Source organism: Hirsutella rhossiliensis (assembly GCF_020360975.1).
Source record: "Hirsutella rhossiliensis strain HR02 chromosome Unknown scaffold00019, whole genome shotgun sequence".
NCBI classification, from domain to species: Eukaryota; Fungi; Ascomycota; class Sordariomycetes; order Hypocreales; family Ophiocordycipitaceae; genus Hirsutella; species Hirsutella rhossiliensis.
Genome location: NW_025408685.1, coordinates 182,498 through 318,499, shown reverse-complemented (window position 1 = coordinate 318,499; position 136,002 = coordinate 182,498). Strand labels below are relative to the sequence as shown.

At 56.5% G+C, this 136,002-nt stretch overlaps 27 protein-coding genes across 27 annotated transcripts in view; 15 read left to right on the top strand and 12 right to left on the bottom strand.

Annotated features, from left to right (window-relative positions):
• HRG_11179 (uncharacterized protein) overlaps positions 1-2,261 on the bottom strand; it is a gene marked incomplete at both ends in the record, with an annotated part of 2,383 nt that extends 122 nt beyond the window's left edge. The window contains 3 exons of the mRNA XM_044869649.1: positions 1-1,108; positions 1,203-1,595; positions 1,845-2,261. The exon at positions 1-1,108 is cut by the window's left edge and continues 122 nt beyond it. Of these exons, the coding sequence (XP_044715202.1) occupies positions 1-1,108; positions 1,203-1,595; positions 1,845-2,261 (1,918 nt within the window). The remainder of the gene's footprint in view (positions 1,109-1,202; positions 1,596-1,844) is intronic.
• A 7,976-nt stretch (positions 2,262-10,237) lies between these two features.
• On the top strand, positions 10,238-11,384 carry HRG_11178 (ATP-dependent DNA helicase PIF1; the record flags this gene model as incomplete). Its single annotated transcript, XM_044869648.1, has 6 exons — positions 10,238-10,531; positions 10,580-10,648; positions 10,703-10,853; positions 10,902-10,996; positions 11,089-11,245; positions 11,299-11,384. 6 exons carry the CDS (start codon positions 10,238-10,240, stop codon positions 11,382-11,384), a joined length of 852 nt encoding a protein of 283 aa, XP_044715201.1.
• A 1,706-nt stretch (positions 11,385-13,090) lies between these two features.
• HRG_11177 (Endonuclease/exonuclease/phosphatase) lies at positions 13,091-14,094 on the bottom strand (the record flags this gene model as incomplete). The annotated part of the gene is made up of 4 exons (XM_044869647.1): positions 13,091-13,437; positions 13,507-13,557; positions 13,654-13,990; positions 14,035-14,094. The coding sequence occupies 4 exons, from the start codon at positions 14,092-14,094 to the stop codon at positions 13,091-13,093; spliced, it is 795 nt and encodes a 264-aa protein (XP_044715200.1).
• Positions 14,095-19,726: 5,632 nt separating this feature from the next.
• HRG_11176 (PIF1-like helicase domain-containing protein) lies at positions 19,727-25,225 on the bottom strand (the record flags this gene model as incomplete). Its single annotated transcript, XM_044869646.1, has 16 exons — positions 19,727-20,105; positions 20,275-21,026; positions 21,091-21,381; positions 21,423-21,613; positions 21,690-21,768; positions 21,834-22,149; positions 22,222-22,316; positions 22,517-22,750; positions 22,803-23,094; positions 23,136-23,308; positions 23,391-23,764; positions 23,854-23,877; positions 23,942-23,975; positions 24,035-24,730; positions 24,780-24,866; positions 24,908-25,225. 16 exons carry the CDS (start codon positions 25,223-25,225, stop codon positions 19,727-19,729), a joined length of 4,335 nt encoding a protein of 1,444 aa, XP_044715199.1.
• Positions 25,226-26,083: 858 nt separating this feature from the next.
• Positions 26,084-26,461, bottom strand: HRG_11175 (uncharacterized protein; the record flags this gene model as incomplete). The annotated part of the gene is made up of 1 exon (XM_044869645.1): positions 26,084-26,461. The coding sequence occupies one exon, from the start codon at positions 26,459-26,461 to the stop codon at positions 26,084-26,086; it is 378 nt and encodes a 125-aa protein (XP_044715198.1).
• A 1,493-nt stretch (positions 26,462-27,954) lies between these two features.
• HRG_11174 (MYND finger domain-containing protein) lies at positions 27,955-28,524 on the bottom strand (the record flags this gene model as incomplete). Its single annotated transcript, XM_044869644.1, has 1 exon — positions 27,955-28,524. One exon carries the CDS (start codon positions 28,522-28,524, stop codon positions 27,955-27,957), a length of 570 nt encoding a protein of 189 aa, XP_044715197.1.
• Positions 28,525-29,380: 856 nt separating this feature from the next.
• Positions 29,381-34,873, bottom strand: HRG_11173 (PIF1-like helicase domain-containing protein; the record flags this gene model as incomplete). The annotated part of the gene is made up of 12 exons (XM_044869643.1): positions 29,381-29,479; positions 29,535-29,753; positions 29,835-30,751; positions 30,883-31,026; positions 31,278-31,828; positions 31,899-31,996; positions 32,195-32,708; positions 32,756-32,964; positions 33,047-33,131; positions 33,239-33,489; positions 34,043-34,745; positions 34,803-34,873. The coding sequence occupies 12 exons, from the start codon at positions 34,871-34,873 to the stop codon at positions 29,381-29,383; spliced, it is 3,861 nt and encodes a 1,286-aa protein (XP_044715196.1).
• A 7,015-nt stretch (positions 34,874-41,888) lies between these two features.
• HRG_11172 (ATP-dependent DNA helicase PIF1) lies at positions 41,889-43,430 on the top strand (the record flags this gene model as incomplete). The annotated part of the gene is made up of 5 exons (XM_044869642.1): positions 41,889-42,176; positions 42,399-42,721; positions 42,882-42,938; positions 43,108-43,323; positions 43,376-43,430. 5 exons carry the CDS (start codon positions 41,889-41,891, stop codon positions 43,428-43,430), a joined length of 939 nt encoding a protein of 312 aa, XP_044715195.1.
• Positions 43,431-43,770: 340 nt separating this feature from the next.
• HRG_11171 (ATP-dependent DNA helicase PIF1) lies at positions 43,771-44,919 on the top strand (the record flags this gene model as incomplete). Its single annotated transcript, XM_044869641.1, has 5 exons — positions 43,771-44,331; positions 44,386-44,529; positions 44,621-44,674; positions 44,749-44,776; positions 44,834-44,919. 5 exons carry the CDS (start codon positions 43,771-43,773, stop codon positions 44,917-44,919), a joined length of 873 nt encoding a protein of 290 aa, XP_044715194.1.
• Positions 44,920-45,863: 944 nt separating this feature from the next.
• HRG_11170 (NAD binding domain of 6-phosphogluconate dehydrogenase) lies at positions 45,864-47,008 on the top strand (the record flags this gene model as incomplete). Its single annotated transcript, XM_044869640.1, has 4 exons — positions 45,864-45,924; positions 45,986-46,115; positions 46,176-46,511; positions 46,582-47,008. The coding sequence occupies 4 exons, from the start codon at positions 45,864-45,866 to the stop codon at positions 47,006-47,008; spliced, it is 954 nt and encodes a 317-aa protein (XP_044715193.1).
• Positions 47,009-48,285: 1,277 nt separating this feature from the next.
• HRG_11169 (centromere DNA-binding protein complex CBF3 subunit) lies at positions 48,286-50,792 on the top strand (the record flags this gene model as incomplete). Its single annotated transcript, XM_044869639.1, has 10 exons — positions 48,286-48,408; positions 48,469-48,588; positions 48,661-48,700; positions 48,778-49,048; positions 49,198-49,481; positions 49,556-49,695; positions 49,757-49,769; positions 49,976-50,234; positions 50,322-50,449; positions 50,506-50,792. 10 exons carry the CDS (start codon positions 48,286-48,288, stop codon positions 50,790-50,792), a joined length of 1,665 nt encoding a protein of 554 aa, XP_044715192.1.
• A 2,128-nt stretch (positions 50,793-52,920) lies between these two features.
• HRG_11168 (uncharacterized protein) lies at positions 52,921-53,452 on the top strand (the record flags this gene model as incomplete). The annotated part of the gene is made up of 2 exons (XM_044869638.1): positions 52,921-53,336; positions 53,419-53,452. 2 exons carry the CDS (start codon positions 52,921-52,923, stop codon positions 53,450-53,452), a joined length of 450 nt encoding a protein of 149 aa, XP_044715191.1.
• Positions 53,453-59,212: 5,760 nt separating this feature from the next.
• HRG_11167 (uncharacterized protein) lies at positions 59,213-59,929 on the top strand (the record flags this gene model as incomplete). The annotated part of the gene is made up of 1 exon (XM_044869637.1): positions 59,213-59,929. One exon carries the CDS (start codon positions 59,213-59,215, stop codon positions 59,927-59,929), a length of 717 nt encoding a protein of 238 aa, XP_044715190.1.
• A 1,397-nt stretch (positions 59,930-61,326) lies between these two features.
• On the bottom strand, positions 61,327-64,467 carry HRG_11166 (endonuclease-reverse transcriptase domain-containing protein; the record flags this gene model as incomplete). Its single annotated transcript, XM_044869636.1, has 8 exons — positions 61,327-61,718; positions 61,790-61,980; positions 62,041-62,515; positions 62,727-62,765; positions 62,946-62,962; positions 63,013-63,378; positions 63,444-63,840; positions 63,903-64,467. 8 exons carry the CDS (start codon positions 64,465-64,467, stop codon positions 61,327-61,329), a joined length of 2,442 nt encoding a protein of 813 aa, XP_044715189.1.
• Positions 64,468-68,281: 3,814 nt separating this feature from the next.
• HRG_11165 (Ribonuclease H-like protein) lies at positions 68,282-70,178 on the top strand (the record flags this gene model as incomplete). Its single annotated transcript, XM_044869635.1, has 5 exons — positions 68,282-68,417; positions 68,469-68,704; positions 68,758-69,246; positions 69,364-69,451; positions 69,511-70,178. The coding sequence occupies 5 exons, from the start codon at positions 68,282-68,284 to the stop codon at positions 70,176-70,178; spliced, it is 1,617 nt and encodes a 538-aa protein (XP_044715188.1).
• An 11,835-nt stretch (positions 70,179-82,013) lies between these two features.
• HRG_11164 (transposase) lies at positions 82,014-84,936 on the top strand (the record flags this gene model as incomplete). Its single annotated transcript, XM_044869634.1, has 12 exons — positions 82,014-82,164; positions 82,264-82,353; positions 82,433-82,670; positions 82,832-82,926; positions 82,973-83,136; positions 83,189-83,302; positions 83,350-83,556; positions 83,609-83,645; positions 84,028-84,069; positions 84,133-84,193; positions 84,247-84,337; positions 84,385-84,936. 12 exons carry the CDS (start codon positions 82,014-82,016, stop codon positions 84,934-84,936), a joined length of 1,842 nt encoding a protein of 613 aa, XP_044715187.1.
• Positions 84,937-86,129: 1,193 nt separating this feature from the next.
• On the bottom strand, positions 86,130-88,658 carry HRG_11163 (DNA polymerase family B domain-containing protein; the record flags this gene model as incomplete). The annotated part of the gene is made up of 4 exons (XM_044869633.1): positions 86,130-86,169; positions 86,371-88,100; positions 88,191-88,380; positions 88,441-88,658. The coding sequence occupies 4 exons, from the start codon at positions 88,656-88,658 to the stop codon at positions 86,130-86,132; spliced, it is 2,178 nt and encodes a 725-aa protein (XP_044715186.1).
• Positions 88,659-89,896: 1,238 nt separating this feature from the next.
• HRG_11162 (uncharacterized protein) lies at positions 89,897-91,830 on the top strand (the record flags this gene model as incomplete). The annotated part of the gene is made up of 2 exons (XM_044869632.1): positions 89,897-90,337; positions 90,418-91,830. The coding sequence occupies 2 exons, from the start codon at positions 89,897-89,899 to the stop codon at positions 91,828-91,830; spliced, it is 1,854 nt and encodes a 617-aa protein (XP_044715185.1).
• Positions 91,831-92,900: 1,070 nt separating this feature from the next.
• Positions 92,901-93,796, top strand: HRG_11161 (uncharacterized protein; the record flags this gene model as incomplete). Its single annotated transcript, XM_044869631.1, has 3 exons — positions 92,901-92,915; positions 93,110-93,414; positions 93,490-93,796. 3 exons carry the CDS (start codon positions 92,901-92,903, stop codon positions 93,794-93,796), a joined length of 627 nt encoding a protein of 208 aa, XP_044715184.1.
• Positions 93,797-98,870: 5,074 nt separating this feature from the next.
• On the bottom strand, positions 98,871-100,260 carry HRG_11160 (restless-like transposase; the record flags this gene model as incomplete). The annotated part of the gene is made up of 3 exons (XM_044869630.1): positions 98,871-99,460; positions 99,555-99,972; positions 100,039-100,260. 3 exons carry the CDS (start codon positions 100,258-100,260, stop codon positions 98,871-98,873), a joined length of 1,230 nt encoding a protein of 409 aa, XP_044715183.1.
• Positions 100,261-101,002: 742 nt separating this feature from the next.
• HRG_11159 (Ribonuclease H-like protein) lies at positions 101,003-102,350 on the top strand (the record flags this gene model as incomplete). Its single annotated transcript, XM_044869629.1, has 3 exons — positions 101,003-101,177; positions 101,269-101,700; positions 101,908-102,350. The coding sequence occupies 3 exons, from the start codon at positions 101,003-101,005 to the stop codon at positions 102,348-102,350; spliced, it is 1,050 nt and encodes a 349-aa protein (XP_044715182.1).
• Positions 102,351-102,596: 246 nt separating this feature from the next.
• Positions 102,597-103,289, top strand: HRG_11158 (endonuclease-reverse transcriptase domain-containing protein; the record flags this gene model as incomplete). Its single annotated transcript, XM_044869628.1, has 1 exon — positions 102,597-103,289. One exon carries the CDS (start codon positions 102,597-102,599, stop codon positions 103,287-103,289), a length of 693 nt encoding a protein of 230 aa, XP_044715181.1.
• Positions 103,290-106,619: 3,330 nt separating this feature from the next.
• Positions 106,620-107,451, bottom strand: HRG_11157 (gag-polypeptide of LTR copia-type domain-containing protein; the record flags this gene model as incomplete). The annotated part of the gene is made up of 3 exons (XM_044869627.1): positions 106,620-106,644; positions 106,737-107,220; positions 107,337-107,451. 3 exons carry the CDS (start codon positions 107,449-107,451, stop codon positions 106,620-106,622), a joined length of 624 nt encoding a protein of 207 aa, XP_044715180.1.
• A 3,283-nt stretch (positions 107,452-110,734) lies between these two features.
• Positions 110,735-112,901, bottom strand: HRG_11156 (centromere DNA-binding protein complex CBF3 subunit; the record flags this gene model as incomplete). Its single annotated transcript, XM_044869626.1, has 7 exons — positions 110,735-110,873; positions 110,959-111,437; positions 111,500-111,639; positions 111,712-111,797; positions 112,002-112,410; positions 112,487-112,718; positions 112,779-112,901. The coding sequence occupies 7 exons, from the start codon at positions 112,899-112,901 to the stop codon at positions 110,735-110,737; spliced, it is 1,608 nt and encodes a 535-aa protein (XP_044715179.1).
• Positions 112,902-116,903: 4,002 nt separating this feature from the next.
• On the bottom strand, positions 116,904-117,953 carry HRG_11155 (BAH domain-containing protein; the record flags this gene model as incomplete). Its single annotated transcript, XM_044869625.1, has 7 exons — positions 116,904-116,915; positions 117,005-117,109; positions 117,172-117,177; positions 117,286-117,302; positions 117,366-117,659; positions 117,729-117,859; positions 117,916-117,953. 7 exons carry the CDS (start codon positions 117,951-117,953, stop codon positions 116,904-116,906), a joined length of 603 nt encoding a protein of 200 aa, XP_044715178.1.
• Positions 117,954-121,036: 3,083 nt separating this feature from the next.
• On the top strand, positions 121,037-122,792 carry HRG_11154 (AAA domain-containing protein; the record flags this gene model as incomplete). Its single annotated transcript, XM_044869624.1, has 2 exons — positions 121,037-122,589; positions 122,672-122,792. 2 exons carry the CDS (start codon positions 121,037-121,039, stop codon positions 122,790-122,792), a joined length of 1,674 nt encoding a protein of 557 aa, XP_044715177.1.
• A 2,481-nt stretch (positions 122,793-125,273) lies between these two features.
• Positions 125,274-131,085, top strand: HRG_11153 (ATP-dependent DNA helicase PIF1; the record flags this gene model as incomplete). Its single annotated transcript, XM_044869623.1, has 14 exons — positions 125,274-125,839; positions 125,926-126,121; positions 126,189-126,350; positions 126,403-126,799; positions 126,879-127,064; positions 127,223-127,527; positions 127,612-128,302; positions 128,377-128,608; positions 128,661-128,702; positions 128,774-129,485; positions 129,562-129,673; positions 129,724-129,953; positions 129,998-130,292; positions 130,409-131,085. The coding sequence occupies 14 exons, from the start codon at positions 125,274-125,276 to the stop codon at positions 131,083-131,085; spliced, it is 4,803 nt and encodes a 1,600-aa protein (XP_044715176.1).
• Positions 131,086-136,002: the final 4,917 nt, after the last annotated feature.

Genomic DNA, 136,002 nt, shown 5'->3' with positions numbered 1-136,002 from the left:
AATGACCATCCGGTGATATTCCACAATCGTATCGCGCTCCAACATGTACAGTCTCGAACCTCTCGCCCTTTAATTGACGAATCTGAGTGTCGGTTTCCAGTACGAAATCCAAGAGCTCATCTCGCTTCTGCTTTCTGGCAGTTTCATCGTCCTGGGAGTGCCAGTTGAAGTCGCTGAGTTGGAGTTGCCGCAGAGCCATCGGCTTGGCACGCGCATCCCAATCTTCTTTTGTTCTGAAGGCAGCGAGCACTTGTCCCCCGCACACCATGACCCTGAACTCGCCAATGTTCCTAAATGTCGGAACAAATTCCTGATGGAAATAGAATATACCTTGTTCTCGCACACCCGAACGTTGAGCGCGTTTCGTAGGCTTGGTGCGCCTAGCCATTCGATCTTGCGTCGGAGCCGTGCATAGCAGCTTCCCGCGTTGTGTGACAGGGACAACATGAACGTGAACCCCAGCGCAGCTGTAGTTTCTCTTCAAGACCATAAGACCGCTCTCCACATCACGGAGTGCACAGTGGCCCCTTCCGAAGCACGTCCTTGGTCGCCAGGTCTGCAGCTTCGCAGCGATGTCGTCCATTACCCTGACGTCGCCTACCTTATTCCGGCACCAGGACAGTTCCGTTTTGCTTGGGTAGACTCGCATATTACCCATCACAGCCTCCAAGTAATCAGTGGTGTCGTAGAGCCTTCTCACTAGGCCAGATGTGTCGCAGCTCGTGTCGGATACATATACAAGAACTTCATCGCAGCTGGAATTTTGCACCGTATGTATCAAGTTCTGTTCATCCAGCTTCCAGTTGCAGAAATCGACGGTTGCGGAAGATATGTGGACAGCAAAGAGCATCATCAAGACTGACTGGTGTATGAACGCCACACCGTTACTATCGTACTCAATGAAAGAAGATCCAAGTCTGGCTTCGAGATCTTTCACCACGTGTTCGGAAACTGACTGAAATGGAGAACAGTGGTCGTTGAAGAGTTCCAGGTCTTTAAAGCAAACACGGACGTGGATGAACGAGTTTTCCCGGATGCTTCCGTCGCCAGCTGGAATGCCGACCCACACGACGTGTCGTGTCTTTGCCGGGCGAAGAGGACGCTGTAGCTGCAGGGCATTGCGTTCGCCTCTGAGCGGTATTGTCAAGTGGTGAAAAAAATCCCCGCCAAAGGTTTTGATCAATCGGAGCCTGTATCTCAACGTTCATGGCAATGGAAAAAGCTTCAAGGAGGAGACAGAGGTTGAAGTCTTCGGTCAAGGGGGGGTGTGCTATCTCGCTCAGTGTCGCACCCCGAAAGCACGGGTAACGTTCGATGCTATGCCGGGCCTTGTCTAGGATCTCATTTCGCATAGACTCTGTCGAGGCGCTGGTGATGACGGCTGCGTGGCCGCTGCTAATGATCGCAATAGCCCAGGTATTTTCCGACTGCAGCGGAAGGAGAGCTTTAGTGTCGCGGCGCTCTATACGCGATTGGCAGCTAAACGCGGGTAAGTCTGGGCGTGCAACCTTGAAGATCCCTTGACCAAGCTCCTCGAAGTGATCGAGTAGATTGGCGGGGTAGATCTCGTCCGACATCTGCCCTCGTTGACCGTCCTCATCGCGCGACGTCAGCAGGGTTGAAAAGAGACGAGACCAAGCAGAGGTATTAATGCATGCCGTGATGGTCATGCCTAGGACGCTACGCAAACCACTAACAGCAAGATAAAGATCGCGAGCAGCCTCGTTCCTACAGTCGCAAGTACGGCCAGGATCATTCGGGCCGTCGTTAGGTTGGTGGCAGGGTAAAGAGTCGAATGAGATATCGGGTTGGAGCGAAAGATAGCTTAAGCAAAACTCTTTGACCGTTCCCGCAATGTTGTAGTTCGCCACTGATCCTGATCCGTAGATGGTTGCAAAGCTTCGATCTCGGTTGATGACTGTTAGGGCCTTTTGGTTGTCGATATTTAGCACCAGGACGATGATAGCTGTGTCATTAGGGTGTGGCTCTCCATCCCACCCAGCCGTATCGACATTGACTGTCATGGTTTTTACCAGGCCAATATTTTGAAGCACCCGAAGGGTTTTGTAGGTGAGGTCGTAGCGCTCTGGCGAGGCGTCTTGCAGGAGAACTTGCTCGGCTTGCCCGCAGTCTATCGGCGTCCATGTATCCTTGGGCCCTGATTTACCCCGTTTTCGTTCCAGACGAGCCCTGTCTAGGGCGGAAAAGATGGCGTCCAAGTCCTCGTGTGGAAACTTTTCAACGAGCTCGTAAAGTTTCATGACAAATTTGTGGCTCGCACCTTGAATTCGACGTAGTAATGCATTCTCGTCAGATTTAAGTTTTTCAGCAATCACCAACGTTAGCCTTTTCCCCTTGCCTCCTCGCCGCTGAACAGGCCGCCATTCTCGTGGCATTGGATTGAACCCCCGCCCAGACACTCGCTGCAGTGGAAGCTTATAGGTCGTCTGCAATCGAGGAACTTCGCTCTGGAAGAAGCTGAGACTTCGAATAAGTAATCCGCTACGAGGGTTGAGCCCAGTTAATGCTTTTGAGACGGTAAGGGAAGCGGAAGGTGGGCCATCAACCGGCCTCCGGTGCTCAGTGAAAGGATTGTGGTCAAAGTCGGGGGGAAGGGTTCCTGAAACCCGAGACTTGTAGCAGCCGGCGCTACGTAACCTTAAATAGCTTCTGGAATTAGCGCGAATGCACCAGTTGGGTTCAGTCCACATCAAACCTTGCCGCATCAAACCTTGCCACATCAAACCTTGCCGCATCAAACCTTGCCACATCAAACCTTGCCGCATCAAACCTTGCCACATCAAACCTTGCCACATCAAACCTTGCCACATCAAACCTTGCCACATCAAACCTTGCCACATCAAACCTTGCCACATCAAACCTTGCCACATCAAACCTTGCCATCTCAAACCTTGCCACGTCAAACCATGCCAAATAAAACCTTGCCATATCAAACCATCAAACATTGCCGTTCTAAACCTCGTCATTCCAGATTCAGCGACTCTTACTCAACCTCGCTTGCATTGCATTGCATTAGTTACTGTTGGGGAGTCCTGTAGCTTCCGTTCCTAGAACAAATGCGAATGGCCAATTTCAACCTTCATTATGCTCAACAGGCGCTTCCCGCTGTCCCGGAAGAAAATCGTTAAGTTACAGAATGCCGACGCAGCCACCGACGACGTCAGAAATGAATCACTCTCTTTGGGGTGTCACATTACGTAGTGCAGCAGCTCGAGCGTCAAGACCAGGCTGCGCGATGACGCTACAGAAGGCCGCGACTATCCGTCGGAGTTTGTGGGTGTATCAAGCTACGACACGGCCAGAGTCGAGTTAGACGAGAAAGCTATCAATGAATTGGGGATGGCATCCGCAAAAGCATGTGTTCCTTTGCGGGGCTACTAAGTGGACTGCAGCCGTTCCATAATTCATCGTGTGCTTCCATTTCCTTACAGTAATGGTTAGCACAGCATAGATCCTTCATGCTTCATGTCTCGCTTTGATCTTCTCGAAAGAGTCCTCGAGGCTTATATCACGCATCTAACCCTGCTACTAACTCCATTCCACGGCCGCCACCGATATATTGTAGCTCATCACTCGTTTCTCACGTTGTCCTTTTCGCCTCGCCTCGGTTGTCCTTGACCCATTGAGGTTCAACCTGCACCTCATATGGAGTCCCTTGCTACTGTATAGCTCGCGCAGGCCATCCAGACCTCCCTTCCAAACTTACTCATTGCTTCAAATGTGCCTGCTCTGTCCGTTTCCTTCCCCATAGCTTCTTCAGCTCAAATGAGAAGCACCCGTACCTCTTCAATCTTCTAAATCACGTGGTCGAATGCCTCAATGGCCTTCTGAAGGATTGATTCCGTCATGTCCACCGCTTCTGGCTCAGCCATGGATACGCTGCCGGCCATTACGCTTGGACGTGCCGCTACTTTGAGCTGATTCCTTGTCAAGGTTCAAGCGAGCCGCGGGGTGACTCTATTGCATTCACACTATCAAGGTGGTTTGAAGACAGAAACAGCTGCCGCCTTAAGCTAATATGAAACGCTGTCGGTGCTCAATATTTGGCCCTCGAATTGGCTGGTATGTATAATTGCTGCAGTAACTCTAAACTAAGGCTCAATAGGTACCGTATTCGCGTGCTTGGAACGCCGTAGACTACTGGGAAGTGCCAAGTTGTCGCCTCCGCAAACGGCCTCCGCACTGATCCAAACACGAACTATCCTGCCCGCTGGTATACGCATTTATAAAAGCACGATGAGTTCGCAAATCTCTCCACCTTCGTAGTACATTTGCTCTTCAAAATGATTCTATCTTTACTTTTTGGCAGCGCCGCTGTGGTAAGTGCGTGTAAACCTGAGCGCGAGGGCTTGTGGATAGTCCAAAAATATCAGTATGCGATCGATGCAGCAGAGCATCTCGGTGTTGCTGTGGAGGGCATATCAAAGCTTAATGATGGAAAGCGGTTAAGCTTGATCGTTCCTGGTCAAACAGTTACGATTCCCTATGTTTCTTCGCTCCTTCCACCGGCGACGTGGAACATAGAGGCAATCACAGGAGGCAGCGCGACTAGTTGCAGGGCATATCTCGAAATGTTGCCGTCAACGACACTTAACACACGGGCCAAAAGTACGTTACGTACTGAAACTATGGGGCCATTTTCGACCTCCTCGCGTCGTCTAGACCAATCGTCGACTGCTTGCTCCAAAAATTCGACGTTGAGGACAACAGCGAATAGTAAAGACATCGAAACCAATCGGACTGTGACAGTAGCCAGCGAGCCTGAGTCTGGGCCTGTTAAAGTGTCACTTGCGAGTGCAAAAGTCATTTTAACGCCTTCTCCGGTGCTGTCCGAAACCATCCATACTGAGCAGCCTCCAAGGATTTGTGGAAGCACGAACCGCATCTCGGCCACATCGTCAACAGCGTCTAAACCCACGTCGGACTTTGAGTCAGGCCCTTTGTGCATCGCACAGAAAGCTTCAAAGAAAGGCGGAAAGGTTGACCCTTATGAGCAGGGTCGCTTAGCTAGTATTTTCTGTCAGGAGGAGAGGGATCCTCTCAGCTCCAAGAACCCTAGCTTCCTTAAACAGTACTGGAATGGAGCAAATACCTACTTCTACTCGCTTTATTGGACCGGTTGGGACGTGGACTGTTTCTTCGAATCGAAAATCGACAAAAGTTTGTGCGCGGAGACGATGAAAAAGAACTACTTGACCTGTAAGTTGGTCCTTAACCATATGACACGTATTCTGAGTCCATAGCTGAGTTCATCAGGATGGGTCTACATTGAGGAAGGGCGATATCAGAGGCAACTCCTCAGTTGAAATCAAGCTATTTATGACTCTAGACTTACAGAAGGATGCGTCGCTGGACCCAAATGTAATTTGTCTGAAGCTTCCACCAGAGCCATAGCAGCCCAATCGTTGAGGACAGGCAAAAGAGCGAAGCAAAGACGGTGAGTGGCACATCGCGCGCCAGACTGTCCACCGAATGACCGATGGCGCCCGCCTTTTCAAGTACTGAAGACTTACGGAGCGAGGCGAATGTGGACGGGAAGACAAGGTAGCCGGCAAGGAGCAGCCACGAGAGCGCGCTCGCAGCGATGTTGTATTTGAGGGGCGTATTTTCAAATTCGCACAACATGGCCACGTATGCTGTCATACGCGCAGGTCGTTCGTCCGACGAAGCGCCATATCGTTCACGGCTCGCTTGGCCAAGGCTGTCTGTACAGTTCTTGATATTACTCAAAAGGGCTTTCGTACCATGCGAGTCCATAATAATGAGGTATGTATATAGACACTTCCACAACACGCGACTCGCGTGAAGACCAAAGACCTTTCTTGTGATGGGGAAAGGCAGATCGACAGCTGACGTCAGATGGTGAAATCACCCTTCTTTATTCAGCCCGAAGGGCGTTTATTCAGTCAGAAAGAAGGGCATAAAACCTCTTCTGATTGGCTAATTGGTCCTCCCCTGTACTCAACTCGTGCGGGGAGTGGTTGGTTGATAACGCTACTAAATGAAGGCCTGCCGCAAAGCCCGCAAACCCCTGAGCGTTGACTAGGTAACGAGCTAGCCAGCTTTCCGGAGAGCTTTTCAGTTCTTCTTTTCAATGCAATCAATTTGTTGGTTTCAAGCACGCTTCTACTTCCATTTTGCGACGAAATCTAGGTTCACATATCACTCCGCGGCCGACCTAGCTATCAAGATTCCCCGGTTACCCTGTCTCCGGGCAAGCAGTGCAGTTTCCCCCCTAATCATTGAGACTTGATCTAACTACCTCAAGGACAACCTCCCCACCGAGATCCATCACGGCATTGGACATCTGGGCTGCCAGACAACACCCTTGCGCATGTTTGAGGCGGTTTTGTGAGCTGCTAGCACCGCCTGCGGGTGTGTGTTGCGCAGCCACGTAAGTCCTCGCAAAGCCTCCCTACCCGACCAATATCTAGCAGTCTAGGTGGGTAAGAGGTGGATATATATACGGTCAGATGGAGAACGATATACCCCAGGCAGTCCGCAACTGCCGTACCTGCAAGCAAGACCAGCCCGAAGTCGAATTTCGAAGCGTCAAGGACCCTACGAAGTTTACAGGTCAGTGCGCTAGCTGTAGGGCACGCCGAAAGGAACAGGTAACCGAATCGCGAGTCGCCGTTGCCGCAATGCGGAATATCGCCTCGAGGCCATCGCTACGCAGAGTGACGAAGAGGACGGATTCGCTAGCTAACCTGACGCCTCCAAGGCGGACTGCGCCAACGCCTGCGCCTGTGAACGGCCTACAACGTCCTGCCACGCCTGCTTTATTTCGTGGCCTGGCTCCTGCACTGATACTGCCTAGACCTCCGCTGGGGCCATCTACCCCAAGTGCTATAGAGGGACCTTCCCCTATCCTTCCTACCCTTAGCCTGCCAACAGTAGTTCTGGGCACACCGATTCAAGACACTCCTCCTACAGCTCCTGTTGTGCAAGGCACTCCTATACCACAGGAACCGCTTCCTACCACTCCTTCATTCTTGCTACAGGGTCATCGCCGCGGCCATTATACACGTCAAGGCACACAGCCGCAAGAGCGACAGTTTGATCAGAGTATTGATCCGCCTTTTACCGGGGACCTTAACTTGCCTGCCCTTGGTGAGGAAGATCAGGCCCTTGTGTGGGAGTTCCATACTGCTCTGAATGACGATGAGATGCATAGTTGCCTTCGTTGTCATGAGCGTTGGTTCGATATGAAGCGAAACAGCTTGGGAATCTGTAGCCGCTGCATTAGTCGAGACAGGAAGAAAGCCGCCGACGAGCCCTACTTCTTCAGCGCTACAAATAACCTTGACTTTGGGGAAGTCCCCGGCAATCTACCCGATCTAACGATGGTTGAGGAGATGCTTATCGCTAGGATTCACGTACACGTCAAGGTCCTACAAGTGCGTGGCGCTCAATATAAATATCGAGGCCACGTTGTCCACTTTCTTCGCAACGTTGGTAGGCTATTTGAAGAGCTCCCAGTGCTACCGGAGGAGCTAGATATCGTGCTCCTACGGCCTCCAAATATGGAGGGCGACCCTCGCTTCCAGCAGCAGTTTGCTCGCGATTTCCGGGTACGCCGTTCATGCCTGTTGACCTGGCTGCATTACCTACGGCGCCACCACCCGGGCTATCGCGATATCGTCGTGAGCCGGGATCGCCTGCAACGGCTTCCTCTTGACGGCAGCATAGTTGATTCCGTTGCCAGCCAAGTGGCTGACATACCTGGCGGCGAGGTACCTCAAGGCCCTGTTGAGGAGGCCTCAGAAGAGGATCCTTCGATGCCGACGCATCAGCGATCCCTGATTTGCAGGTTACCGATACCGAACTAAACGCCCTGCAGTCCCGATTCCTTAATCTTGCCCCTGACTCTGAGCGTATGGCTGATGTTGAGCATATGCCGCCTAGCGCGCAGGCTCAACACCGGATGCCATTGCCTTCGGTTCGCAGGAGTAAGACATGGCCTTTCGTCGCCCTCAACACGCTTTTACGTGCGCAGGTCCGAAAACGAAGCGGCTATTTCGTCAAGCAACGCGACGGCCGCCATCAGGCCCTTACACGCGCTGACCTAGAGGAAGCAATGGCTAAGCCTGACGAGCCGGAGGCTCAGGCCCTGATCCAGTCGATCACGCGCCAAGCCGCGGTAATCAGGGGGCACCCGGCCGTATTGGTATAAACAAAGGAAGGAATTGGAAGCATGTGCCTATAACCTAGGCAGGCCTGGCCTTTTCGTTACTGCAAGTGCAGCTGATTACCACTGGGAGTCCCTGTACCGTCATATGCCTCGATTTAACGAGTGGCAAGCAGCTCCTGAGGCGGCCCGGATGGCCCTGTCCCGGCAACTACTGCGAGACAACGCCCACATCGCCGCTTACCACTTTCATAAGCGGTATACGCTTTTTAGAACCATTGTGCTGAAGCAGAAGTTTAACCTGACGGACTTTTGGGGTCGCTACGAGTGGCAGGGTAGGGGGTCCAGTCACCACCATGGCCTGTATTGGTTGAATGGCCACCCAGACTTGGATCCTGACGATGATCAGTCCCGGGAGCGATTTGCCCGTATCTGGGGATATCACGTATCTGCTGTCAACCCAGAGCCTCAACGAATACAGGCGCCCGGGGAAGGGAATCCCCTGATCATCAATCTATTACAGCAGCCACTTACCGTTCAGTTTCTATCCATGGTAGTCAACCGCGTGCAACGCCACCGCTGCAACAACTACTGTATGCAGCTCAATAAGCATACCAAGCGGGTAGAGTGCCGCTTTGGATTTCCTCACGACCAGCGCCTACTAGCCTCCCTTGACAAGGCTCCTCACTCCAAGCACTGGAGCTTCAGGGTGAGAGGAACGATGGTCAGATTAACCACTACAACCGCTTGCTCACCGTTTCATGGCTAGCCAATACAGATGTTTCGCCCTGCACGAGCCTCCAGCAGGTGATCGATTACGCAGCCAAATACTGCTCCAAGTCGGAAAAGAAGAGCGAGTCTTTTGCCCAGATTGGGAAGGCGCTGATGCCCCGGGTCAAGGACCACAACCCCCTGGTTTCCTTCACGTCAAAGCTCCTGAATCAGCTAGTTGCTGAGCGGGATTACTCGAAGCAGGAGGTTAGCCACTTACTCCTCGGCCTGCCGTTACAGGAGGGCTCACGAACCTGCCTGTACGTTGACTGCCGTCATCCTGACAGGCATTCCCGCTCCCTACGTATTGACGGCGGTGAGGTTGACGAGGCCCCCAACGTCTACGAAAAGTATGGTCGACGCCCGGAAGCCCTGAAGGACCTGACCTTCGTTTCCTTCCTCAAACACTGGAATTTCCGCTCTGGGACTCTTCCACATGGAAGCAATGGCGGCCAGGCAACGTTAATGGCAGGCCTCGTGTGTTGGTTTACTTTCCTCGCTATCAGGTTGATCCAGAAGGACAACAGTGGCCAGATTACTGCCGTGTAAAGCTAACATTAAACCACCCACATCGCCGCCTTGATGAGCTCCTCACCTTTGACAGCCAGCTTTTAGTTCTCACGTTGAGGCTTTCTCCTATTGTTGGCAGCACCACAGTCATGGTGATGACCATTACGGCCGGCCAAAAGAGGCTCGATTACAGCCTCAAGAGGATCAATACGAGGCTCTGCCTGTGGAGGAAGAATTTGATGACGAAGACTGGATTCGCCTCGCCGCTCTTTTACCTGACAACCCCCTTACCCAGGAAGGTCTCGACCTACTTGGCCGCCGCGATATCGACGTCAATTACGACTGGACACGGCATGTAGGTACTTATCCGGAACTTCGAGACGGTTACTGGAAAGACCTAATCGCTAGCCACCCTATGGCCAACGATGTGGAGGTCCTTGGCCTCACTGGCGTGATCGGCTGAACCCACAACAACGGCTCGTGTATGACACATTTATGGGTCACTTCCAGGCGCAAAATCCTGCTCAAATCCTTCTTCACGTTGATGGTGGTGGTGGTACAGGCAAGTCATTCCTTATCAAGGTGCTTTCCTCCCATCTCCAGGCAGCCGCCCTACCGAATCCTAGTCCTATTTGCCGTGTTGCGCCAACAGGCGTTGCGAGTAACCAGATACAGGGCAGTACCATTCATTCGTTGCTACGCCTCCCGGTAGGAGGTACTTTTACCGACCTTCCCCCAGCCGACGCAGCCGCCCTTCAGTCCCGCCTACGGCACGTCAAATACCTCGTTATCGATGAAAAGAGCATGCTAGGGCTTGAGCAGCTCGCGCGGATCGATTCCCGTCTGCGGCAGGCCTTTCCACAGCGTAACCTCGAGTTCTTTGGTGGGGTGAGCGTCTTGCTTGTGGGCGATTTCTTCCAGTTGCCACCAGTCCGGCAGAAGCCCCTGTATTCGACTAGCACCGGCCTGTCTTCGTTGGAAAGGAGAGGGCAGGTGGCCTACCGGTTATTTGACCGCACCGTCTTCCTGACCACGGCACAGCGCCAGGCTGGTGATGATCAGGCCCAGTTCCGTCAGGCGTTGCAGGAACTGCGTGAAGTCAAGTTATCCATACCGTCCTGGAACCTCCTTAGCAATCGGGTACAGGCCAAACTAACGCAGAGCGAGGTTGACAGCTTCGGGGCCGCTTTGCGGGTGTATTCTACAAAGGCCAGGGTCAACGAATACAATTACGAGCATATGGTGCATCTCAACGCCCCGGCAATGCAGGTGGAGGCAAAAAATCAGGGCAAAGGCGCGGGGCAGGCACCAAGCGACAATGCTGGCAATCTATCTAACAAGTTCCCTGTTGCTAAGGGCGCCAGGGTAATGCTCACAACTAACCTATGGCAGCCAGCTGGCCTAGTTAACGGCGCCCAGGGTACTATATACGATATCGGCTGGAACACAGGCGCCGAACCATTGGAAGATCCCCCAGCCGTTATTATGGTGGACTTTGATGGCTACGACGGACCGCCATATCTAACAACTAACGAAGGCAGGAAAATCTCACCCATCCTGCCAGTCAGGCGTGATTTCTAGTGGGCAACGAGACCTGCGCTCGCACGCAGTTTCCCCTGATGGTGGCGTTTGCTATCACGGTTCACAAATGCCAGAGCCTAACGAAGGATCAAATAGTTACTGACCTCGCTACACGCGACTTCCAGGCCGGTATTAGCTATGTTGCTGTGTCACGGGTTACGTCGCTGCAAGGCTTACTCCTTGAGGCGCCTTTCGATCGCCAGAGCCTCTATAAGTACACGCCGACAGAAGGTTTATACGCCTGAGTTTCCTACGTACCGCGTTCACGGCTAACTACAAGGCAGGGATGAAGATGCGCCTCGCTGACCAACAACGGCGTCAGACTCAACAGCTGACCAATCCACCGTATACACCACTCTACCTTGACTAAACGGCGTCTTCCTATAAGCTACCGGGAAGGGGGAGATTCGATATACGGTATGTAGTTAGATTGGGCCTGTCAGGAAGCAGTAGAGAGATTATTAGGCTGCAGGTTGAAGCGGTTTAAACAGCATGTTGCCCGCGGCAGGCGAGGGGGGTTCTAGGGGGTCCCCCCCTAGGAAAGTTCAATTACAGGTATACGATGTTCACCCTTCGGGCTGGATATTCAGCCGTTAAGCCCCTTGCCTTGGCAACTTAACGGGTGTTCGAAGTATTTTTGCTTTCTCGGCTCTTTTAAGGGGGGATGGGTCGTTATTTCTCCAAAAAGTGACTAACGAAGCCAGCGCCATATCATGCGCAATAAGAGCAATGGCCGTCTCTGGAGGCAAAAACAAGATGAGGATAAGGCGAGCCGTCCCGTTGGGCCTCATATGGCGCCCTCGCAAGCGGGATTAGCTAATGGTCCAGTCTGCAAGCAATACGATTGCAAAACCAGCGTTTTTTCTGGCGAACTCGGCCGCTTTCAGCGCTTTCGGGAGCTCAGCGCCGCCCAAGTCAGCGGTCAAAGTCTTCCTCACCGACTCGTGAACAGGAAATGAGGGCTCTGACGATACCTCTCGCAATAAAATGAGGGTAGGAGTCAATCTTTTTCATTGTCGTCTATCTAAACTGAATGTGAGAAGTTCTGTCTTCTTATAGTCCTGAGGGAATGTGACTGCCTTGCGGTGGCGAATTTGCCACTTGCCACCCAGGCTGCTTTGTGATGCTATCTAGAAAGTTCCATCTCGTCGCTTAACAATCGCGCGTTTCATCATGCGTATCCTGAATGCGACAATACCTGTATCGCCCGATCGGGCAGAAGATCTCCAGAGCTCCGCCGGCGACGAATCGAACGTTCTGCTTATCGATCTCATAGCCGAAATGAGGCGGGTGAATGGGAAACTCAATTTGGTACTTCAGAGTATGGACTTCGCCGTTGCGAATTGGGTCGCAGTGTAGCAGCAGCGCCACGCACTCTATCGGATTATTCATGGAAGGGAGATTCTTCCACTCATGAGGTAGAAAACCGAGAGTCTTTCGTGGCACGTTTCACTCGCATCTGGCGATGGGGTCCTAGATGATGACGAGGCAGAGCGACTGAGGCACTTCTTCAGAGAGCAAGTCGAAAAGAACCGAAGTGAGCATGCGCGACCGAGACCGAGACAATATCCCAGAAATTTTCGTACAGGACGATCGACATGTATGTATGTATGTGTATTTTTCGTCCAGCGGCCGTGAGGCCGCTCAGGTCCCGGTGGGGCACAGGACGTGCTGAGCTAGGGCTGTCTACAGTTTCCCCTCGCAAACGTAAACAAACCACCATCCAGCATTTCATCGGCTCTGAGGCGCTCCGTGTTGAACCTGGTGCCCGTCAGCGGGTCGTACAGGCGCGGCAGTGAGATTGCCATTCAGTTTTGGTCTCAAGGGACCGTTGTCGGAGACTGCAGAGCGCAGCCTCAGTTGACCCGGCCGGGCAAAGGGTGTTGCAGCACCCTCTGCCTGGCCGAATCCGGGGGGAAGTTGAACAAAGGAAAGAGGTGAGGGAAAGATGATACAGCCGCCTAGTGGCGAGGGCAAGCCCATTCAAAGAAGGAGGTCGCCTTCGCCAGCTTGACGAATCTGTCGAAGTCTCTGCCTATTGCGCGATTGACTGCTGCAGTCGGTGAGGTGTCAGCCTCATCCGATGCCGCGGCTCGATCTTTCGGCAATAAAAGACATGGTTTGGCTCTTTCGTCGGCCACATGAGCACGTCAGTCGCGCATCGTCGTGGTTGAACCTCTCGTGGTAGTCGGCAAAGTCCCCGTGACGGGTTCGGGCTGCAAGCAAGTGGTGGAGTAGCGGTCGGGGAGTTTGAGCTCCGGGGCAGCCGGTCGTCGGCAGGTGCAGTGGCTTGTACTGTTCGGGTGCAGAGGCTTCCCACCAGGCTTTAAATGCACTTTTAGGCTGCTGCCTAGCAGCCCTGCGCAGATATGCCAGTGTCGGGACAGCGCCTGCGGGCTCGGGTTGAGAGGTTCCTGCTTTCGCTAAGGCATCGGCCTGCTCGTTGCCTGGGATGCTGGTGTGGCCGGGGATCCAGCGGACCTCCGTGGCACCGTGTGCTGTGGCCAGGGCCTGGAACTCGAGGAAGACATCCTGGGAGGAGTCTGCCGGCATGCCTCTGAGGCATGTTGCCGCCGCGATGTTGTCGAGACAAACGACTACCCTCTGCGATCGTGGGAGGCTTAGGGCAGCGCGCAGGCCCTCGAGCGCGCCTTTCGCTTCTGCATCAAAAACCTCAGCGGGCCCAAGTCGGCCGCAGCCACTTAGGACGGTTTGCCCATCCAGATGGATGGCATAGCCATAACCGACCGCTGCATCCGAGGAGAGCGATCCGTCTGAGTAGACGACCAGAGTGTGTGGTGGCACTGACCGGAGCCAAATGCGGAAATCCGCTGCTGACTGGTCTTTCGGGGCGGTTTGCAGAGGCAGCGCCTGATCGTCGCCGAAGCGGCGAGGGAGGAGTGGCCGCCTGCTGCAAGGCAGCAGCTGGTCACTGCGTCGAAGTCGGGTCCGGAAGCCTTCTCGCGGCACCTGGTACTTCAGTTTGATCGACCTGTGGATGACAGGGGCTTGGGCCGGACTGTACGTTTCGCAAGCGGATGGGCTTCATCGAGAGACTTGAGGCGGGCCGCGAAGCGCATGCGACGCCCTCGAGCAGTTGTATCACCGGTGGAATGCCGCTCTCGATGGAGGGCATTGATCGGCGTCGTCCTCCAAACAGGCAGGATGGCTCGGATGGATGTGTGAAGCGACTTGTTCATCTTTCGGATGAGTTGCTGTATCCCGGATGGTCCTTCTTTTGCTGGCTGGGTCCATCGCGGGCTGGTTAATCCGGGGTACCATGCCTCGGTGCCGTGGAGCAGCACCGGTTCGATACATGCTCTTACGGCTCTGCGAACGGCACCGGGAAGAGGACCATGTTTGGTGTTTGCCAGACTTTTCAAGTGATAGGCCACGACCTGTGCCTTGGCTGTCCACTTTTCCACGTGTGTCTTGAACGACAGGGTGCTGTCGAGCCAGATGCCTAGCCATCGCAGTGCTCGGTCAGGGCGCTTCTCTGAGTCGCCGTGAAATATAACGTACCCCACTGCGTCATGCAACGCACTAGGTCATGCAACAATTTTCAACACCTGACGCGTCTTCTTCAGATTGACGCGATATGGACCACAACACTCGTATTGCAGAGGCAATTATAGAACTGCAATCCCAAGATCGCCCTAAATATGCAGAGACCGCGAGGAAATACAATATCGACAAATCCACGCTGTGGCGCCGCTTCAAAGGCAAAACAGCCTCAAATCACGACGCGAACTCTTACTCGCGACAGAAACTCACCAGCGCGCAGGAGGAGATTCTTATTGGGCACGTCAATAAGCTGACCGACCGTGGTATCCCGCCTACCCTCAGATGTTGAAGAATATCGCCGAGGAAATCGCAGGGACAGAGCTTGGTGTCAACTGGGTGAGCCGCTTCCGCAAGCGACACCATGACCGTCTTTCGAGCTTGTATTTGCGCACCATAGATCATCAGCGGAAGGCTGCTGATAATTCCAGGCATTTCAAAACTTCTTCAATCTAGTAAGACTGCTTTTATCGTCATTTCAAGGGTATACTGCCGACAATACTCGGTCAAATGCCGTAAAGTCGCCATTTCTGACCGAATCCAACTAGCTCCGCGAAAAGATCGAAAAGTACAACATCAGTCCTCAAATGTTTATAATTTTGACGAGAAGGGATTCCAAATTGGTCTCTCTCGCTCCACCAAGCGAGTTGTCCCCCGAGAAGCCCTCAGGCGCGGAAAACTGGTCGGGGCAAGCCAAGACGGGAACCGGGAGTTCATCACGCTGATCGCTGCCATATGTGCAGATTATTCGTACCTGCCACCGGCCCTCATTTACAAAGGAGTCAAAGACTTCCAAGATACTTGGCTTGAGGATTTTGACCATTCCAGCGAAGTAGCCTTCTTCGCCAGTACGGAAAACGGCTGGAGCTGTGACGCACTGGGTTTACACTGGCTTCAGCGCATATTTGACTGCCATACGAAGCAAAGGCTGGTCGTGCCTACCGTCTCTTAATTTTAGACGGTCACAATAGTCACATTAACCTGAAATTCATTGACTATGCCGATCGGAATCGAATTCTCATTGCTGTGTTGCCATCGCACTCAACTCATCGGCTTCAACCACTCGATGTTGGCCTGTTTTCCGCACTCTCCACCTATTATGCTCAAGGTTCCGACCAGCTGATGTCCATTGGATGGGGTTTAATTCGCCTTACCAAACGGAACTTTTGGCCACTCTTTCGTGATGCGTGGAACCAGGCATTTACGGCCAAAAATATCGAGGCTGGTTGGCGGGCCACAGGAATCCATCCACTCGACCCCGGCAAAGTATTGTCCAAGATTAGCCACAGCAGTGATGTGACACCCCCACAAACTGCATCTGAGGAAAGGGCGATGAAGACTCCAGGCTCTCTTCGGGCTATTCGGCGCATTACCCGCCGTCTCCGCAAGGAAGGGCCGATGGACTCCCGAGTCACAGCGCTCTCCCGAGCATCAGAGAAACTGGCGACACAATATGAGCTCGTACAACACGAAAATCGAGATCTACAGGAAGCGCTCAAACTTGCACATAAAAAAGGGAAACGCAGAAAGGCCTTGGGCCTTTTCAATCCAGAAGAAAGTGGTGGCCAGCCGGTCTTTTTCAGTCCAGCCAAGGTGGAACTGGCGCGGCGACGTCAGACGGACAAGGCACAGGCCGACGAGCAGCGCAAGCAAGCCATTGAAGATCGTCGACTCCAGGTAGCCATATCACGTGAAGAAAAGGCTCGAGAATCTGCCGAGAAGAAAAACAGCGGGCTGCAATGCGTCAGGCCTTGCGAGAGCAGCGTTCTCGAGAGAAGACAGAGCGTGCTGCGGAGCGCGAGGCAAAGCGAGCTGAGAAACGGGAGGCCGCAGCAAAATTAAAAGCAGAGAGGTCTGCACGCGAGGCTGAACGCCAGGCTATTCGGGAAGTCAAGTTTGAGGTAGCTGCTACGTCAAAGCCTGGTGTAAGAGGGCACAAAAGACATGGTAGCGGTGAGAAAACGAGGGCGTTGGAAGCGGGTTTGCGCGACGGGCATTCAACCACGCAACAACTCGGAGGAAGAAAGGGTAAAGATTGGTTCTGAAGCTTCAGTGGCTCGAGACCACAGTCCCGGAGTATACCTCCCGTTCGACGGAAGCGCAGGGAAGTATGGAGGCCGGTTTCTCAGTCTCTCAGGTCTGGGCGGACCACAAGACCGCCTGCTCATATTTCCTAAGAAAACCATCATATAGATAGACTCTGTATGAAGTGTTTCACATAATTGTAATGTTTAATAGTATTTTAAATGGTTGTGTCGGTTGCAGGATTAATTTTCGCTCTGGCTTGCCGGTCGGGCAATTTGTTGCATGACGTGGTGCGTTGCATGACTCAGTGAGGTACGTTAGGCGGGGCAACTTTAGGTTTGCTTCGACAGAAATGCATGACCTCAGTCTTCATCGGGTCGAAGGCGATGCCGTTGGCGGCGCCCCAGGCCACAAGTTCGTTTACATAGCGCGACGCTCTCTCGGCTGTCTTCTCCAGGGAGTTACCTATGCATAGGATACCCGTGTCGTCTGCGTAGCCGAAGCGCCCCTTCGGCTTCCCTAGGCGGTAAATTGGTTCCGTGTACAACAGAAAAAGGATGGGCGAGACTGGTGATCCCTGGGGGAGGCCGCATTGGAGAGGCGAGCTGGGCGTGGTAGTGTCCTGGTATCTGACGCGCGCCGAGCGGTCATGCATGAAAGAACCAGCCCATCGAGCGAGATGTTCTGGCCACCCCTGCTCACGGAGGCGAAACAGGACGATCGACACCGTGGTGACACAGATAGTGCAGGGTAACGTCCCATATGTTCGAAAGTACCTTGGGACCCATTCCGATGCGAAAATCTTTCTGCATGGAGTTGACTCATGGGACGGGCTGCTTAGCGAGGCGTCCGATGATGAGGACGAGAAGACAAGCTTGAGGGAAGCCGCGGTGGAGATATCTGGGACGACTGCTCTGCACATGGCTGCGTGCGAGCAGTACCCTAAGACGGTTGACCTTCTTCTCTCCAAGGGTGCCGATGCGAACGCCGCAGACATCAACGGCCGCACTCCTCTCATGGAGGCAGCTTTGTGGGGCCGCCTGCAAACGTAGAGATCCTATTGAGGCACGGGGCCGACAAGTTTTGGCATGCATCGAGCGGGACCGTCTTATGCTCCCTGTCGACTTTGCGAGACCGCTGAGGAGAAAGCACAGTCCCGACGGTCATGTGAAGGTGGCTCTTCGAGCGCTGAGTACATGGAAAAGGAAGAAAGGAGTCCGCTAAATGAGTGAAGGTGACTTAATGGATATCATGTGATCCAGAGTGCAACACGCGGCGAAATCAGAAACCAGTATGGCTCAAGGGCAACAAGTGCGGAGACTGCTGTCGTGATTGCTGGTGTTTACGCCGTGCCTTACGAGGTCCAGTGCGTGATATGAAAATGGCTGATTTCGGCTGTGTTAATTAATAGAAGCCTCAGGCTTTTCCAGAGCCAACATTGTCATAAAGCAGCTTAATGCACTTGGCTGATACTTGCTGTTTTCCCCAGAAGAGCTCTGTGTATATATAATGGGTATGAACACCACATGACTGAAGAGTTATGTGCACACAGCTCTCCTATAAGTCCTTGAAAAATGGTTGCTTCGGCTCTGACAAGAACTCCATACGATATTTTCATTCAAATCGTGAGCTACCTCTCACCGTTATCGAAAGACTCGCTTTTGAAAACGCAGAACCACCGCGAAGTTCCATCAAGGATCAAGGAATCTGCAAGTATATGGGCCCATTTGTTCAAGGACGAAGCTTGGCTTCAAGAAGTTGTTGATATAACATATGGGCATATCAACAAACAACCAGTCCCGTGCTTGATCGGCAAAGATCTCATCAAAGTCTCAAGGAAAGACACAAGGAGCGTACCTAGCATTGCTCACTAACGACTGGGGCGGGACGTTCAATTCACAAAGCAAACCTTACTTCATTCCTTGAAGCCCCACACATTCGATAAAGCCAATTCAGAGGTTCACCTTGAGGGTTCTGGAATTACCTTGCATATTTACGATGCTATTAGATCGTCTGAGTCCCTATCGATCCAAGATCCAGCAAGACTTCTTCGCCGAGAGGGACGTGGGGTGTCGACATATGCTATTTACTACGATAACCAGTCTGTCTTGGAGAAAATTGGGCCCCGGCTAATTCAAGGGATCGAAGGGGTAACGTGGAAGAGCAAAAAGGCGGTTCGCGAAAGGTTTGCTATCGTACTTCGCCACCGTGATGGTCAGTCTGTTAAGCGATTCCTCGAGAGCCCGACTAAGACGATTAACTTCGTCTATACACGGCGTCAAAGTGGTACATGGGATGGGTTTAGAGTAGCTCGACCCGGCGAGAGAGAAAACTGGTAGAATTTGCTTGGCTCATTATCTCGACTCGGCAGCACTTTTTGTCAAAGGAAATGAGAGATGCCATGCATATGACGGTTATTCAGCCCGAAGGGCGTTCTATGCCTTGAGGAACGAAAGGCCTTCTAACGTGCCCCGCAGACCCCGCCCTCTCGGCAGCACTTTTTGTGCCTTGAGGAACGAGGAACGAGTGCCTTGAGGAACGAGGAACGAGTGACGAAAGGTTCTTAGGGTTCCTCCCCGGGGAGAAAAAAAATTCGCCATGCCTTGAGGAACGAGGAACGAGTGACGAAAGGTTCTTAGGGTTCCTCCCCGGGGAGAAAAAAAATTCGCCATGCCTTGAGGAACGAGGAACGAGTGCCTTGAGGAACGAGGAACGAGTGACGAAAGGTTCTTAGGGTTCCTCCCCGGGGAGAAAAAAATTTCGCCATCGATTTCCCCCCCGCAAATGCCGCCCTCTGATTCGCTGGCGTTCTCGCTTTTGATTCGTCGGTTGTTCTTTTCTCGCTTTTCATTCGTCGATGTTCTCGCTTTTCATTCGTTAATAAATAAAAATAAATAATGCCCTGCCCCCTTGCTGCCCCTTTTAGTTCCAGCTGCGCAGTTCGCTTCCAACGCCTCCGTAGACCATACGCCGCCGCAGACCACATAGAGGAAGGTGCCCAAGCCGGCCCGGCTTCTAACTCCGCCATAGACCACACGCCTCCACAGACCACCCCTTCGCCCGTCCTCCTGGCCCTTACCTACACTCCTTTTACGTCAGAAGTGTGGAAAATGCAGGGCGCCTGCGTTACCTGCGGAGCCAGTCGGCCGCCTCCTGTGTTGTCTGCCTGCTAAGCTCCTCTAGCCGGGCCTGCGCTGCCGTCATCTCCTCAGGCACCCGGTTCCCCACTAGGTCCCGCTCCCGCACCTCTGATACGAGCATGATGCCGTCGAGCGTCGGGCACCGCGACAGCTGCACGTATAGGCTATACGGGTCGCACGACGACGGCACCGCCCTCCCCTCGACCGTCGTCATCCTCGCCCCCCGCAGCTCCAGCGCCACGCGCTCTAGCGTCCCGCCCTGCACCTTATAGTCGGTGCAGGCGAAGGCCGCGGCGCACGGCAGGCCCCTCCGGCTGACGTCGTTGCGCTGCCATGGCCGCTTCCGCTGCGCTGTGATCTTGACGCTGATGGGCGTTAGCAGGATCGTCCCGGCAGGCATCCCGACGAAGTGGAAGTCCTTGGTCGTCTCCGAGGCCAGCACGATGCCCGCCGGCGGCCGAAGTGCATGATGAGCTCCGCCGAGACGCGGTGGCCGGGAAGGCGCGGTCGGGGATGACGTCCACCGCCGTGTACCCGGCCCCGTTCACAAGCTTCAGCCCCTGGTGCGTGTTCTGGTTCACGACGACCGGCATGCCTGGCACGAAGAGGAAGACGGCCGGCACCGGGGTCGCGCTGTCGTCGCCCTGGCCTAGCATTAGCACCGCCTCCTCTTCCGTCGGCACGCCGTCCCTCCACTTATGCTCGGAGAGGAAGACGCGCGCCGCCGTCCGCCGCCTCTCCCGGAACGCGAGCGCCGCCTCTAGGTTGAGGTTCCAGCGGTTCCGGTTGAGCGGCGTCACCACCGTCAGGCCCGTCTCCCACGGGATCCGCCTGCCCGGCCGGTAGCATCTCGAGTTGAGCAGCTCTAGGTCCGACCGGTCCTGCTCGCCCCGGCGGATCCGCCCGAGCAGCCGCCGCAGCTCCGGGTCGCCGGCGGCCCGCATCTGCTCGTCTAGCATGACGACCGTCGTGAAGCGCCGCCACAGCGCGTGCGCCTTGTCGTGCTGCCGCCGCTGCTCGGCCGCGAACGCCCCGTCCTCGTCCCACGCCACCGCCGCGCTCGGCAGCAGGATCGACCGTTCCTGCACCGGCCGGAACTGGTGGAAGTCGCCGCAGAGGATCACTACCGGGATGCCGCCGAAGTCCCGCGCCGACCCCCGCAGCCGGCAGAGCTGCTCGTTGGCGGCGTGCAGCGTCCGCGCCCCGAGCATGCTGACCTCGTCGATCACCAGCACCTCCTTCTCCTGCCAGTCCATCCGCGACCGGCCGTCGACGAAGCGCTCGCCCTGGCCCGCCAGCCGTACGCCGTCAATGTCCTCGTCGCCCTCCCGCCCGGCCGCCCTGGCCGACCGTAAGGCCGCAGGCCGAGTGCAGCGTGATGCCGTTGATCCGCGCTGCCGCCGTCCCCGACGTCGCCGTAACCAGTACCCGGCTCGATAGGTCCCTCCGGGCGAGCAGCTCGACGAGCGCCTCGATGACGCGCGACTTGCCGGTGCCGCCCTCGCCGCCGATGAATAGGCAGAGCTGGCCACCACCGTCGCCGCCTGCGTCGTCGCCCTGCCGGATTCGGTCGAGTTGCCGGCACACGATTAGGAGGGCGATGGCCTGCTTCTCGTTGAGCGTGAGCTGGCCCGCCAGCTCCTGCCGGCGGCGACGAACGAGCTCGACGGGCCGAGCCGCACGCGCATCCCCGCCGCCGTGCCTGCGTCTGCGTCGCCGTCGGCCGCCGTTACGTCGATGTCGTCCTCGCCGAAGCCCCCCATCACCCCGCGAAGGGCCGCGCCGCGGTCGGCCCCGACGCCCGCCGCCGCCCCGCCGCCCTGGATGCCCTGGATCGCCCGCTCCCGCCCCGCGCCGCGCTCCTCTGCTGCGACTTGATGGCCCGCACCTCTTCTTGCCGCGGCAGTGCCGCCCCGACAGCGCCGAGCCCGGTAGGTTCACCCGCCTGCCTGCCCTCTCGTCCGCCACCACCGTCGCCGCGAGCTCGGCCGCCGACCCGAGCGCCGACTGCTGGAACCGGCAGAGCTGCTGCGTCATCGCTAGCAGCTCTGTTGACTGCGCCGTGACTTGTCCCGCGCTGGCGGCGTCCGGACGACGTCGATGAGCCGGGCCGCGTCGCCCGCCCCGCCGGCGCGGTATGCCTCCTCGCCCCCTTCGGCCGCCCCCCTGCCTTCGTCGTCGGCCTGCGGCGCCGTCATACCGCCCTCCTCGGCCGTGGCGGCCCACTGCTTGGCGTCGCGCTTCGCGTCCTCCGCCGACCGCCGGAGGAGCTGCACGTTGTCTGCGAGCCGCGCGACCCTCGGCGCCAGCGACTCCCGCGCCCGTGCCCAGATGTTGTTAATGTCGCCTGCCTCCTCGCCGAGGAAGGACTCCCACGGCACGAATAGGGCCAGGTGCTGCACCGCCGCCCTAGATGCTGTTAGCCGATGCCCCTAGCTGCTCTGCCTTCCTCTTAGGCGCCCCCCGTCTTATAGTACGCACCTCCGGTGGCACGACTCGTCGTCTTCCTCGCTGAACTCCTTGCTGAGGTATCCGTCGACGCATACAGTCGCCCCGCAACCCGGCCGCCTAAGCGCCTGCACCCAGCCCTTCCCCGACGCCCAGCTCTCCGGGAAGGGTCCCTCCCCCCACCCCGCCATACCGTCGGCGCCGCTGCCGTTTTGCTTTAACCTTACAAGCGATGCGTAGTCATAAAGGCAGAGGCCCGCAGGAGCTCGCCCCGGTGCCGGTAGGCCTCGACGAGAGGGATCCTCAGGCCAGCCTCCTCGACGACGACCGTCTCGTCCGGCGCGTCGCCCGTCGCCTCGGCGCCGCTCGCCCGTCGGAGGTGCCGCCACCGGCGGAAGACGGCCCAGTAGAGCTGGTTTGCGTTTATATACGCCCACGCTGAGCCGCTGCTAAACTCCGCCGGGTACCCTAGGAGGTGCGCGATCACCTCGACCTGCGACAGCGGCCGCTCCGTAAAGACTCGATTCGCCGCCTTAAGCAGGAACGTTCTCGTCTTATTCCCCTACGGGGTCCGCCGCCGTCGCTACCCCTTCGGCCCCGCCCTCCCGGCCGGCGTCGCGGTCGGCGCCACTTCTGTTGCCCTCTCCCGTCGGCTCTAGCACAGGAAGGAACTCGGCCGCGGCGGCCACACGCTTCCACACCGGGTCCTCTACCTTCGTCGCATAGTTAGTAATATAGTAGATTAGGGCCATGGTCTTGCGCTGCGTCGCGATGAACGAGATGTCGTGGTTGTGTCGTAGCCCCACTGCCATCGCCCTGTTCCACCGGTTCACCATGCTATGCGTCCGCCGGATCTCGAGCACCCCGTCCGCCGTCAGCGCCGTCCTCCACCAACCTCCACGGCGCCTTAAACCGGCAGAGGTCCCCTTCCGCGCCCCACGCCGAGCGAGTATTTTACGCAGGTCGCGCTATGCGTATGGATCTGCGTCGCGCCCGCGCAGAAGTTGGCCTCCTCGTCGAAGGTGTCCGTGAAGCGCGCGACGTCGTCGAGCCGCGACGATATGTCCGCCGTGGCCGACCGCTCTGCCTGCATGGCACAGTAACCTTCTGCGTCTAGCTCCTGCGGCCTCGGTTCAGCTTAGGCCCCTCAGCCTGACCCAGATAGGGGGCATCGGGGGGTTGTGTTAAGGCGGCCGCCTTACCTCAGAGAAGACGCTATCTACGTAGCGGACGATGCGCTCCCGGTACGCCGCCTGCTCCTCCGCGTCCGGGCCGGCGAGCGCGTCGCCAATGCCCGCGTTGCCCCTTAGCCAGAGGAGCCCGTGGATGTGGAGGGCGCCTCGCTCGTTGGTCTCTACCGCCCCGTAGTATGCGCCGACGTGGCCGAACACCGACTCCTCCCCGACGTTGACGTAGTGCTCGAAGAAGAGCGTCATCTCCCGGTGGAAGAAGACGGCCGAGCTCATCGGGTCCGATATGGCCAGCCGCGTCCGCTTATACGCGGTCCCTAGGTCACTTAGGAAGGCCTCGGCCTCGTCGGGGTCGCGGCCGCGGTGCGCCGCTAGCCGTAACTTTACTAGGTTCGTAATGTCGTTCGGGTTCAGCGTGAACCAGATAGCCGGCACCCCGTACCTAACGATGAGGATAGTATCTTCTTCCGCATACTAAGGCGGCTCTCCTCGACATTGGCTGCCGGTAGCCGAACACGGAGAGGGACCGGAGGAGCTCTTTACCCCGTCGTCGCTAGTCTTACCTGTGGCCTCGAGCTCGGCCTCGCCGCCTCGAGCCTCTGCGCCGTTAACGACTTTAGTAGGCCCTCGACCCTTGCGAAGTTCTTCCTCGCTACGCCTAGCATGCTGGCCTGGCGGTTCTTAGACCGCACGCCCATGTTAAAGACAAGGAAGGCGAAGATAGGGTGCGTCGCGAACCGGCCGCCGTGACGCCGCAGCACGACGTCGGCCCATGCCTGGAGCTTCATGTTCCGCGTCGACATAAGGCCCTCTGCAACCCGCTCCGCCTGGGCGCCCTGGTTCCCGACGCTAGGCCCGCGCTCTCCCGCGGCGTCCTCGTCGGCGAGCCTCGGCCCGCCTAAGCCAAATGGGAACAGGGTCGGAAAGGCCTTTGCAAAGAAGGAGGCGTCCGCCGAGTCGGCGAAATCCTCGCCGCGTCGCACCTGTATGTACGGCTCGCCGTCGCCGCCGTCGCCCGCCGCCCCTCTGGCCGCCGTCCCTACCCACGTCCTCGGGCTGGCGCGCGCTCCCTCGGGCCCGACCGCGTCGCGGGCGAAGCGAATCTTCTCGGCGTCGGCCACATCTGGCGCCCCATCTAACGGGAACATGCCGGAAGACGTTACCTCATTGATTACATCCCCGTCCTCTTCGGGCCTAGCGCCGTCCCTGTCGTCGTCCTCGCACGTGAGCCCGACGTCGCGGCTCCCCTCGGCGGGGTCCTGGCCCTGCCTTAGCATCGCGAGGACCTCCTCGATCTCGGCCGCGCCTCCGTCGTCCATGGCCCGCTCCGACGGCGGCACCACCTGCGCCGTCTGCGTCCTCTCCCGCGCCGACGGCTCGTTTCGCTCCAGCCGCTCGCACACCACCGGCGGCACCCCGTGCGGCGGCGCCCCAGCTGGCTATCTCCGCCGCGTCGATCTCGACCTCGCCGTAGAGCGGGTTGTTCTCCTGAGCCAGGCCAGCGCCCTCTCGACCGCCGACCGCCTTACCGACAGCAGGCCTGATAGGTCCCGCGGCCCGGGCCTCTCAGCGCCCTGCCACGAGACGTGGATCTCGTCCATGACCCGGACCAGCGGGTGCGGGAGCACCTTGGCAGCCAGGCCCTGCACGTCGTTCGGGAACACCGTGATATGGCCCTTGACGTGCCTCGGGTACCTCACGCTCTGCCTCTGGCCGCCGGGGATGCTATACTTCGTCACGAAGCCGTAGCACGAGTTGAGCGAGATGAGCTTCTCCTCGAGCGGCGTGAGGTCCTTTAGCTCGTCGGGGTACGCGTGCTCGCAGCCGAGCCGCCCATGGAGGTGCATGGCCGGCGACGCCCCCTCACGCCCGGCCCATCGCGCGCACTCTGCGCAGACCGCCACCGGCCTGCCCTCCGGGAAGCAGGCTTGGCACCCGAACGGGGACCGCCCGCCCCCCGCAACACCGCTCCGCGACCACCCTCCCACCCTCCCACGCCATCTCCTCAGCTCCCTTGGCCCGCTTCCGGTAGCATAGCGTGCAGGTCGCGATCGGCAGCGTGCCAGCGTCGTGGAACGCCCGGTAGAACTTCCGCACCGTCCTCACCTGCCTCTCGCGCGGCACCGGCGCACACCACGTCTGCTCGTGAGCCAGCCTCTCGCCCGCCTCGAACTCCTCGTCGAGGTGCCGCAGCGCGCTGGCTAGGTCCTCGGCCTGCAGCTCCCTTGGTCTCGGCACCCTTTCACCGACCCGGGCGCGTTTCCGCTCGGCCTGCCCACTACTAAGATGGCGTTTCCTCTTCTGCTCTTCCCTCGCCTGCCGTCTTATCGCCGATCTACCTGCGTCCGGTTAGCCATCACCGCTACACGCCTTTACCTCGCTCTACGACCGTACCTGCCGAGGCGCTATCTCTGCCGCCAACAAGCAGCCCGGCTGCGGCCGGAGTTGTGGCGGGGATCTCGGCCCTGCTGGCCGGCCGGGACTGGATGGCTCGCGGCGAGTGCTGGCTTCCGATCGAGACTACGGCCGAGCTAGTCCCGCTTGACGGCGGCGAAGGCCGGCGGCCCTCCAAGTCGGTTGTGGCCGAATATCCCGCGGAACGTCCGAACTTCTCGTCGGCGGCGGCGAGGCCCGGCGGCCTCCACCGTCGGCAGAGGCCGGATTTCCCTCGGTGCGCGCTGGCTTTTCCTGAGGCCGAGACGGCGCTAGGCCCGCCTTGCGGCAGCCGGCGCCCTGCCGCCGTCGGTGTCGACAGAGCCTGGATATCCCGCGGCGCGTCCGAACTTCTCGTCGGCGGCGAAGGGCCGGCGGCCCTCCATGTCGGCTGTGGCCGAATGTCCCGCGGAACGTCCGAACTTCTCGTCGGCGGCGGCGAAGGACCGGCGGCCTCTACTGTCGGCAGAGGCCGGATTTCTCTTGGTGCGCGCTGGCTTTTCCCTGAGGCCGAGACGGCGCTGGCCACGCCTTGCGGCAGCCAGTGCCCTGCCGCCCTCGGTGTCGGCGGCAGCCAAGTTGCCGCCGCGCTCGGTGTCGGCCGAGGCTGGATATCCCGCGGCATGACTCGGCCTGCGCTGATCCTCCATCTCCCTAGTCCTGGCGGTCTTCCCGCCTCGCCTCGGAGGCGCCCCTTGACGCCTCTTCTTGCTCTCTCCGAGGGCGCCGCTAGCAAGTGCCGGCGCTGCTGTGGTCGGCTGGAACTCTGGTCCTGTGTACGGCGCTGCGCAGGCTTCTGGCGCCGGGCTTGCCCCGTCCCCCGCTCCGGACTGGTCCCTTCCGTTGGCTGGCTTCATTGCGACACCGGTCTACCAAAGCCCCACGGACGTCTTGTCTTCTCTTTGCACCTGCCCTCTTTGGCCCTGCCTACTTATGGTGCCACTAGGCCCCGGCGTAAATCCTCGTAAGTGGAATAAAAGCGGATAAATCCTTGCCTCGATTATTCGCCCTGCACTTATCTTGCTGACTGGCCCCCTCTTGCGCATATAGGATCCTCTACAAAAGTCTATATATCTTACTCGTAGCTCTCTACTATGTCTATATGCGTGCTGCTGCTCTTTGCATTATACCGGCGCCGCCTTTCTATTAATCCCGCCCGCCATTGCCTGCTGCTATATGCGATAGGCTAGACGGCCTCGGCCGATCCTTATATGTACGTCGCCGCGACGGCTTCTTCTTGCCTATGCTTTGCATGCTACGCTTTTCCTTCTTGTCATCCAGCTCTTATCAGTCAAAGCTTCCGTATGCCCCTAGACACTTGCCCGCTGAAGTTTAAAACCATGTCTTACACGTGTTGCGAATAGGGCTGCCTGCTTCTCCTCGAATATAGCTTCGCGCGTCCTGCTTGTCTTAAAACTCTCAACATCTTACTAGACCGCCTTTTAAAGTTCTCCCTTCTCTTATTGCACTCTCCTCTATACGCATCTTATAACCCTCTTTACAAAGGCTCCTTATATAACCTACCACTAACGCCATGTTGCGTCTTTGTTTAGAATCCTTTGACTTCTCTTACACACCATCGCCACTGGCCCTTCTCTTTACACTAAACTTCCCACCCGGCCCTTGCCGATACGCCCATGAAGAGGGCGCGCTTGCTGCAGCAGCAGAATTCGCCGCCTTCCTCGTCTTCGGACACCGTCAGCTCCGCCGCCCTCCTCCTCTCCCCGCCGGCCGCTTCTTCGTCTCGACCGAGCGGCGTCCCGCCCGTTCCCGCTCCGGCAGCCAAGCCGGGTTCCCTCTTGACTCTATTGTCGCGAGCACCTCCGACCCGCCCGCTCGACCTATCCGCTATCGCATGCAGAAATGAGCTGCCTACTATAAACCTATCGCTCTCTTACGCCTCTTGCCTTTACTAAAATAAACCGTTCTCCCTCTCGAGATGCTATTCCTAACGAAACTTATCGCTGCAAAATTACCATTACTCTACACATTACAACGTTTATCTCTTTTTTTGAAACAACAACTTTAGCTTGCGACCTATTTCTTACGATAGTGCCTGCCTCTATTTGTTCTCCGTGACCTTGTTTGTGTCCTGCGTTATGCCTTGTCCCTTTTACTTTCCTTCCCTCCTCTCCCTAGCTCCCTAGCTTGCCTTTGGCTTGCATCCCTTCTTGTGCACCTTCCAGTCCTCCTTTTGGTGTTGCCTGCTGCAGTACGCGACGGCCTTGCATCGGCTGCACCTCCTCGCCCCCGCCGTCTCTCCGCACACCCGGCAGACCTGCCCCTCTGTGCTCTGCCGATCCTGCCCTTGCATTTGCTTTGCGCCTATGCTTTCGTCCGCCTGCCCCGCCTCTGCCATCGTGTCCTGCATTTCCTGCCTCGCCCTAATTTCGCATCCTTCTTTGCCGCAGAACGACGAGACAACCACGAGGACATATGGCCTCTCTGCGTGTAGAAACGATATCGGGCTCTGTAGAATGTCCTTTGCGAGTCCGCCGCAGCTCTCGCAGCGCGCCCCTGCTGCCTTCCGACACACTGCCTCGTGCTCCTGTAGGATTGGCCTTATCCACTGTAGGAACTGTGCGCTGGCTTCGTTGTTTGGCCTCGCCTGGCCTGCCTGCGTCACGAGCGTCTTCGGGATGCTATGCATATACTTAAGCTCCGTGGCCCCGAATTCGCTCCAGAACTCCACGGAAACGTTGCAAGTGGCCATGCTGTAGTTATTTTCGTAACTGCTTGATCGGTAGCTATAGTACTTGCTTCTGCTCTTCTCTCCTATTTGTGCCTTAGTGCCTCTCTTATACTCTCTTCCTTTCTCTTACCCCGCAACCGTTTATCGCCGCTCTACTTGCCTTCTTGCTTTTTCTGTCTCTTCCCCGCTGCGGGTTGGTGCCCGAATGGCCGATTTCTTTGCCTACCTTCTTGCATGCTTTAGTTCCTAGCGCTACCGCCTGCTTGCGTTCTTTGTCTTGTCTTTGTCTTGTCTTGATTGTCTCTCCAATCTTCAGTCTTCGTTCCTCAAGGCCCTTTGCGCAACCCGTGAGGGGTTGCCTTACCTGTGATCATCACAATACTGAATGAACTCCTTGGTCGTATGCGAGCTGTAGCCATGCCTTGAGTGCCTTGCCTTGAGGAACGAAAGGACTTCTTAGCGCGCGGGGAAAAAAGGCCCCAAACTGCTTCACCCCCACATCCTCCGCCTCTGATTGGCTGATTTATTTCCTCTTTCGGAATAAAAGATCCCGTGTGATTGGTCGCCGACCCTTCCCTCCCTCCCTCGTCATTGGTCGCTGCCGCCTTCTCTTGCCCCTCTCATGCCTTGCCCTGTTTCCCCCCCGTTATATTACTCCTGTTTACCCCCTTGCCAATGCCAATGCCAACCTTTTTCCTTTCGTCCGCCGGTTTTCTTATTGTGTCTAAAACTTGCGTCCTTTTGTCTTTGCCCTTTTCGTTCATGCCTTTCTAGCGGGTTCTTCCTTCAAGTCTAAAAGTCGCCCCTCGTTGATCGCTGCTGCCCAGTGCCCTTGTCTTCTTGCCCGCCGGCGCGCTCCTCCGTCTTCTCCCCCTCGTCACCTCACCCTGACAACTCTCCTTGACTCTTCAGCGTCGCCATCCGACCGACGCAAAGCTTCCTCGACAGTCCTCTCGCTTAGCACCTCCAGCCTGGCCTGCGCGGCGGTCATCTCTTCGGGGACTCGGTTGCCCACCAAGTCTCTCCCGCACCTTGGACACGAGCGTGATGCCGTCTAGCGTTCGACAGCGCGATAGCTGCACATATAAGCTGTACGGGTCGCATTGCGAGGGCACGGCCCTTCCATCGACTTTCGTCGTCCGTGTCCCCCGCAGCTCCAGGGCCACGCGCTCTAGCGTTCTGCCCTGCACCTTGTAGTCCGTGCAGGCGAAGGCTGCTGCGCACGGCAATCCCTTCCGGCTGACGTCGTTCTGCTGCCACGGCCGCTTTCGTTGGCAGTGTATCCTGACGCTCATCGGCGTTAACAAGATCGTGCCCGGCGGCATCCCGACGAAGTGGAGGTCCTTTGTCGTCGCCGATTCCAGTAATATCCCCGCCGGCGGCCCGAAGTGGATCGTCATGTCGGACGAGATTCGATGCCCCGGGGACGCCTTGTCGACAATGACCTCCACCGCCGAGTAGCCGGCGCCGTTCACCAGCTTCAGCCCCTGATGGGTGTTGTGGTTCACGACGACCGGCATCCCGGCCACGAACATGAAGACGGCCGGCACGGGGATCGCGCTATCGTCGCCTTGATTGAGTATCATGATCGCTTCTTCCTCGGTCGGCAGGCCCTCCTTCCACTTGTGCTCGGAGATGAAGATGCGCATCGTCGACCGCTGCTGGACCCGGAACGCCAAGCTTGCCTCCATGTTTAGGTTCCACCGATTCCTGTTCAGCGGCGTCACCACGGTGATGCCAGTCTCCCAAGGGATCCGCCTGCCCTCGCGGTAGCACCTTGAGTTGAGGAGGTCCAGATCCGTGCGGTCCTGCACACCCTGCCGGATCCGCTTCAGTAGCCCCTGCAATTCCGGATCCCCGGCGGCGCGCATTTGCTCGTTCAACATGACGACCGTCGTGAATCTCTTCCACAGCGCGTGCGCTTTGTCGTGCTGGTGCCGCTGCTCGGCCTTGAACGAGTTGTCTACGTCCCACGAGATGGCCGCGCTCGGCGGGACGATCGACCTCTCTTGGACCGGCCGGAACTGCTGAAAGTCTCCGCAGAAGAGGACGATGGGGATCCCCCCGAAATCTTTCTGCGATCCGCGAAGCCGACAGAGTCGCTCGTTTATGGCGTGCAGCGTCCGCGCTCCGAGCATGCTCACCTCGTCGATGACAAGCACGTCCTTCTCCTGCCAGTCCATCCGAGACTGGCCGTGGATGAACCGCTCCGCCCGTTTTGTCAGCCGCACCCCGTCAAGGTCCTTGGCTGTGTTCGCGCCGCCCGCCCTTGGTCTTTAGTGAACCCGCAGGCGGAGTGGATCGTGATGCCGTTGATCTGCGCCGCGGCAGTCCCTGACGTCGCCGTGATCAGCAGACGATTCGAAAGGCTCTTCCCACTGAACAGCTCGACGAGTGCCCCAATGATCCGCGACTTGCCGGTGCCCCCCTCGCCGCCGACGAACTGGCAGAGCTGGCCGGCATCGCCCCCGTCGTTTGTCGCATCAAATCGAGCTGGCGGCATATTATTAGGAAAGCGATCGACTGCCTCTTGTTCAGCGTTAGCCGTGTTGACAACTCCTTGCCCGCCGCGAAGAAGGAGGTCGATGGGCCAAACTGGACGCGCATTCCCGCTTCTGCGTCGCTAGCCGTCTCGTCGGAGTCGGCTGTCGTCATTTCGACGTCGTCCTCCCGAAGCCGGTCATCACCTCCGCAACGCAGCTCGGCGATCGCTTTCCCGGACTGCGATTGTGGTTTGTACGCCTTGGATCATTCTCTCCCTTTCCTCGACGCACTTATCTGCTGCGACTTGATAGCCTTGACCTGATCCTGCGGCGGTAGTGCGGCCCCGGAAAATACCCGCCCTGGCATGCTTATGCACCTCAACCCTTGTTCGGGAATCGCGATGGCCTCGAGCTCGGCCGTTGAGCAGAGCGCCGATTGCTGGAATCGACAGAGCTGCCGCATCATTGCCATGAGCTCCGGCGACTTGGCCGTCACCTGATTCGTGCCCACTGCGCCTCGGACGACGTCGATCAGGCGCGTTGCGTCTCCGATGTTGTTGGACCGATATGTCGCTGCAAATTCTGCGCCCGCCTCGCCTGTCTCGCCCTCCTCGACGTGGGCGACCGTGGAATCGCCATCGCCGGATGAGGCCGCCCATTGCTTGGCGTCGCGCTTTGCGTCTTCGGCTGATCGTCGAAGCAGCTGCACGTTGTCGACGAGACATGATATTCTCGGGGCCAGCGCCTCTCGCGCCCGCTCCCAGATGCCATTGATCTCACCTGTTTCTTCGCACAGAAAGGACTCCCACGGCACAAATAGCGCAAGATGCTGCACGGCTGCCCTTTAAGGGGGAGGTGGGGGAGGTTAGCCACTCTGATGATGCCTGCCGGCAGGGCGGTTGCTATACACACCTCCGGTGGCACGACTCCTCGTCGTCGTTGTGGCCGAAGTCCTTGCTCAGGTAGCCATCGAGGCAGACGGTAGCATGCTTGCCCGGCCGCCTGAGCACCTGGACCCAGCGTCTCCCTGGCGCCCATCCATCCTCGAAGGGCACCTCCCCCCAGGCCGCACAGCTCTCATCCTTACTGGTGCGTTTTAGTCTAACGAGCGATATGTACTCGTATAAGCATAGCCCTCGCAGGAGCTCTCCCCGGTGCTGGTACGCCTCAACGTGGGAGATCCTCAGGCCTGCTTCTTCGACAACGACCGACTCATTCAGAGCATCATCTATGGCCGCCGCGCCATTTGCTCGTCGGAGATACGGCCACCTTCGAAAGACTTCCCAGTACAGCAGAGATGTGTTCAGGTACGCCCAGGCGCTGCTGTTGGTGAACTCGGCCGGATATCCCAGAAGATGAGCAATGACCTCGACCTGAGACAGCGGACGCTCCGTGAACACACGATTCGCCACCCTCATCAAGAACTGTCGCGTCCTGTTCCCCTTGGCGGCGTCATCGCCAACAGCACCTCCACCGTCGTCCTGTCCTCCGTTGGCCGTGCCATCACCCGTTGAGGCGGCCAGGAGATCGGCCGCGGCCGCCACACGCTTCCACACCGGGTCCTCCACCTTCGTCGCGTAGTTCGTGACATAATACATAAGGGCCATGGTCTTGCGCTGCGTCGCAATGAAGGAAATGTCGTGGTTGTGCCGGAGCCCAACAGCGATAGCCTTGTTCCATCGATTGACCATGCTGTGAGTCCTCCGATCTGCAACACCCCGTCTGCCGTGATGGCGGTCTTGTCGACCAACCTCCATGGAGACTTAAACCGGCATAGATTCCCTTTCCGCGCTCCTTTGCCCAAGGAATACTTGACACAGGTCGGGCTATGCGTGTGAACCTGTGTAGCGCCGGCACAGAAGTTGGCCTCCTCGTCAAATGCGGCCGAAAACTGCTCGGTGTTGTCCAGCAGGGAGGAAATATCGGACGTCACAGATCGCTCCGCTTGCACGGCGCAGAACCCTTCCTGATCCAGATCCTATCTTGCACGTCAGCCTGGCCCCGTTTGTCCATTGGACGAGCAATTCAGGTTCTCAGTGACACGTCTTAGCTATTCTTACCTCGGAGAAGACACTATCGACGTATCGTATGATTCGCTCGCGATTCGCCGCCTGATCCTCCCCGTGGATGTCGGCAAGCATCGAGCTGAGATGCGCGTTTCCGTGCAACCAGAGCAAGCCGTGAACATGAAGCGCCCTCGTTCGTTGGTCTCCACAGCGCCATAGTACTTGCCGATGCGCCCGAATACCGACTCTTCTCCGACCTTCACGTAATGATCGAAGAACAGCTTCATCTCCCGGTGGAAGAATACGGCGGCGCTCATCGGATCGGACATGGCCAGCCTTGTCCGCGTGTACGCACTCCCAAGGCCTTCTAGGAACTCCTCGGCCGCGCCGGGATCGCGTGTCCGATATGCCGCCAGTCGCAGCTTCACCGGGTTCGTAATGTCGTTTGGGTTGATGGTGAACCAGATGGCCGGAACGCCGTAGCCAACGATGAGCGACTGGATTTTCCGCCGCATATTGAGCCGAACCTCTCGACATGGGTTGCCGGTGGCCGTACAGCGAGAGGCTCATGAGAAGCTCCTTCACGCCCTCATCGGTCGTCTTGACCGAGCTCTCCAACTCGACCTCGCCGCCGCTAACCTTTGCGCGGTCATCGAGCGGGCAACGCGCTCGACCTTGCCGAAGTCCTTCCTCGCCACACTCAGCATGCTGACGCGGCGGTTCCTCGACCGCACCCCATGTTGAAGACGAGAAATGCAAATATGTGGTGCAACGCAAACCGGCCACCATGGCGCCGGAGCACGATGTCGGCCCAAATCCGGAGGTTCAAGCTTCGGGAGGATACGATGTCTCCGCAGCCGCCCCTGCCTCAACAGCTCTACCGGTGCCTCGCAAGTTGGTAAGGGCCTTCCCGCCTCGGCTATGGCCTCTTCGGCCAGCCTTGGTCCCCAACGCCAAATGGGAACAGGGTCGGGAACGTTCTGGCGAAGAAGGACGTCTCAAAGGAGTCGGCAAACTCATCCCCCCGCGAGACTCGAATGTATGGCTCACTGCCATCGTCGCCACGCCCTCGAGCCCCCCCCACCGAGGATCCGACCCACGTTCCGGGCCCGCGCGGCCGTCGTCGGCACCTGCGCCAACAGCGTCACAGGCAAACCGCAGCTTCTCGACATCCGCCACGTCTGGCGGTCCGTCCAGCCCAAACATGCCGGAAGACGTCACCTCGTTGATTGGTCGAACGTTCTGATCGGGGCTAGCACCAACTCCATCACGACCCGCGCCTTCTTCGTTGGGCCCGTGCCCTTCAGCCTCGCCTCCCGTTTCCTGCCTTTGCGTGAGCAGAGCGAAGAGTTCCTCGATCTCCACCGACCCCTCGTCGTCCATGGCGCGCTCCGTGGGCGGCACAACGTGCGCCGTCCGCGTTTTCTCCCATGCGGACGGCTCGTTCCGCTCCATGCGATCATACACCAAGGCCGGCACCCCGTCTATCGGGTCTCCCCAACTCTCCATCTCCGCCACGTCGATCTCGATCTCGGCGTAGTGGGGGTTGTTCCTCTTCAGCCAAACAAGAGCCCTCTCGACGACCCGCCTCCTCACCGACAAGAGACTCGACAGGTCGCTCGGTGCCGGCTTCTCCACGCCCTGCCACGAAACGTGGATCTCGTCCAGTGCTTGCAAAAGGGGGTGCGGGAGCACCTTGGTCGCCAGCTCCTGCACGTTGTTGGGAAACACTGTGATGTGGCCCTTGACGTGCCTCGGATACCTCACGGCCTGCCTCTGCCCGCCCGGAATGCTATATCTCGTGACAAACCCATAGCAGGAGTTGAGCGAGACGAGCTTCTCTTCGACCAGCGTGAGTCCCTTGAGCTCGTCAGGGAACATGTGCTCACAGCCAAGGCGAGTGTGAAGATGGACCGCCGGCGACAGACTACCGCGCGCCAGGCATCGGGCACACTCCGCACACACCGACACGGGCTCGCCTTCGGGAAAGCAGCTCCGGCATGAAAATGGTGAGCGGCCGCCCTCTGGCACGCAGCTTGACAGCCATTGATCCCATCTGATCTCCCTCAGCTCTTTTCTCGTACGCTTGCGGTAGCACATCATGCAGGTCCTGGAACGCCTGATAAAAATCCCGCACCGTCGACACCTTCCTGTCGTGCGGTATTGGCGTACACCACGTCTGATCGTTAGACAGCCTCTCCTTCATGGCGAAGTCTTCCTCCAAAAAACGCAGCACAGTCGCCAGGTCTTCGGCCCGCAGCTCCCGACTCCTCTGCCTTCCGATTCCACTCCGAATCTGTTTTCTCGGGCGCTCGTCCGGGCCAGGAAGACGTTTTCTCTTCTCCCGCCTCCCGGGCCGCCTCCGGGGCCGCCTCCGATCCATGATTTCTTCTCTCCGTGGCTGATTCGCTTCTTCGCAAGCCGTCGGATGCGGCAGCTTTGGCGACGACTGCCCGACTACGTGCGCATCCTGACACGCCATCCGGCCCTTTGCACTGGACAGGCACCGGGCCGTGCTGGCGAACGTTTTCCATGCCGAACCTTGACCTCAGTCCTGCCCTTTCCAGCACTCTCCTCGTTCTTGCTGCCGATCAAACTGCACGGGCTCCCAGCCGCCACCCGCGATGAGCCGCCCACCTCCCTTTGTTGCAGCCTCCGCCCGCTCAGCGAAGCGTCCGCTGGCTCTGCCGCGGCGTCGCCCACCCCCACAGGAGACGGCCCCGGATGCTGCGCCGTACCTGCTGCGTTGGAGACACCCCTGCGGCCTGGTACCCATTTACCCGCCAACTCCGTCCCCGACGGCGCTTGGGCAAACCAGACGCAATCGCTGCTGCTAATTGCCCGTTTTCTTGTTGTCGAATACCGGTTCCCTAGGCTGGATGGATCGAAGCTTCGGTACCTCCTTCGAATGAACACTCGGGACATCGCCCGCCGCCGCCGTAACACGTTGCTCCTCATCTTCAGGATCTCCTCCTGAGGCAGAAAGTGCCGATAAGGAGCGGACGATCAGAGTCCGCTACCCCATATCTCCACGTTCCCTAGGCAACAGGGGCCTCGGAAGCTGACCCGGTGACTGATGTTGCGCGGAACTTCCGCTGCTAACCATATTATGGAACTTCCGTGCTCTGTTTGACCGCAAACCGCCTCGCGGCGGTCTTCTCGGCAACGACCTCGCAATTGCTTCTGCGTGCTGTCTCCATGCGGTGTCTTCAACCACAGGTTTCTAGGCTGAATCGGCCGGAACGTTGATGCCGCATTCGCCCGTGATTCGTATCTTCGTAACCGTCCCAGGCTCTCCCCGTGCTCTGCGGCCCCCTCAGAAGCTGCCACCACATCTACACCGGCTCCTGTCGCACCATCTCCGAGCCCCGAACCCGACCCGCTCACGTTCTCACCCTCTTCTCCATCCCCGACTGACAACGAACAGGCTTCAGGGTGAGCAACCGCCTCGCTTAACTTCACTGCAGGACTGTCCGCCATGCTGCTGCCTCCTCGACGTCGACTGCCGTAAATTGGCAACAGGCTATAAAGCTTTGGCTCCGGAGCACCTCCACTTGGACAGTCTCGCTTGTTGACGACGCTACTTCTCCCGAATGGGAAGCTCCTAACCATCACTTCCTCATGGCCGTGGCGTTTCTTCCTTATAGCTTCCCTATAAAATGCTTCCTATGGTACCGAGGCGATGCAATACTACCTCTATATTCCCCGTTACCATGCCTATCTATGTGCGTCCACCGTCCCGGCCTCGCCTGGTCTCCACGTGCGACCTGCTACCCCAGCTTTGCCAAAAGCGACCCTTCCATCGCCGTGCTCTCTTTTGCGCACTCCAGCGAATCCCTGGCCACTGCCGACCTCCGGCACATGGAGATGGCCGCGACAACCGCCTGCCGCACACTTCAAACCATACTCTTCAGCCCTTCCAACACCATCCTACCAACCTTGCGCATCAGTTCACCATCAATATCCGCCAATCCGCCTCGTCGAGCAACAGCCACAAGGCTGCCGGCGATAACATGTCCATGACGTCCCTCATGCAGCCGGACTACCCTTCTAGATTTGCTCCCTCGCCAGCACCAATGTCGCATCAACGGCCTTAATGCTAAAGCGATAGCCAGGACCCCTGCCTGTCCTCTTGTAGTCGCTAGCCACCGGAGTCTCGACTTGCAAACCCTCTTGAAAGTTCTCGTGACCAACTCGCATCCTCCTCCTCAGGTCGACCCATATATCCGACTTCACCGTGTCCCAATAGTAGACTCGACACGGTCGGCACCCGCCTCGCTCAGCCGCACGCAATGCCCATCCAACTACCGACGACCGTCAAAAGGGAGTCCTGCAATACTACCATAACCTCTTTCTTTCCTTCACTCATTCGTTATTGCCCCCTTTGCTATCTACTCCATGCAACGATGACACTGAAGGGTACTACTGGACTTTCTTTCTCCGCAGTCTTACCCACACTAACCTTACCGTTCGCCGACCTCCAACTTCTCGCAACATAGCCATCACCCCTACTCAACTTCCAACCCCCGGCTCCCTACTTCACTCACGACCACAGAACCAGATGGTCGAGACTGCTCGAGAACCTCGCCAGCTCATTCCCGCATACCCCCGCTTCTGATCTATCACCTAGGTAGCATTCATTGACTCTCAAGTCTCCCCGACCCGAGCCGCGAGCCTCTTTCGAGCAGCAAGAAAACCTGCTTTATAGGATGCCTACCTCTACTCTGCCTAACCCTCCTTTACACTTCCACGGTGACTACATCTGCCATGTTCTCACGATGTCGGCCTCCCAGCTCGACGTCGATACCTCGTCCCCGCGGCAACCTCTTGACAGCCAGAAAATGCTGGCGCCGACATGTCCATGATGGCCTTTGTCCAGCCCGGCTGCCCGTCTAGGTTCGCCTACCAGAATGAGCATCGTGTCAAAGGGCTCAACGCAGAAACCCTAGCGAGGGTCTTCCTTCCAACGCCCTCATGGCTGTCGACTCCAGAGTATGCAGCAATCCGGTCAGATCCTGACAATCCATCGACCTGCATCTTCTTGAGCCTTAATATTTCCATATACAACCAACAGATAATCCTCGGAATGGACCGAGCAGTGGTTCTTTATGGTCGGCCGTGTTCATCCCTTTGCCCTGACGTGGGAAATCGAGCGACGTGATAGCTTCGAGTCGGAGGATGACAACATTACAGAATACACCATCCCGGCTCTCATCGTCCGCGACCACAGCTACCAGCCGTAGGTGTATGCTCCAGGCCTCCGTCACCACTACCATCTCTGACGATGGCCACAGAGTCATCCTCGCACCTCGGCTCGGCGGATGCCTTCCCAGCGATACAACCCATTGTCTCCTTCACGGGACCTGTCATCGGTTCCGGCCGCGACCTTCTGCATGGAAACTCGGCTGCGGCCCTTGACGACACCCAGCTGAGCTGTTGCGGCTTTGTCCAGCTCTCGACCTTTATCTGTCCTGGGATTCCGGGCAAACACCCTTCAAGGGCTTTCATCCTTTCAACTTTTCGTCATCTTCCCATTCACGCCAATCCTTGGACCTCCCTATGCAAGAAGATGACCGAGAGGCACGATAGCCAGTTCCAGCCGAACGCTCTCCTCACCTGCACGGGCAAAATCGCCGGCTTACTCGATCACCAGATCATGACACATGCCCCGGCCTTCGAGCAAGACTATATCTTCATCGTCGTCCCCGATACATGGACTTTCCTTGACAGGGCCATGTCCAACCAGGCTTCTGCGACACAGCTACTGCCGACGACACCCAAGGGCTCAGTCGGCAACCCCTCGGACTATAGCGATGCGTTGGCCAGGTTTACCTCTACCAAAAAACGCAAGGCCGCCCCAAGCGGCGCCTCCCCCACGCCGCCTGCATCTAGGTCAGTCGATCCCCTTATGATGACATCAAAGCGGTCATTGCCCGATCCCGACCAAACCCCAACCATGAGACCGCGACTTTCTCCAGAAATTTCCACCATAGTCGAGGCCTGTGATAGTCGAGGCCCCGCCAAATCCGACACTTCCTCCCTTCTGTCCCACGAAGACCCCGGAGACTCAGAGACGGACACCGAGCCAGTCAATCACCCAGCCACATCCGCCTCTGGCCCTATCAGACCTCCGGCGTCAATCTCTTCCCGACCGCACCGCGCCCGACATCCGCCCAAGAATATTCTGTAAAGCAACGAACGAAACAACACAACATGACAAGGAACATGTTTCATCATCCTCAAACTCAAGTGCGACAGGCCCTAATGGGATATTTCATTCTCCTCTTGCTCTCCTTTTCACAAAGACAATCCAGTCAAAACTTCTCCAATATACTCCTTATTCTGTTTATATCCACCACTTATAGCACCTGTAAATCCTCAGAGCCTTCCACTCGCCCACACATGCATTACCCACCCACAACTCTCTTCACCCCTGCCGCCTCTCCACGCCCTTTGCGCCTTTGCAAAGCAAAATCTCCCTCCAGCGGCCTAGGCTGCCTCTCTGACGCTCTGTCTCGATTTCACTCACGATAATGCTCTACGTCTCTCGCCGGATCTCCATCTCATATCTCTTATCTCACTCTTCTTCCTGTCTTCCTCTCACTTCCCCTGTCTCCTATCTCCTGTCACCAACTCTCTCCTCTCGCCGACTTTCTCCTGTCGCCATCGCCAACTTTCGTTCCGAAAGGCCTCTTTGCGCGAGCCGCGGCTGGCGAGCCTTCCCCTCGTCCATCAATAATTCAGCCCGAAGGGCGTTTACTCAGTCAGAAAGCAAGGCATAAAACCTCCTCTGATTGGCTAATTGGCCTGGCCCGTGCTCAACTCGTGCGCGGATTGGTCGACTGATAACGTCACCAAAGGAAGGCCCGCAAAAACTACCCCTGAGCGTTGACTAGGAAACTAGCTTGCTTGGCAAGCTCTTCAGGAGTTTTCAGTTCTTCCTTTCTTCCATGCGGTCAATTTGTTGCGTTGCTATGCACGATTTTGACTGAATAGCCCCCGTGCCCCATACTCCTTACACTAAACTACATGGCGGCTGCTCCTTTCTGTCGAACCTGTCAAACCCATCAGTTTGCTAACGGTATCTAGGCTCACACATGACCTCCGGCTGCCGGCCTACCTCTCAAGATTCCCTGGCTACCCTGTCTCCGGGAAGCAGTGCAGTTTCCTCCCTGATCATTCAGACCTGATCTAATTACCTGAAAGACAGCCTCCCATCGAGATCTATCACGGTATTACACGTAGGACGTCGCAAAGCCTCCCTGCCCGAGCGAAATCGAGCAGTCTAGGTGTTTATGGTGTGGATACATATACAGCCAGATGGAGGACGATATACCCCAGGCGGTTCGGAACTGCCATACCTGCAAGCAATACCTGCCCGAAGTCGAATTTCGAAGCGTCAAGGACCCTACGAAGTTTACAAGAGACTGTGCTAGCTGTAAGGCACGCCGAAAGGAACGGGTAACCGAATCTCGAGCCGCCGTTGCCGCAATGCGGAATATCGCCTTGAGGCTATCGCCACGCAGAGCCAGGAAGAGGACGGATTCGCTAGCTAACCTGACGCCTCCAAAGCGGACTGCGCCAACGCCTGCGTCTGTGAACGGCCTACAACCTCCTGTCATGCCTGCTTTATTCCGTGGCCAGGCGCCTGCACTGGGACTGCCTATACCTCCGCTGGGGCCATCTACCCTAAGTGCTGTTGGGGACCTTCCCTATCCCTCCTACCCATGTCCTGCCAACAGTAGTTCTGGGCACGCCGATTCAAGACACTGCTTCTACGGCACCTGTTGTGCAAGGCACCCTGTACCACAGGAATCGCTTCCTACCACTCCTTCATTATTGCCACAGTGTCATCGCCGCGGCCGTTATACTCGTCAAGGCACACAGCCTCAAGCGCGACAGTTTGATCAGAGTATTGATCCGCTTTTTACAGGTGACCTTAACTTGCCTGCCCTTAGTGAGGAAGATCAAGCTCTTGTGAGGGAGTTCTATACTGCGCTGAATGACGACAAGATGCATAGTTGTATTCGTTGCCAGGAGCGTTGGTTCGATATGAAGCGAAATAGCTTGAAAATCTGCAGCCGCTGCATTGGTCGAGACAGGAAGAAAGCCCCTCACGAGCCCTACTTCTTTAGCGCTGCGAACAACCTTGACTTCGGGAAGTCCCCGGCAATCTACCTGATCTAACAATGGTCGAGGAGATGCTCATTGCTAGGGTTCACGTACACGTGAAGGTCCTGCAGGTACGTGGCGCTCAATATAAATATCGCGGTCACGTTGTCCACTTCCTTCGCAATGTTGGCAGGCTATTTGAAGAGCTCCCAGTCCTACCTGAAGAGCTAGATATCGTCCTCCTGCGGCCTCCTAATATGGAGGGCGACCCTCGCTTCCGGCAACAGTTTGCTCGCGATTTCCGGGTACGCCGCTCATGCCTGTTGGCCTGGCTGCATTACCTACAACGCCACCACCCGGGCTATCGCGATATCGCCGTGAGTCAGGATCGCCTGCACCGGCTTCCTCTTGATGGCAACATAGTTGCTTCCATTGCCAGCCAAGTGGCTGACATACCTGACGGCGAGGTCCCCCAAGGCCCCGTTGAGGAGGCTGTGGAAGAGGATCCTAGCGACGCCGACGCATCAGCGATCCCGAATTTGCAAGTTTCCGATACCGAATTGAACGCTCTGCAGTCCCGATTTCTTGATGGTACCCCTAACCCTGAGCGCATGACTGATCTGGAGTATATGCCGCGTAGCGCGCAAACTCTCCACCGGATGCCGCTGCCTTCCATTCGCAGGACCCCTATCGACGAATTCAACCGTTCCCAGCCGCTGCTAACGCTCGCGTTCCCTACCCTCCTCGACTCCAAGAGTGGAAAGCAGCTCCTGAGGCGGCGCGCATGGTCCTGTCCCGGCAACTACTGCGAGACAACGCCCACATCGCCGCTTACCACTTCCATAAGCGTTATACGCTGTTTAGGACTATTGTCCTGAAGCAGAAGTTCAACCTAACGGACTTTTGGGGCCGTTACGAGTGGCAGGGCAGGGGGTCCAGTCACCACCACGGCCTATATTGGCTAAGTGGCCACCCAGACTTAGATCCTGACAACGATCAGTCCCGGGAGCAATTCACCCGCATCTGGGGATATCACGTATCTGCTGTCAACCCAGAGCCTCAGCGAATACAGGCGCCTGGGGAAGGGAATCCTGATCGGCAATCTATTGGAGCAGCCCTTACGGTTCAGTTCCTATCAATGGTGGTCAACCGCGTGCAACGCCACCGCTGCAACAACTACTGTATGCAGCTCAATAAGCATACCAAGCAGGTGGAGTGCCGCTTGGATTTCTCACGGACAGCGCCTGCTAGCCTCCCTTGACAAGGTTCCTCATTCTAAGCACTGGAACTTCAGGGCGAGAGGAACGATGGCCAGATTAACCACTACAACCGCTTGCTTACCGTTGCGTGGCTAGCCAATACAGATGTTTCGCCCTGCACGAGCCTCCAGCAGGTAATCGATTACGCGGCCAAATACTGCTCCAAGTCGGAAAAGAAGAGCGAGTCTTTTGCCCAGATCGGGAAGGCCCTGATGCCCCGGGTCAAGGACCACAACCCCCTTATTTCTTTCACGTCAAAGCTCCTCAATCAGCTGGTTGCTGAGCGGGATTACTCGAAGCAGGAGGTCAGCCACTTGCTCCTCGGCCTGCCGTTACAGGAAGGCTCACGAACCTGCCTGTACGTTTGCCGTAATCCTGACAGGCATTCCCGCTCCTCCGTATTGACGGCGATGAGGTGGACGAGGCCCCAATGTTTACGAAAAGTACACTCAACGCCCGGAAGCCCTAGCGGACCTAAGCTACGTCTCCTTCCTCAAGTGCTGGAATATCCGTCCTAGGGACCCTTCCAAGTGGAAGCAATGGCAGCCAGTCAACGTTAACGGCAGACCTCGTGTGTTGGTTTACTTTCCTCGCTATCAGGCTGATCCAGAAGGTCAACAGTGGCCAGATTACTGCCGTGTAAAGCTAACATTAAACCACCCACATCGGCGGGGTGATGATCTCCTCACATTTTACGGCCAGCTTTTTTGTTCTCACGCTGAGGCCTTCTCCTATTGTTGGCAGCACCACAGTCATGGTGATGACCATTACGGTCGGCCAAAAGAGGCTCGATTACATCCCCAAGATGATCAATATGAGGCTCTGCCTGTGGAGGAAGAATTTGATGACGAAGACTGGATTCGCCTCGCCGCCCTTTTACCTGGGAACCCCCTTACCCAGGAAGATCTTGACCTTCTTGGCCGCCGTGATATCGATGTCAATTACGACTGGACACGGCATGTGGGTACATATCCGGAACTTCGAGACGGCTACTGAAAGACCTTATCGCTAGCCACCCCATGGCCAACGATGTGGAGGTCCTTGGCCTCACTGGCGTAATACGCTGAATCCGCAACAACGGCTCGTGTACGACACATTCATGGGTCACTTCCAGGCGAAAAATCCTACTCAAATCCTTCTCCACGTTGATGGTGGTGGTGGCACCGGCAAGTCGTTCCTTATCAAGGTGCTTTCCTCCCATCTTCAGGCGGCCGCTCTACCGAATCCTAGCCCTATTTGCCGCGTAGCGCCAACAGGCGTTGCGAGTAACCAGATACGGGCAGCACCATTCATTCATTGCTACGCCTCCCAGTAGGTGGTGCTTTTACCGACCTTCCCCCAGCCGACGCAGCCGCCCTTCAGTCCCGCCTACGGCACGTCAAATACCTCGTTATCGATGAAAAGAGCATGCTGGGGATTGAGCAGCTCGCGCGGATCGATTCCCGTCTGCGACAGGCCTTTCCACAGCGTAGCCTCGAGTTCTTCGGTGGTGTGAGCGTCTTGCTTGTGGGCGATTTCTTCCAGTTACCACCAGTCCGGCAAAAGCCCCTGTATTCGACTAGCACCAGCCTGTCTTCGTTGGAAAGGAGAGGGCATGTGGCCTACCGGTTATTTGACCGCACCGTCTTCCTGACCACGGTACAGCGCCAGGCTGGTGATGACCAGGCTCAGTTCCGTCAGGCGTTGCAGGAACTGCGTGAAGTCAAGTTATCCATACCGTCCTGGAACCTCCTTAGCAGTCGGGTACAGGCCAGGCTAACGCAGAGCGAGGTTGACAGCTTCAGGGCCGCTTTGCGGGTGTATTCTACAAGGGCCCGGGTCAACGAATACAACTACGAGCATATGGTGCATCTCAACGCCCCGGCAGTACAGGTGGAGGCAAAGAATCAGGGCAAGGGCGCGGGGCAGGCACCAAGCGACAATGCTGGCAATCTATCTAACAAGTTCCCTGTTGCTAAGGGCGCCAGGGTAATGCTCACTACTAACCTATGGCAGCCAGCTGGCCTAGTTAACGGTGCTCAGGGTACTGTATACGATATCGCCTGGAACGCAGGCGCCGAGCCATTGGAAGATCCCCCGGCCGTTATTATGGTGGACTTTGATAGCTACGACGGACCGCCATATCTAACAACTAACGAGGGCAGGAAAATCTCACCCATCCTCCCAGTCAGGCGTGATTTCCTAGTGGGCAACGAGACCTGCGCTCGCACGCAGTTTCCTGATGGTGGCGTTTGCTATCACTGTTCACAAATGCCAGAGCCTAACTAAGGATCAAATAGTTACTGATCTCGCACACGCGACTTCCAGGCCGGTATTAGCTATGTTGCTGTGTCACGGGTTACGTCGCTGCAAGGCTTACTCCTTGAGGCGCCTTTCGATCGTCAGAGCCTCTATAACCACACGCCGACGGAAGGTTTATAAGCCTGTCTCCCCGTGCTGCGTTTACGGCTAACTACAAAGGCTAAGGCAGGGATGAAGATGCGCCTCGCTGACCAACAACGGCGTCAGGGTCAACAGCTGAGCGATGCACCGTATCCACCACTCTACCTTGACTAAACGACGTCTTCCTATAAGCTACAGGGAAGGGGGAGGTTCGATATAGGGTATATAGTTAGATTGGGCCAGTCAAGGAGCGGTTTAAACGGCTGGATGGCCGCTGCAGGCGAAAGGGGGGTTCTAGGGGGTCCCCCCCTAGGAAAGTTGAATTGCAGGTATACGATGTTCACCCTTCGGGCTGGATATTCAGCCGTTAAGCCCCTTGCATTGGCAACTTAACGGGTGTTCGAAGTATTTTAATAATTACACTAGCCGGCCGTAGCCCTAGAGCCTCTATTCGTTACCAATACAGGAAAAACCCTATAGCCGAAGCCCGGGATGAAAACCCGTATTCTTCCATCCTGTCTGCGCATATGTCTTTCAACGTTGAGCATCTTGTCGCCTATCGTGGCTGGTGGATATCGTAGGGGTTGGACTCGGTGACGTTGAGAGTTTGCGGCGTTGTTGAGGTGTTGGTTGCGTGGCTAACGCACTGCGCAGGCGGCCCGAGGATTTTTCGACCATCGGGCGAGGTCGTCCGCATGCGTGTGATGTCGCCCACACGGGTGCTTCGAGGCGGCGGTAAAATGACGGGAGCGCCCCCGCTAGGGATGACCCAGGTCCCTAGAGGCTGTGTTCCCCATTTGATAAGGCAGGATGGGCTAGTCTGCCGGTCTCGACCTCCCCCCAAAGGTCGTGCCCCCGGTCGGATTCGAACCGACTCCGCCACGAGGGCGGCCTCCAAAGCGTATGGCCAATACGCCACGAGGGTTTTAAGGGGATTAAAGTGGGTGAGCCAAAGCGAATCCCCTTAAAGTGGGGGCGGGCACGAGTAGTTGCATTACACAATTGACGTGTAGTTATTGATCTTCATCGCTTATATCCTCCGACCGACCACAAACTTCAGCTTTGTTTCAACTTTTCCCACGCCAAACAACAAAATTTCAATACTACAGCGATACACAATGGAGACGTCTTCTGCACATGAGGTTACAAAAGGGGTCCAGCCGAGGGTCGGATGGATTGGTATGCAATTTATCCTCCTGAACACGCATCGATCAAGATCAATAGTTGTTGACATCCGTAGGACTCGGCTCAATGGGCCAGGCCATGGCTCTCAACCTGCAAAAGCACATGAGCAAGACAGGCGCGCCGAATATCCGGTACTACAACCGCACGGTGTCCCGCGGCATCCCACTGCAGGAAATCGGCGGCGTGTTTTGCAATACAGCCAGGGACCTTGTTGCGGATACTGATGTCGTATTCTTGTCTTTAAGCGGTGATGCTGCCCTGGAAGATACAGTGGATGCCATCATACTCTCTGGGGATACAACCTCGGATCTCCGCGGGAAGATCATCGTGGACGCGTCCACCGTTCATCCCGCCTCGTCGACCAGGGCCGCATCACGACTGGCGGGAGCAGGCGTCGAGTTTGTTGCCGCTCCAGTCTCTGGAGCCAGCCCTGTCGCAGCGCAAGGCCGGCTACTCTGGATTGCTGCCGGGTCCGCTGATGCAGTCCGAGTTATCAAGCCGTTCGTTGTCGGCGTGATGGGGAGAGATCTCATCTATCTGGGCAAGGAGGTGTACCTGTCCAGCCTGATGAAAGCGGCAAGGTACGTGGCGAAGAACTGCTCGGCTCTGTGAGTGTGAGTGATACTAATGGTTCATATTATGATGTGGCAGTAACTTCTTAACGGCGGGTATGATGGAACTCATTGCCGAGGCCCACGTGTTTGCCGAGAAGACAGGCTTGGGTAGTATGGCGTTGGAAGGCTTGCTACAGCAGGAGTACGGTGACCAGGCACATGCCATGTCGCGACGGCTGACCACTGGTGTTTACATGCCGGCTTTGGGAGAGCGACCGTGGTCGGATGTTAGTCTCGCAGTCAAGGACGTCAGGATAGGTGTCGAATGCGCGGTCAAGGCGGGTTCAAGGCTCGAGATCGGCCAGCTGGCTCTCAGCCACCTCGAAGAGGCGAAGCGTTACTCCGATGCAGTAGGCCGGCCGCTTGACTCCTCGTCCTTGTATGGGGCCCTTCGACAACTGGCAGGCCTATCGTTCGAGACGGACAGAGTGAAAGCTAGAGACGGGGGCGCTCAGGAACCGTGAAGGGGGGACGCTTTAACCTGGCTGCTATTGGATTGCACCTCGGAACTGTGTAATGACCCAATGGCTACTTGCGATATACCATATTGTTAGAAACTGTGGAATATGTTGTAGTGCAAAGAAGCGTCGTGTCGTCATGTTCTCCAAAGACGCCGCCAGTGATGTGATTGGATTGGATTGGAGCTGGATCCGAGCCTCAGTCCAGTCCAGTCCAGCCGTGCGCGTAGAGAGCCTCCAGGATATCCAGAACGGATCCAGTTCCTATGGAAGTGGGTGTACCACTCATAGAGCATAGTTATACCTAGACCACATTACCAATCGCCTCGTGGCCTCACTTTTTGCTGGTTCTCGCGAAGGAGAGAGCAAAAGTGGGCATAAAAGTGGATAAAGGGACTTTTCGAAGGTCGAGTATCATACGATCAGATGGTATGTGAAATGCATCCTTTTATATCCCTCCGTGCCTTCCCTGTGTTCATATCCCGTGTTCAGGTATAATGTACATTCTATCAGGAAGAGGGCACTTCTTGCCTCTCACTGAAGGCCGCGTAAGCCATCTACGTCAGCACATTCAGCTCGATCTCCCCGATCAATAGCTTTCCAAGCTATTAGGTCGATAGTTCAATCTCTTGAGGTCCCCGAGCCAGTAAAGATATACCGGGCTCCTTGGAGGATCCCGATCGAATAGGAGATCCTCCGGACCCCTCAGTGGACCACAAACCTCCCTCCTTACCTGGTTTCGAGCTGTATTACCTAGAGAGACCTAGAGGCCTCACTACGTTCGGACCTTCTTCTCGACACTGGTTGGTACCGTAGCGCGCGTCCTGTTGTCACCAGGGGCAACCCTAACCGCACGGCCTCTCGGCGATTGTCGCACGGCCTTGTGACCGGATTAGGCAGTTGCGACACGAGAGACTTCGGGCCTAGGCAATTTTATTAGCAAATAGATGTACCTATTGTACCGACGTTTGCCGCACCATTAAACGCGTAAGACTCGTGGGTGTCACAGGTCCCGGGGCCGGCTGACCGGTCATCCGGTAATCGGATTACCGCCCCGCCCCATGCAAAACCATGTCGTTTTCGAAGGTTCGGCCCTGCGGGGCTGGCGTTTTCTTAGTCGGATTACCGCCATCGGACGGCAAAATCGAAGGTCCACGCCCGCGGGGCGCGGCGCGAGACCTTCGATTTCGGTCTCGCTCACGCGCGTTGCGCTCCATCTCCCTCCTCCCACCTCCTCCCCCCCCTCCTCCATTGCCACCGTCGCGACGGCGACCGCCTGCACCATGTCAAACGCGATAGAGGATTCCCGGGTCAGGGCGGCCATTGAGCACTACCTGTTAGATCTGGAGAACACCCAGCCGAAGAATACGAAGCGAAATTATCGTCCCAAGCAGGAAGAATGGAAGGCAAGCCCGCATGCGCGCCCTGCAATCTTCATGTAGATCCATGCATTGACCGCCTCACAGGAGTGGTGTCAAGCCAACTGGCCTGCGATCCCGGACGTTTGGCCGGCCTCGGTACCACAGGGCCAACAGCTACCGGGAGACCTGGTCGATGAAGGAAAGCTCTTGCTCTTCATGAAGGAGGTAGTGGCATCACGTCCTCCAAAAAAAGGAAAGAGGGTCGCCGATGAAAGAAGACGACACCTCGAGGCTCAGGAAGCCAAGAGGGCCGTGAAAAGACGCAGAGCACCATCAGGTAACAGATGTTGATCACGGGATGTGGTCGTCGGACTGAGCCAGCCCATCATTCTAACACCCAGCTTCCCCCAGCAGATACCATCGTTGTAGGCGGCGGAGGTAGCGAATACGAGTCAGACTCCGACTTGGAGTTGTATGAGTCCACGCTCAAACTACAGTATAATACTGTACGGGGCTACGTCTCGGCCATACAGAAGCTTTACGACGAGCAGAAGAGCCGGGAGTCAATCCTGCGGCCCGGCCACAGGAGTGGCACTGAAGGCGCTCAAACGCAGCATTCTTGCAACGACTTGGAGCCGGAAGAGGAAGGAATACATGGACAGGGAGTTGGGACTCTCAGAGATGTGTATGCGCCGGCGCAGATACCCGACCACACCAACGTGGCATGGTCCGAGAGGAAAGAGATCGCCTGCGCCCTGAGGACGCAGGTGGACTTTCTGCTCGGGAACCATATGCTGCTGCGGTCCGGCAACCGCCTGCCGATGGAGTTGGCAGACTGCTTTCCCTGGACTTACCCAACGAGGGCTTCAAGGCCCAGGGGTATACCACGAAGGCGCTGGTTGTCGTGATGAACTGTGGGAAGACCAACCAGCACGGCCGCATGGAGTATGGATCTGCTCTGCGGCATCGAGATCCGCGGTCTTGTCTCATCGGCGCCCTCGCATTCTGGCTTTTCTGGCGCTGGCAGGTAGAAAAGGCGGAAAGGTTTCCCGTCTTCCAAAGAAGCGAAGACTGGTATGAAACGAAGGTGCTCCGCCGATCGGCGAAAGAGCCTCAAGGTAAGCGTGATGGCATTCACCGGAATCCCATAACTCAGAGGGTGCATCGACCCTTTCACTCACCGAATATACAGCTCCGTTGTCGGGCCAGACTGCCCGAGAATGGACGTCCAGGTTCTACAAGAAGGCCGGCATCAAGGTCTCCAAGGTCAGTCATGCGCCTAGAGTGGCCGCGACGCAAAACGCCGACATGGCCGGAGTGGATGAAGGCCAGGCATGTCATCTGCCCTAGGCAAGCCGCCAACCCCTGGCCTGGGCTGACCTGAACTATACAGATCCGCCGAGCCGGTCGTTGGAATAACGGAGACCAAATGACCGGCTGCTATCTGACTTCCTGCCTTTCGAATTCATGAGGGCCGTGGCCGACTTTGACCCTGAATGGTCGGGGTCTTATTTCGTGCCCCGGGCCACCGTAAGGCCGCCTGTGGTGCTACTCGTGCAGGTCTGGCCTCAACTCGACAAATGGAAAGAGGCCCACAGTAGCCCTGTCTCAGATCTGGGGGTGGAGCAGAACATGGCCGCCGGCGCCTTCTTGGAACTCCTGGAGTGGCTTCGAGAGGTGCTCCTGCAGGACGCTGTCTTCCTTCGCGAGTCCTACCCCGACCATCCTATCTTTCAGGATCCGGTCTTCTCTTGCCCCGAGTTTGAAGCGTTCGCCAGCAAAGTTCAAGACACATGCACACGGGACCACGAAGACAGCCATACCACGGTCATTCAAAAGCGATGCCGGTGGTTGCGGAGAAGCTGCGCACAGTACTGACTCAACAGGTCGCAGCCGAGCAGTTAGCTGAGCGAAGACATCTAGACCTTTTGGGGGCTTCTTACGAACTATGCACAAAGTTGGATGAGTTTGCGCAGGCGACCTACACCGTCACCTTCAGCCCCGGCCAAGGTGCTGCAGGTCAACATGCGGAGATCGCGGGAGCTCATCAACAGAGGCGCCGCGCTCCACGAGAGACGGTCCTCAGGTCCGAGATAGGCCCTTCGCAAGCGGGCGGTCCGACATACGCTCCGCTCTCTCTAGAGCAGCAGCAGGGAATGGTGCAAGCGGGCCAGGGGCAAGCCCAGGGAAGAGCGCATGGCGAGCCGCCTGGGCCGCGCGAACCTCCGAGCTTCAAGCTCCCCCGTTCTGTCAAATCTGTACAGGAGCTGCTGCGTCTCTGGCGGCAGGGCTGGGGCGAAATGCCTTCTGTGGATTCTCTTGAGCGAGACTGGGGTGCTCGATGGCGGCCATCTGCAGAGAAGAATTACTTTTCCACGCGCAAGATCATCGTCGATGAGGTTCGGAGGCGGGCCCAGTCGGACGGCTGAACTGAAGATATCGTGGCGAGGCAAATGGACGAAGAACGTGGACCCAGCTCTTTGGATAAGTTGTTCAAGGCCATCCGAAAGGACAGGCAAGGCGAAAAAGGGACACAAACGTGCGTCGGGGCAATTCAACGTCGGTGGTAGCGAAAAGTCGATGGCGCAGTGATTTTGAACACCCGTCTGATAGAATGACGAGGACCTTGGCGGCGAAAGTGCCCCCAGGCCGTCAGGGGCTGCGTCGCTACAGTCAGCGGTAGTGGCCTGTAGACAGGGTATGCATCCGCTAAGCGCCGCTGTAGCTCCAGCGCGTCAAGGCTAGAAAATGCTTCAAATCACCGCAACCTCGCAACCGACAGGATGTAGGACCTTAGACAGGGTGCATTCTGATCGCACAAACGCAGGCTATCCAGTCGAACTGGTTTTCTCGTCGTCGGTCCCGGCTTTCGCGCTTTATGGCGCTCCGAAGATGACATCAACCCGGCAGAGGTGATGTCAAGGGCAAGCGGGTAATCGGCGGTAATCTGCGGGGTAATCCGCTGACCGCCCACCAAAGCCGGACCTGTGACATCCACTTGATGTCATCGCTCTGCGTGCGAGCTGCCACGCTGCAGCCACATTGTGCTTCCACTTCCAATAGCATTTGTTCTGCAAGACATTGCACTGCAGCCAGGCCCCACATCCTTTTCATGATGCACGCTCGTGCTGAAGGGTGGGCAGTGAATGCCCTACAGGGCGGGACACTCCGGTTGGCCTTAGAGGCCGGTTGTTGGTTCTTGGTTTGTTGCAGCCTTGCAACTAGTACTGTAACGGAGTCATACACGAGGTGCATGGTTCCTTTTCGGCGAAGACTGCGTCTACATGGGAGCATGTCGTATTTTGAACTAGAACCGGGCGACAGTTGTGAGCTATTTGGCTTCCATATCGATAAGCGAAGACGAGTAATACTGCCCCAACTGCCGCTTCGCAATAAGAGGTGGAGCGAGGAAGGGAGGCGACTTTGCCGCAGTCGCACAGCGAGCCGCATTCACGTGTTACACATCGAATGTATGTAGGGTTACTCCAGTCGATGGGAACCAACTAATCTACAGACAATGTGTTTTGGATGCTGCCTGGACCTGCAGACTGACCTGTCACTCTCAAAATCCTACGCTAGCTCTTATCGATCGCACTAAGCCTCCATAGTCCAGATGACGTTCCTTCCGTCTGGTCCACGCTCTGTGGTACGCTGGTGCATCCCAGTAGGTTAAAGTGGAGCCCAACAACGAACTGCGATGATGCATTAGCAGCACAGCAGACCAACAACGCAACGATAGTGCTCACCAATCACGAGTCATGAATAACCAAAGCGGCACGGGGTGCACTCTTTGTTGCCGCCGCCTTCCTCGTCCTTGACCATATTTTGCACTTATAGGGGGGGGGGAATCAGGTTTCTGCATGGGACGAAAGAAAGTGGAGCAGAATGTGGAGAGAGGAAGGTACGGCACGGTTAAAGCCTACGATTATATTTGCAGCCCTGAATTAAGTCACGTCAGGTGGCGCATGGCGCTAATTACCCCGGTCAACCCGCCGACCAAGGTTCCCGTTGGGGGGCTCCAGCGCAAGCAGAGCGAATTTTCCGCCTGTTCTCGCCATCTTTGCAGCCACGTAGCGCACCCGCAGCAACGTGCGCGCGGCTGCACTTCCGTGGGCAGGGGACGGCGGTCGAGGCGATTTTCATGGTATGGGTGTTTCGGATTTCAGTGGCCGTTTCGAAAATTTGGCCGGAAAGTCAAAGAATTGTTTTTTGCACGTATTCACCTTGCTCTGTGCTGAGCCAGTTAAGAAGCGGCAAATCATGGTACCCCCCTGGCGCACGAACTCCACTGATTGGCGCACTGGCGTTCCCGCTTATTGTCGTAAGGCAGAATTTCGGTAATATAGCATGTTTGTTGGAACGGCGCAGCAGGAAGGGCGGAGTAGGTCACCTGCCAGGTCACGTGGGGCATTCGGCTGAGATGAACCAATCAAGTATGGCAAAGAAGCTCTAGGCACCGCCTCGCAGATCATAAAACGAGCGATCACCCCACAACTATTTGTTACACCTTCCTGCGATCTTCCTACACGCTCTTCATGCCTGAGGCCGTCCACCGCGATGGCCGAGCCGGTAGGACTGGCTTCCGGGCTATTGGCCCTGGCTACGTTCGCCCTCCAATCCAGCATTACGCTTTACAGCACTGTCCAGAGTTTTCGAGACCGTCCCAAACGTGTGCGCGATCTCATTGACGAGCTTGAAGCTTTGAGCGGAGTCTTAGGCCCACTTACGGAGACGGTCAGTGCCGTCCATACTGTCGACCTCTCAGCGCTCGATCGACCGTTGCTGCGATGCGGCCATGCCTGTGCAGAGTTCAATCAGGAACTCATGAAATGCGTGTCGCAGTCCGGGGGGACTCGGACGACCTTTCGGGGGTGGGCTAAACTCAAGTACATGGGTGATGATATCGACGGATTTAGGCGGTTGTTATCCGGCTACAAGTCGACAATCACTATTGCCCTCACTGACGCCAATCTGTACGTTTCACGGTCTGCAAGCCACCACCCCCATAAAATAAACCATTCAGTAACAACTCTAATGTTTATGCTGTGAATGTAGCCGCGTATGCTCTGCCACCGCCGAGACCATTTGAAGCTACAAAGACCTTGTCGAGACAGCGCACAGTGACCTCCGGGCTCACCTCGAAAGTATCGACGAGAAAATAGGTGTTTTTCTCGCAGACGCCATATCGGAGACCGGCTCAGGCGCGCCAGAATTGCAAACCATGCAGGAAGAGCGATTGAGCACGCAGCGATGCCTTGAAATTTGTGACCAACTGTCGAAGCATATCGATGAATTTCAGCTGGCCACCAAACGCAGTGGAAGCTCGTCCGAAAATGAAGAGCCAGCTACGTTCCCCGAAATGCTCGTCAATGAGGGTCTGAATGGGTGCAGGAAGACCCTTGACAACACAGTCGTGAAACTGGAACAACACGAGAAGGATTTGTTCGATCGCTTGATGGGGAAAATAATGAAAGTGCCTGCTTCTGAGGGGGATACTTCCGAGATTGCGAGGCTGCGGGAAGAATGGGAAAACGCGCGCCAAAGCTTGAGCATTTGTTCTGAAGCAAACGAGCGCTTAAAGGAAAACATTAGCGTTATTGACAACTACGCTACAGGCGACGCCATGCAGTTCATGGTTTCGACTGACGGAAAGACGATTCACGGACAAAACAAGGGACTTGGATGGAGGAGCAGGCAAGTAGGGGGTCACGTTAGTGATGAAACTGTCCGGCAGATATCACGGGACATGATCACACTTAATATCCAAAGGCCCAAGGAGGAGGAATCTCAATCGCAAGACAATGCGTATCCTGGACCTGATGTCGGTGCCAAAACAGAGGCCAGGTCCCAATTTGGGGCAAGGTACGGGCGAGGCTTCATGCTATCGTCCAAGTCTTCTGATACACCCAAATCTCCTGGATCTTATTCGGGAAAGTAAACTGACTTTGGCGGACGAGGTTATGGGGGCAGGCCGTGGCCAGCCGCATCATTGTCGATTTGGACCACGCAAGGGACTATCTCTTCTTGACAGGCGGTTGTTGGTTAGGCAGCCATGCAGCGTTACTGTTCATGGCGGCGTGCCTGTATACGTGCGTCCAGTTGTTCAATCTGCTGATACGTCATGCTCCCTGTGCCCAGAGTGTTGCCGCTCATTTGGGGTTCCTTTGTAGTATTGAGCTACCATCCTAAGCTGGCCATCTGTCACGGGCTGTGACCGGCATGGTCGACTAGGAAGCGTTCAAGCCACCAATGAACAGTCGACCCGTAAACAGAGGCTACAGAATACGCACTCTCGTCGACTGTGGATGTGACTGTTACGCCGTGATCACGTGGCATCTTCCCAATGACAGATTCGTGGTCGATATATATTCTTCGTGTAGCCGAAGAGTACTCGGACCAACCCTCGGCGCCTGCTTAGCGAGGGCGACCGGGCCTACCATGCCCCACCCATCGCCTGTTACACCCCCTCACCGGTACCGCAAAAAGGTGCCTGGACCATACAAACTATATCAATTGAATTGAAGCCATTAGCCCATAATAAATTATAAAAGAAATACTACTCTGTAGTGCTTTCAATGTTTAATTGCCGTGTACTGTTGGGTTTCTGGTCTGTCTCCGCCAATGTGTAAGAAGGCGACGAATCAGGTGGCTCTACCCTCACTTCCCCTTCTCCTCTTCAACCTGACTAAATGCACCTTCAATCATATAGCACCTCTTCATCGCCCTGTGGAAGCATATAGACATTCCCTAATATATATCAGAGGTTTATGAACATATTATTAGGATTGGGGATCATTCTTTCCTTCCTTGGCCTCACGCGATGCAGCGTAGCCGCCGAGGCCTGAAATCTCTGATCCTTCAACACCAACTCTGCTCCTTGCGCTCAAACACTCTAGATATCTTTCTCAAAGTCTTCTCGAGGCTACTAGCTTCGAGATTTTTAGCCTGTGGAGTTGTCGGCTCGTGCTCCTCGTAGGTCTAGCTTGGCGTATAGCATCCAAAACCATATTTCTCTGTCTGGTTAGACTCAGTGAAAATGACGCATGACCTTGAAGCCACGGTAGTTGAGGTCTAATGTTAAGATCTCCAGTAGCGTTTCCCAGGTGTCTCGGGCGGTCATCGAGGGGGAGGAACCTGGCGCCTTGGAACGCTGTGGCTTCGTCGATCACGTGTAGCACAGGCTTTCCGCCTATTTGGACTACATCCGCGGTTATCTCGAAATTGAACTCGCGGTCGTCTCTAAGGGTAAACCTGAAGCGTTGGGGGGGGAGGTGCCGTTGATTTGACAGTGGTGGCACATCCTCGTGATCTCACGGATTGACTGCTCATCAATATCATCATGCCCGGCACACCTAAGCAGTCGGTGGAGTCTAGCTGTGGCCGGGTGACCGAATCGTCGGTGAAGTCGTCGCAATTCGCGTTCGGTCAGGAATACTCTCGCAGTCTCTTCTTTACCTAGATGGAACCATGCGTGGCCCCATTTACGTACTGCGGGAACGCGAATGTCATCGCGGACGACTTCGTTGGTCTGATTGTTGAAAAACAAGCCTAGCCGGTCCATATCGGCTAGGAGAGGAGGAACGGGTCTTAGTGGGAAGAACGTGGAAATCAACGGGCCCGAATGCCGTGCGAATCGCGGTCGCACCGACAGACACAATCCGGGGTCCATCTCCAAAGGAGATGCCTGTCTGGCCTGCGCGGGTGGTATCGAGGGTAGCGCAGTGGTCTTCGCGCTGCCAGGCATGGAATTGGTCTAGGCCAGCGGTTGACACGTCGGAAGCACCTGTGTCGAGCATGATGCCCTGATAACGCGTTGTGTAACGGTCATCGACAAGGAATTGTTGTGCCGGGGCCTTTTGAGGAGCGCTATAGGCATCTTCCTTAGTCAGACGGTGTAGAACAGCGTAATCTGCGAGGAATGATTGCGTGAAGAACAGCGAGCCAATCGCTGGGTCTTCATCGTCAATTTCATCAGCAGTATCATAGTCAGGGACAGGGGTCTCGTCAAGTTCATGACCTTCGAATTCGGCGAGGAACATGGCGAAGTCCGGGGTCGTGTCGGAGGCATTGTGGGCATTAGGAAATACATCCGTGATTGTTTCCGTTCTTCTATGGTATGCTTGGTAGACCAACAGCCAGCTTTGCCGCAGATGAAGCACACCTTCTTTCTCTGCGGCTGTCGTTTGGGGTTCGCGCTGTTATTGTTGCGGAAGGGGGGTCTATTCTGTTGATACTTGCGGTCGGTATACCATTGGGTGCTACCGTTGTCCGTGATCGCAAGTTCAATAGAGGCGCGGAGGTCGGCAAAGAGTTGTTCGCAATGGGCGGGGCTTTGTACAAGGCTTGCTTGAGCTCAGGCGTTCCACGGCAAGCGCGGATGACTGCGTTGCGGAGGTTGCTTTCGCCAGCTATTTCCGGCCCAATCGCTCGTTGACACAATTGGAGCTTGTCAAGCATTATATCAAGCACAGCGTGGAGGTCCTTGTCACTGTGCTTGCTACGGACACTGTTGAAGGTGATAGTTGACCAGTCCGTATGGTAATGCTCCAGATTCACGTTGGTATCGAAATGTTGCTTAAGTTGTCGGTAAGCGGCGGCGAACGTGAGGTCTGGGTCAAGATAAAGGTCATAGTAGGTCTTTGCTCGACCTGTAAGGGCGCGGGGAGAAAGGCGTGTAGCTGACTCGGGGACTTCAACCGAACGGCAGGTGGTTAGGAAGTTCCTGATCTTATCGTCAAGGAGATCGTAAGGTTGACCTGAGTAGGTATCTTCCTTATTCCAAATCTTGACGAAGAGGGCGAGAGTCTGGGCATTGGTCGGGGTGTTCGGCACGTCTCGTGGTGGCAATGTGCGGTATGGGGTGTATTGTGGCGGATCTGACTTGGCTCTTGGGGGAATCGCCACTGAATTGGGGTAGGTAATAGGGGGAGCTGGTGTTACCTGGGGAGCTATCCTTGTGCGGTGAGGGAAGGTGTAGCTCGTCGGAGCGTTTGTAAAAGCGGTTGGGGTGACGGATTGAGTGGCCTGCTGGACAGGTTGTACAGGCGGTTGAATAGGTGGTGAGAGGGGCAAAGGGATCGCTGCGGGCACGGGTTGTGCTCCTTCGTCGATGGAGGTGACCGGGGTATCCTGGGTTTCCCAATATTCTTCGGTGGCGAGGGAAGCGAGAAGAAAGTCATGTCGGCCTCTTCTCAAGGGCCAGTGATCACTTCCTTCGTACGAAGATAGTTGACGAATGCAGCTCGAATCGTTGGCTCAATCCTTCCGAAGAGTGCACTATTCCATCCTTCGAAGTGCTCTTGGAACATAATAAGAGTGTCGATTCTTCCTACATTGGCTCTCTCATAGTCGGTCCACGCACGGGCGAGTTGTGTGATCAGGTGGCGTGGCGTTGGCTCTTCCTCTGGGTTCACAGGGGTATGCCAGAGGGATAGGTCAATGTCTGACATGTCGATCGGTATGCCAGTATATTTGCCCAGCCATCCTTGCACTCTCTCCTGGCTTGGGGGATCGCGAGCAATATAGATAGTAGGGACGGGGGTATTACTACTGCCTCCCGGGGCACTGCTGCTAGGTCCTGCAGACATAGTGTCGGAGGTGAATTGTAGTGATCAATTGTACTAATTAAAGCACAATCGCGAGGGAGTCGGGATGCGTTGCTGACGCAGCTAAGCTATGTCTTTTCCTTTCCTTCGAACGGTCGGTGAGTTGCTCGGCGGAACGGCAGTTAGGAATAGCAATAGGTTAGCCGTAGGTTCTGCTTCTTTCTTCCGAACGGCACAGTGAGTTGAAGGCGGATCGGAATAAGGAGTGTCTCCTGCTCTTAGCACAAACTTGTCGTCTTCGAACGGTCGGTGAGTTGCTCGGCGGAACGAATCACGGAGTTTGTCTCTTCTACCCGTAGAGGAAAAGTATCACTTTCTCCGAACGGCACGGTGAATTGCAGGCGGATCAGATCGGTGACTCTTCATCTACCTTGCTGCTCTGTGGCTCCTTCGGGACCTGGAACCACTGATCAGTGATGGTAGGCACCTATGTGCCTACAGATACGCATGCGCACAAGCTGTAGGCTGAGTCACAGTCACGACAGGTAGGGTAACCGGTGATGACTTCAATTGTAACTAACTAGGGAAGAGGAAGCTATTCACAAGAAACGGAATGTGCACCCGGTAATGGGGGCATGCAGCCGGGGCTGCGTGCCCTGATCGCGGGGTAGGGTGTCACGTGGGAGTCGTGCATGAACCGTGATGGTATCCCGATTGCACGGGTTACTCAGCAGGTTAGTATTCCAACAAAAAATATATATATGAATTCTGTACACAATTTTTCATATTGCTGCGACGTCTAATAATATTTTCAATTGTTGTTCTGGTTGCAGGATTAATTTTCGCTATGGCTTGCCGGTCGGGCAGTCTGTTGCATGACGTGGTGCGTTGCATGACGCAGTGAGGTACGTTATGGGGTACACTATACCTAATCGGTAAGTCACATGCACTCCTCGAGCAAATGGCCTGAGTGCCGTGTCATCAATCTTGGGCGTGTGCGGAGAAATTTCATACGAAATAAAGGACTATCTTCAAACCCATTTTCGCTCACAACCACACGGGGTTCCGTCAATTGAATACAGCCACTCGATTCCTCTGCTGCTGTTCCATAATTGATTGAAGTGTGGGGGATGTCGGCCCAAATTCAGCGTCGTCAGAGTGCGCGATTAAACCCGCCCACTGTCTCCCTGGCCCCAATGCCTGAGCAGATCGCGTCTTCAAACATGTCCAAAGCGCCTCGCGAAAAAGCGAGAGGGCCTCAAAGACGCAGTAAGGCGCAGAGAGTAGACGATGTATGTCGATTCATGAGGAAAAAAGACATTACATTACGAGAGTTTATCCACGTTTACGCGACGACTCAAGGGTCCGGTGGTTATGGGGAGCGCCCTGCTACTCGTGCCAAACGGCTCACAGAGGCTGTCTACGGCCAGCCAGAGGTCTTAGACGCGCTGCGACAACATGCCGCACCTCGTGCGACAGGTATTGCCACCATCAAGGCGCTGAGGAAGGAAATGAAAGCACTGGAAGAAGCCGGAGAGATGTTCAGTGCTTGTCAAGTCGACGGTGACCAAGAGAAGAGTCTACCTGCTGACACGGGGAAAAAGAACCGGTCAAAGGGTCAGAAGGTCGAGGACTATGAGCGCATACTTGGCGACATGCAATTTGAGAAGATGTATGAGCAAGTCGGCACTCATGCTCCTCTTCTCTGTGGATTGCTCAATGGTCTCATGGCGCCCAAGACGGAGAGGAAAGATCGACCACCAAGAGATCCTGCAAAGTTCAACCATAGGATTGCGATAATCACGTCGATTCTTTGCTATTCTAGGGCGTCCGAAGGGAGCAACAAGTTCCCCCGGGTGTTTGGTGCCTTCCTACACTCAAATGGCGTGAAACGGCGTGTCCTCGATCTTCTTCACCAGTTGGGGCTTTGCGAAGGCTATAAGGGGGTCCACAGGCATCTCGAAACCGTGGCAGAACAAGCAAAGGCATCCTCGCCGGCTCTCAGTGTTGACGTAGACTGATCGCAAGCAGGGAACGGTCCGTCGATACGGTCAGCAACTAGATGCCTGCGTTGTTTATGACAATTTCGATTATCGAGAAGGTATTGTCGGGAAGAAAGACAGACATCAGATATGTGTCAATTGCAGCGCACCTGTTGGAGCGCGTTCCACTTTTGCCTGCATGGCGCAATGGTCTTCGCAACATCGATTCGATGTCGAATCTGTCATGGTCCCATTCGATTCGCATCGAATCGAACGTGCCCTTTTTCATTCGACAGACGAATCGAACAGGGGCACATTTTGGTCGCCATCGAATCGAACGGCTCCCAGGCGTTCGACCCGATTCGATCGATTCGATCGAATGAGTGACGCGGTTCGCGGAAATCACCGCGGGGAACCTTTAAGCGCGTCTTCTCAGACGCGTCAGTCAGCCCCTGTCGGTGGCTGACGCGACCAAGCGTGATTTAGCGTCTATCGACCCAAACCAGGTCAAGGCGTTAAGACATGTTGGTATGTACAGCCAAACCCCCCATAAATACGTGACATAATTAGTATCTTGCAACTCCAGCAAACATGCTCTGCGGAAACCCATTGATGGCTGCTCTATAAGATCACGACGAAGCTCTACAGTGTACGGCCATCATAGGCTCTATGGCGACGTTGCATACGTGCGGTATGTTGGAATGAAATCTCGGTCATCAGGTGGGATTGATGCCATAGGCGCCAGAGATAAGATAAGATATGTATGTATGTATGTGTATTTTTCGTCCAGCGGCCGTGAGGCCGCTCAGGTCCCGGTGGGGCACAGGACGTGCTGAGCTAGGGCTGTCTACAGTTTCCCCTCGCAAACGTAAACAAACCACCATCCAGCATTTCATCGGCTCTGAGGCGCTCCGTGTTGAACCTGGTGCCCGTCAGCGGGTCGTACAGGCGCGGCAGTGAGATTGCCATTCAGTTTTGGTCTCCAAGGGACCGTTGTCGGAGACTGCAGAGCGCAGCCTCAGTTGACCCGGCCGGGCAAGGGTGTTGCAGCACCCTCTGCCTGGCCGAATCCGGAAGTTGAACAAAGGAAAGAGGTGAGGAAAGATGATACAGCCGCCTAGTGGCGAGGGCAAGCCCATTCAAAGAAGGAGGTCGCCTTCGCCAGCTTGACGAATCTGTCGAAGTCTCTGCCTATTGCGCGATTGACTGCTGCAGTCGGTGAGGTGTCAGCCTCATCCGATGCCGCGGCTCGATCTTTCGGCAATAAAAGACATGGTTTGGCTCTTTTCGTCGGCCACATGAGCACGTCAGTCGCGCATCGTCGTGGTTGAACCTCTCGTGGTAGTCGGCAAAGTCCCCGTGACGGGTTCGGGCTGCAAGCAAGTGATGGAGTAGCGGTCGGGGGAGTTTGAGCTCGGGGGCAGCCGGTCGTCGGCTTAGGTGCAGTGGCTTGTACTGTTCGGGTGCAGAGGCTTCCCACCAGGCTTTAACTGCACTTTAGGCTGCTGCCCAGCAGCCCTGCGCAGATATGCCAGTGTCGGGACAGCGCCTGCGGGCTCGGGAGAGGTTCCTGCTTTCGCTAAGGCATCGGCCTGCTCGTTGCCTGGGATGCTGGTGTGGCCGGGGATCCAGCGGACCTCCGTGGCACCGTGTGCTGTGGCCAGGGCCTGGAACTCGAGGAAGACATCCTGGGAGGAGTCTGCCGGCATGCCTCTGAGGCATGTTGCCGCCGCGATGTTGTCGAGACAAACGACTACCCTCTGCGATCGTGGGAGGCTTAGGGCAGCGCGCAGGCCCTCGAGCGCGCCTTTCGCTTCTGCATCAAAACCTCAGCGGGCCCAAGTCGGCCGCAGCCACTTAGGACGGTTTGCCCATCCAGATGGATGGCATAGCCATAACCGACCGCTGCATCCGAGGAGAGCGATCCGTCTGAGTAGACGACCAGAGTGTGTGGTGGCACTGACCGGAGCCAAATGCGGAAATCCGCTGCTGACTGGTCTTTCGGGGCGGTTTGCAGAGGCAGCGCCTGATCGTCGCCGAAGCGGCGAGGGAGGAGAATTGGCCGCCTGCTACAAGGCAGCAGCTGGTCACTGCGTCGAAGTCGGGTCCGGAAGCCTTCTCGCGGCACCTGGTACTTCAGTTTGATCGACCTGTGGATGACAGGGGGCTTGGGCCGGACTGTACGTTTCGCAAGCGGATGGGCTTCATCGAGAGACTTGAGGCGGGCCGCGAAGCGCATGCGACGCCCCTCGAGCAGTTGTATCACCGGTGGAATGCCGCTCTCTCGATGGAGGGCATTGATCGGCGTCGTCCTCCAAACAGGCAGGATGGCTCGGATGGATGTGTGAAGCGACTTGTTCATCTTTCGGATGAGTTGCTGTATCCCGGATGGTCCTTCTTTTGCTGGCTGGGTCCATCGCGGGCTGGTTAATCCGGGGTACCATGCCTCGGTGCCGTGGAGCAGCACCGGTTCGATACATGCTCTTACGGCTCTGCGAACGGCACCGGGAAGAGGACCATGTTTGGTGTTTGCCAGACTTTTCAAGTGATAGGCCACGACCTGTGCCTTGGCTGTCCACTTTTCCACGTGTGTCTTGAACGACAGGGTGCTGTCGAGCCAGATGCCTAGCCATCGCAGTGCTCGGTCAGGGCGCTTCTCTGAGTCGCCGTGAAATATAGGCGGGCAACTTTAGGTTTGCTTCGACAGAAATGCATGACCTCAGTCTTCATCGGGTCGAAGGCGATGCCGTTGGCGGCGCCCCAGGCCACAAGTTCGTTTACATAGCGCGACGCTCTCTCGGCTGTCTTCTCCAGGAGTTACCTATGCATAGGATACCCGTGTCGTCTGCGTAGCCGAAGCGCCCCTTCGGCTTCCCTAGGCGGTAAATTGGTTCCGTGTACAACAGAAAAGGATGGGCGAGACTGGTGATCCCTGGGAGGCCGCATTGGAGAGGCGAGCTGGGCGTGGTAGTGTCCTGGTATCTGACGCGCGCCGAGCGGTCATGCATGAAAGAACCAGCCCATCGAGCGAGATGTTCTGGCCACCCCTGCTCACGGAGGCGAAGGATCAGCCTGTTGCGGAGGACAGTGTCGAAGGCTCCTGGATGTCCATAGTCACCAACGTGGCAACTTGTCCGCGGGCAAACGCCTCTTCAATGTCATGCAGCAGAGCGGCAACAAGGTCAACGGCAGATCTCTTCGGGAGAGCGCCAGCTTGTTGTGAATGGAGGACTCCGTAGTGGACGGAGGCCCATGCCAGGCGCCGTGCGATGAGCCGCTCGAGACCTTTGCCTAGGCAGGACAGTAGGGAGATGGGTCGCCAGGCACGAGGGGTCGAGAGGTTCCTTCGGCCTGGTTTTGTTATCATGACTACTTCGGCCTCTCTGAACGGCTTCGGGTGATGGCCGATGGTGAGGCAGCCTTCGTACAGCCGCTGGACGTGGCTTCCGATAATATGCCATACCGCCTTGAGCATTTGTACCGTGATGCTGTCGGGGCCGGGAGACGTGTTTCCTGTCCGTAGGGTTGCGTCGCGCACTTCCTCAAGTGACACCTGTTGCGTGAAGGAACGGTTTTCGTTGTGTCGACTGGGATCCACGGATCTGGGATGTCGTCGTCCGCCGTGCGCCGCTCGAGCGTCGCCCGCCGTAGGGCATTGGCTTTGTCAAGCTGCGTCTCGTAAACTACATCGCCTACTTGTAGGGGCGGAGGCTGGAAAGCGCCCGGTGATCTCAGCCATCGGACCGCTTTGAATACGGAGGCGCTGTCAGTGAAGCTGTCGATCAGATTGCGCCAGTAATGTCTTTTGGCTCGCCGCACGACTTTCTGGAAGTCTCTCTTTGCAAGCTGGACTTCCCGATTGAAGCCGAGAGGGTAGACTCTCCTAATCGCGCGGTATTCCGCCGCGGCGAGGGCGCATTCTTCTGTCCACCAGGGCGCGCTGCGTGCCCCTTTGCGGACGGGGCGACCGGCGGCCTTGGCTGCCAGTTGGAGAAGTTCCACGAGCGCCAACGCCAGGAATCAAGCTCCTGGGGAGACGAGGCCGCGGCCGGGATAGCTGTTGCTCCGGAATCGACCATTTCGGCGAAACGAGCGAGCTCGTCGTCAGAGGTGAGGCGGACCTTTCCTAGCGGCACCGAGGCCGGAGCCAGGTCAGCGAGTGTCACGCTGAGCGTGAAGTGGTCAGAGCTGGTGGCCAGGTGTTCCTCCACGACAGCTTCGGATAGTGGTATGTTGGAGAAGGCGAGGTCTATTGTGTTGCCATGTGGGTTCGTTGGCACATCGGCAGGGTTGAGCAAGTTAAGGCCGTTCTCAGAGGCCCAAAAGGCGATGTCGTCACCTCGGCCATCGAGCCGGCCGGTTTGCCAGCTACTGTGTTTGGCGTTGAAGTCGCCTGCTACTAGGCACCTTCCTGGTGTGGTCCACTGGAGGAGCATCTCCAGTGCTTCATCGTAGTGCGGTTGTCGATAGAAGTTTACTACTGTTATGTTGTTGATGGTGAGCCAGAGAATGTCGCGGGTCGCCACAGGCCTCCTCTGATCTGTCATCAGGCAGGGACTCCGCCGGACATAGGTCATTACTCGAGGTCGGGTGCTGTTGTCGTCCCAGCTGTCGACTGGGGAGAAGGTATCGTAGGCTGGGTGGGTTTGGTAAGACATCGGCCGTCCTTGGCTTCCGTCCACGGCTCCTGGAGGAGCACTATATCGTATCGTTCAGAGTCGGCGAGGGCAAGGGCGCAGTCATGTGCTGGCGAGATCTTGCCAACGTTAGCTTGGAAGACTCGCAGGGTCTTCTTGTCGCTTTGGTTCACGCGGGGATGTCTCGTCATGGAGATAGTGCAATGGGGCTGATGCGTCGCTTCTTTGAAGGGGAAGCTGGTCTAGATTCGTTGCCCTCGCTCTGAGGCTGAGGTGTCGTGGTTACCATAATGAATGGCGGAGACATGGTCCTGGTCGAGCTTAGGACCGAGGTTTCGCTCCTGCCCCGTGACCTGTCATCTGGGTGCTCGGCTTCCTGGTCGTCGGACTGAGCAGTGCTCGGAGCTATGGAATTGAGAATCTCGGAGAGTCTCGTTCTAGCTGTTCGGGCTGGTCTATGCGCTCGAACTGTTGCTTCCGCTGAGCAAATAGTTGGGTGCCCATCTGTCGGACGAGGTTTTCCTCCTTCGTCAGGCGGCGAATGACGCCGTGTGATCGCTTGGGGCGTGCAGGGCATTTCGAGAAATCTGCGGAATGGGGTCCGAGGCAGTTTGCGCACTGCTCGAGGGCTACGCAGGTTTCACCGTCATGGCCGTTCCTTCCGCAACGCTTGCAGGACGGTTGTCGGTCACAGCTGTGTCGAGCGGAAATCCCAGCATTTGTTGCACTGGCTGGGCATGCTGGATCTGACGATGTGTCGGGCAAGTCGGCTGGAGCCAAAAGTCTCCAAGGTCTCTGGGTAGGCTCGAGGAAGGACACAATAAGCGTCTTACTCGGAAGGTCGCTTGAATCGTGCCGGCTGGGACGGATGCTGATGGGTGTGAGCCCGGTCTGGCAGGCGATTTCGTCTTTGACGGCCGCCTCGTAGTTGACTTCATTGCCCTGCAAGTCCGTAAGTCTTCGGGGCAGTTGGGCACGACGTACGTGTACCATTTGTGACTAATCTCCACCGAGGTCGCGTCTAGGTCCTCGGACCATTCCGACTGTCGCTGGACGATGAGGTCCCTGATGGTAGCGTCCGTTGTTCGGATGGCCCATCCCGAGTTTACCTTGAAAGCTGCCGGGACCCGGTGCAAGTCGATGCCGACTTTGGCGGCGATGTGGGTCCGAATTGCGTAGCTGCTGTGGTCTCGCGCCGGCGCTTCGGCATCGAGCCGCACGAAAACACGGAGGTCTTCTTTTGGTGGGGCGGGGATTGGTCGTCCCTGGAGACGGGAGATTGGTTGTTGTGGTCGTTGCTGTTGCGGGGCTGCGGCGGCCGTGGAGTGTGGCCCCGAGGGCTGGCTTGCAGGGCGACCGGCGGCGACGCTGCTGTAGGTCGGGGCGGGTGCGGAATTGAGGTCGGAGAGCGCCTGCTTCCAAAAGTCGAGGAAGCTGTTGGAAAATTGTTCCGCAAAGCTGTATTCAAGGCCGGACGTGTATTGTTTCGCAGTCTGTTCGAACGATTCACAAAAGGCTCGGAACACTGTCATTTTGGCGTTGTAGGCATTTGTTTGTTCAACTGCGAGCTTGTTGGCAGCTTCAACGATCGAGACCGGCTGGAGGTTGACGGACTCGGCCGAGCCAGGCCGGTTCGGGGTGGATTCACGCTGCGCTCCTTCCGTAGCGGCGGCATTGGAGAGTCTGATAAGGGGGCGTCGCCGCCGGTCGCCGAAACGCGGATGTGAGACCAATGGGACGGCTCGCAATGGGGGAACTATGTCGAAGCTGAGATGCACGGGCTAATCGCGCGAGGTTGGGCGGGGTATGGACACCCAGATCAAAGGGATCTGGGCTGGCATGCGAGCTTGTGGCAGATGCCATGGCTGCTGCCGAAGCCAGCGCAAAGCGCGGCTGGAATGATTAACGTGCAGTTGTTAGGCAAGTTGGTGGGAAATTGCGCTACTTTCTTAACAATTGCATGCCAAGAAAGTAAGAAAACAGGGGAAGGTGGGCCGATAACAGTATGTATGTATGTGAGATAAGATAAGATAATATTGTCTGACCAGGGTATAGGGTAGGTTTACCCGGGCACCCGGTTCCGACGTTGAGTTTACTATACGTGCCCATCCTCTCTGTATTTCGACGGCTGCAAACAAGAAACCGACCCATTTAGAGTATCTCTCCCGCAGAACTTGTACCGGTATATCAGCACCTCAATTACCACAACTGTAATAACATTTCGACGTTGGAATCTCATTTGTGCTACAACTTTGACCGTCTCCTACAGACCCTCCCAAATGTTCTCAAAATATTCATCGCCTTTTGTCACAGTAACTTCTGCCCAAACCCAACCAGCCTCTAGGCCGATGTACAAGCGACTTCAGAACACTCCCCCAGCTGCACTCAAAGCTCTGACTACTCGTCCCACAGACCCACGTAAAGTGGCAGAAATCGCTTCAACGGCTGTTGCCGACTCCCTGTTTTCCTCAATACCAAAGTATTGCGATCGCCTTGATTTCGTGACGACAACTTGGTCCCTGCCAATACCAATACGGAAGCCCGTCTCGTCCATATTCCAGATATCAGCCGGGTTAATCCCGTACGAGGCAATCGTCTCGTGGAGCTTCTTGAAGTACTCGGTAACGTGCGGGACTGATTCGGCAAGCCTTGCGTTGGTTATCGAGTACCTTTTGCTTCATAATATGATATCCCTTGCGTTTAATAAAACGGGATATCCAGTTTTGCCAACAAAGCATTGGGAGTCGAAGGGTTCGTTGCGGGTACCATCAGGGCCGACCGTGGAGCTTAGAACCCGATTTGCTGCATCGCGTAATAAGTCCTTCCGCACCGCAAGTCCTATACGCTCAAGACGATCGATATACAGATCGATTGAGTCCTCTTGAGCTGGCGATAGCCTCGTATGCGTTGCTTTATGGCCGCTGCGAGGTTGGATGCCGTGAAATCGCAAGCGGAGTCGTTCGCGTGGAACCCCAAATTCCTTAGCCGCAGCGCGAAGGGACATATTGGGATTTGCCTCAATGGCTTTAATAGCCTCGGCTACGCGCCTTTCAAGCGTAAGCTCTTTATTCTTCATAATGTGCCGTTGTTGAGGTCAAGATAGAGGCTTGAAGCGGTGAAGTGACACAGCCAGGTGGTTGACACAGACAGGTGGTGAGGACCCACTTTACGTGGGTCTGTGGGACGAGTACCTCAAACGAGCTCAAGGCCGATTCAGATACGAGACGAGAATGGCACGAGAAGGGGGACCAGAGCCAAAGGAAACGACTCGTCACACGCCACGATGATCTGTGCACTAGGGCGCAAGCCAATGGGGGCACTGGAAACGCTGATGAACAGGGGATATATCAGACAAGGTAGCCGGGGCCTTATGGCGCCTTCGATTTAACTGGCTGCAAGCACGGGCGGAGATGCCGTGCCTGACGCCTCGGAAGCCAGTCAAGCAAGCATCAATGCCGGAGGCCAGGGATCTTCGCAGCACCCCACGGTCCATCGTCGTTGTGCATTGGTGACGGAAGCTCTTTTCACTCGTCCAGACCACTTTAGCCAATGCAACGGAGATTGCGCCCCGACGGTTTCTTCTTCTTTCTTTTTCCCCTTCCCGCGTCTACACGCGCGTGGGACGCGTTATGCCTGCTTCGCCGAGCTTCGCTGCCACGATGTGGCATGAGTTGAGCGCCGGCGAAGCCTCGATGGCTTCTACCTTCATCTGTCGGCGCGCTCGCTCAATTCGCACGATCGAACCAACGTTACAATGACATCCGAACCACTGTCAAGCCCTTCCCCGTCGAACCGGTCAGATCTGATTGGGCGTGTGGAGCACTCGTCTTTACCACCCGCATCATCCCAAGGAACCTCGTTGCCGACGACTCCATCACCTCGTCCTCGCGGTACTGCTGTCGACTTTATACAAGTAGATTGGACGCTCTGGGGCCGCCAAGAGTGGGCGAAATGGCCTGGATTCGAGCGCTATACTGGCGGCCAGGATACGAGGGCGTGGTGGCAGCAATACGGGTATCGTGTTGAGGACCGGTCCACCTCGCGCCAGGGCAACAGGCTGAAGTGGATCTGCGCGGATTGCTTCGCCCGAGGCTTCAAGAAGAAGTCAGACTTCTGCTTCGTCTGCTCAACAGGAGCCGCTATCAAGAAGCACCTTCGTAACGCCCACGGAATTCTGGTAAGTGTGTGCCGTTCGGAGATATACCAGCAACATGAGTGTTCACTTGGCAGGCCCCAAACGACGTTGCCGGAGGCGTGCGAGCCTCATCTCTGGACGGCCGGCCCATCACCCACTTCATTGGTGCCGACTTCAATAATCCGCACGACCAGTTCCTTGTCAGCAAGCTGCGTGGAAGATTCAACAGCAAGGGGCTCCGGGTGCTCCTACTCGACTGGATCACGTACCATAATCTGCCATTCGATATCGTCAACACCGAGAGGTTCCAACGGCTCCTTCTCTACGGCAATCCGCTCCTTGATGCGACCCATATACCCTCTGGGAAGACGCTACTTCGCATGCTCGAATCTGAATACAGAGGTGCCGTCGGGCCCGTAATGGAAGTACTTCGCACCGCTCGATCACAGGTTCACTTCTCCTTCGACGGCTGGTCATCCAAGTCCTACACCGCATTTCTGGGCATCAATGCTCAATTCATTGATCACGACTTTGCCCAACACCGCATCCTCCTTGGGCTGCGACCTCTCTCGGCAAACACAACGGTGCGTCGCTTGCCGATGAGGTCGCCGATACACTGGCATTCTGGCAAGTCAACAACCCAGACACGGTCGGCTACTTCACACTGGACAATGCTGCAAACAATGACACCTGCATGGAAGACCTTGCCTTTGAGCATGGCTTCTCACCCGGAGAGCGACGGATCCGATGCGCTGCGCATATCATCAACCTCTGTGTACGGGCAATGCTGTACGGTTCGAAGCGAGAGAATTTTGCTGCAATTGTTGCTGCCGATGGGGACGATCTAGATGACGACGAGGAGCCAGTTGATCAAGCTATCGACGAGGCCCTAAATGGAGAGATGGAGGACGGTACGGACGAAGACCCAGGAGCAAACACTGCCGTTGAAATCCCAGATGAGGACCTCATATCGTCCCACCCGGCTCCGGAGGAGATCAATGCTGCCACCTTCAGGGAGTACAGTCAGAACGGCGCCCCTGGAATGCTCCATAACATCGGTCTTCAGCTGCGAAACACACAGCTGTACGAACAGTTTCTTCCGTCTCAACGCAAGGAATCCGGCCACGGAACAACACTTCACTGGGCCTTCAACAATGCCACCCGGTGGAACTCGGACATGCGTATGATGGAACGGGCTCTTCGACTCCGCCCGGCGCTCAATACCTTCTTCAATGACGTTCAGAACCGGTGGGAAACCGAGGGCCTCTGTGACAGAACGAAGCCGGCAGTTCTGCAATACCGCTTAAGTGCGTACGACTGGAAAGTTATCGGGGTACTTGTCAAGCTTCTGAAGCCTTTCGAGATTGCCAACAAGCAACTTCAGGGCAGCGGTGTTCCCGGTGGTAGGTCCACATGTGGCAGTTTCGATGAATACTTCCCTGTCTTTGAGATCTTACTTGACCACCTCGAAAGTGCTATCAAGGCACAATCTTCGAAGAGGTTGAGGATCCAGTGACCAGGGAGAAGAAGGACGTCGAAGTAGCCATTTATGACGGGCTCGATAGCAGGACCCGCAGGCTTCTCAAGGTCTATATCAAGCTCGGATGGAAGAAGCTGCATAAATATTACAGCCGGCTGACTAGCGCTGCATATGTCGGGGCTGTTGTCTTCAATCCTGCGAAAAGTGGCGCCTTCTCGATCAACTGTGGTCTCAGTACCCTCTCGGAAGACGAAGAGTTGGCGGTTGGAATACGAAGCAAAGCTCTTGGAGATCTGGGAGAAGTATAGGGAGCGCGACGTTGACAACGAGATCCTCGCTACGTCTGATGAGGCCTCCATGGATTACATTGAGCGGAGACTTGCTAGGACTGTAGCTGGTTCGCCATTCAACCAGGGCTCGTTCGGAGCGTCAGGTGCCCGCAAGAGTAACCGAAAGACGAAACCGTCTACGGCGGGAGCGACTGGTGATGACGAATATGCTCGATATTGTGCCGAGGACGTCGTCAACAGCCACCACTACAGAAGCAGACCGATTGACTGGTGGAAGATCAACCGGAGCCGATATCCGCGACTGTCTTTGATGGCAGTAGACATGCTTACGATTCCATCGACGTCCGCGGAAAGCGAGAGGACGTTTAGCAGTGCAGGACGTATGACGGCACCATTGCGAAGCCGGTTGCGGAGGGAGATCGTAGCGATGGCTCAATGCATTCGATCGTGGAGTAAAGCTGGGATCTACACGCCTTCACTGCCGCTGTTTAGCCTCAACGAAGATCAATGGGTTGATGCTCTTGCGTCGCTGAAGGGGCCGAGTGACATTTGACCAGTTTGTTAGGACAGCAATTGACCGTGCTTTCGACGTCTCATCTGCTGCAGCCATGATGTCTGTACACCCCTTGGCACTTCTTAAGTCGAGGGATGTAGTAGCCCTCGTGATGGTGGCAAAGACATGTCGGTGCAACGCACGTTTGATGCCCCGATCTCCGCTGAAGTCCCACGTTCGATCGAATTCGATACGAATTCGATCGAACCCTGGCATTCGATAGATATCGAATCTACGGGAGACGCGTTCGATTCGATGCGAATATACTGGAGACACATTCGATTCGAGGTCGAATCGAAGGCACAAGAATTTTCACGCGTTCGATTCGATGCGAATCTGCAGAGGCACTATTCGATTCGAACGCCAAGTCTTGGCGTTCGATTCGATAGATTCGTAAGATGTCCATCCCTGCGCGAAGGGACATCCAGGTTCGTTGAGAAGGCCCAATACCTTACGCTCCTTCTCGAGCTCAGTGTTTTGCCTCCATCTTAGAGCTTTTGCTGCCTCCCACTCCGGAGCTAGCTTGCTCAGAACATAGTGTGGAACCTTCCCGATAAGAAGGCGGAAAGCAGCTCGGTCCAACAGCCTTGGGACGTCAGCCCTGCTCCGATCCTCGTCTTCAGTGATTTTTTGAGTTAATTTCGGGCCTAGTTAAATAACCACCTCCTCCCACTAATCTGCCACCCAAAAGTGGGTCAATGTGGCGCACCTTTAAGGTAAAGGTGGCGTAACGCAAAAACCTCCCTGGCACACAAGGCACGCCGCGCAACGTCACACAGTCAACCGTAAGTGAAGCTTTTCGCGATATCTTAACAACGCCTTAATCGGTTGCAACGCCGTTATCACCGCCGCGCCGCCCCGTCACGACCGTGCCACCCACGTCACCGTACCACTCGCCGCTATGGAGTCCATGAGCACTGTGTTCTCTACCACCTACGAGTCCGAGGCCGAGGCTACTCGTGCCTGCAAGACCGTAGGCTGGGAGATAGGCTTTGGCCTTAGGCGCCGGAATTCGAAGCCTTCGGCTCGTGCGCCGACCTATGTGTTGCTCGTCTGCACGAAGTACGGCCCGTACGTTGATAACCACGACCCAGGCGTACACGAGTCGAAGAGCCGGCCGAACACATCGTCACAATGCACCGACTGCAAGTTCGCCCTTGGGCTTAAGAAGCAGCCTGGAGCGGGAGGCGGCTGGACTGTGCAGCCTACCGCGAAGTGCGAGCCTCACAATCATCCCTTTACTCCAGCTATCACACACAGCGGCTTCCGTGCCGAAGTCATCAGCCAACGCCGCAAGCATATAATACACTTATACAACTGCGGCCTCCGCCCATATCTCATCGCGGCACACCTTCGTGGCCTAGTCCACGAAGACCCTAGTCTCGGCGGCATACAGGGGGCACACATCGCGAACGCCCTCGCGGCACACCGGCGCGAGGAACTTGCCAATCGTACGCCCATACAATTCCTCTATGACCTTCTCAAAGACTCGTCCTTCGGCTTCTTTCGCGATGCACGTGACGGGGAGAATCGGCTAACTGCCCTCTTTGTGGCCCCGCGCTCTGGCATCAACCTTTGGCGTCAGTTCTGGCACGCCTTGCTGCTTGACTGTACGTATAAGACCAATAGGTTCAGGATGCCTGTCCTCAACTTCTGTGGCTCCACGTCAGAGAGGAAGACCTTCTCTATAGCCGCTACGTTCCTCACAGGAGAGACAGAGGGTCACTACCAGTGGGCCCTGCAGTGCCTCGTTGAGCTAGCTGTACAGGAAGGAATTCCTCTGCCGCGGGTGATAGTCACGGACCGGGAGCTTGCGCTTATGAATGCCCTCCTTTCTATCCCGGAGTTAGCTGCAGTGCTTCACCTACTGTGCCGCTGGCATATCAACAAGAATATCCTTGCGAAGACGAAGGCCCATTTCCCTGGTCCAACGAAGGAAGGCAACCGCACCGTCAGGGTCCCCGAATTCACAGCCTTCCTCCAAGACTGGGCCAGCTTCGTCAACGCCCCTGAAGATGACCTCTTTAACACACGGCTACAGGCGTTCAAGACCGCTGGGCACCCCCCGGCCGCTGTGGCATACGCTATAAATACGTGGCTAGACCCCTGGAAGGAAAAGTTCGTCTTGTGCTTCGTTGACCGGCATAGGCACCTTGGCCATAGGACTACTTCTATTATAGAAGGCATGCACTCTACGATGAAGAGGTTCCTCTGGTCCTCAACGGGCGACCTGACCTCTGTTTTCCAGCGCCTACAGGCCTTCTGGAGGCATCAGGCAGAGGAAATCTCAAGTCACCAGCAGGTCACAGGCCACAAGGTTGCAATAGCAGTGCTGCAGCCACTGTTCTCGAAAATCCGGCCCAATTTGGCTAGGTGGCCACTCCTACAGATAGGGGCTGAATGCCGTGCTGTGCCGAGGAACGTTGCCGCTACCGACGAAAAGGCGGAACCGCCTCCTGGCCGCTGTGATCGTCAGCATCACTGTGCCTTCAAGTCAACACTCGGCCTGCCGTGCCGTCATGATATCTTTGGCCGGCTTCAAGGCAGCGCCCGCGGCGGCGCCGGCGTTATACCCTTTGAGATGAGCGAGGTAGACGAATTCTGGCATCGACAGCGCCCACAGCGGCCCGACGATGTGCCACAAGAGCCGCTGCCTGTGCGTGGCAAGGGCCGGCCCAAGGGCTCATTGAACCTCGAGAAACCACCCGCCGCGATGCCTCCGAATTCGAGGTCGTTGAGGCTATTGAACGTGCCGAAGCATCGCCGCCTTCCACAGCGCCGGCCGCGCTGCCGGGCACGAAGAAATCCACTCGCAAGCGCAAGGCTGACGGCAAGGCCGCCGGCAAAGGCAGAGGCAGGCCAGCCGCTGCTGCTGCTATTGCTGCTACAACTTCCACCGCACGCGGCTTAGAATACCTTCGTCAACACGGCGATTCGTACGAGCCGGGCACAGCTGCGCCGAGAAGCTGGCAAGATAATAACTCTGACAATGAGCTTGCCGACGAGACCCAGGGCACAATCCACGTACGTATAACGCAGGCAACACAGCCGGCTTCACAGTGGACCTCACAGCGGGTCACGATGCCTTCACTTGGGGAAGAAGCAGAGGATGAAGACGACCCTTTGGCAGGCGACTGTGACTTTGATACGATGGAGCGGCTTGATGAGGCTAACGCCCTTGCGCTAAGGGAGATGGCGGAGGAATGCCCTTTATAGCCCTTGTAGTTATAGTGCTCTTGAATTGACGATGCGGGTCTAATGACTCCTAGAAAAGTGGAATTTCTATGTGTTCTGTGCATCGCGGCCGGCTTCACTTGCGTTGTGTGCCTTGGGCCTTGTGCCTTGGGTCTCGTTTGTGCACTGGGGCCGGCCGGACGTTGTGTGCGGCGATGCGCCACATTGACCCACTTTTGGGTGGCAGATTAGTGGGAGGAGGTGGTTATTTAACTAGGCCCTCAAGATTTTGATGAATGAATTGAATAAAGACTCATGATTTTTGATTCATCGAATTTGAAGACCTTACCCGATTCGGCTTCATTCAATTCAAGGGTCCCGAGGCCGATTCGACTTCAAAATCTTCAAATATCAGCCCTATCTACGGGATAGGCGTTCGATTCGATAGATTTGTATCCCTGTAAGTGGCGATAGTAACAATCCAACGAGCGACATATTGGTAAGCGTCAAGCGACTTCTATCAACGGTAGCTTCTGTTCCTTTGCAGGGCCAAAAAGGACAAGCTCCACAACTGCCGAATATTGCTCTCGGTGCCGCCACTGACACCCGGAGGCGGCTGCAGCCCGAGCGGCGAAATTTTGTATCCCTTCTGGCCCTGACTCGCCGATCCTAAGTATGTCCAGCTCCATACCTCCGACTGGAGCTGACCCTTGTTATCTCTATTACGTCCCACAGACGATTGTACGCGCTTCGCAATGCTGTATAAACGCCAACTTCCTTGCAGAAAGCCGGCATCTCCGTCCTGGACCGTGAAGTGTTGTGGGAGCTTGGGGCTGGGCAGCGATCGAGCTGCATCTCGAAGCCTTTGGCCATGAGCGCAAGATGCCAGCTCCAGACAACGGTCCCGTGATACGCGGAGTTGCTGAAGTTTGCCGCCAGCACACTGTCGCCGGAGAGTGCTGGGTTGGCCACTACCGCTCCAACGGGCGTGCTCAGACCAGCGGGGAAGGGACGTAGCACTGCGTTGGCCGAGGCGTTGATAAAGGTTGAAAGTTGCTCGTCATCTGTCGAGTTCAAGAGGAAGTGGCGAAAGGCGGTGTCTGTGTGGCTAATGCCAATCTTGCCTGGAGTTTCGGAGCTGTTGATTGCCAGCGCGTAGTCCACAACCACGCCGTCTGACGAGTACGTAGTGAACGATTCCGTGTGTGCCGGGCCGTCATAGAAGGTACTCTTGTTGACATATTCTTCCACCAATGACGACGCTTCATGGACCGAGACGTTGAACTGAAAGAATCGCAGGGTTTCGTCTTCCCATACCTTAGCCCTCTTTGATGCCCGAGAGTCCCAGTCTCGTATGCGTGTTGTTGGGATAGACACCCGGCATCGCAGCCAGCTTGAAATGGCATACAGCGCCGCTGGCACGAGGCGCAATTGACATCAAACGGAATGCGGGCGTTTGCAAGTCCATAGGTGGAGTCCCGCCACTGCCCGACGACCTCGCCATCTTTGAGGTGAACGAGATTGGCCACCGTCTGATTGTGCTCGAACGCTGCCGTCAAGTTCATAATCTTACGTGCCGTCGTGTAACTCAGGTCGCCCCAGCTCAAATTTCTATTCTCGATGTTTACGGACCCGGCCTTGGTGCCCAACAAGGGTCGTATTCGCGCAGGCAAGGCTTGAAAATAGCGGTTCATGAGTATGGGAGGAGGAAATCCGTGTCAATCATGGGGTACACGAATCCCGCAGCCGTGGATGTCTTGTTCTTTTGCATATTGAGGAAAGTCGCGTAGTCGCCAATGGTCTCTTCGTGGCAGACAGAACCGTCTGTCCTGTTGACCCTTCCAGGGCAGAGCCGAGAACCGCCTCTATGGCCGACGATTTTCCCGGGCTCAGGACGGGCTGCAGAAGGAAGGCGGTGATCATGCTGTCGCGGCCAAAGTACGTGAGGAAGCGCCAGCCGCCCGCGAGCAGCTTTTCTGTGTACGACAAGAATGACAACGACGTGACTTGGCCGGGATCCCGCATGGCCAGAAACTGGGACTTATTGTTGAGAATTTGCAGGGAGCTAGCTGCGTCAGCTGAGGGTAGTTGTAGGAAGCAGAGAAGTGGTAGAGGCCGGCATCGAAGCTGATGGACGAGTTGTGCCCGATGCGAATGGTGCCATTGACTTTGCTCCATGGTGTCAAGGTCAAGGTGGTTGTTGTGACGTTGTCGAGCCACATGCGCGAGATCCTGACGCCACTTTCGTTGAACTTGGTGACTTTGATGCCTCTTTGAATAACGGGACTGAGCATGCTAGGCCCCTCGGTGAAGTCTCGAATATTCCTTATGCTCCCCAATATAGACAGCGACAACTCCGCCGAGTCGTTAAAGGAGAAGACACCCTCCACACCGACAATGGAATTCTTGAGCGAGGTTCCTCCCAGTACACAGGCCCCAATGGATCCCCAACGTAGAGTTGACGAGGCCAATGGCAAGGCTCCCGTTGACGCCATTCTGTGGTCGAAAAAAGGTGCAGATGCCGCTGTTGCCTGCTGGCCAGGCTACGATGAGGCGCGGGCTGATGATGGTGAGGTTGCTATCGGGAAGCGGGCTCGTCACGACGGCCTGGGCATCGACGTGGCAGTCGGAGTAAAAGTAATTCTGGTACGGCGGGTCGGCGAGATGCTGGACCCTGCGTTCGCAGGTTGAGTTTGCGTGTTGGGCCTGAGTAGATGCAGGCCATATCGCTACCAAGCACAGCCAGAAAAGTATGTCGTGTCGCAGCATTGTCGACAGAGACGTATTGTAAGGCGCACTTGTTTTGCTGATTTCTTGTGAATTTAGCTAGGAGGCCTGAATACGCCAAGAATATAAGATCGATGATCATGCCCTTCTGTCGACAAGTTCACGCCGCCGCCGGCCGTCCCTGGTCGATCCGCACCGTAAGATCCACTAGTCGAGTGGTTCCACATCTTGCTGGGTTATCGACCCACTCTGGGCCCAAGTTCAGAAACTCAGCGTTCGACACAAGTAAATTTTCGAGCTTTCTTACTTTACTTACTAGCCAGATTCCTTACTTACTTGCGACCCCGAATTACTTGCTTTACTTCCAAAGTGGATTATGCAATGTAGCCAATCATCTTACAGCAGGGTACTTCGTATAACGACCGGTCCATTCTGGGTTTTGTCCGGGAAATCACACCACCGCGAGCCCAATCTCTGAGGCATTGCAACTGCAATGCTTCCATAGTAACAGTGCAAGGCCTTCCTTCGGAGGTCCTCCGTGATGCTTTGACATTGGCTCAAGAAAACGGAATCGTTTCGGCTACGAATAGTAGAAGAAGTCGGCCAAGAGGTTCGTCGCTCCTTCAAAAGTTCAAAACGCCAAAATTGACAGATGTAGCGTAATTATAGTTGACTCCTTACTTGGATCTTACTTGCCCCTGGAGGCTTTACTTACTTACTTGGGCGTAGGGCCTGCTTACCTTACTTATTACTTACTTGCTTGGTTATTTACTTGTAATTAATTACTTTACTTATGTCGAACGCTGCAGAAACTTGCTTCGAGTACGGATCACGGTAAGTTACATGTATTTATGTCTTGCCCGAATAGACACTCGATTACCCTTGAACAGTGTGATTTGGGAAATGGCTAATATTCTGGATCATGACGGTGCTGAGCTGAGTAGTGGGCTTGGGGTCATCGCAAGGAAGCTCCCGGCTGTATGTGGGGAAGGTGAAAAACTGGCCTGCAGCCCAGTGGAATCCACTAAGTTAGGTACTTTGAAGAACGATCCCCGCTTGGAAAATGAAGGTACTTTCACAGTAAGCACCCATGTTGGCAGGTCTCAGAATCACTGAATTCGCCTTGCAATTGCAATGGGTAAATCCGTGGTGTGAAAAGTCTGTGTGTCTCTGCACCCCAGGGGTGCTCTGCCCAAGCCCTATATCAAAGGGCGATGGCCTCAATCTCTATGACATGCCATAACGTCATATTTCCGTAGCTGTCTCATAGATGTCCTCGTGGCCTCATTAGCTGCGCTACGCGTGCGCTATCGTCTGCGCTACCGTTGGCGCTGCCACTAGTAGCCTGATGCTATCGTAGCTGCATCTACCCGGATTCTACCGGATCTAACACATGGCGCGATGGTCTTCGCGACAGTTCCACATTCCCACAACCCACCTATTATTTTAAGTTACAGTGGGCCCCTTTTGCATGAATAACTAAACCAGGTAGGCAGCATGTGACCCGCGCATGATAAAGTTCGGACCGATTATCGCGGCATGTGCACGAAGGTTCGGAGGTGACGATCAGGCTGGCAGGGACCGCAGTGTTGAAGGTCTAGAAGAAGCTACAAACACCGGTTGGAGCGCGAGACTAGGGGTCTTAGTCTCGGCGCGGTGGGGCAATATCTTGCTTTGCTTTTCATTCCGTAGGACAGCCAATTGTAAGAGGTTGGCCCGGAGTTTATTCAACAAGCAGGTGCCTAAGTAATGTCTATCTAGAGCTAAGGAAGAAAGGAAGGAGAACTCGAGGCGAAGCCTCGAGTTTGAACTCAAATCGCATACAGAATGTTTTCGCAGCGAGTCGCAGCGAACGCAGAGCGAGGCCGGTGCGGGCATGACCCTCCGGATCCGGTACAACCAGGTCCACTATGCCGGACACAGCCCATGATCAGCTGAATATCTGAGTTTAAATTCCGCAAGAAAGCTGAATATCCTGATCAGTCGAATTAACTTGGGGGGCCTCAAAATCGGGCATAAACCCCTCCTAGGCTTCACATAGGAGGGGGGGCACACTGAGTAAGAAAAGGCACCTTGACCTGTCGCGAAGACAGTCAGCAAAAGTGATTGGAAAAGCAGAGGCAAGAGGGTCTGTTGTATTTTTTTGCTGAAGGTCTCCGGGTGGTCTCCGTATGCGTGTGTCCTCTTCTTGTCTGTCCTCTCTTTTCTAGGGGCGTTCTAGCAAGCAAACCCTTCCTGCTATCAGGCCAACCCAAAGTCTTTTCTACTCCGTTCAAAGCCCCCCTTATGTTAATATCTGGCGGATATCGCAGGGGCTTTTTAGTGCGTGATCGGCGGATGACCCCGCAGATGACAGCCCAGCCCGTAATATCCCGGATTTCCTGGTGATATCGGCAACGCGACGCAGGCGCCCGACGGCTGCGCATCGCGGCACACTAAAAATTGTACCTACGTGAAGCCCTGCGTCTGACGATTCATTTGACCTAACTTGCGTATCCGTAGTTTGCGTGGTTGTGATATTGTGTCCGGAAACGTGAAATGGGTCGGATTTTCGGGCGGTCTCCAGCGTATCGTTCAGCGCACTGCCGCCACATCTCCACTAAACTCCACTAAAATAGTCGACTATTTGTTGGAATGCTAACCTGCTGAGTAACCCGTGCATCGGTAGCAATACCATCACGGTTCATGCACGACTCCCACGTGACACCCTAAGGTAATACCCCGCGATCAGGGCACGCAGCCCCGGCTGCATGCCGCCATTACCGGGTGCACATTCCGTTTCTTGTGAATAGCTTCCTCTTCCCTAGTTAGTTACAATTGAAGTCATCACCGGTTACCCTACCTGTCGTGACTGTGACTCAGCCTACAGCTTGTGTGCATGCGTATCTGTAGGCACATAGGTGCCTACCATCACTGATCAGTGGTTCCAGGTCCCGAAGGAGCCACAGAGCAGCAAGGTGACGAAGAGTCACCGATCTGATCCGCCTGCAATTCACCGTGCCGTTCGGAGAAAGTGATACTTTTCCTCTACGGGTAGAAGAGACAAACTCCGTGATTCGTTCCGCCGAGCAACTCACCGACCGTTCGAAGACGACAAGTTTGTGCTAAGAGCAGGAGACACTCCTTATTCCGATCCGCCTTCAACTCACTGTGCCGTTCGGAAGAAAGAAGCAGAACCTACGGCTAACCTATTGCTATTCCTAACTGCCGTTCCGCCGAGCAACTCACCGACCGTTCGAAGGAAAGGAAAAGACATAGCTTAGCTGCGTCAGCAACGCATCCCGACTCCTCGCGATTGTGCTTAATTGGTACAATTGATCACTACAATTCACCTCCGACACTATGTCTGCAGGACCTAGCAGCAGTGCCCCGGGAGGCAGTAGTAATACCCCGTCCCTACTATCTATATTGCTCGCGATCCCCAAGCCAGGAGAGAGTGCAAGGATGGCTGGACAAATATGCTGGCATACCGATCGACATGTCAGACATTGACCTATCCTCTGGCATACCCCTGTGAACCCAGAGGAAGAGCCAACGCCACGCCACCTGATCACACAACTCGCCCGTGCGTGGACCGACTATGAGAGAGCCAATGTAGGAAGAATCGACACTCTTATTATGTTCCAAGAGCACTTCGAAGGATGGAATAGTGCACTCTTCGGAAGGATTGAGCCAACGATTCGAGCTGCATTCGTCAACTATCTTCGTACGAAGAAGTGATCACTGGCCCTTGAGAAGATGCCGACATGACTATCTTCTCGCTTCCTCGTCACCGAAGAATATTGGAAACCCAGGACCCCCCGGTCGCCCCCATCGACGAAGGAGCACACCCCGTGCCCGCGGCCATCCTTTTCCCCCTCCCCCCCTATCCAACCGCCTGTACAACCTGTCCAGCAGGCCACTCAATCCGTCACCCCAACCGCTTTTACAAACGCTCCGACGAGCTACACCTTCCCTCACCGCACAAGGATAGCTCCCCAGGTAACACCAGCTCCCCCTATTACCTACCCCAATTCAGTGGCGATTCCCCCAAGAGCCAAGTCAGATCCGCCACAATACACCCCATACCGCACATTGCCACCACGAGACGTGCCGAACACCCCGACCAATGCCCAGACTCTCGCCCTCTTCGTCAAGATTTGGAATAAGGAAGATACCTACTCAGGTCAACCTTACGATCTCCTTGACGATAAGATCAGGAACTTCTAACCACCTGCCGTTCGGTTGAAGTCCCCGAGAGTCAGCTACACGCCTTTCTCCCCCGCGCCCTTACAGGTCGAGCAAAGACCTACTATGACCTTTATCTTGACCCAGACCTCACGTTCGCCGCCGCTTACCGACAACTTAAGCAACATTTCGATACCAACGTGAATCTGGAGCATTACCATACGGACTGGTCAACTATCACCTTCAACAGTGTCCGTAGCAAGCACAGTGACAAGGACCTCCACGCTGTGCTTGATATAATGCTTGACAAGCTCCAATTGTGTCAACGAGCGATTGGGCCGGAAATAGCTGGCGAAAGCAACCTCCGCAACGCAGTCATCCGCGCTTGCCGTGGAACGCCTGAGCTCAAGCAAGCCTTGTACAAAGCCCCGCCCATTGCGAACAACTCTTTGCCGACCTCCGCGCCTCTATTGAACTTGCGATCACGGACAACGGTAGCACCCAATGGTATACCGACCGCAAGTATCAACAGAATAGACCCCCCTTCCGCAACAATAACAGCGCGAACCCCAAACGACAGCCGCAGAGAAAGAAGGTGTGCTTCATCTGCGGCAAAGCTGGCTGTTGGTCTACCAAGCATACCATAGAAGAACGGAAACAATCACGGATGTATTTCCTTAATGCCCACAATGCCTCCGACACGACCCCGGACTTCGCCATGTTCCTCGCCGAATTCGAAGGTCATGAACTTGACGAGACCCCTGTCCCTGACTATGATACTGCTGATGAAATTGACGATGAAGACCCAGCGATTGGCTCGCTGTTCTTCACGCAATCATTCCTCGCAGATTACGCTGTTCTACACCGTCTGACTAAGGAAGATGCCTATAGCGCTCCTCAAAGGCCCCGGCACAACAATTCCTTGTCGATGACCGTTACACAACGCGTTATCAGGGCATCATGCTCGACACAGGTGCTTCCGACGTGTCAACCGCTGGCCTAGACCAATTCCATGCCTGGCAGCGCGAAGACCACTGCGCTACCCTCGATACCACCCGCGCAGGCCAGACAGGCATCTCCTTTGGAGATGGACCCCGGATTGTGTCTGTCGGTGCGACCGCGATTCGCACGGCATTCGGGCCCGTTGATTTCCACGTTCTTCCCACTAAGACCCGTTCCTCCTCTCCCTAGCCGATATGGACCGGCTGAGGCTTTTTCAACAATCAGACCAACGAAGTCGTCCGCGATGACATTCGCGTTCCCGCAGTACGTAAATGGGGCCACGCATGGTTCCATCTAGGTAAAGAAGAGACTGCGAGTATTCCTGACCGAACGCGAATTGCGACGACTTCACCGACGATTCGGTCACCCGGCCACAGCTAGACTCCACCGACTGCTTAGGTGTGCCGGGCATGATGATATTGATGAGCAGTCAATCCGTGAGATCACGAGGATGTGCCACCACTGTCAAATCAACGGCACCTCCCCCCAACGCTTCAGGTTTACCCTTAGAGACGACCGCGAGTTCAATTTCGAGATAACCGCGGATGTAGTCCAAATAGGCGGAAAGCCTGTGCTACACGTGATCGACGAAGCCACAGCGTTCCAAGGCGCCAGGTTCCTCCCTCGATGACCGCCCGAGACACCTGGGAAACGCTACGGATGCTGTGGATAGACACCTACCAAGGCCCCCCGGACTTTATGCGCCACGATGCCGGCACTAACTTTGCAGCAGAGGAGTTCCAAAAAGAGGCATCGCTGATGGGTATCACTTGCAGGCAGGTACCTATCGAAGCCCACAACTCGATTGGAAAGGTAGAAAAGGCACACGGCCCCCTCCGCCGCGCCTACGATATCCTCCAAGCAGAGTTGGGTGAGTCGAAGCCCAGATGCCCTCCTCCAAATGGCTGTAAAGGCAGTCAATGACACAGCCGGCCCGGATGGCCTTGTCCCTACCCTCCTCGTCTTCGGCGCATACCCACGAATCAACCACGATTCACCGCCCTCTCCCCCTATGATCAAGCGCGCAGAGGCTATTCGGAAAGCCATGGCAGCTCTGCACCGTGCTGCCGCTGCCCGTCAGGTTAGAGATGCCCTCAACACGAGGAATGGACCAAATGTAGAGCGCGCTGCAGAGCTTCCCCTGCAGAGCGAGGTCCTCGTGTGGAGAGGCTGACGGCTGGACCGGCCCGTGGATCGTTATCGGCAATAACGGCCACGAAATAACAATCAATCATGTCAATGGCCCCGCAACTTCAGGATCACAGCGGTCAAGAAATACCACCGTGATCCTCAGGCCCCTCATCACAACCCCACGACGACTCGCAGCCGTCCCCGACGAGTCGACCCCAATGCACCCCCTAACCCCGATCAAGATGATGCCCCTGCCCCTGTGCTCCTACCTGAACAACGCCGACGAGGACGCCCCAAAGGCTCCAAGAACAAGCCCAAGACCGGCGTAGCCAACCTGTCAAAGAAGGAAGTTAATCACTATGATCACGCTGTTCAATTGCGCCGCGAAGGCACATCACCACACCAGGTGCCCCTTTGAACAGTCCGATACCCAAGAGATTAACAACCTAATCGCACAGGGTGTGTTTGAGTTCATTCGTTTCGACCCCGTGGCCCACAAAGGCCAAAGACTCTTTAAAGCACGCATGGTCCGCGAAGTTAAAGGACTCGGACCAACCACAAGGCCTACGAAATCCCGTCTCGTCATTCAAGGCTATAACGATCGTGATAAAGAGAATATCCTTACCCAGTCGCCGACCGTGCAACGGGCAGCACAGCGGCTACTCCTCTCAATTGCCCCTCCTCGCAGGTGAAGCCTCCGTCTTCCTGCGTGATATCACACAAGCATATATTCAGTCAAAACCCCTGAATCGTACGATACTCGCACGCCTCCCAGCGGAATTAGTGCCCGCTATCCCCAGACACCATCATCCATGTCATCCTTCCCTGTATGGCATAGCAGAGTCAGGTCTCCATTGGTTCGTGACATATTATAGGCATCATCGTGAGCGCCTCGGTATGACACATTCCACCTTTGACCCCTGCTTGTTGATCTCCAATGATCAAGCCGCCGGCTTCGGCATGGTCGCTATGCAGACGGATGACACCCTCCTCCTCGCCTCCCCTGAGTTCGCGGCCGCAGAAGAGAGATCCAGAAGGCTAAGCTCCGCTCGAAACCAAGGAGCCAGCTATCGGCCGCGACTCCCCTCGAGTTTAATGGTTGCACACTTCTAGCCGAAAAGACGACCTTATCATCCAGCAGAAGGGCCAAGGCCAGAAGTTAGCCACCATCTTTCTCTCCTCCACGGATCGCGCGCAGCAATACGCCCAACAGCGCGCGCGCGGAGCATATATCGCATCAATCTGCCAGCCCGAGGCCACGTTCGACTACTCAGTCGCAGCACAAGTGCAGCAGCCGGAAGCCCCGGACTACAAGACCCTGAACAAGCGGATACAATGGCAGACCGACAACCTGCAACGAGGACTCCGCTATGTTCCCTTGGCCTTTTCGACTGCGAAGCTAATGGTATTCACGGACGGTTCGTTCGCGAACAACAAAGACCTAAGCTCACAACTGGGCTTTGTTATTGTGCTCGCCAACGAGGAACAGAGCCCTGCTGATTTCACGATCAGAGGCAATGTCCTGCACTGGTCATCTACGAAGAGCAAGCGAGTGACCCGGAGCGTGCTAGCCTCGGAGATCTACGGCATGGTCCAAGGTTTCGATATGGCCATTGTCATCGCGACCACCCTGCAGGCTATTGTCAAGCAGCTGGACCTACCCCCGACTCCCCTCATTGTCTGCACCGACTCATACTCGCTATACGAATGCCTCGTAAAGCTCGGGACCACGAAGAGAAGCGACTCATGATTGATATCATGGCGCTAAGGCAGTCCTACGAGCAGCGCGAGATGGCAGAGATCCGTTGGATCAATGGGGATGACAACCCGGCTGATGCGATGACCAAAGCAGCACCCAACCGTGCTTTGGAACGGTTGATTGAGACGAACAGGCTGACGATTCGAGTGGAAGGATATGTACAACGACCCGTGACCGCAGACACCACCTAACGACAAACGACTCCATGATGACGAGCCTCCCTTCATTGAGACCGGAATGAAGGGCAGGCACGGCAGCCTTCGGATTCCATCACGAAAAGAAAAGACTGCCGTGCATCGGTAGCAATACCATCACGGTTCATGCACGACTCCCACGTGACACCCTACCCCGCGATCAGGGCACGCAGCCCCGGCTGCATGCCGCCATTACCGGGTGCACATTCCGTTTCTTGTGAATAGCTTCCTCTTCCCTAGTTAGTTACAATTGAAGTCATCACCGGTTACCCTACCTGTCGTGACTGTGACTCAGCCTACAGCTTGTGCGCATGCGTATCTGTAGGCACATAGGTGCCTACCATCAAATATAGAAGAAAAGTAGGAATATTTTTTAGCTAGTAGGAGGGGGAGAGAATTTAAACCTATAAAAGAAGGAGAATTGCTTAGTTAAAATAAAAAGTATTTCATGGGAGTATAGTATTTATATTAGATAAAGCGATGGGTAATAATGTCGCGAAGCACGTCTGAGATCTTGAGCTCGGGGTGACCATAAGGGGTATACAGCTAAGGGCCCCGACGGGCTAGACAGAAAGGCAGCCTGCAGAGAGTTCTGAGGCTGCAGAAGACTATTAGGAGACCGCATTAGGCAGCCACACAGCCTGTAGAGAGACTGCATATACGGGGGAAGCTGAAAGAGCCCTCGGCGACTAGGGAAAGTCAGTATGCAAAGGGGGGGGCTGGGGAAAGGAGCCCAGCCTCCTAGATATTGTACCTATACAACTGAAAAGGGGATATCAATAGGGAACCAAGGGATATAAATAGGGAGCCTAGAAGAGGGCATTGCAAGAGGGACAGACACAACGGAATACAACAAATCATACCCATTGTTACACAATCAATGCCCACTTGCATCCTCTCTTCGTGAGAGTTATGAGCCCGGGAGAAACAGAGTTTCTGTAACTTCCGGTGTGCAGATTGCAACCAGCCTTTCTTCATCTTTGTTGCTTCTCAAATTATACCGGTACAGTCAGCGAAGATGTCGAAGAACCTAGCATCACGACGAACAATTCTTTCGGAGCCCCAAGATTGGGATCAATGGATAAAAGAGCTTCGATCTCATACGGACTTTTCGATTCACCATCTTCTCTTTGAAGATAACGCGCAGCCATTCACCCTTCCTCGAGAACCCCAATACGCTGATTTCTCGCCTACCGCAGCCGACGCAGCTACCTCCCAACCTTCCGCTAACATTCGTTCGGCCACAGCTAGTGCCGTTCCTGCTGCTATTAGTGCTGTTCCTGCTGCTATTAGGTACTTGTAGTGGGGCTGGCAGTTGATCTTGGTCTCGAGCATCTGGAGGTTGGCCGGCAACTTGTCGCTGTTGATGGTGGTCATCACCTTGCCGAGGAACTCGGTCACATTCCTCTTCTTGGTCTCGAATGGGTTGGTGTTGTTGATCATGGCCAGCACGTTCTTGGTGACGTACTTGGCGATCGGGAGGGTGTCCCTCTTCACGGGGGTCATGCCCTTGGTCTCCACCAGGCCGTCCCAGTCCACGGTCGAGTACTTCTTCCTGGTGGTGATCAGCATGTGCTTGTAGTTGCCCTTCATGTCGGCCTTCACGTTCTCGAACGGCGTCCCGATGAGGCTCTTGTCGACCAACTCCTTCAGCCTCATGCCGGCGACGTCGCACTCGTCCCTGGTCTTGCCCCCGACCCAGGGGAAGATGGAGTCGGTGTCCCCGTACACGACGGTGCAGCCGCTGCTCTCCGAGACCGAGATCATGTTCTTGACGTAGTACCTGGCCGCGCAGGTGATGGCCTCCGCGCACACCCTCGACGACAGGATGCTGTGCTTGCCCCCGGTCGCCCCGTAGACGCTGACCAACAACAGCTTGTAGCACTGGCCCAGGACCGTCCACCTGCGCCACTCGATGGTGTCGGTCGGGTACCTCGACGCCTCCTTCTTCGCGCTGGTCCTCATCTGGATGAGCATGCCGATCATCTCGCCCAGGAGGGTCTCCTCGCCCTGCAAGACCGAGATGTAGGTGCGCTTGGTCCTCATGACTATCACCTCCTTGTTCCACACCACCTTCTCGGTCTCAACCTCATCCACATTCTCAGGCAGGTGGACCGCCGTCTTCTTGCGGAGGGCCTCGATGGTGGGCGCCGACACGCACCTGTCGACGTAGATCTGCAAGTGCTTCATCACCGACCCGTACAGGGAGTTGCCGTCCAACATGGCCACCCCCTCGTAGCAGCCCGGGGCCGGGGTCACGACGAAGCCGCCCTCGTACTTCGCGTCGTCGGTCACGGAGGTGTTCCTGCCCAAGTCGAGGATCATCCCCCTCTTCAGGGCCTCGGACTGCTGGAGGCAGAACATCATCACCGCGGTGTTGTTGGCGATCGCGTCCCACATCGTGCTCCTGGCCACGCCGGCGAGGGTGCACAGCCTCTCGCACATCAGCATGTTCTTGGGCAACCACACGTGCAGGTCCGCGTCCCTGGCGTTGTACTCGACGATGTCCGTCACGTCGACGGTGTCCGACACCTTGATCGACATGGTGCCGCTGTCCATCTTCGGGGGCAGGTCGAACCTCTCCGACATCTTCGCCAGGGAGAGCGAGGGCCAGTTGCTGGTCGGCTCGGTGCCCGCGGTGTACATCGAGTCCACGATCATGGTGCCGTTGTCCAACCTCCAGAAGATGCCGAGGCCGACGTTGCCCAACCGCCTCTCGGAGAAGGTCGGGCCGATCATGGGGTCCAGGGCACTCGACGCCGCCAAGCACCTCAAGTCGAAGTTGAACCCGTTGTGGACGTTGACGAAGTCGGGGCAGAGCATGTTGATGATCTTGTACGTCTCCCTCACGGCCTCCTCGTTCCCGGACACCTTGGCGACCCAGGCGTTGCGCCCGTCCGGCCACTTGATCTCCCTGCAGACCCCGAAGGCGTACAGGCAGTAGCACTTGTCCTTGAACTCCTTGTCGTACCAGCCCCCGTTCGAGACGACGATGCTGATGATGGGATCGTGGGGGAGCGGCATCCCACCCCTGCGCTTGTGGGTGCTCACCTCTATGTCCAGGCCCATGATCGACAGCTTGGGCACCTCCTTGACGGTGGTCATCCCCAACCCCCTGGGCGCGAGGGGGCTGTAGCCCGAGATGGAGACCGCCCTCAGCTTCTGGATCGACTGCCTCATGTTGGTGATGATCTCCGGCGAGGCCCCGGGGTCGTCCGCGTCCAGGTTGACCACCACCTCCCTGCCCAAGGCCATCGGTACATCTGTGACCAAGATCACCCTCGAGTTGCCCTTCGCCAACCTGAACGACACGTCGGTGATGATGTTGTCCCACGACTTGCTGATGCTCTCGTCCTCGATCCAGCTCGAGATGATGACCCACCCCAGGTCCATGAGCTCGTCCAGGTTGGTGATGGTGGTCTTAGTCCTGACCAGGTAGATGTCCAGGTCGCTGAGCGGGTAGTCGCCCGTCGACACGAAGGGGGTGCCGAACACCCTCGCCAACTGGTCCAGGTCCATCGGCTCAGTCCGCTGGCGACCCTGATCGTGGTCGGGTTGATGATCGAGTACATCGACGGCTAGATCAGCCTGAGTAGGTGGGGAACCGGTTCCACCATCACACGAGCACGAACATCACCATGACCGGCGACAGCAGCTCAGGCATGTCGGGGTCGACCAGCACCAGGACAGCGGTGGAGACGGAGATGACCACCACCATAGCGAGGGCCGAGGAGGAGGCCGAGACCAGGTCGGAGAACGGCGGCCTGGTGATGCACAGCCACGGGGGCAACATGTGGTTCTTCGACGACTTCCCCTGCTCGGGCCCGGCCTACAACGAGCTGTCGGAGCAGGACAAGTCCATGGTCATGTGGGCGGTCGAGCGCAGGTCCGTGGTCGTGCGGGACATCACCTACTACATCTACTGCAGGAACATGGCCTCGTGGTGGCAGATGGAGTCGCCCACGGCCGCGCAGGAGTTGTCGGACGTCGTCGGCATCAACGCCCCGGTGAACTACGTGACGGCGCTCAAGAGGTTCTACCCGCTGCTGACCAGAGTGGCCTTCCCAATCGCCCCCATCAAGAAGAGTGTGTGCATAGGCACGTACAGGCTGAAGTTCGACATCGACTACACGGACGACGGCCCGATAGTGAAGTACGAGCCCCACGAGACGGTGATCGAGAACGAGAGGGGGCCCGAGCACAGGAGGATGTACATGTTCGTGACCGCGCCCATCATCATGGCGTTCCCGTTCGAGTGCCCGGCCAGGGAGGTGCCCGACCTCGAGAGCGAGATGCTCAACGCCATCCTACTCCCGCTCAGAGACGACCAGAAGCTCGACTTCCTGTGGAGGATGGGGAAGGCCCTGACGGACCCGGTCGAGAGCCCCTCGGTCATCATCTTCTGGGGGCCCACTGGCGAGGAGGGCAAGAGCGTCTTGGCGATGAACGTCAGCAGGATCTTCGGCACCGGCGCCAAATGGACGGTCACGGACCTGATCGGCAAGGGGTCCAGGTGGCCCGACGCGGAGACGGTGATGGAGTTGGCCGAGAAGAGGCTCATCATCTGCGACGAGTGCGACATCGAGGAGGACATGAACCACAACAACATCAAGAGGTGGACGTCCAACGCCCCGGTCCAGTCCAAGGGGGTCTCCGCCTACCTCTCCCAGACCATCATCGGCATCAGCAACAAGCTGGGGTTCTCCAAGCTGGGGTCGATCAACAACAGCATCGGGAGGAGGGTCATCATCTACCGGATGGACAAGAGGCTGGGGAAGCTCAAGCCGTTCCCCAAGGAGGCCATCACCAACAGAATCAGGCTGCAGTTCATCGGCTTGGCCTTGTCGGTGTCCAACTGCTACGAGAGGCCCCCGGTCTCGCTCGAGATCGCCCTGGAGACGGAGTTCAAGAAGAGCGTCAACCACATCACGGCGGGGATGATCATCGATCCATCATCTTCACCATCAGAGTGCAGGTCAGCAACGGCCCTGATGGCGACCAGGGCCGGGGTGTCGATGGAGAGGCTGGTCGGGGCCTTCGCCGCGAGGTCGTCCAGGTTGGTGTGCGAGCCGGAGCACGGGATGGGGTTCATAGTGGGGATCAGGGTCATCAAGTTCGAGCTGAGCCACGCCGGGCGCGACTACGTGGCCAGGAACTGGGGCAAGGAGATTGTCGACTTGGAGAGCCTCAAGGCGGTGGTGAGGATCATCTAGACCAAAACCAGGCACAAGACCATCCGCGGGCTGCTGGTGATGCTCGTGCTCACCGGGGTGATCAGGTTCAGGAGTGGCTGCTACGATGTGGAGGACGCACTCGACAGAGGATCAGGATCATCAACAAGACCATCGTCACCACCATCACCATGGCCAGCAGCGACAAGAAGACCTCCACCAAGGGGAAGACCAGCACCACGAGCGAGGTCCAGGACCAGCCCGTGGACACCACCGTCAACAAGGAGATCAGCGCCACCCCGGAGGAGACCGAGGACAAGGGCGAGACCACCACCGGCCAGCCGACCATCGGCGGGGACCAGACCACCGGCGAGGAGACGGGCAAGAAGGCCAGGAGGGAGGCCATGAGAAAGAGGGCCGAGGCCTCGAGGGAGAAGGCGCTCACGGAGGCGATGAACAAGGTGGAGCTGTTCGACTCCACCAAGGCGTCCGAGTGGAAGACCACGGGCACGCACACGCTCGGGGCCATGAAGACCGAGACCAACTCGCTGATGATCACCGGGAGGAACATCGGCGCGGAGCAGAGGGAGCCCGACTGGACCAGGGAGCAGCTGGACGCCATCGCCAGCGCGAAGATGGTGATCCTCCCGGTGCAGCCGGTGAACAACACCAGACGCAGCGTCATGGACCCGGACATGAAGTTCGTCGGGCGCGACGAGAGCGGGACCATCGTCCCCACCGAGAACGCCTACCTCTCGAGCCTGGACCCGACCAGGTACTGCATCGGCATCGGACCGGAGAAGTACGACACCACCGGCTCCCCGCGCTACTACGCGGACGTGGTCGTGGCCGACATGAGCGGCGAGTGGTTGGTCAACCAGTGGACCTCGGAGGGGATCATCGTCGAGGGGGTGGCCCAGAACGTGATGATGCAGAAGAGCAGGGTCGGCAACACCAGCGGCAGGAGGATTGGGTTCCACTTCGCCAGGATCGGCTTGCCCGCCTACGCCTTCGGGCCTCTGTTCAACACCCTGGGGAAGAAGTTCGACGGGTGCCTGTCCCAGGTCACGGCCACGACCGGGTACTACTGGATGAACGCCTCCTGGGGCGTCTCGTCGTTCAGCGCCACCTTCTCCTACATGAACGACGACGGGCGCATCCAGAGCACCAACGCCCTGAACGACGTCATGATGATGTTGAACGGCAAGTCGGCCATGTGCCTGGGGACCATCGCGGTCTCGGTCACCTGCAACGCCAAGATGATCGACGGGAAGCCGACCCCGGACAAGTCGTCGTACGGCCTCAGCATCAAGATCCACAACGCCTTCAGCGTCGCCGTCGTGGACTACCACGGCCCGCCGCAGCAGGGCGCGACCGGCATGATGATCCCGGCCAGGATAGCCCAGAAGGCCCAGGCGATGGCCAAGAGGGGGACGGTGTCGGCGGGCGGCGGGATGAACAACATCTTCTCCACCCAGGGCGAATGGGCTTCCCGGGTCGAGCTTGTCTGTAACCCCTGATGCAAGCTCCAGCAAATTATCCCGCCAGTCCTCCGCAATGTGACCTTGGCCACTTCGTGCCAGCTTTCAGCCGGGTTGGCTCATGCACCTTCCTCTTGTTTCGGGGTTGTGGTCCGCTGTTGCTTGGCTGATGCCTGTGAGCCACCCTTTAGGGGGGACGTCTACCAGTCAGCCTAAGTCTTCAACCATCCCTTGCATCAAATAGTCCGTGTATCCCTGACCAGGACACCTCCAGCTTCTGCATCTACGCGTCGATCACATCCCAAATCCACCAGCAGCCAACTTCCAAATAGGCACCGGGACGAATCTCTAGAGTCTAGGGTGACTGGGCGGACCGCCTCTTCCGAACCATGCATGCAGACTGGCCCTTAGCTCCCCTGCAGTGGGGTCAGGGGTGAGCGTGACGCAGGATTCTGCCTGTTGATTTCTCTTCCCTCGTCCTGGCATGGGAAGTGCTGGGGTGGCGAAGCTCGCAGGAAGGAAGCCTCGTGACAAGGGAAGGGCTGCCCACGTCGGCATCCACCTCGGAAGAAGAAGGTAGCCTCTGTGAGACCTGCGTCCGCGGCTGCCGAGGTACTGATGTTCTGCAATACTGGTTGGATATGACAGTTATGAAATATTGGCAAACAGGCAGGGCTCTAAAGCGAGCGGCTCCCAAGACTCGGTCCGGCTAACCAACCGACTCATCACGTTTACTCAGGGGCGAGTGTTCTATTTCCCACCAACACGGGGCAAATGTGACCCGTAAAATGCAAATCCGACTGTCCTTTGTCCAAGCCCCTGGGAAGACTGCAACGGCTACGCCATGACCAGCACGCAGCCAGGCAAAGAAGGCGTGAAGCTGCTGTAGCTATCTTACTCGTTCTTTCCCCAAATACTTCCCTTGCCAGAGATCTAACAAGTTTTGTCCATTTCCTCGTTTTTTCTTCCTTTTGCCAACCCCCATTCTTTCCCGACACCCAGCATTGGGCCGATACTCTACTTACGGGACTATTCACCTGGTTTTTATTTTTATTTTACTTTCCTCCTTCACTAGCCAAAAACAGTCTTTAGACGAGCCTGCAAGCTAAATGTCGGCCCCCGCAGTAAGTGACATAAACCCAGGTGATGCCATCGACAGGAATGCCTTGAGGAACGAAAGGTTCTTCCTTGTCACGAGCTTGCACACCTTCATGATCAGCTGGAGACATTCTATGACGGAACCCTATCGACGGAAGGCAGGCAGTCAACGCTAGCAGACCACTTTCAGACGCTTGACTGGCTGCTAAATGAGATCCAGCAGGCCAAGATTAAATTCGAGGAACTCCACAGGGCGGCTGTTCGAAGGAAAACCGGTCGTGGAGCTGCTACTGCTGCTGCTGCTGAATCCGACGACTTTGCATTTCTTGCCGCTTCAGCAGAAGCTTCTTGGCGTAAAGCCGAGCAGTACTTCAATAAGGTGGACGAAACACCGGCATATTATACCGCCATTTCGCTGAATCCGACGCTCAAATGCCAGTGGTACAACGAGACTTGGGCAGACGAACAAAAACGGGCATGGATTCCAGATGTTACGAAGCTTGTTAGAGAGCTCTGGCTAGACGAGTATCGGGGCAGGCATTCCAGAAAAATGGCTTCGGTCTCCGCTTCTTCCGCTCCAGCGTCGTCTGTTCCGATTAGGAAGGAGAAGGCTTTTGCGGCTGTCAAGAGCCATAAACGGCTGAAGCTTCGTCACGAGGTCGTGTCAACCGACTTGCCTGCCATCGACCTTCTCGATCAGTTCCTTGAGACAGATGTTATCCGGCTTGGTGAGGACGAAACCTTTGACGTTATCAAGTATTGGAACGATCGCTACCATACGCAGCCCGATCTAGCACGCATGGCACTAGACGTTCTAGCTGTTCCACCAATGTCGGATGAATGTGAGCGGCTATTCAGCAGCGCCAAGATACTGCTTTCCGAGTTCCGACCGGCGATCGAGACTTAAGATAGACATCATCGAAGCTAGCGAGTGCCTCCGGTCCTGGTACGGCCCACCTGTGCGGAATACTTTTGAGGATACCAAAATCGGGAAACTAGAAGGGGAGTCTGATTTGCGGAGACTTACCAAGCTGGGGATGAATCCGAAACCAAAATGAACGACGAGTTCCTCGATGATAATAAGGCTACTGCACAGCCCCAGGAGGGCGTGTGGTAGATAATCCGGGTTATTGGTGCATGGCACTGTGTTGCGATTGAACTTACTTCTATTCAATTCTGTCTGACAGCTCTCAACATACATATATACATAGTGGCACGTCCGTGCCACTATCCAGTGACTCACCACTTGTAACTGCTGCCTAAACATGTCTTGGTCCATGTCTCATATCAAGTCAACACTCCCCTAGAGCTGTCAGACTTCAACTGCAACGCTATTCATAGCGTATGGGTCCAATTCCAATCCTCCTCCTGTTCCTCTCGAAAGCCTCCCTAGGCAGAGGCTTGGTCATCCCATCTGCTAGCATATTCTCCCCTGGAACCCAGTAGACTTGGATTCTCCCTTCCTTGACCTCATCAACGACGTGATGAAATGCTATATCAACATGCTTGATTTTCGACGTGTTCGATACTCCTCGGGTCAGCTGTACAGCTCCTTATTATCTCCAAGCAGTAGTGGCACTGTTTGCTCCCCCTTTCCTTCCAGTTCTGCAAGTAGTCGACGTCCCCAGAGGGCAGCTTTTGTGGCCTCCCCCATCCCAACATACTCTGCTTCTGTCGTAGATCTTGCCACTGATTTCATCTTCTTGCTATACGTCATGACGGCGCCTCCGTAGACCATAAAGACGAACCCCAGGATACTCTTCCGGTCCCTTGGATCAGTAGCGTAGTCGGTGTCAGAGAACGCTTCTCCATCTTGCAGGCCTGCAGAGCCGACGTGCCCTTCGATGTTGTGGTCAATGGAGTAATAGTCGATATCGCTGCCTTCGACTCCTTGTGCGTGCTCATTATTTCCGCCATATGTGATACCGTGGTGAATAGTCCTGCCGACATAACCCAATATTCGTAGCAAAGCCTTCCAGTGGTTCCAGCATGCCTCTACCGTGAAAGATGCCATTCTGTTAACTGCGAATATAATGTCGAACCTCGTATTGCATAGCCAAATCAGCTTTCCGAGCAATTCCACGTATTTCAACCATTCGTCATGGTTCAGAGGCCGTCCCGGTTCCTCAGCGAGCTTCCGTATAGCTCCAGGTTCCATGGGGGTTGCGTGCTTCATTGAGTCGTCGTAGAGAAATTCTGCCACGATTTCCTTCGCAAATTGTGATTGATCAATCATCAGCTTTCCTTTGTGCCTTTGAATCCGAATTCCGAGAATGTTCTCTGCTTCTCCGAGGTCTTTCATCTCAAATCTTCCCTTCAGCTTTTCCTTGACCCGTTCAATGGCATCCTCGTTCCCCCCCCTGTAATCATAAAGTCATCCACGTGCACGCCGATGATTACCTCCGACTCTGTATGTCTGAATATTGTCGGGTCCACTGTCATCGGTGAGAAACCAATCTCCTTGAGATATTCTGATATTAGCAAATACCACATCCTTGCAGCTTGCTTCAATCCGTACAAACTCTTCAGGATCTGAACGTATTTCCCGAAATATTGCTGGAGCTCAGTTGGCACTTTCATGAAGATCCTTTCCTTTAGGTCTGCTGCAAGGAACGCAGCCACAGCATCCATCTGGTATACCTTCCAGCCTTTCTTCGCCGCTAAAGCTAGAATGATCCTCATCGCATCGAGCCGGATCGTGGGTGCGAAGGTTTCCTCGTAATTGATCCCGTGTTTCTGTGTGACCCTCTCGCGACTAGACGTGCTTTATACCGTAGTATCTTCCTTCTTTGTCTTTCTTGCGATCAAACACAAGCTTGGCATCAACTACTTCTTCTCCGTGCACGTCAACTTCGTTGATTTCCTCCGAGAATGTCTGTCGTCGAATGAGATTCTGAACTTCCTCATCTATAGCTCCTACCCATTGATCCTTCTCACTGCCTTCCATCGCCTGTCGGAAGGTAAGCTTTTTCGGGTCGAAGTCGTACAGGTCTGTATTAGGCTGGAGAAGCGTCCTTGATACCATGGCTCTTTCCTTCCTGCCACTCTCCCCTCGCTTCTTCAGACGTTCTGCCATGCGCTGTTCTTCTCTTTGCCGCCGTTCCAGCTCTGCTCGCTGCTTCTCTGCTCTTTTGAGTGCCACGGTCTCTCGTCGAATCTGGGATCTTGTTTTCGGCAGACTCCTTTCAGGAGAGGTTATATCCGCCTCCCCTGTATTGACAATGATTGTGTCTCCTTGGAGCTCTTCCTCCGAATCTGCAGTGTCTTGGCCGGTCGGGTTCCCGTCCGCTGCTTCTCCGGCATCCTCCCCAGCTTCTGTAGCTTCCTGGTCCATGGTCCTATCCCCTGACCGAATCTTCGGCATCAGAGTCATCATCAGTGAGCTCCCCCTTGCTCCCTTTTCTCTTCCTTCTCATCGTCATACTGCGATTGTGATTCTTGGCTGATTTCATTGTCCATATACTTGCTCTCATCGAATTCCACGAATCGAACCTCGTGGACCTTCTTATCAGCTGGGTTCCAGACTAGATAGATTTTATCTGTCTCCTCTTTGTATCCAACAAAAACTCCTTGGCATGCTCTTTTCAGAAGCTTTGTTCTCTTTTCTTTGGGAATAAATACCCAGGCAGGACATCCGAACACTCTCAAGTGCCCTGATCTTGGCTTCTCTCCACGCCATAACTCCCATGGGCTTTTAGCCATTCCCTTGACAACTCCCCTATTTCTCAGATAGGCCGCTGTTGCGTTCGAAAACTCCCAGTATGCTGCAGGGAGATCCATTTCGTGACGCATAGCAGACCCCCTCTCTGATATGGTTCTCATGCTCCTCTCAGAGATACTATTCCCCTCCGGGTGGTAGCCCACTGTTGGTTCGATCCGAATAGCTCTCCCCGTGCAAAATACCCTCATTGCCTCGTTTAGAAACTCCTTTCCGCGATCAAAGCGCATCGCCTTGACCTTTTCGCCTTTTCCGTACTCGCGACACTCTGCCTCTGCAACAACTACCCAGGCTTTGATCTTGTCGGTAATTCTCGTTTTGTCTCTAGAGAAATAAACCCAAACTCGCCCGGTAGCCTGATCGGTGATTGTCAGCATGTACTTCATTCCTTGAAGTGATAGCTCAACTGGCCCCAAAGATCTATATGGACTCTCTCTAGCTTTTCTGTCACCGCAGACATTGGCTCCTTGAGACCTTTCTTGTCATTTTGGCCTCGGTGCAGCTTGAGCAGAATGACGGGCAGAATGAGTTGTCTCCGAGATCATCCATTACGGCGTTCAGTTTGCCCTCCATATGCTTTCCAGGGTGTCCCAGCCTAGCATGTAGTAGTCTTTCAGGCCTCTTCAGGATTGACTTCAGCGCTACCCCGTTATCGCCATCCTTTTCTTGGATTGTATGGGCTCGGTGCCCTCTTGTCTGGCTCAAGCGCCACACCTTTTTATGTCTGTGGCCAAACAGCACCTCCTCCTGATTTCTTGTCACCGTGACTGTCTTCCCCGGAGAGTCCACGACAATACATGCTCCCTGTCTTCCAGTTCACCGACTGATAGCAGGCTGCTCGTCGCCTCCGGGATGTAGTGCACCCACGTACTATTGTCGACCTTGCTCTTCCTTTCTGTGAGACGTAAAGATCCTCACATCTCCTTTCCCTCTTGAACGAACCTCGGAGCCGTCTGCAATCTCAACACTTGTCTTTGTAGGGGACAACTTTGAGATAAATTGGTCTTCCCTTGGGGTGATATGGACGGAAGCACAGCTGTCGAGATACCATTGTGGAGGGGCTGTTTCCTTTGTGTTCGGAAGCAAGTAGGTAGATCTCTCAGATTCACTACCACCAGGGTGGCGATCAATTCAATTCCATCAATTTGGCCTCATTATTGAGTTGCGTTGACAGCTTATTCATCATTGGTCCCGTTGAGTTGAACCACCTGCCTTCAGATGGGGGCGATGGAGTTGAATTGAAGACGTTGAACCACGTACGGCCCATGGGGTCGCCGAGGGCCCTAGCCGGCAGCATGTCCAGTATCATCCCTAGACTCCATATAATGCTATTCGCATTCTCCCTGACACGTCAACCAACGTATCCACGGCGTCGATTAGGCCATTCCGTACCCACGACCGTAACGTTTGCGTAATCCCTATCGTGCTGGCTTCCAATCGAGTCCGTAGCGGTGACACCATTTGCCCAGTGGTACTAAAGAGACGCTCGCACTCTGCGGACATGGGAGGATCGAGAGCAAGTCGAGAGCCATCCGCGACAACCGTGGGTAGTCTTTCCGCCTCTGCCACCAATACTGAAATGGGTTGGTGACGAGAGGATCATTCTCAGCGTCAGCACTCGACAGCCAGCGGTCATATTCATCATGGTCCGGATTCAGTGAACTTTCCAAAGAGGAAGATTCGTTGGGCAGCGACGAAGTCCTCTGGGCTCGGTGTCTCTCAAGCGCGCTCATTGCCTTCAGTCGCTTGTACGGACGCTCTTCGTCAGGCATCGGAGGATCGGCAGCGATTTGTACTCCTCCTCCCACAGGTTTCTCACCATTCCTTTTGCCTCCTGTAGCCAGGGGAGCTGTGCTTTGTCAGTCCATGTATTCTCGAAATAACCCCAACGCGAAACCGGATTTAAAATAGCAGAAGCATAGTATGCTGGCGTCTCGTCAAGCTTCGTATAGTAGTCGTTCAACTTATCCCAGCCCAGATTAATGTTAGCCTTGAGGTGCTCTGGATCGGGAACTTCTCCGCTACTGCTTTCCACTCCTCTAGTCTGTCCATCAGGAATTCGTAGGTTGAGGCAACGTCCACATATTTCCGTATGCTTCAATGCGGCCTCCTTTTCGAACTCGGCTCTGGGCGTCACCTTCTAGCATTCGGAGTGCTTCTTCGAAGTCAACAAGCACCCTATCCATCAACCCAATGACCTTCCAGTCTTTATCGCTGAGAAGACTCTCCTCGCGGAGAGACAAAGGCATCTCTTTTGCCCTTCTCATCCCATTGCGGCATTTTTCCTGAACTCAAGCGTGACCTTCTCAGTCAGGTCTTCCAAGAAAGGCCGCAACTCAAGGCCGCGCCGTATCATATAAAGAGTCGAAAGCCAACGAGTAAGGTTATCAAGGACAACGTCCACAGGGTTCTTCGCTCGAACCTTGGGGTCGTCCGACTGTGAAAAGGACTCTTCCTGAAGCGCACGAAGCCGGTACGTCAGCTTATCGGACTGATGGATCCAATTTACTAGGTTGTGGAGCTTTCCGACTGGGCCTTTCTTTCGCCAGATTTCATGCTGGACCGCGTCAAGAACAGGCTCCCCGTTAATCTCTGCCTCAAACGCGTCGGCCTTGTGTCCAAATAATAGCGCCTTGACCACCAAGTTGAGCACGTGGCCGAAGCATCGCACCCTCCGCTTCTTCGGATCAAAGCCCAGTGCCTCTGCAATCTCCTCTGTCGCCGTATCCATATTGCCAGCGTTGTCCAGTGTAATATAGCCCACCTTGTCGAGGATCTCATAGCTCTCTAGGATCTCGAGGATCTGGGCTGCAATGTTTTCTCCCGAGTGTGAGATCTTCAGCTCCGGCATGCCTAGGACAAGCTTTGATGGAACTCCATCCTTGTCGATGTAAAACATATAATCCCGTATAAAGCGTGCCGATTCCTGGAACGCCAGCCGTCGAACGCAATGTGAATTTGGCCCGGGTGCTCTTTAGATTGTCGATTACGCACGTCTTGTATCGGGTATAAAGGTCAACAATTCGCTTTCGAACGGTATCGTGCGAGATGTGGGCATTCGTCACTGCGACCGATGGATTCAGGTATTCGAAAATATGTCGGAGGCGACAGTGCTCGGGCTGGCGAAAGGAGACGTTGGCGTCGACCACCCACTCGAGAAGAAGTCTCTGAAAATGGTCCTTATCGAAGCGCTGGATGAGGGCGTTCGCGATACCTTGCTCTTTGGGGTCTGAAGCATTGAGGTTCAACATCTCCACAATATTCTTTGACGGGGTCTTGTCCTGGTTCCTTTCCCAAGAGCGGGCGCCCCTCTTCCCGGACAGATCGACAAGCCTGTGCTCTTTGAACAGATGATTCTCGATGTTCTGAGTGCCAGCGGCAGAGAAGTCTGATGTTTTTTGCTTCGGCTTCTTGAGGCAGGGCTTGCAAACCCATTTTCTTTTCGTGGGAGAATCGCTAGGTTGAATGTCGAAACCATGCTGCCAGACCCACGAAGTCTGCCTGCCAGCACGCTCGGAAATCGTATAACCTGGAAAATGGTTCCATGGGAAGATGCTCCATTCGTCTTGCAAAGCATCCATGTTAACAAACGACTTGCTGGATGAGCCTCCGTCTGAAGCACGCTGGGGCTTAGTAGGAACGTCGGTTTCCATTTGGCCGCAGGAAGGGGATGCATTCGTTTGGGAAGGTTTCTCTGCGACGCGACTCGGGAACTTCAGCCCAAACGCGTTCAATCGCCCAGGTACTTATACATTCGTTACATCTGAAAACAGTATGGAATGGAAGTACTACAACACTCAATACGGTAACTAAGGCTAACCTTGAGGGTGATCACGCGAATCACGCGCGTCAGACGCGACTCGATTAGGTACCTAAGTGTAGATGCTACCCTAGATCACCTCCTGCTTCAACGGCTTCAACGCGTGGTCACCTTCCCCTGTTTTCTTACTTTCTTGGCATGCAATTGTTAAGAAAGTAGCGCAATTTCCCACCAACTCGCCTAACAACTGCACGTTAATCATTCCAGCCGCGCTTTGCGCTGGCTTCGGCAGCAGCCATGGCATCTGCCACGAGCTCGCATGCCAGCCCAGATCCCTTTGATCTGGGTGTCCATACCCCGCCCAACCTCGCGCGATTAGCCCGTGCATCTCAGCTTCGACACAGTTCCCCCATTGCGAGCCGTCCCATTGGTCTCACATCCGCGTTTCGGCGACCGGCGGCGACGCCGTCCTCGCCCTTATCAGACTCTCCAATGCCGCCGCTACGGAAGGAGCGCAGCGTGAATCCACCCCGAACCGGCCTGGCTCGGCCGAGTCCGTTAACCTCCAGCCGGTCTCGATCGTTGAAGCTGCCAACAAGCTCGCAGTTGAACAAACAAATGCCTACAACGCCAAAATGACAGTGTTCCGAGCCTTTTGTGAATCGTTCGAACAGACTGCGAAACAATACACGTCCGGCCTTGAACACAGCTTTGCGGAACAATTTTCCAACAGCTTCCTCGACTTTTGGAAGCAGGCGCTCTCCGACCTCAATTCCGCACCCGCCCCGACCTACAGCAGCGTCGCCGCCGGTCGCCCTGCAAGCCAGCCCTCGGGGCCACTCCCACGGCCGCCGCAGCCCCGCAACAGCAACGACCACAACAACCAATCTCCCGTCTCCAGGGACGACCAATCCCCGCCCCACCAAAGAAGACCTCCGTGTTTTCGTGCGGCTCGATGCCGAAGCGCCGGCGCGAGACCACAGCAGCTACGCAATTCGGACCCACATCGCCGCCAAAGTCGGCATCGACTTGCACCGGGTCCCGGCAGCTTTCAAGGTAAACTCCGGATGGGCCATCCGAACAACGGACGCTACCATCAGGGACCTCATCGTCCAGCGACAGTCGGAATGGTCCGAGGACCTAGACGCGACCTCGGTGGAGATTAGTCACAAATGGTACACGTACGTCGTGCCCAACTGCCCCCGAAGACTTACGGACTTGCAGGGCAATGAAGTCAACTACGAGGCGGCCGTCAAAGACGAAATCGCCTGCCAGACCGGGCTCACACCCATCAGCATCCGTCCCAGCCGGCACGATTCAAGCGACCTTCCGAGTAAGACGCTTATTGTGTCCTTCCTCGAGCCTACCCAGAGACCTTGGAGACTTTTTGGCTCCAGCCGACTTGCCCGACACATCGTCAGATCCAGCATGCCCAGCCAGTGCAACAAATGCTGGGATTTCCACGCTCGACACAGCTGTGACCGACAACCGTCCTGCAAGCGTTGCGGAAGGAACGGCCATGACGGTGAAACCTGCGTAGCCCTCGAGCAGTGCGCAAACTGCCTCGGACCCCATTCCGCAGATTTCTCGAAATGCCCTGCACGCCCCAAGCGATCACGGCGTCATTCGCCGCCTGACGAAGGAGGAGAAACCCTCGTCCGACAGATGGGCACCCAACTATTTGCTCAGCGGAAGCAACAGTTCGAGCGCATAGACCAACCCGAACAGCTAGAACGAGACTCCTCCGAGATTCTCAATTCCATAGCTCCGAGCACTGCTCAGCCCGACGACCAGGAAGCCGAGCACCCAGATGACAGGTCACGGGGCAGGAGCGAAACCTCAGTCCTAAGCTCGACCAGGACCATGTCTCCGCCATTCATTATGGTAACCACGACACCTCAGCCTCAGAGCGAGGGCAACGAATCTAGACCAGCTTCCCCTTCAAAGAAGCGACGCATCAGCCCCATTGCACTATCTCCATGACGAGACATCCCCGCGTGAACCAAAGCGACAAGAAGACCCTGCGAGTCTTCCAAGCTAACGTAGGCAAGATCTCGCCAGCACATGACTGCGCCCTTGCCCTCGCCGACTCTGAACGATACGACATAGTGCTCCTCCAGGAGCCGTGGACGGAAGCCAAGGACGGCCGATGTCTTACAAAACCCACCCAGCCTACGATACCTTCTCCCAGTCGACAGCTGGGACGACAACAGCACCCGACCTCGAGTAATGACCTATGTCCGGCGGAGTCCCTGCCTGATGACAGATCAGAGGAGGCCTGTGGCGACCCGCGACATTCTCTGGCTCACCATCAACAACATAACAGTAGTAAACTTCTATCGACAACCGCACTACGATGAAGCACTGGAGATGCTCCTCCAGTGGACCACACCAGGAAGGTGCCTAGTAGCAGGCGACTTCAACGCCAAACACAGTAGCTGGCAAACCGGCCGGCTCGATGGCCGAGGTGACGACATCGCCTTTTGGGCCTCTGAGAACGGCCTTAGCTTGCTCAACCCTGCCGATGTGCCAACGAACCCACATGGCAACACAATAGACCTCGCCTTCTCCAACATACCACTATCCGAAGCTGTCGTGGAGGAACACCTGGCCACCAGCTCTGACCACTTCACGCTCAGCGTGACACTCGCTGACCTGGCTCCGGCCTCGGTGCCGCTAGGAAAGGTCCGCCTCACCTCTGACGACGAGCTCGCTCGTTTCGCCGAAATGGTCGATTCCGGAGCAACAGCTATCCCGGCCGCGGCCTCGTCTCCCCAAGAGCTTGATTCCCTGGCGTTGGCGCTCGTGGAACTTCTCCAACTGGCAGCCAAGGCCGCCGGTCGCCCGTCCGCAAGGGGCACGCAGCGCGCCCTGGTGGACAGAAGAATGCGCCCTCGCCGCGGCGGAATACCGCGCGATTAGGAGAGTCTACCCTCTCGGCTTCAATCGGGAAGTCCAGCTTGCAAGAGAGACTTCCAGAAAGTCGTGCGGCGAGCCAAAAGACATTACTGGCGCAATCTGATCGACAGCTTCACTGACAGCGCCTCCATATTCAAAGCGGTCCGATGGCTGAGATCACCGGGCGCTTTCAGCCTCCGCCCTACAAGTAGGCGATGTAGTTTACGAGACGCAGCTTGACAAAGCCAATGCCCTACGGCGGACAACACACGAGCGGCGCACGGCGGGAGACGAAATCCCAAAACCGTTGTTCCCCGTCGACACAACGGAAACACTTTCCTTCACGCAACAGGCGCCACTTGAGGAAGTGCGCGACGCAACCTACGGACAGGAAACACGTCTCCCGGCCCCGACAGCATCACGGTACAAATGCTCAAGGCGGTATGGCATATTATCGGAAGCCACGTCCAGCGGCTGTACGAAGGCTGCCTCACCATCGGCCATCACCCGAAGCCGTTCAGAGAGGCCGAAGTAGTCATGATAACAAAACCAGGCCGAAGGAACCTCTCGACCCCTCGTGCCTGGCGACCCATCTCCCTACTGTCCTGCCTAGGCAAAGGTCTCGAGCGGCTCATCGCACGCCGCCTGGCATGGGCCTCCGTCCACTACGAGTCCTCCATTCACAACAAGCTGGCGCTCTCCGAAGAGATCTGCCGTTGACCTTGTTGCCGCTCTGCTGCATGACATTGAAGAGGCGTTTGCCCGCGGACAAGTTGCCACGTTGGTGACTATGGACATCCAGGAGCCTTCGACACTGTCCTCCGCAACAGGCTGATCCTTCGCCTCCGTGAGCAGGGGTGGCCAGAACATCTCGCTCGATGGGCTGGTTCTTTCATGCATGACCGCTCGGCGCGCGTCAGATACCAGGACACTACCACGCCCAGCTCGCCTCTCCAATGCGGCCTCCCCCAGGGATCACCAGTCTCGCCCATCCTTTTTCTGTTGTACACGGAACCAATTTACCGCCTAGGGAAGCCGAAGGGCGCTTCGGCTACGCAGACGACACGGGTATCCTATGCATAGGTAACTCCCTGAGAAGACAGCCGAGAGAGCGTCGCGCTATGTAAACGAACTTGTGGCCTGGGGCGCCGCCAACGGCATCGCCTTCGACCCCAAGAAGACTGAAGTCATGCATTTCTGTCGAAGCAAACCTAAAGTTGCCCGCCTATATTTCACGGCGACTCAGAGAAGCGCCCTGACCGAGCACTGCGATGGCTAGGCATCTGGCTCGACAGCACCCTGTCGTTCAAGACACACGTGGAAAAGTGGACAGCCAAGGCACAGGTCGTGGCCTATCACTTGAAAAGTCTGGCAAACACCAAACATGGTCCTCTTCCCGGTGCCGTTCGCAGAGCCGTAGAGCATGTATCGAACCGGTGCTGCTCCACGGCACCGAGGCATGGTACCCCGGATTAACCAGCCCGCGATGGACCCAGCCAGCAAAGAAGGACCATCCGGGATACAGCAACTCATCCGAAAGATGAACAAGTCGCTTCACACATCCATCCGAGCCATCCTGCCTGTTTGGAGGACGACGCCGATCAATGCCCTCCATCGAGAGCGGCATTCCACCGGTGATACAACTGCTCGAGGGCGTCGCATGCGCTTCGCGGCCCGCCTCAAGTCTCTCGATGAAGCCCATCCGCTTGCGAAACGTACAGTCCGGCCCAAGCCCCTGTCATCCACAGGTCGATCAAACTGAAGTACCAGGTGCCGCGAGAAGGCTTCCGGACCCGACTTCGACGCAGTGACCAGCTGCTGCCTTGCAGCAGGCGGCCAATCTCCTCCCTCGCCGCTTCGGCGACGATCAGGCGCTGCCTCTGCAAACCGCCCCGAAAGACCAGTCAGCAGCGGATTTCCGCATTTGGCTCCGGTCAGTGCCACCACACACTCTGGTCGTCTACTCAGACGGATCGCTCTCCTCGGATGCAGCGGTCGGTTATGGCTATGCCATCCATCTGGATGGGCAAACCGTCCTAAGTGGCTGCGGCCGACTTGGGCCCGCTGAGGTTTTTGATGCGGAAGCGAAAGGCGCGCTCGAGGGCCTGCGCGCTGCCCTAAGCCTCCACGATCGCAGAGGGTAGTCGTTTGTCTCGACAACATCGCGGCGGCAACATGCCTCAGAGGCATGCCGGCAGACTCCTCCCAGGATGTCTTCCTCGAGTTCCAGGCCCTGGCCACAGCACACGGTGCCACGGAGGTCCGCTGGATCCCCGGCCACACCAGCATCCCAGGCAACGAGCAGGCCGATGCCTTAGCGAAAGCAGGAACCTCTCAACCCGAGCCCGCAGGCGCTGTCCCGACACTGGCATATCTGCGCAGGGCTGCTAGGCAGCAGCCTAAAAGTGCATTTAAAGCCTGGTGGGAAGCCTCCGCACCCGAACAGTACAAGCCACTGCACCTTAAGCCGACGACCGGCTGCCCCCTGGAGCTCAAACTCCCCCGACCGCTTCTCCACCACCTGCTTGCAGCCAGAACCCGTCACGGGGACTTTGCCGACTACCACGAGAGGTTCAACCACGACGATGCGCGACTGACGTGCTCATGTGGCCGACGAAAAGAGCCAAACCATGTCTTTTATTGCCGAAAGATCGAGCCGCGGCATCGGATGAGGCTGACGCCCTCACCTACTGCAGCAGTCAATCGCGCAATAGGCAGAGACTTCGACAGGTTCGTCAAGCTGGCGAAGGCGTCCTCCTTCTTTGAATGGGCTTGCCCTCGCCACTAGGCGGCTGCATCACACCTTTCCCTCACCTCTTTCCTTTGTTCAAATCCCCCCCCCCGGATTCGGCCAGGCAGAGGGTGCTGCAACACCCTTTGCCCGGCCGGGCCAACTGAGGCTGCGCTCTGCAGTCTCCGACAACGGTCCCTTGGAGACCAAAACTGAATGGCGATCTCACCGCCGCGCCTGCACGACCCGCTGACGGGCACCAGGTTCAACACGGAGCGCCTCAGAGCCGATGAAATGCTGGATGGTGGTTGTTTACGTTTGCGAGAGGAGACTGTAGACAGCCTACTAGCTCAGCACGTCCTGTGCCCCACCGGGACCTGAGCGGCCTCACGGCCGCTGGACGGAAAATACACATACATACATACATGCTTCAACGCGTGGTCAACGTTCGAGGCGGAGGCGTGGATTGAAGCTCTCAATGTGCAGGTGATATTGAATTGATTGAATTGAAACACGTGACTTCCACTTCAATATTATTGAAGACGTGGAGGTGGAGGTGGAATTGATCGCCACCCTGACTACCACTGTCTTCAAGGATCCTGACCGCGTTTGCCTTTCCTTTGCTATCCATGGCCTCTCTCGCCTTCGCTTTTTCAGAGGCTAGCCAGGTCTTCCCTGCTTTGGTTTGGTGCCAAATTGCACAATCATGCTTGAAATGCATACCGCCACAAGACCAGCACCCCCCTGCCTTCTTCAGATATTCCTCCTTGCTATCATCGCCACCATCCTGTGCTTTGGACCTGTTGTTCCCTTTGTTCCATGCACTGCGGCCACGACCCGCGAATTGTGCGGTTTCCCCCTTGATTGTAGTATCGACGAGTTCCAACTCTTTGCTTTCCAGAGAGCTCTGCACCTTTTCCATTGTCAACGTCTCTGTCGAGGCGTTCAAGATCTCGACCGTAGTGTTAAAAGCGTCGTCCATGCTCATTTGCAAGAAGCAAATCAATAGCTGTTCATGGATAACAATGTCCTTGTCTTGGCTATTAATCTGAGCTCGAAGTCGCTTTAGGTCGTCGACCTTCTCCTGCACAGTTCTATTCGTCTGCGTACTAACGTCGTATAGCATTCGGATCAGCTGTCGAAGGCGCGCTTTGTTCGATGTCGCATATCGCTTAACGAGGATTGATAAATTGCTCGTGGATCGGTGAGATGGTTGACTGAGTTCTTGTGGATCTGGTCAATACTCTGTCGTATTTTCATTCTCGCAAGAGAGACATTTTTAATGTCCGCAGCATTCTCTCCTGGCGTTGATAAATCTGACGATTCCGCTGTTGCCTTACCGGTGACGCAGCTCATAAGATCGTCACTCAACAAGTTATCTTCAAGATCCATCTTCCAGCTGTCAAAGGAGTCTCTTCCATCAAGGATGGTTCCTTTGTAGTCTTTCTTGCCCATAGTGCCGGGTCTTTGCTGTCAACCGTCGATTCTTGACGAAAAGTGTTCTCATATGCCGAGTTCAATCGTGCAGTTGAAGCATAATAAAAGCAACCGGGTGCATAACCTGTTGCGATTGAACTTACTTCTATTCAATTCTGTCTGACAGCTCTCAACATACATATATACATAGTGGCACGTCCGTGCCACTATCCAGTGACTCACCACTTGTAACTGCTGCCTAAACATGTCTTGGTCCATGTCTCATATCAAGTCAACACACTGAACAAGGACTGACTCCGTGGTAATACGCGATGACTTCAAGAAAATACGAATTCTCGACCACTTTAAACTGATCCACTTTGAGAACTGGATTTGCATTGGCGGTTCTGGAGTCCCCAGCGCTCTGCATTGGCGGTTCTGGAGTCTCCAGGGCTCTGCATTGGACTGGACTGGATCCGACCTCGAAATCCAGTCCAGTCCAGTCCAACAAGATCACTGTGCTCTTGCGTCGCTGAAGGGGCGGAGTGACACTTAATCAGCTTGTAAAGACAGCAATTGACCGTGCTTTTGATGTCTCATCTGCTGCAGCCATGATGTCTTTGCACCCCTTGGCACTTGAGTCGAGGGATGTAGGAGTCCTCGTGATGGTGACAAAGACATGTCGGTGCAACGCACGTTTGGTACCCCAATTTCTGCTAAGTCCTACGTTCGATCGAATTCGTATCGAATTCGATCGAACCTTGGCATTCGATAGGTATCGAATCTACGGAACACGCGTTCGATTCGATGCGAATCTACTGGGACCACGTTCGATTCGAGGTCGAATCAAAGGGGCAACAATTTTCACGCATTCGATTCGATGCGAATCTGCTGGTGCCATGTTCGATTCGATGCGAATCTGCAAAGGCCCTGTTCGATTCGAACGCCAAGTCTTGGCGTTCGATTCGATAGATTCGTAAGATGTCCGTCCCTGAGGGGGATTATATTGGTCTCTAACTGGTGTAATCTTTAAGGTCAAGACCTCCAAGTTCTGCTTCCACCGCTTCCACCTTTGTCTTTAGTAGCCCGTTCAAGGAGCAAACGTGCTTGATAAGGGTGTCTGGCTCTGCCTGGCTGGAAGAGACCGATGAGTAGTAATTTCGCCTTTCTCGTCTCCAGAATAGGTCTGTAGTGCCCGAGCTGGGTTGTGGCACGAATATAGCCGGGGAATGAAATTTTCGAACAGCCTGTAGCGTCGAATGAAGGTTAAGTCCTTTGAAAGGCCTTGGTGGCTTGGGGTAGAGGCCAGAAGAAAACAACTGTTGTATTAGAGAGCCTAGTAAAATTGAGCTGCATGAGCTGCCCTTTTCAGTGCATTGGGTCTGAATAAAGGGGGATTTGCCACGGCTTAGATCATCTATGATTGATTGAATGTATGACATGAGTTTGTCGAATAGTTCCTGCCTCTTTGTTTCCATCGCAGCTATCAATATTGTTAAAAACAAGACTTGATGACACTGGAGCCTTAACATACCGATGATTTGGGGGTATATAGGGAGATCCCCCGCAGCTATGACTTCACTGCTGCACAGGATAGCCATGCGCGTCATAGATCGGAAAATTTCACGCTCGTAGAACACAAAAGAGGCCAGTATCCATTTGGGAAGATCGGACGTTGTTACTGACAGCGTCCCGTGCAGCTTGCGAAGCCATGATTTTGCAATGAACCAAACAGCGTCATGGCATTGCAAATCATCTGTCACTGCAGATATCGCTGCAAGCATAGAGAGAGAGACTTGATCAGGGATCTCTCTTGTATAGCCGTGGATGATACTCATGACGGTTGTGAAAGCTTTTGAGTCGAAGTACTGTCCCAATCGCCAATGGTAGGAGCCATCCGCCTCTGGTTTGGATTCCTTGAACCCTCCCCCGAATACAGCTTTTGCCCGGTGGCAGGCGATCAAGATGTGCTTCATAGATACCCTCAGCTGCACAGCGCTGTCCGAGGTACCGCCCCCCTTTTGCGCTGCAGTTTGATCTAGCGGCGATCAGCAACGGACTTAAAGCCGTCTTAGCAGACCAAGAGCTGCGGGCTCGTTTTGCATACCAATTTTGTCATCAGTGTCGGTGCCGACAGACTCCTCCGTGCTGTGACTGTCCCCTGCGGATTCATCTCCGAGGTGAATGATGAGCTCCCCGTCGGGATCAATATCGATGACAGAGGGAGACATTTGGGTTCGATACACCTGCAGGGATTTGACTTGAATGCCGTGATTCGTCTCATGGAATTGTGTTGCTACGTGCGGTTGTGTTGCAGCGAGATGTGTGTGTGTGTGTGTATGAGTGAGTGTGGTGAGTGCCAAAGTGAAAAATCTGCTCGTGTTGAAATGCTGAGTTCACTTCACTGTGCCTGCTGACATCAAGTGGATGTCACAGGTCCGGCTTTGGTGGGCGGTCAGCGGATTACCCCGCAGATTACCGCCGATTACCCGCTTGCCCTTGACATCACCTCTGCCGGGTTGATGTCATCTTCGGAGCGCCATAAAGCGCGAAAGCCGGGACCGACGACGACAAAACCAGTTCGACTGGATAGCCTGCGTTTGTGCGATCAGAATGCACCCTGTCTAAGGTCCTACATCCTGTCGGTTGCGAGGTTGCGGTGATTTGAAGCATTTTCTAGCCTTGACGCGCTGGAGCTACAGCGGCGCTTAGCGGATGCATACCCTGTCTACAGGCCACTACCGCTGACTGTAGCGACGCAGCCCTGACGGCCTGGGGCACTTTCGCCGCCAAGGTCCTCGTCATTCTATCAGACGGGTGTTCAAAATCACTGCGCCATCGACTTTTCGCTACCACCGACGTTGAATTGCCCCGACGCACGTTTGTGTCCCTTTTTCGCCTTGCCTGTCCTTTCGGATGGCCTTGAACAACTTATCCAAAGAGCTGGGTCCACGTTCTTCGTCCATTTGCCTCGCCACGATATCTTCAGTTAAGCCGTCCGACTGGGCCCGCCTCCGAACCTCATCGACGATGATCTTGCGCGTGGAAAAGTAATTCTTCTCTGCAGATGGCCGCCATCGAGCACCCCAGTCTCGCTCAAGAGAATCCACAGAAGGCATTTCGCCCCAGCCCTGCCGCCAGAGACGCAGCAGCTCCTGTACAGATTTGACAGAACGGGGAGCTTGAAGCTCGGAGGTTCGCGCGGCCCAGGCGGCTCGCCATGCGCTCTTCCTGGGGGCTTGCCCCTGGCCCGCTTGCACCATTCCCTGCTGCTGCTCTAGAGAGAGCGGAGCGTATGTCGGACCGCCCGCTTGCGAAGGGCCTATCTCGGACCTGAGGACCGTCTCTCGTGGAGCGCGGCGCCTCTGTTGATGAGCTCCCGCGATCTCCGCATGTTGACCTGCAGCACCTTGGCCGGGGCTGAAGGTGACGGTGTAGGTGGCCTGCGCAAACTCATCCAACTTTGTGCATAGTTCGTAAGAAGCCCCAAAGGTCTAGATGTCTTCGCTCAGCTAACTGCTCGGCTGCGACCTGTTGAGTCAGTACTGTGCGCAGCTTCTCCGCAACCACCGGCATCGCTTTTGAATGACCGTGGTATGGCTGTCTTCGTGGTCCCGTGTGCATGTGTCTTGAACTTTGCTGGCGAACGCTTCAAACTCGGGGCAAGAGAAGACCGGATCCTGAAAGATAGGATGGTCGGGGTAGGACTCGCGAAGGAAGACAGCGTCCTGCAGGAGCACCTCTCGAAGCCACTCCAGGAGTTCCAAGAAGGCGCCGGCGGCCATGTTCTGCTCCACCCCCAGATCTGAGAAAGGGCTACTGTGGGCCTCTTTCCATTTGTCGAGTTGAGGCCAGACCTGCACGAGTAGCACCACAGGCGGCCTCACGGTGGCCCGGGGCACGAAATAAGACCCCGACCATTCAGGGTCAAAGTCGGCCACGGCCCTCATGAATTCGAAAGGCAGGGAAGTCAGATAGCAGCCGGTCATTTGGTCTCCGTTATTCCAACGACCGGCTCGGCGGATCTGTATAGTTCGGGTCAGCCCAGGCCAGGGGGTTGGCGGCTTGCCTAGGGCAGATGACATGCCTGGCCTTCATCCACTCCGGCCATGTCGGCGTTTTGCGTCGCCGCCACTCTAGGCGCGTGGCTGACCTTGGAGACCTTGATGCCGGCCTTCTTGTAGAACCTGGACGTCCATTCTCGGGCAGTCTGGCCCGACAACGGAGCTGTATATTCGGTGAGTGAAAGGTCGATGCACCTCTGAGTTATGGGATTCCGGTGAATGCCATCACGCTTACCTTGAGGCTCCTTCGCCGATCGGCGGAGCACCTTCGTTTCATACCAGTCTTCGCTTCTTTGGAAGACGGAAACCTTTCCGCCTTTTCTACCTGCCAGCGCCAGAAAAGCCAGAACGCGAGGGCGCCGATGAGACAAGATCGCGGATCTCGATGCCGCAAAGCAGATCCATACTCCATGCGGCCGTGCTGGTTGGTCTTCCCACAGTTCATCACGACAACCAGCGCCTTTGTGGTATACCCTGGGCCTTGAAGCCCTCGTTGGGTAAGTCCAGGGAAAGCAGTCTGCCAACTCCATCGGCAGGCGGTTGCCGGACCGCAGCAGCATGTGGTTCCCGAGCAGAAAGTCCACCTGCGTCCTCAGGGCGCAGGCGATCTCTCTCTCGGACCATGCCACGTTGGTGTGGTCGGGTATCTGCGCCGGCGCATACACATCTCTCAGAGTTCCAACTCCCTGTCCATGTATTCCTTCCTCTTCCGGCTCCAAGTCGTTGCAAGAATGCTGCGTTTGAGCGCCTTCAGTGCCACTCCTGTGGCCGGGCCGCAGGATTGACTCCCGGCTCTTCTGCTCGTCGTAAAGCTTCTGTATGGCCGAGACGTAGCCCCGTACAGTATTATACTGTAGTTTGAGCGTGGACTCATACAACTCCAAGTCGGAGTCTGACTCGTATTCGCTACCTCCGCCGCCTACAACGATGGTATCTGCTGGGGAAGCTGGGTGTTAGTATGATGGGCTGGCTCAGTCCGACGACCACATCCCGTGATCAACATCTGTTACCTGATGGTGCTCTGCGTCTTTTCACGGCCCTCTTGGCTTCCTGAGCCTCGAGGTGTCGTTTTCTTTCATCGGCGACCCTCTTTCCTTTCTTTGGAGGACGTGATGCCACTACCTCCTTCATGAAGAGCAAGAGCTTTCCTTCATCGACCAGGTCTCCCGGTAGCTGTTGGCCCTGTGGTACCGAGGCCGGCCAAACGTCCGGGATCGCAGGCCAGTTGGCTTGACACCACTCCTGTGAGGCAGTCAATGCATGGATCTACATGAAGATTGCAGGGCGCGCATGCGGGCTTGCCTTCCATTCTTCCTGCTTGGGACGATAATTTCGCTTCGTATTCTTCGGCTGGGTGTTCTCCAGATCTAACAGGTAGTGCTCAATGGCCGCCCTGACCCGGGGATCCTCTATCGCGTTTGACATGGTGCAGGCGGTCGCCGTCGCGACGGTGGCAATGGAGGAGGTGGTGGAGGGAGGTGGGAGGAGGGAGGTGGAGCGCAACGCGCGTGAGCGAGACCGAAATCGAAGGTCTCGCGCAGGGCCCCGCGGGCGTGGACCTTCGATTTTGCCGTCCGATGGCGGTAATCCGACTAAGAAAACGCCAGCCCCGCAGGGCCGGGCCTTCGAAAACGACATGGTTTTGCATGGGGCGGGGCGGTAATCCGATTACCGGATGACCGGTCAGCCGGCCCCGGGACCTGTGACACCAAGGTTGTTACGAGCCCAATAAGCCACAGCGACGAGGTGAAAATGTTACCGCCGACGACGCACGAGACAGGCTGGCCGATCCGGAGCATGCTCTGGATGCGATGTGACCTTCAGGCGGAGCAGGTGGCAACGCATTCAGCGGATTTGACGGCGCCACTCCTGCGGCTGCCGGATCGAGACCTGATGGTAGTATCGGTGTACGCAGAGGGGAAGAGTGGGGGAGGCAATGTAGATATGATCGTATCGAGGTACTATGAAGTACAACAGGAGAGGAGGAGGAAGGAAGGGAAGCTGGGCGACGCGGGGTCTCGGAGTCGTTGGTGATAAAGTGACCGGGAGCCAGAATCTACATTGCCAGACAGCGTCCGCTTCGAGATGCATTTCAGCAGCTCTACTTTTGGGTACATGTACATAGTCACCCATAGTTCCGTGTTGCTCCTAATACTGTAGTTGGTTCTCAATGCGAGGTGGTGACCGCAAGGTGGATGTGCGTTGCTGCAAGTGGGTGCTTCTGACTGTCCCGGGTGGTGTGAGTCATCTTGGACGGCACTGCAGCTGCAGATCGTAGCCCCGTCACATCCTCTCCCTGTGCATTAGCGGATGTTTGCCTGCATCAAACTGCAGCCACCATTGTGATGGATGCCAGTCTTTCTGCATGAACCCGGTATGTACATACAGTACAGTACGAGCCTTTTAACGTGTCAAATTACCAGCTGTCGCACAAGAGAAGTTCGGGGGAGAAGGATGGGCACAAAAAACGCGGGGTGTCGCTCCTAGGCCCTTTCGCCCATTATGGGTGCCTGGGTTCCCGTTACGTACCTGCGGCCGATTCTGGCTTCACAACAGTGCAGCAAGTCCTCGTCTTGGGCGACTGACAGCACCTTCACTTCTCGCTGCTTGGTAGTACTGAGCTGTAAGGACTGCAACCCCTTCTTAATAAGCAATATCGTCTTCACTGCAGCCAGAAAGTGAGCTGGCGCCGAGTAGTATTGCTGCCCCCAACCAGGCAGCAGCGGAAGGGTCTAGGAGCGACACCCCGAGTTTCCTCGCTCAACCCGTTCCCCCGCAACTTGTCTCTACAACAGTTGGTAATCTGGTCATGCCAGCCCTCCACGAACGTCTTGACTTCACCATCACTCTACCGCGGGGTTGCAACGTTTCCCCGCTCACAGACCAGCGCACCGGTATGACATGGAAACACGTTCTGACGAAGATAGCGCATGGTATAATCAGCGCGTCTTTCTTCTGCCAATTCATCCGAAACTGGCCATGGACGAACCGATCCGCTTGCTTGGCAGTCGCACCTCGTCGGGATCTCTCGCCGTGTTCGCGGCCGCCCCTTGGTCTTTGGAGAACCCGCATGTGGAGTGGATCGTGATACTGTTGATCCGGACTGCGGCAATCCCTGACGTCGCCATGATCAGCGGCGATTCGAAAGGCTCCTCCTACTGAACAACTCGACGAGTGCCTCGATGATTCGCGACTTGCCGGTCCCGCCCTCGCCGCCGATGAACTGGCAGAGCTGGCCGACGTCGCCTCCGTCGTTTTGTCGTATCAAATCGAGCTGGCGGCATATGATTGAGAAAACGATAGACTGCGTTTTGTTCAGCGTCAGCCGTGTCGCCAACTCTCTGCCCGCCGCTGAGAAAGAGGTTCCCGCCATTGTTGTTGCATTCGAGCCTGACGAGCGATACATAGTCGTACAGGCATAGGCCTCGCAGGCGCTCTCCACGGTGCTGATACGCCTCGACGTGGGAGATCCTGGGGCCTGCTTCTTCGACGACAACCGACTCACCCAGGGGATCATCTGTGACCCCTACGCCACTTTCCTGTCGAAAGACGTGCCAGTACAACAGGTATGTGTTTAGGTACGCCCAGGCGCTGCTGTTGGTAAATTCGGCTGGAGATCCTAGAAGAGCGACGACCTCGGCCTGCAACAGGGACGCTCCGTCAACACACGGTTCGCCACCCTCGTCAAAAACTATATGGTCTGATCCGTGCTCCATGGGGTGTATGTTGCATATCACCATCTCGTCTGCCAGTTCGGCCAACGCAAGCACTAGATCAATCGTGCTTTCCGAGTCTCGGCCCTGCCACGTTTTGGTGCCTCGCGGTAGCAGGCTGCAGAGCCCACAGTCATTAATCAGGTCGATGATCGACTGCGCTTCCCCTTCTCTTCTCGCCGTTACCTCGTCGCCTCCCCAGAGTAGATCGTGGCGATTAAAGTCACCAGCGACGACGAAGTCTGCTCGCCGTCCAGTTCACCGCGGAAGCCCGCTACTAATCCATACATCTCTTACCGCTCTCGACAGCGCCTCCTCGCTCTTCCCCTCTACGTACACCGACGATACCATTAGATATCAGTCTGGTAGCCGAAGGATTGCCGCTGTCAAATCCGCTGACTGCGTTGCCGCTTGCTCCGCCTCGAGGTCACTCCGACCCAGAGCATGGTCCTGATCGGTATCATTCTCACCAGCTGCTGTGGCTTATTGGGCTCGTAATTATCCTGTTGTTTTATCCTCCTCGCTTACGGTTCAGAGATGGCCAATGCACGGTAGCCCTTGAGATCTTCGTCGTTCATCAGGCTCAGCTGCACCGCGTGTTGCTTTCTAATGTTAAGCCGCAGCAGGCGAAAGCTCGTGCACTGTTACGTGATGACCGTTTCGGCCAATTCGGGCTGAATGAGGAAGGCAAATCATCCAGGCTTTTTGAGATCTAGTGGCAAATGTCGTCTAAATCTGACCCACGAGAAGGCAATTATCGGCCAGATTTGAGATGTCTGCCTAGAAAACCGGCAGGAGACTAGGTAATACCGCGCCGTGCACCCTGCTGCTCAAAAGCGATCGCATCCTCCACAGCTTTCCCCGCCAAAAATTTGTACTCTTCATCTAGTCTCTCCGTCGCGGCAATAACTGCATTCTCCTTGTTTTGTAGCTCCGTTCTCTGGGCTGCTATTTCCGAAGAGCTTCTTTTGACCTTGACCGCAAAACGTGCTTGTTACGCTCCAGTTCATTCATAGTCGCTTGCGTCTTCTGTCGGAGCATAGCAATCTCCATACTGCGCCCGAAATCTCTTAAGAGCGTTGCCAATGCCTCAGCATCCAGCAAGAACTTTTCCATGCCCTTCGTGTTAACTTGACGCCGATGAACAGCGCTATGCCGAATGTTGGCAACAGAGCGGAAGAGGCTGTCCAACTGCTTTCCATTGCTCTCCATATCCGAGAAGCCTTTCTGGCGCTTTGAAAGTTCACCAATCCAGCGATTTAGCTCAACTAACTCCGCGCAATCCCATCCACGTTAGTGAAGAGTATCAGGCATCACTCGTTTTCCAAACTCGAAGCAAGTCTCTTCCAAAACATGTTGCAAGTGCACCAAAAGCTGGTGCTGAGTCTTGGAAGGGAGATAGGTCGGCGTCGCAGTCTCGTAGGGTCGATGAGTGACGTCTCCATGGGCAGGCGGCAGCGGGACCAAGCCTGCACCGGTTTGCAAGATCATATAATCGTGTTTCAGGGTACGTTCCGTATGGGAAATATCTGACGCAGAATACCGCGCCCGGAGCTCGGTCGGCTCGACCGCCAATTTGAGCTGTGTGACCTGCGTCTCGACGGAAACATCATGCGAATCCCCATTCACCTCCCGAAGGTTATTGCCATTTTCAACCAACCTTGATACATCTCTGGTGAGGGCGTATGGGGCTCGGGCAAATAGGTCCAACGTCCTAGGCGTGCTGCTGTTGGTATGGTTCGTTTGTGTGGAATCGTCGTTTTCGCACCCTTCGTCATTGAGCGGCGGTCGTGCACCTTGGTTCCTGCCTCGTACAGGAGTCGTTTCGAGTGCGGCCACTTGCTCCTCTGTCGTGCACAGTTCCATTGTCGATGCTTCTGACTGATAGTTGTTGCCGTGCTTGCTCGACGACTCAACCGACTGTACGTACCGAATATGTCAGTTTTCATCATGTGAGACCTTCAACTTGGCAGCATACCTACAGAAAGCTGTAAGGTGTGACAGTCAAGAGCTTGTCGCCAGTGAAGCGCATCCGGAATTCGATCATCGCCCGACCCCATCCAATGGTGGACAGTTGCTCGCATAGCAACACTGACAACGTTAATGACATCCACTAGGGCATCTGTAAGTCCTAGTAATCACAGAGAATACCCATGTTAGGACAGTCTCAACTCACTGTGGTTCGAAGCTATCAACTCATTGTGGCTGTAATGAGGCGACAACTCTGATACCAGCTTCTCGTGATCGACAATATTCGCAGGAAGTTCATCCGGGGAGTACATCCAGCAGACGCGCGCATAGACGTGAGACTCGTCCGATGCCCTGATCTCGAGGATCTTGGCCACCCAACAGTCGGCGAGGCCCAGCACGCGTTGATGTTGAGGATCCTCGCTAGCAGCCTCTTGTCGTTCAACACTTTTGTCATTGGCAATGTACACGAAATCGTCGCTGTGGTACTTGACATTGTCTACTGTTGGGAAGACTTCAATACCGAACTTTTTTCCTGTGAAGCAGTGAGAAGTTCTGGGATCGCACTCACAAACAAAACTTCTGTAGCGGGTCATACCGGACCATCGCTTGTACGGCTTGACGGTATACAACGTGTCCAACGACTGACACGTCTTGAACTTCCCAATGGGCTCGAATGGCGACACCTGGACGAGATATAACCTGCTTTTGTTTGGAACGCCACGCTTACGCTTTTGGAGCTTGGTCCAGCTCCTCACAGGACCGCGCCGCGATTGTGGCCACAGTGAAGGGGCATTCTGCGCGGTTGTTTTCGATGGCGCGATGTCTCTTTCTTCCCGAGCTCATGACCGACACTACTGTCGTGCGATGGAAATTCCGGGCGATTGCACGCGTGCGTTGCCGATTGCAGGCAACAGGCAACTGTCAAGTTGTCTGCTGCGGTGGTGTTGTTTAAGGTTAGGGGCTGAGCTGGATGAGATTTGCTAGAGATCCGGCCACTTCTGCCTCATCAAGACCAGGCCGCTGCCAGGTTCTTCCGAGCCTCCTGCTGGATAACCCGATCACGTGCCATGTACCTTTTGGGTTGCCTAGGTGGTAATCCGTACAACACATTTTGGTAAACGCACAACAGAATGTGGGGCAAATGTGGCGCCACATGGGCCACACTAAGGGCACGATGCTTCCCGCCTAAGGGCACGATGTTTAGTCCTATTTAGGCAAGTGCGCCGACGGGCGCGACAGCTGTACATTGCTGCACAGCCAATTTACTACTACAACACAAGTCACACAGTTTGCGCGCGCCGCCACAACGCGACCGCGTCAAACGATAGATAGCACACTATCGTCGCCGCCCTTGACGCTCAATACCACAGTCTATCGTCACTCTATTATTACGCAACAACCAACGATGACCCCTATAGGCTGCCGTACCCCCTTTTGCTTACTCCACTATAAATGCGGGGGCTGCGATATTAGGTCCGTCTTTTTGTGCCCACTATCGTTGCCACCTTCCTCATTCGGACGAGCCGCAGAACCGCTGTTCTGACAAGACACTACATGTAAGTTACAGCCACGAAGTGGCTTTGACGCACTGCCCAGTTTGTCCGTGGATTCTTGCCCCTCAAGTAGCGAACGTGGATGCGCCCTATTCTCCATGATGCAATGGCGTGCAGGCCTCCAAGTCACGATGTAGCCGCATCTAGGCTGCTCTCACCTTTCTTCCGAACAAAGGCTATCCCCTGCAAAGGCAAGGGCTGTGAGAATGTCGCCACTAAGGGTCACGAGTAAGGAACGTATGATAAAAGGAGACCTAGGATGACGAGTCTTACTTGGGGTAAAGCAGGTAGCTACAGGCCATGTCATTAGAGCCTTCGCCCACCTAAAGCCGAGATGGCCCATCCGCATCGGCAATCGAATACTGTCAGACAATTGGCTCCACACGGGTCAGAGATGGCATCAGGCAATTGATGAGAATTATCTAAAGAACAAGAAGTGAATGAACGAACGCACGGAGTTGTGCAGCTCTTTAATTCAGCCCGAAGGGCGTGCCATTGTGCCTTGAGGAACGAAAGGATTTCTGCCTTTGTGAGGAACGAAAGGATTTCTATGCCGCGTCTGCCTTTTGCCTTGAGGAACGAGGAACGAGTGACGAAAGGTTCTTAGGGTTCCTCCCCGGGGAGAAACAAAATGCCTTGAGGAACAGGTAAGGCAACCCCTCACGGGTTGCGCAAAGGGCCTTGAGGAACGAAGACTGAAGATTGGAGAGACAATCAAGACAAAGACAGGGCGAGAGAAAAAAACGCAAGCAGGCGGTAGCGCTAGGAACTAAAGCATGCAAGAAGGTAGGCAAAGAAAGCGGCCATTCGGGCACTATCTGTTAGATCCGGTAGAATCCGGGTAGATGCAGCTACGATAGCGTCAGGCTACTAGTGGCAGCGCCAACGGTAGCGCAGACGATAGCGCACCAGGTAGCGCAGCCGATGAGGCCACGAGGACATCTATGAGACAGTTACAGAGATATGACGTGATGGCATGTCATAGGGGATTGAGGCCATCGCCCTTTGATATAGGGCTTGGGGCAGAGCACCCCCAAATGGGGGACACAGACAGACACACACATCATACCTCACTTCATCCGATCGTACCATTCTTGCTGTGTCCGTGACCTATCCGACGAGAACCTCATCAAGGTTCTGACACTATCCCGCAGCGGGGAAGAGGCAGAAAAAGCAAGAAGGCAGGTAAAGCGGTGATGACGGACGGCGGTTGCGGTGTAAGCGAGAGGAAGGGAGTATAAGAGGGGCACCAAGGCACGAATAGGAGAACAAGAGCAGAAGCGTCTACCCTAGCTACCGATCGAGCAGTTAGGAAAACAACTACAGCATGGCCATTTGCAACGTTTCCGTGGACTTCTGGTGCGAATTCGGGGCCACGGGCTCAAGTACAAGCATAGCATCCCGAAGATGCTTGTGACGCAGGTAGGCCAGGCGAGGCCGAACCACGAAGCCAGCGCACGGTTCCTACAGTGGATAAGGCCGATCCTACGGGAGCACGAGGCAGCGTGTCGGAAGGCAGCAGGGGCACGCTGCGAGAGCTGCGGCGGAGTCGCAAAGGACATTCTACAAAGCCCGATATCGTACCTACAGGCTACACGCAGAGAGACCGTTTGTGCTCGTGGTCGTGTCGTCGTTCTGCGGACAAGAAGGATGCGAAATTAGGGCGAGGCAGGAAATGCAGGACACAATGGCAGAGGCGGGGCAGCGCAAAGCAAATGCAAGGGCAGGATCGGCAGAGCACAGAGGAAGGTCTGCCGGGTTTGCGGAGAGAATGGCGGGGCGAGGAGGTGCAGCCGATGCCTGGCGGTCTCGTACTGCAGCAGGCAAGACCAAAAGGAGGACTGGAAGGTGCACAAGAAGGGATGCAAGCCAAAGGCAAGCTAGGGAGCTAGTGAGAGGAAGCAAGCCGTAGAGGCGGGCTTACGGCCAGCCTCACACGCCGCAACGGCCTTTGTAGAACCTACCGCCGACTTAAGAGAGCAGAACGTCAGCCAAATGCAGAACCGTCTACCCACCCGCCCTAAATAGAGAGTCTGATAGTAGTAGCATCGCCGCGAGCCTCGTCCTTATAGCTTATATAACTAAGAAACGGCGTATAAGATTATATAGTAGAAATCCGTATCCTCCGTATAGAGCAATGACTGATAGGCGAGAAGCGGAGTCGCCTTTCGCCGAGGCGCAACTATAGTCCCCCGCTAAACGCAGCCTAGAGGTGCGGCGGCAAGCCGGCAAAGAGAGAGGAGGGGAGGAAGGTCGGAGGTTGCTCGCGACGATAGAGTCGAGAGGGGAAGCCGGGCTGGCCGTCGGCTTCGGCGAGGACGACATGGACGTAACGGCGGCCGACGGCGACGCAGACACAGGCACGGCGGCGGGGATGCTCGTGCGGCTCGGCCCGTCGAGCTCGTTCGTTGGCGCCGCCGGGGAGCTGGCGGGGCAGCTAACGCTCAACGAGAAGCAGGCCATCGCCCTCCTAATCGTGTGCCGGCAGCTCGACCGAATCCGGCGTGGCGATGACACAGGCGGCGATGGCGGCGGCCAACTCTGCCTGTTCATCGGCGGCGAGGGCGGTGCCGGCAAGTCGCGCATCATCGAGGCGCTCGCGGAGCTGCTCGCCCGGAGGGACCTATCGAGCCGGGTACTGGTTACGGCGACGTCGGGGACGGCGGCAGCGCGGATCAACGGCATCACGCTGCACTCGGCCTGCGGCCTTACGGTCGGCCAGGGCGGCCGGGCGGGAGGGGCGACGAGGGACATTGACGGCGTACGGCTGCCGGGCCAGGGCGAGCGCTTCGTCGACGGCCGGTCGCGGATGGACTGGCAGGAGAAGGAGGTGCTGGTGATCGACGAGGTCAGCATGCTCGGGGCGCGGACGCTGCACGCCGCCAACGAGCAGCTCTGCCGGCTGCGGGGGGTCGGCGCGGGACTTCGGCGGCATCCCGGTAGTGATCCTCTGCGGCGACTTCCACCAGTTCCGGCCGGTGCAGGAACGGTCGATCCTGCTGCCGAGCGCGGCGGTGGCGTGGGACGAGGACGGGGCGTTCGCGGCCGAGCAGCGGCGGCAGCACGACAAGGCGCACGCGCTGTGGCGGCGCTTCACGACGGTCGTCATGCTGACGAGCAGATGCGGGCCGCCGGCGACCCGGAGCTGCGGCGGCTGCTCGGGCGGATCCGCCGGGGCGAGCAGGACCGGTCGGACCTAGAGCTGCTCAACTCGAGATGCTACCGGCCGGGCAGGCGGATCCCGTGGGAGACGGGCCTGACGGTGGTGACGCCGCTCAACCGGAACCGCTGGAACCTCAACCTAGAGGCGGCGCTCGCGTTCCGGGAGAGGCGGCGGACGGCGGCGCGCGTCTTCCTCTCCGAGCATAAGTGGAGGGACGGCGTGCCGACGGAAGAGGAGGCGGTGCTAATGCTAGGCCAGGGCGACGACAGCGCGACGCCGGTGCCGGCCGTCTTCCTCTTCGTGCCAGGCATGCCGGTCGTCGTGAACCAGAACACGCACCAGGGGCTAAAGCTTGTGAACGGGGCCGGGTACACGGCGGTGGACGTCATCCCCGACCGCGCCTTCCCCGGCCACCGCGTCTCGGCGGAGCTCATCATGCACTTCGGGCCGCCGGCGGGCATCGTGCTGGCCTCGGAGACGACCAAGGACTTCCACTTCGTCGGGATGCCTGCCGGGACGATCCTGCTAACGCCCATCAGCGTCAAGATCACAGCGCAGCGGAAGCGGCCATGGCAGCGCAACGACGTCAGCCGGAGGGGCCTGCCGTGCGCCGCGGCCTTCGCCTGCACCGACTATAAGGTGCAGGGCGGGACGCTAGAGCGCGTGGCGCTGGAGCTGCGGGGGGCGAGGATGACGACGGTCGAGGGAGGGCGGTGCCGTCGTCGTGCGACCCGTATAGCCTATACGTGCAGCTGTCGCGGTGCCCGACGCTCGACGGCATCATGCTCGTATCAGAGGTGCGGAGCGGGACCTAGTGGGGAACCGGGTGCCTGAGGAGATGACGGCAGCGCAGGCCCGGCTAGAGGAGCTTAGCAGGCAGACAACACAGGAGGCGGCCGACTGGCTCCGCAGGTAACGCAGGCGCCCTGCATTTTCCACACTTCTGACGTAAAAGGAGTGTAGGTTAAGGGCCAGGAGGACGGGCGAAGGGGGTGGTCTGTGGAGGCGTGTGGTCTATGGCGGAGTTAGAAGCCGGGCCGGCTTGGGCACCTTCCTCTATGTGGTCTGCGGCGGCGTATGGTCTACGGAGGCGTTGGAAGCGAACTGCGCAGCTGGAACTAAAAGGGGCAGCAAGGGGGCAGGGCATTATTTATTTTTATTTATTAACGAATGAAAAGCGAGAACATCGACGAATGAAAAGCGAGAAAAGAACAACCGACGAATCAACGAGGTAAGGCAACCCCCTGGGTTGCGCACAAAAGCCTTGAGGAACGAAGACACGGTCGACTACCCGGCCGGCAGCGGAGACGGACGGCGTCGAGACCGGGCTGGAGGTCCCGTCGCAAGAGGGAGAGGCCGGCGCCGGCAACGACGCCGTGGAAGGAGACGACGGGAGGGGCCGAGGGGAAGTGGCCGTCGGGAGGCCAAGGAGCGCGGGAGGACGCCACAAGGAGAAGTCAGCGACGCGGCAGGGGAGGAGACACATACAGGGCGGGGGGCATGGATGGTAGCCATAGTCGCGGACGACGAGCGTGGGAATTGTAGACGACGGTATCGCCCGGGCCGGCGTGGAGACCGTCGCGGCACTCGAACCCCCCAGGGGAGGGCATGGGAGTGGACGTGGCTGTTAACGAAGAACCGATGCTCGGACCGGTCGGGGTCGACGACCGGCTGGCCGTAAATCGAGAGGTTTACCTAGGCTAAAGAAGAGAGAGACAGCCGGGTCGGCGGCATCCGGCTCCGAGCGGAGGGGCGCGTACTCGGCCGGGAGCAGCTACGAGGGGACGGGCAGGAAGACACGGGCGATAGCCTTCGGCGTTAAGGTTCTTGATGCGGTGCTCGTCTTAGTGGGCGAACCTCGAGGGGCAGTCGGGCTGGGCGAAGAACATCATAGACATGTCACCGTCGACGCTCTTGCCAGTACTAGGGGCCTCTTCAGATGCGGCGGAGAGGCGGCCGAAGACGGGGACGAAGACATGGCGAGGTTGTATAGCGTAAGAGCGACGCTGCCGTTTTGAATCGTTTAAGCGGGGCAGAATAGGAGCAGGAACTCTTCCTATTTTTGTATCGTTGGAAGAAACCGGCGGGAAGTGAAGGGCCAGGGCCGCCTTACAGAACACGAGCATAGATATTAACGGAAACACGGGAAAATTTTTAGCGGTTAGGAGAACATGGAAAGAGCGTTGTCTAGAGAATGCTATGAGAAGCGAGGGAAAAGGGCAAAAGGCGGTCTGCTTAGGGATAGAGGGTTTTTAAGACAACCGACATACGGGAAGCCATATTGTCACAGAATAGGGCAGCTTCATTGGCGACACGTTTAAGACATGGGGTTAAAAGCCAGTATGCAAGCATCTAACCTCGAACCAAGGCGCTTAGCGACATAGCTCCAGATAACAAGGAGAGCGTAGAATGTAAAGCACGAGTAAGAGGAAGGTGCCGTAGCGACTTACATGTAAAGACCGGCCTAGGCCGTTGCATGCGATAGCAGCAGGCAGTTCCCGGTAGGCTTAATGGAAAGTCGGCGCCGGTATAATGTGAAGAGCAGCAGCATGCTTATAGACGTACTACGGAGCTCTATATAGAGTACATAGGTCATTGTAAATGTAAAGTGTCCGTTACGCATAAGCTGCATGCCGAGTAGCAACATAAGCGCAAGACGAGCAGCCCAGGAAAGGACGTATACGTCGACGTCCGACTCACGAGGCTCCACGTCAGGGCATAGCAGCACGAGGTAGATGAGAGGTTTATAAAGGTAGTGGCAGCCAGTATCGCGATGGAGTCAGCTGCTGGAGGGGACCGCGCGGAGCAGGGGGCGCGAGCCCGGCGCAGGAAGCCCACGGACCGCGTGGCGCCTTGGAGACGCCGGTCGAGGACGGTCGGGCGGGGACGCTTGGAGACCGATAGGTGCGACTGCCAACGGCGGCGACATCGCCCAGCCTAGGCAGGGCGAAGCGGACATGGGAATAGGTGGAACGGCCACACCACGCCGCAGCCGAGTGTCGACGAGGGCGCGAAGCGCAGGCGGGGAAGACCACCGAGGCAGCAGAGACTCCAAGCCGACGCAAGGCAGCAGGCGTTGCGGCGTATCCAGCCCCGGCCGACACCGATCGCAGCCGGTCTCACACCGCCGCCGAGCGAGGGCGGCCCGCCTAGAGGCCAGCAGGCGCCGCGGCACATCCGGGCTCGGCCGGTTCTGAGGGCGGGAGTCCACGCGGCGCCCCCCACCGAGGCGGGACCGAGCGTCGGAAGCACGGACAGCCAACAAGCCGGTACGGTCGCAGAGCGAGGCCAAGGCGCATGAAGACGGCTAACGGGGCGCAGGCAGGACAATGAATCGGCAGCCCGGGGGAGAGCGGAAGAGGAAGGGCCGCACCCCCGGCGGGCAGGCCGAAGGGAAATGCTCCGGGTCCGGGTGGGCCAGAAAACCCCAAGACGGAGGGAGCTGCAGGCCGAGGACCTAGCCAGCGTACTGCAGCACCTCGAGGAGGAGTTCGTGGCGGGCGAGAGGCTCGCAGACGAGCAGACGTGGTGCATGCCGGTGCCGCGCGCGAGGCAGGTGCGAACGGTGCAGAGGTTCTACCGGGCGTTCCACGACGCCGGCACGCTACCGGTCTTGACCTGCAAGGTATGTTACCGGAAGCGGTCAAGAGAGGAGCTAAGAAATGGCGTGGAGAGGTGGCCATGGCGGAGCCCCGTCACGGAGGGCGGCCGGTCTCTATTCGCGTGCCGAAGCTGCTTCCCCGAGGGCCGGGCGGTGCCGGTATGCGCAGAGTGCGCGCGGTGCCTCGGGCGTGAGAGGGCTTCGCCTGGCATGCACCTCCACGGCCGGCTCGGCTGCGAGCACGCGTACCCCGACGAGCTCAAGGGCCTCACGCCGGTCGAGGAGAAGCTGATCTCGCTCAACTCGTGCTACGGCTTCGTGACGAGGTATAGCATCCCCGGCGGGCAGAGGCAGAGCGTGAGGTATCCGAGGCACGTCAAGGGCCATATCACGGTATTCCCGAATGACGTGCAGGGGCTGGTGACCAAGGTGCTCCCGCACCCGCTAGTCCGGGTTATGGACGAGATCCATGTCTCGTGGCAGGGGCCGAGAAGCCGGGGCCACGCGACCTGTCGGGCCTCCTGTCGGTAAGGCGGCGGGCGGTCGAGAGGGCGCTCGTCTGGCAGGAGAACAACCCGCTCTACGGCGAGGTCGAGATCGACGTGGCGGAGATGGAGAGCTGGGGCTCCGCCGCACGGGGTGCCGTCGGTGGTATGCGAGCGCCTGGAGCGAAACGAGCCGTCAGCGCGGGAGAGGACGCGGACCGCGCAGGTGGTGCCGCCGACGGAGCGGGCCATGGACGACGAGGGCGCGGTCGAGATCGAGGAGATCCTCGTCATGTTAAGCCAGGGCGGGATCCCGCGGAGGAGTCGCGACGTCAGGCCCACGTGCGACGACGAAGAGGACGGCGCTAGGCCCGAAGAGGGCGGGGAAGTAATCGACGAGGTGACGTCGTCCGGCATGTTCCCGCTCGACGGGCCGCCAGGGGTGGCGGACGCCGAGAAGATTCGCTTCGCCCGCGACGCCGTCGGGCCGACGGAGCGCGCGCCCGCGCAGGCCTAGGACGTGGGTGGGGACGGCGGCCGGAGGGGCGGCGCGCGGCGGCGATGGCGACAAGTACGAGCCCTATATCCAGGTACGGCGCGGCAACGAGTTCGCCGACTCGGCGGACGCCTCCTTCTTCGCCAAGACCTTCCCGACGCTATTTCCCTTTGGCGTGGGGGGGCCGAGGCTCGCCGACGAGGCCGCTACCCGTGGAAGCGAGACTACCGGGTGGCGGGGCCGGGCTGCCGAGGCGGAGCGGGTCGCGGAGGGCCTCACGTCGACCCGGAACATGAACCTCAAGCATGGGCCGACGTCGTGCTACGGCGCCACGGCGGCCGGTTCGCGACGCATCCCATCTTCGCCTTCCTAGTGTTTAATATGGGGTGCGGTCTAGGAACCGCCAGGCCAGTATGCTAGGCGTAACGAGGAAGAACTTCGCAAAGGTCGAGGGTCTACTAAAGTCGTTAACGACGCAGAGGCTCGAGGCGGCGAGGGTCGAGCTCGAGGCCACGGGCAAGACCGGCGACGACGGGGTAAAGGAGCTCCTCCGGTCCCTATCGGTGTTTGGCCACCGGCAGCCGATGTCGAGGGAGAGCCGCCTAAGTATGCGGAAGAAGATACTATCTCTCATCGTCAGATACGGGGTGCCGGCCATTTGGTTCACGCTAAACCCGAACGATATTACGAACCCGGTAAAGCTACGGCTGGCGGCGTACCGCGCCCGCGACCCGAAGCGGCCGAGGCCTTCCTAAGAGAGCTAGGGACTGCGTATAAGCGGGTGCGGCTGGCGATAGCGGACCCGATGAGCGCGGCCGTCTTCTTTCACCGGGAGATAAAGCTCTTCTTCGAGCATTACGTCGACGTCGGGGACGAGTCGGTGTTCGGGCACGTCGGGGCGTACTACGGGGCGGTAGAGACGAACGAACGAGGTGCTCTCCACCTCCACGGGCTTCTCTGGCTAAAGGGCAATGCGCGCCTCGGCGAGGCGCTGGCCGGCGCCGGCGGCGAGGAGCAGGCAGCGTACCGGGAGCGAATAATCCGCTACGTAGACAGCGTCTTCTCCGAGGTAAGGCGGACGACGTCTAGAGGCGTAGCCTCCCGGCTCCGTCGAACGCAGAATAAAGGGGCCGAAACTAACCCTAGGCCGTAGGAGCTAGACGCAGAAGGGCACCACGCTGTGCAGGCGGAGCGGTCGATCACGGCGCACATGTCGTCGTGGCTTGACGACGTCGAGCGCTTTACGGACGCGTTCGACGAGGAGGCCAACTTCTGCGCCGGCGCGACGCAGGTCCATACGCATAGCGCGACCTGCGTCAAGTACTCGCTCGCGGGGGCCGGTCGTAAGGGCGACCTCTGCCGTTTTAAGGCGCCCTGGAGGCTAGTAGAGAGGACGGCGCTCACGGCGGACGGCGTGCTGGAGATCCGGCGGACACATAGCATGGTGAACCGGTGGAACAAGGCGATGGCGGTAGGGCTGCGGCACAACCACGACATCTCGTTCATCGCGACGCAGCGCAAGACCATGGCCCTGATCTACTACATCACCAACTATGCGACTAAGGTAGAGGACCCTACGTGGAAGCGGGTGGCCGCCGCGGCCGAGTTACTCCCGACCTTAGAGCCGACAGCAGAGAGCAGTATCCCCAGCGCCGACCGCAACGATAGCGGGGGGAACGGAGCCGGAGAGGAGGCCGCGGCGGACCCTATAAGGGGGAACAAGACGAGGGTATTCCTACTAAAGGCGGCGAACCGAATCTTCACGGAGCGCCCGCTATCCCAGGTCGAGGTGATCGCCGACCTCCTGGGGTATCCGCGGAGTTTTGCAGCGGCGCGGCGTGGGCGTACGTGAACACGAACCAGCTCTACTGGGCCGTCTTCCGCCAGTGGCGGCACCTCCGACTGGCGAGCGGGGTAGAGGCGACGGCGAGCGACGCGCCGGACGAGACGGTCGTCGTCGAGGAGGCGGGGCCGAGGATCTCCTTCATCGAGGCCTACCGGCATAGAGGCGGGCTCCTACAGGGCCTCTGTCTCTACGACTACGCGTCGCTCGTAAGGCTGAAACGGAATGGCGGAGGCGCCGAGGGCTGCGCGGCCTGGGGCGAGATACCCTTTAACGAGAGCTGGGCTCCGGGAAGGACTGGGCGCAAGTGCTCAGACGGCCGGGTAAGGGGCGAGCGTACGCCTAGACGGGTACCTCAGTAAGGAGTTCGGCGAGGAAGACGAGGAGTCATGTCATCGGAGGTACGTATAGCAAAGCCGAGGGCGTACCGTCGGACGGCGACGCGGCCCGTGGCCCGGCTAACGGTGCAAAGGGCGGCGGTGCAGCATCTAGCGCTGTTCGTGCCGTGGGAGGCATTCGTCTGCGAGGAGACGGGCGACATCAACGATATCTGGGCGCGGGAGCGGGCGGCGCTGGCGCCGAGGATCGCGCGGCTCGCGGACAACGTACAGCTGCTCCGGCGGTCGGCGGAGGACGCCAAGCGCGACGCCAGGCAATGGGCCGCTACGACCGAGGAGGGCGAGCCGGCGGCGGCGGCACGCGCCAACGAGGGCGCGGAGGAGGCGGCCGAGGGGGGCGGGCAGGTGTACCGCGCCGGCGGCGCAGGCGACGCGGCGCGGCTCATCGACGTTTTCCGGAACGCCGCCGGCGCGGGCCAGGTAACGGCGCGGTCGGCGGAGCTGCTGGCGATGACGCAGCAGCTCTGCCGGTTTCAGCAGTCGGCGCTCTCGTCGGCGGCCGAGCTCGATGCGACGGTGGTGGCGGGCGAGGCGGGGCCGAGGCGGGTAATCCTCGCGGGGTCGACCCTCTCCGGGGCGGCGCTGCCGCGGCAAGAGCAGGTAAGAGCCATCAAGTCGCAGCAGAGGAGCGCCGCGCGGAGCGGAGCGGGCGATCCAAGGAATCCAGGGCGGCGCGGCGGCGTCGGCGCCCGGGGCCGACCGAGTGCGGCGCTACGCGGGGTGATGGGCGGCTTCGGCGAGGACGACGTCGAGGTGACGGCAGCGGACGCCGACGCGGGGATGCGTGTGCGGCTCGGCCCGTCGAGCTCGTTTGTCGCCGCCGGCGGAGCTAGCGGGCCGGCTAACGCTTAACGAGAAGCAGTCGATCGCCCTCCTCATCATATGCCGCCAGCTCGATCAGGCCCGGCAGGGCGGCGACGCCGGCGACAGCGGCGACGCCGGCCAGCTCTGTCTATTCGTCGGCGGCGAGGGCGGTACCGGCAAGTCGCGCGTCATTGAGGCGCTCGTCGAGCTGTTCGCCCAGAGGACCTATCGAGCCAGCTACTAATCACGGCGACATCGGGGACGGCGGCGGCGCGGATCAACGGCATCACCCTGCACTCGGCCTGCGGCCTCTTGGTCGGCCAGGGCGGCCAGGCGGGGGGGTCGGCGAGGGAGGTAGACGGGGTGCGGCTGCCGGGACAGGGCGAACGCTTCGTCGACGGCCGGTCGCGGATGGACTGGCAGGAGAAGGAGGTGCTGGTGATCGACGAGGTCAGCATGCTCGGGCGCGCACGCTGCACGCGGCGAACGAGCAGCTCTGCCGGCTGCGGGGCTCGCCGCGGGACTTCGGCGGCATCCCGGTAGTGATCCTCTGCGGCGACTTCCATCAGTTCCGGCCGGTGCAGGAGCGGTCGATCCTGCTGCCGAGCGCGGCGGTGCCGTGGGACGCGGACGGCGCGTTCGCGGCCGAGCGGCGGCGGCAGCACGATAAGGCGCACGCGCTATGGAGGAAGTTTACGACGGTCGTCATGCTCGACGAGCAGATGCGCGCCGCCGGCGACCGGAGCTACGGCGGCTGCTCGGGCGGATCCGGCGGGGGGAGCAGGACCGGTCGGACCTAGACCTCCTCAACTCGAGGTGCTACCGGGCGGGCAGGCGGATACCGTGGGAGACTGGGGTGACGGTGGTGACGCCGCTTAACAGGAATCGCTGGAACCTCAACCTAGAGGCGGCCCTCGCGTTCCGGGCCCGGCAACGGACGGCGGCGCGCATCTTCGTCTCCGAGCATAAGTGGAGGGACGGCACGCCGACGGAGGAGGAGGCGGTGCTGATGCTAGGCCAGGGCGACGACAGCGCGACTCCGGTGCCGGCCGTCTTCCTCTTCGTGCCCGGCATGCCGGTCGTCGTGAACCAGAACACGCACCAGGGGCTGAAGCTAGTGAACGGGGCCGGGTACACGGCGGTCGACGTCATACCCGACCGGGCCTTCCCCGGCCACCGGGTCTCGGCGGAGCTGACAATGCACTTCGGGCCGCCGGTCGGCATGGTGCTGGCCTCGGAGACGACCAAGGATTTCCACTTCGTGGGGATGCCGTCCGGGACGATCCTGCTGACGCCCATCAGCGTCAAGATCCAGGCCCAGCGGAAGCGGCCGTGGCAGCGGAACGACGTTAGCCGGAGGGGCCTGCCGTGCGCCGCGGCCTTCGCCTGCACCGACTACAAGGTGCAGGGCGGGACGCTGGAGCGCGTGGCGCTGGAGCTCCGGGGGGCGAGGACGACGACCGTCGACGGGCGCGCGGTACCGTCGCCGTGCGACCCGTATAGCCTATACGTGCAGCTATCGCGGTGCCCGACGCTCGACGGCATCATGCTCGTGTCGGAGGTGCGGAGAGGGACCTGGTAGGGAACAGGGTGCCCGAGGAGATGACGGCGGCGCAGGCACGGCTAGAGAGGCTCAGTGAGAGGACCGTCGGGGAGGCGCTACGCTGGCTCGGCGATGACCTCCCGGGGCCGCGGGGAGGGACAAGACGAGACTGGGGGGGGATAAATAGATAGAACGCCCAACTATTTCCTCATTAGGCCCGAGCCGCAGAACCACCGTTCTCACAAAACCTCGGCGGGGGCAAGTTCTATACGTCTTCTTCCAAGACACCCCAAAAGAAAGGCAAAGGGCCCGGCTAGGAGTGATAGGCGGCCGAGAGGGCGGACGAAACAGGGCCGTTCCATCAGAAAAAAAGGAGGCCGGAGGAAGGAGCGGTAAGCAGTCGAGGTTGCGGGGAAGCTTTCAAACCATGATAATTTCCTTTCCGACCAATCAAAAGGGAGGAACCCGACCAATCAGAGGACGGGAGTTTTGGGGGGAAAAAAATAGGGTTGGGTGGTCGCGCGATAAGAAGAGGCCTTTCGTTCCTCAAGGCACCCTAAGAACCTTTCGTCACTCGTTCCTCGTTCCTCAAGGCATTGATGGCGGTGTTTTTTTTTCTTTCTCCCCGGGGAGGAACCAGAAGAACCTTTTCGTCACTAACGTTCCTCAAGGCATGGCGAATTTTGTTTCTCCCCGGGGAGGAACCCTAAGAACCTTTCGTCACTCGTTCCTCGTTCCTCAAGGCAAGGCACTCGTTCCTCGTTCCTCAAGGCAAGGCATGGCGAATTTTGTTTCTCCCCGGGGAGGAACCCTAAGAACCTTTCGTCACTCGTTCCTCGTTCCTCAAGGCACCACGTAAGTCATCTACGTCAGCAACGTCAGCTCCATCTCCCCGATCGAATAGCTCTTCTAGCTATGAGATCGATAGTTCAGTCTCTCGAGGTCCCCGAGCCAGTAATAGTTATGCCGGACTCCTCAAAGGGTCCCCGTTCGAATAGGAGATCCTCCGGACCCCTCAGTGGTCTAGGAAGAAGAAACAACAGTTTGCAGACTTCCCTTCTTACCTGGTTTCAAGCTGTATTACCTAGAGAGACCTAGAGACCTCAACTCGTTCGGACCTTCTTCTCGACATCAGGAGCTCCCGCCCCTTTCCTGGGTTTTCTCTGGAGTGCTGCTATTCGCACAAACCAAAAACCTATTCGCACCTTTCCCCTTAGCGTCGGTCCAACGCCAGGCCCCGCCACCTAATTTGTATATGTATCCCTGGGTACCAGGATGACCTCCCTAAGTCACTGCAGACCACGCATGGCATACATCTAGGCACGCACATTAGGCTAATATTGTCGGAAAAACGCGGTTGTCAGATATATGTGTTAATTGCAGCGCACCTGTCGGAGCGCGTTCCACTTTTGCCTGCGTGGCGCAATGGTCTTCGCGACAAATATAGTGCTCTAATTCGCATGGAAAACACATCTTCACTACGGAGGAACATTTCAAAAGTTCTTGCTGACGCTAAAAGAACCCTGTACGCAAAAGAAAAGGAAGAACCCGTACATGAAATTGACCTCAATCGTCCTCAATCGATTCTATTTTACCAAAATGAAGACCGATATTGCAACCCGGGCATTAATTATGACGTGAAAGGCGCCTTGCAGCGGCAAATCGTCGGCTGAGATAGCTTATTTGACTGGCATTTCACCTCGTACGAACTCGTCTTTGTCTGGCTTCTTCAGTGGGACAATTTTCGCGTTTTTCCATTGGCGAGGTACCACGCCGTCTCGGAGAGATGCATCGAAGAGAGCAAATATCCGATCCTTTGCCACCGGCCAAAGTTGCCTCCATACCGCTGTCGGAAGTTCATCTCCTCCGGGTGCTTTCCACGGTTTCGCTGTCATGACCTTTTCCTCGACCTCTCCCAAAGTCAACTCGGGCATGGGTACCGCTTTCCGCTGTGGTCGCACCCCCTCATCCTCGATTCTCGCAGGCAAGGGTGGAAAGAAGGTACTGAGCAGCTCGTCCACCTGGTCTGTTAGGGCAATGTTCCTCTACTGTATCGATACCTGACTCAAGTCCCTGTGTCTGACCTGCCTCTTTCACTAGGGTTTACATGTGCGTGGATTTGACTGTCAGTCTGCTCCCTCTGACAGATCCGTTGGACAACGCGCGTTGGCCACGATCAATATGGTAGCAATGGTGTCACACACTTGGGAGGAAAACCGTAGGCAAAAGAATGCTTGATTCCTTCTATCTAATGAGTGACCGTGGTCGGAAATTTATACCTGTACTGGTTGGTGCCGTTGGCCGCAGGCATCTGAGACATAGCAAGCAGAAGCGTAGTCGCGTGAAGTTATTCCCACCACGCCACGATGGCACGAATCATCAGTGGTGCTGTTAACGGTCGACGTGACGAGCGGCTTGAAATTGACAGGTTGCCCGAAGCCATTTGAGGCCCGTCGCCCCGAGCCATCCAGTCCCGGCCGGCCAGTAGGGCCGAGGCTTCTGCCACAACTCCCGCTGCAGCCGGGCCGCTTGTTTCAGCCTTGGCCGGAAGCCCGGGGGCTCCGCAGGATATCCGGTCCCAACCGATATGGAGGGCCGCCGGGTCTTCGCCGCCGGCGACGAGAAGTTCGGACGTTCCGCGGAACATTCGGCCACAGCCGACATGGAAGGCCGCCGGCCCTTCACCGCCGTCGAGCAGGATAGGTTTAGGTTCAGCCTTGGCCGGAAACCGGATGTCTCCGCAGGATATCCGGCCCCAGCCGACATGGAGGGCTGCCGGCCCTTCGCCGCCGTCGAGCGGGACTAGCCCGGCCGTAGTCTCGGCCGGAAGCCAGCACTCGCCGCGAGCCATCCAGTCCCGGCCGGCCAGCAGGGCCGAGGCTTCTACCACAACTCCCGCCGCAGCCGGGCCGCCTGTTAGCGGCAGAGATAGCGCATCGGCAGGTACGGCCGTAGAGCGAGGTGAAGGTCCATGGCGGCGATAGCTAACAGGACGCAGGCAGAGCGGTGATAAGACGGCAGGCGAGAGAAGAGCAGAAGAGGAAACGCCATCTTGGTAGTGGGCAGGCCGGGCGGAAACGCGCCAGGGTGGGTGAAAAGATGCCAAGACGGAGGGAGCTGCAGGCCGAGGACCTAGCCAGCGCGCTACGGCACCTCGACGAGGAGTGGAACGGACCAATGGCATCACAGGAACACCAGTCCAGTCAGATAATCTCAGACCACCCAAACCGACCGACTGCTCCGGCCGGTCGGTCTGTCTGTTAGCCACACCGTCAGAATGGCTTGGTCAGAACACGATACTCAACATAGTCCTCGCCGTCAATATGAACGATACCATGCCCCACCCCCCTTTCGGTAACACCCACCTTTCGGTAGCGCATTAGAAAATATCCCCACCAAAAACCATCAATTTCACTTACACCGATTCCAACCAGCTTTGAAGATATTCACAAGCCGTCACTTGGAGTAGATAGAGGATTGATTGAATTCTACTTTTCGATGGTTGAATGTTTGTACAGGGATCTGTGGCCTGTGCGTACCTTGCACGCGAAATTACCATCCAACCCCCTAATCTCCTTCCGCCTCCTGACGATGATTCTTCTCGTTATTCCTCCACCACATGACCAAAATGACCTTAAAGCGGCCTCGGAGTATTTATACGGAGGATATTATGGCTAATGCGATAACTGATGTCACAAAAAACGGCTTGTCGCAGTACCGCGCCGCCCAAAAGTATGACATACCTCAGCAGTCTATTTCCGACAGACTCAAAGGCCAGGTAGCCCTGGCTGATCAGATCCAGCCTCGTCAACTCTTGAGTAAGTCTCAGGAAGCTCGCTTGGTTTCTTGGATCCTCCGCCAAGAGTCTCTCGGCTATGCTCCCTCCCACAGTCAGATCCGCGCATGTGTGGAGGCTGTTATGAAGCAACTGAACAACGAGCGGACAGTGGGGCGCAACTGGGTCTCTAAATTCATCAATCGCCATCCGGACATCAAGAACAAGCGTGGGAGACGTCAGGAAGCTAATCGATTTAATGCTTTTACGCCTCGGGCGGTTCACTGGTTCTTCGATATCAGGGAAAAGGAGTATGGATGGATTAAACCAGAAAATACCGTGAATGTTGACGAAGGCGGTATTATGTCTGGCTTTGGTGAGTATTTGGCTTGTCTTTCATTACTTTTACTAACCAGACTCTTTTGCCAGGTTTGGATAGTCTTGTGGTTGGGAGTGCAGACCCAAAACGGAAGGCCCTTCTGAAAGGGCCACAGTCCCGCAACTGGACCTCATTTATTGAAGCTATCACCGCGGACGGCCGTGTCCTTACCCTGGCATTATCTTTAAGGGCAAAGAACTTCAGAAACAGTGGTTCTTGACGGAATTCGGCAAAATAGCCGACTGGCATTACATAACGTCGCCCAACGGATGGACGGACAACCATATCGCTATTGAGTGGCTTGAGAGGGTCTATTTGCCCCAGACGCGACCAGCCGATGCCTCAGATGCTAGACTGATCATATTAGATGGACATGGAAGTCATGCAACGGTGCGTTTCTTTATCCACCTCTGTAGGAATTACTGTTAACCGGGACCAGGATGCATGGATGGCCACATGCTTTTTGAACAACGTTTATTGCTGTTACCTTCCTGCCCACTGCTCTCATGGCCTCCAGCCGTTAGATAACGGTGTATTCAATGCCTCCAGGGCAGCTTACCGGAAAGAACTTCAGAAATTGACCTGCTTGACCGATTCTGCGCCTGTTCATAAGGTCAATTTTATACGGGCATATGCTAAAGCGCGCGAGGTTGGAATGACGGCAAAGAATATATTGTCCGGCTGGAGGGTCACTGGGAATTGGCCGATCTCACGATCCAAGGCATTGCGGCATCCAGAAATTCACGCGGACATTGTAGAGACGTCTCCAAAGTCCGCGCCATTTTTGGGTTCTGATGATACG